The 121,896-nt window shown below is 36.3% G+C and overlaps 1 protein-coding gene across 6 annotated transcripts; it reads right to left on the bottom strand.

Moving 5' to 3' along the window:
* Positions 1–1,185: 1,185 nt before the first annotated feature.
* Positions 1,186–111,498, bottom strand: EFR3A (EFR3 homolog A). 6 transcript variants are annotated; one of them, XM_030794966.1, is made up of 24 exons: positions 111,257–111,498; positions 74,685–74,761; positions 70,369–70,496; positions 68,617–68,767; positions 65,107–65,228; positions 61,289–61,438; positions 59,627–59,764; positions 55,877–55,955; positions 46,830–46,965; positions 44,624–44,791; positions 39,458–39,572; positions 38,487–38,538; positions 35,908–36,080; positions 35,506–35,581; positions 30,292–30,453; positions 29,536–29,667; positions 28,338–28,405; positions 26,919–27,046; positions 25,889–25,939; positions 18,162–18,253; positions 12,822–12,870; positions 11,915–12,018; positions 11,340–11,389; positions 1,186–3,923 (listed from the first exon to the last, which is right to left on the bottom strand). In XM_030794966.1, exons 1-24 carry the CDS (start codon positions 111,264–111,266, stop codon positions 3,818–3,820), a joined length of 2,517 nt encoding a protein of 838 aa, XP_030650826.1. In that variant the 5' UTR covers positions 111,267–111,498; the 3' UTR covers positions 1,186–3,817. The 6 variants fall into 6 exon arrangements, with proteins under 6 accessions (XP_030650826.1, XP_030650821.1, XP_030650825.1 ...); XM_030794961.1 differs by lacking the exon at positions 25,889–25,939; XM_030794965.1 differs by lacking the exon at positions 25,889–25,939 and having other exon boundaries at positions 74,616–74,761; positions 110,244–111,493.
* Between the last annotated feature and the right edge of the window lie 10,398 nt (positions 111,499–121,896).

The raw sequence follows: 121,896 nt of genomic DNA, 5'->3' as shown, positions 1-121,896 counted from the left end.
ATGAAGGGTTGTTGAATTTTGTCAAAGGCCTTTTCTGCATCTATTGAGATAATCATGTGGTTTTTGTCTTTGGTTCTGTTTATATGTTGGATTACATTTATTGATTTGCGTATGTTGAACCAGCCTTGCATCCCAGGGATGAAGCCCACTTGATCATGGTGGATAAGCTTTTTGATGTGCTGCTGGATTCGGTTTGCCAGTATTTTATTGAGGATTTTTGCATCAATGTTCATCAAGGATATTGGTCTGAAATTCTCTTTTTTGGTTATGTCTCTGCCAGGTTTTGGTATCAGGACGATGCTGGCTTCATAAAATGTGTTAGGGAGGATTCCCTCTTTTTCTATCGATTGGAATAGTTTCAGAAGGAATGGTACCAGTTCCTCCTTGTACCTCTGGTAGAATTCGGCTGTGAATCCATCAGGTCCTGGACTCTTTTTGGTTGGTAAGCCAACCAAAAAGAGTCCAATACTCACTTTACAGATGAGAACTTCACGGATCAAAGTTCAGTCATTGGCCTAAGGTCACTTAGGTAGTGGTGTGCTGAATTTGTGAACAAGAGCCTGAGCTCCTCACTGCTATGCTACACTGCCTAACAAAGGAGGTTCCTGAACCACATTCAGGCTATGATGCACATCTTTGTAGGTAGTAGAATAAGCAAACCGGGGGGGATAGGGTACTGAAAGAGAGAGAGTGTGTGTGTGTGTGTATGTGTGTGTGTGTGTGTGTGTGTGTGTGTATAAAATTTTTTTTAAGAGCTGCTTTGTGTAATTTATAGGACAAGGAGGTAAGGTTGAAAAGACAATCGTTAAGACTGACACAGAGATGGCAACTACACTTTCACAAGCACACACTGTGAACTTTACCTTACTACGTCTTGTCATGACTAGCAGTTATCATTCTGATACTTCCAATGTACATGGGAATGAATTCACTTGGCAAATTGATTTTTACTAAAGCTCTTCATTTTTCGTTTTTGAGATGGGATCATGCTTTGTCACCCAGTCTGGAGTATAGTGGCATGATCCTAGCTCACTGCAGCCTTGAACTATTGGGCTCAAAAGAAGCATTTCATTTTTAATTTAAGCAAATATTGAATAAATTTAATTAAATGTAACAATAGCTATAAAAAATGAACTTATATACAAGTAATCTGTTTTATTGCTCACATATGAATTGCACAGTGAATTTTTACATTTCAAAAACTAACTTTATTACATTTAATGCAGATATAAGCATGAATAAGACAAATTAGTTCCATTTTCAGACAGGAAGAAAAACATTTTGGGTAGGGAGAAGTTAATTGCTGGTAAAGTGTAGTTTATTATTCTAAAAGATAATGAGTTCAGAAGTATTAAGGAAGTACGTCTGTGTGTGCGCGCATAGGTATTTAGGTAAACCCCAATAACAATAAAACTCTATAAGTGGTCACAGACAACACAAGTACAGGAGGAACATTTAAATGTTAACTGTTCAATGTCACGAAAGAAAGGGTGATATAAGCAACTCTATGCAGCAAAAAGAGAATGATTAACAATTTATTGAGTTTTATTTATCTACAAAAATATAGCAATACAGTGAACTTCACCAAATCCTAAATATTCAGTACCTGAACTGGCTACAACACCGTGTGCACACCCAGTTCCTGCAGAATCTCCTGCAGATATGGGAGAGTCTGCCAGTGAAAAGATCCGTTTCTTGGGAATCCTTGTCAACAAGACCAGTTCAGAAATCCAGGATATATAGAAGCCTACTGTAATTTAAAAACAGTAACAAAAACCCCAACAAAACCCAAATCAACAAAGACCAAGATAAAGGTGTAATAAACATTAATTGTAATGGTTTTCCTTTACATGCAAAACATGCATTTTAAAATCACTAAGAAACACGAAATTCTGTAGAGCAAAGTTTGTGTTTCACATAAGTGCAAATGAATATATATTTTATTTTTTATACTATTAAATTATATATTTTTCCATACAAAAGCACACAGTGTTAATCTATAAAATGACATCCAAGTGGATGATGATTATTTTTGCATGTCCCCCTGCTTAGATTTTTTTAAAATATGTAGTCAAAAATTAACATCCTTCTTTAAAAATACAGAAGGAAAAAAGGGCAATAAAAAAAATACAACTTGGCTTTACTGACTGGTGAAGCATTTTACCTGATCAAGAGGCAAAGTTCCAGGGACAACTGCCACAGGGCCCTTCAGTCCTCCAGTGGTAACGACTCCACTGTCAATCTGAAACAAGTCTTGTTGATCTACATTTAAGAAGCAGCCCAGGATCTTTCAGTGTCATTTCATAGGTTTCAATGACTAGACTGGTTTTCAAGATGTTGCGCTTTTGTTTAAGTATTCAGAAATTTTCAAGTATGCTTGTCCTATTATCGTTTCCTTACTTTTTTCTGTTTCTACTAAAGGTGCCCAAATAGCCATAAACACAAACATCCCATTCTTCACTGCAATTTTTTAAACAAAAACAAAAGCCAAAAATTAAACTGTCTTCTAGGCTACAGTTTTTGATATGTATGCTGTTTTATGTAAAAAGAAATGGAATCTGAAAAGATAGAACTATAAACAGGTGACTTTATAAAAATGTCCTAAGAGAATTTTATGAGTTACAAAGAAAGCTGTTCATTTTACCATGTGATAGAATTCACTAAGATGTATGTAATGTTATGGGTCTGTCAGTGTATGTGTAGAGTGCACCTGTGATCTTGGTAGCTGAAATCAAAAGCAGCTTAAATTGACAAACTTTCGCACACTTGATTGTTAAAACACAGGCAGCTTTTCAAATATAATATAATTGATTCTAAACAGATGTGTACAAGTCACAGCTCAAACCTTACAAATTAAAAGTCCATCTGGAGAATTTTTTGACTATGAGGATTTAAAACAATATACAAATGTAAATAAATGTACTCAATGGAAATCAAAATGTACAGACTCTTCACAGGTGAACTAATAGCTGTTTTAAATGTCTTTTTTCTGCACTAAATATATTATCTCATTTAATTAATGGAGCCACAGCAAAATACTACTATAATTTCAAAGCACAGCCTGTAAACTAATATATCTTACAATGTAAAAATATTGCACAGTTTGGTACTCCAAGAGTAAGCTCTACACTTCTCAAGCAGAATGATCAAACTCTTGGCAGGAAACACAGTATTACAAGAACCAGACAATTTAAAGTATGGCGTTTTAAGGGTCATATTCGAGGAATGCTATTCAACAGATGTCCTATTATTGTGAAGAAGATGAGGAATGCCTATCGCATATTATTACAGTAACTGAATAGCAGGGTGCCTATCCCAGCTTATCTAAAGCATGGGGACAAAAAGCCACCGAACAGTTTTGCAGCCCCAGGACTAGGAATATATTTAAATGTATCTGCCTTTGCAGAAAACAACAACAAAAATTCTACATCTAAGCGGCTATGTAGGTGTTTAAGAGATAAACAATTTATACAGTTTCAATCCTCTGAAGGCTTACTTTTTAAAAAACATTACATTTGTGAAAAGTTTAAAATATACTACTTAACAGTGGAATAAAGTGAAACCAAAACATGTTCAACTTAAAAAGGCAACAAGAACCTCAAAGCAAATTAACATGGCATAAATCTATCTTCGAAAGTACTCAAAATTATATATAGCTCCAAAACGTCTAATATGGTATGCCAAGCATTTGGTTTAAGATATGTTCCATCATTATTTTCAAGAAGTATGTTAATACACATTAAGTAAACCCTGAAACCTCAGCTTGGCCTTAATTTTTAGGCTTTACAGATCCTATGCTGAGGTCTTCATGAGCCAATCAGTACACACACAGATCTGGAAACTTCATCTCATAGACTGGGACAGATTGGTATTGGGCATGCCCAGAAGTAATGGTCAGTGTTCCTGATGGACTGGGAGGAGGACTATAAAAGAACAAAAAAACATTGTCAGCAGGTGTACTTACAAGCTGTTCATTTCACCGAGTATTCTATCTACTATCTGCGAATATCAAAGTCAGACTCCTTAATTGCAGAGATCAATGCCATTGTAGTTACTGGCCAGCTACAAGGCTGCATGGGAAACAGACCACAGTAGTGTCAAATTGTTTTTAAGTCCAAAGCAGACATTTTCCTTGGAAAATATGTATATACAATTTTAAATGCGATTATACTCTACCCATTCTTGTGAGCTTTGTTTCATTAATAAAAAATTATTTCATGTATACAGATATTATCTTTTTTGATGACAGAATGGTATTTCATTATATATGTATATATCATACTTGATTTAATCCAAAGAACAAATGCAGGTTCATTTTCATTTTTTCATCATGATAAATAATGTTAACAAGTCTGTTCTTACACACACATAATTTTATTCCGACTGGCTGTCACCTTGGTTTACAGTCTTGCAAGTAGAATTTCTGCATCAAAGTGTACTCAAAATTTTGACTTTGGTACATACATATTGCCGGAATACCAGCAATTTACACTTTCAGCATTTCAGTATACCTTTTACATTGTTACAAATATTAGATATAGTCAGTCTTTTTAAAACAGCTTTGCCAATCTGAGAGGCAGGAGGTAATTCATTCTTATTTTATTTTTAATTTTTATGTTACTATTAATGGTAAGTATCTTTGTAGTATCCATTTTACGTTTCTTTGAAAATGTAAACTGCCTATTTAAGTCCACTGCCTCTAATCCTACTCAGATATTTTTCTCTTATCAATTTGGGAAACTAACCTTTTGTCATATGATACAAATGCTTTCCTCCGATTCATTATTTAATTCTCAAGTTTTTTTGTTGCCAAATGCTTAAAAACCTTACCAAAAAAATCAATTATTTCCTTTTTAGTTTTTTGGTTGTGCTAAGAAAAACTTTCCCTCTACATCAAGATTACAAGAAATACTCCTGTATTAATTCTAGTGTTTTTATGTAATTTTCTAAACAATGAGTGAAGTTGTCTATCTTGGTAAAAGAAGTGAAGTGGAAATCTGCCCCCCCACCTCCCTCGCTGGTCGGTAGTGTTTAGCAGTTGTCCAAACGAGGTTAACTCAACAGTTGCTCTTTTCCTTGAAAATCTGAAATCTTATCTTTACCACAGATACCTTCTACACTTGAATTTTCCTCTCTTCCACTTACCCATATGCAGGTCCAATCTGATGTAAGTACCAAAGATCTGTCTTACGTTTTTCTACCAAGCAAGGCAAATGCTTCCTTGTTTCTTTCTACAGCATTTTCCCGACTGCTCTTGCATGTGGATTCTTTCACATTGCCCTTAGCATCATTTGTTCAAATACTTAAAAAAAATTACCTTGCTAAAATGATAGCTTAATCTACAGAAAACTGATGTCTATATTAACTTCCTATTCAAGAATAAGATGTTTCCATTTATATAAATATTCTTAAGCACATTTCAGAGATATATAGTTTCTTCATGTAAGTCTTACATACTTCTTTGAATTTATTAGCTCATGGTTAAGAATGTTTTCATTTTAATTAATAAATGCACAGATACTAATTTCATATAATTATTTTTAACTGCAAACTGTCCTCAATTGTTAAGTTATTCAGTTGGTTTTCTTATATTTTTCCTGATATATCTATTTTTGGTAACTAACAATAATTTTGCAATTGTTCCAGTATTTATAATACACTTAAATTTTTTATTAAGGGATAATTTTCACAGAATAAACTGATCTTAAGTGTACTGTTTGACAAAAATTGACAAATGTATACACTCATGTAAATCACACCCATGTAAATCATAGTCCAATAGAGATAATGAACACTTTCTTTCTTTTTTTTTTTTTTTTGAGATGCAGTTTTACTCTTGTCACCCAGGCTGGAGTGCAATGGTGTGATCTTGGCTCATTGCAACCTCCGCCTCCTGGGTTCGAGAGATACTGAACACTTTCAATCACCCCCAAAATGTTTCATGTCCCTAACCAGTCAATTTCTCCCCACTCTGACATACCCATACACATATATCCACATGCAACAACTATGTTCTGATCTCCATCACTGAAGATTAGTAGTGCTTGTTCTTAAACTTCCCATAAATGGTCTATGAATAGTCCAACAAACTATCTGCTTTTATGTCTGATTTCTGTTACTTAATATGTTTTTTAGATTTATCCCAAAAATTGTGTTCCTTTTTATTGCTGAATAGTATTTCATTATATTATCACCATTTGTCTGTTTTCACGCTAATGGACATTTGGCAACTATGAATAAAGCTGTCCTAAACATTCACATATGTCTTTTTGTGAATATACTCAATTCTCTCATTTTATTGGGCACAAAATGTATCTTATTTAAATTTGCATTTCCTTGTTAACTAATGATTTTAAACACTTTTACACACGCTTACTGGCGATTCAAACATTCCTTTTGTAAAACATCTACTGTCTTGGCCATTGAAAATTGTCTTTTTATTTTTCAGTTGTAGGGATTATCAGATATTGGTATTGTGTATACTGTATTTTCTCAGTTTGTGGTCTGCTTTTCATTTTCTTACTGGAGTCTTTTAAGGGTGAATTTTTAATTTGGATGAAGACCAATTTACCAATTTTGTTTAGTACTTTGTGCGTCCTAAGAAATCTTTTTGCTCATTTTAAGACTGAGAGGACTCTTTCCTATGTTTTCTTTCAGATATTTTGGTTTTGGCTTTTACATAGACATTGATTACCCAACTTAATAATTAATGTTTGTGTTTGGTGGAAGGTAGGGATTGATATTAGTATATTAGTATTTTTCTCTTAGGTTATCTAGTTGTTCCAGGATATTTGTTGAAAATATTTTCTTTTCCCCATTAAATTGTTTTGATTCCTTTATCAAAAATCACTTAAGTTTTTGATAGGACTCTCCATTCTGTTATCTTGATCTCTTTGTGTACTCTTATACCAATAATGTCTTGACTACTCTGGCTTTATAAATCAAGTATTGAAATTAGGCAGCATAAATTCTTCAACTTTATTTGTCCTTTTCAAAACAGTTTAGCTATGCCAGGTCCTTTGTACTTTTGTCTGAATTTTAAAATCAATTTATACGTTTTTACAAAAAAAAAAAGGCTGTTGGGGTTTTGACTGAGATTTTATTGAAGCTACAGATCAACTTGAAAGAAACAGCATATAAACAATATTTAATCCTTCAGTCCATGAACATGGTATATCTCTCCTTTGTTTAGGTGTTCTTTAATTTCTCTCATTCATGTTTTATATTCATAACAGAAATCTTACATACTGTTCAATTATGGCTAATATTTTTAATGCTATGTTTAAAAATTTACTCTTGCAACTGTTTATTGTTAACATATAGATATACAACTGAATTCTGAATACTGACCTTGAATACCCTGAATCCTGTGACCTTACTAAAATTCATTTAATTCACATATTAACTCTAGTAGGGTTTTTTTTTTTCTTGATTACTTAAGATTTTCCACATACACAACCATGTCATCTGCGAAAAGATAGTTTTATTTCTTCCTTTCTCATCTTATATTTTTCCTTTTTTTACTTTACTTACCTAAGACTTCCAATACAATGTTGACATGGTGAGAGTAGACATCCTTGACCCAGTTTTAGGTGAAAGGCATCGGACTTTCACCATTATACATAACATCAGCAACAGATTTTTTATAATTACTCTTTATCAGATTAAGTTCCCTTCTATTCCAAATTTTCTGACAATTTTTGTCTTAAATGAGCTTTTTCAAATGCTTTTTCTTCTGCTACTGGTGTGATCATGCAACTTTGCTTTCTTACTATGCTAATGTGGTGAATTTTGCTGACTGATCAATTTTCTAATGTAAAACTGATCTTGCTTTCCTCATAGTAACCCCATTGATTTAGGCCATATCATCAGTTTTATACATTTGCCAACATTTTGATAAAGATTTCTGTGACTATATTCATGAGGGGTACTTGTCTATAATTTCATTTTTCTTAAAATATCCTTGTCTCATTTTAGTGTTGAAGTTATGCTGGCCTCATAAGTTAGAAAATGTTTCTACCTCCTTTTTTTCCTGAATATATATGAAACTGGTATTATTTCTTACCTAAATGTATGATAAAAGTAAGCAGTGAATGCTTTTTCTTGTAGGATGCTTTTAAACTGCAAATCTATTTCAACAGTTATAGGGTTATTTGGATGTTTTACTACTTTTTGTGTCAATTTTAGTTAGTTTTGACTTTCAATAATTTTTGCCCATTTCATCTAAATTGTTGAATTTATTGTCATAAAATTGTTTATAACATTCCTTTATTATCTGTAATTCTTTTTTATTTGTAATACTGGTAATCTGTGTTTTCTCTCTTTTTCTTCCTTAACACTGACTACAGGTTTACCAATTTTATCAACCATTTCAAAGAACAAACTTTTAGGTTTGTTAATATTTTCTATTGTTTGCCTATTTTCTGTTTCATTGACTTCTGATATACTTAGTTTAGCTTATGTTGTTCTTTCTCTAATGTCTCACCAAAAGTCATTAATTCACTGCTTTCAGATCTCTCTTCTTTGCAAGCAAAAGCAACTGAAGATATAAAACTGCTCCTGAGCACGATTTTAGCTTCATCTTACAAAACTTCAAAATGTTTTCTAATTCGTCCTGTCATTTCTTCTTTGAGGTATGGGTGTCTTTTAAAAAATTTCCAGATATTTGAAATTTTCTAGATATGTGTTAATGCATTATAATTTTTTTGTGGCAAGAGAACATACTCAACATGATGTCTTAACATGTCAGTTTCCTGACATTTACTTAACACTTGTTATAGTCCCACATCTGTCTATTTTGTGAATGTTGTAGGTGCACTTCAAAAGAATCTATATTCTGAATTTGCCTAGCATTGTGTTTTCTAAAGGCCACTTAAATTGACTGAAATGGTTCAAACCTTATATCCTTTCTGCATTTTTGTCTTCTTGTTAGTTATGTTTTAGTACTCTTATGAGAGGAACATTAAAATTTGCAATTATAATGCAAAGAAACAGGAAACTATCATGAGAATAAGCAGTGTCACATACGTTTCTCTCCAAACTATATGTATCTTGCCCTTTAAATTCTTTGATGTGTGTGTGTGGGGCCTGGGTGGGGGGTGTGGGTGTGTGGTGTTCTAAGGGCCTTTTCTACTAATTCCAATAACTGGGTTATCCGTGAGGCTGCTTATTCTCACTGTATTTTACTGCTTCTTTGCCTTTCTTGTTTTTTTTTAGCCATATTCAGGTATGGTTAAAATGTAAATGAACAGTGGGAGCAAAGTATAATATTGTGTGTTCTGTTTCTTTTATGGAAAATACAAACTCTTTCCACTGTCTGATGGTTAGGGTGAGGCAAGTTAACAAGAGGAAATGTATCAGACAGGACCTAAAAACTCTGAAGACATATTTCTATAAAGTCTATTTAGTTTCTCCATAAGCTATTCCAGAGCTACTGCTTCCCAAATAGATGACCCTGTATAAGTTACTTAACTTCCATGTATCTCTGTTTATAAACATGTAAAATGAGAATAATCACTATCTGTTTGTTAGGGTCTGTTGCAGATATTAAATAAAATAATGCATTTAGCACAGTGCTTAGAACAACATAGGTGTTTAAAAATGTTAATTATTAGTTGTAACTGTTCAATGAATGTAAGTATTAGTAGTAGTTGTGGTACCAATGAAACAGAATTAGTTATAACACTTATTCTAAAATATTAAATTCATATGTTAGTTTGACTAAATGTAATATGGTGATCTCTAGCAACATTCCTTTTAAGAACATCAGTTATGGATTTGGATTTTGACTTTGCCACTCACTAGCTGTATGACTTTCAGCAAGTTATTTTACTTTTCTCTAAGCCTTGGTGTCTTCACCTGAAAAATGAAAAAAATAGCGTCTACCTACTTTTCAGGGCTATGGTAAGGATTAGCAGAAATAATAGATATAAACCATGTAGCATAAGATCAAGTACACAGTAGACATTTACTATTAAATGTTTGACATTTAGTCATCAAAGAAGTAAATGCCCATACCCAGCAATTTTAATTGAATCCTAAGTCTAGCACAACAGTCCCCGATCTTTTTGGCACCAGGGACCAGTTTTGTGGAAGACAGTTTTTCCACGGATGGGGACTGGGGGGATGATTTCAGGATGAAACTGATCTGTCTCAGATCATCAGGCATTAGATTCCTATAAGGAGCATGCAACCTAGATCCCTTGCATGAGCAGTTCACAATAGGGTTCCTGCTCCTATGAGAATCTAATGCCGCGCTGATCTGATACGAAGCGGAGCTCAGACAGTAAAGTTCGCTTGCCCGCCACTCACCTCCTGCTGTGGAGCCTGGTTCCTAATAGGCCATGGGCCAGTACAGGTCTCTGGACTGAGGGTTGGGGACCCCTTGTCTAGCACATATTGAATATTTTAGTCTGATTTTCTGTTCTTAAATTTTGTAAATGAGTGATTCTCAACTTAGAGAGTGTAGCAGGAATGGGAGGGAAATGTCTAGAGTAAAATACATAATGACAAAAATGTGCCTTGCTTATGAAAGCAGAAAAAAGACTGAAATAAAAAAGCAAGTGGCCTAGAGCATTTACCTGTCTCTAATATTAATATAATACAGGGTTGAAGCAAAACAGACTTAATTAATCAAGTTAAAAATATAAAAGATACAGCAGATATAGAAAAAATTTCCAGAAGCATAGACATCTCTACTGCCCACTTCTCATAAAGGCAGGTTTCCACAATGAAGTCAATTTAAGACTATGTGGAAGTTCCTTCTTTAGATGAAACCTAGAGTTTGCCTCTCCTTCCTTCAGGTGCTACATTTCTTTCTAATGTATAGACATAGGATAATCAAAGAGCACAGTAATTCACGACAGAACTCAAATGAATATGATGTAAAAAAGCTAAAGGAAAGTTCAATAATTCAAATGAGCCATCTGCATAAGTAGACTTATTACTGCCCTGAAAAGAACCACGAGGCTGACATATTAAAATGCAGTTTCTGCAGGACAAAACGATTCAACATGAGCAATTTCCTAATTAAGCATAATATTAGAATATGGGTCTTTCAAATTACCCAGATGTCCTTAAGAGATCATCAGGAAGGAATGAATAATCTAAAAAAGAAGTTAAAAAGCTAGAGGACAACTAGTCAAGAAAGGGTATCAGACTCTGCCTAAAAAACAGAATCACTATTAAGCAAAGGATCACCTATATGATCTTATGTTAATCCTAAATGAAAAGCATTACTTCAACATCATAATAAACATAATGAACCACAAATTCATAGGGATCTGACAGTTTCTATTCGTGTGTGTGTGTTATTGCTACTGTGATAACAAAACCCTTACCGTATGGTGAGTTCCAATATTTGGGCAAGTCTATCATGAAGCAAATTTGCCTGCAAAAAAGAAAAAAATGTTAAGAATGGTTTATTTTCTAAGTATCTATATATAATAATATCAATGTAATTTAAGAGACAAAGTATAATGGTGACTATTAAACTGATTAATTATTAAGTATACAATGCTTTAACGTTTTGATCAGTCTTACCTATTAGAATTTAATGTAAGGGTTGTCTTTTTTTCCCTTTCCTAGTCTCAATGTTAAAAACAAATCAACAAACACATAAAACAAAATACCTGCAGCAAAATCATGGAAAACCACTGAAAAAAACTATCAAAACAATAACAATCACTAATACTTAATTTGGGAAAACAGTTCCACCATTTCCATTAGCTTACATCACACAAAGAAATTATTTAGGCCTCATAGATATGCCTTCACAGTTTTCAGTCCTTATCTGATATATTTTCCTGTGTTCTGTTGATTCGACTAAAGCTTGGAACTTATCAACCAATCACCAAGTAAGAGTTTCCATAAAACAACAGTCCACCCACAATCCCTTCACCGTTTGTTCACTTACTTTGGATTCACACTGTGCTGCTATTTCTTCAAAAGGTGCTTTCTGAAATTTCTCTATCACAAGACGCCTCTTTTCCTTTTCCTGTTCTTCCATTCCACTGGCATCTATACAAATATTTATAAAGACTCATTAAAGGGAATACATAATTTCACAGAATCCAGTCAATGACCGTTTAGAGCTAATGATATATCATCCAAAATTAAGGGCAATTTACAGGGCTACTTTTATAAGAAAAAAATAAAAAGGCCTAACATCCATGAAATGTCTTGTTTAAGGCTAGAAAACACACATACACACACAAAAAAACCCAAAAATCTAAGGGTTAAAACTACGCAGCACAAGATTCTCTTTCATAGAATGCCTTTGTCTCTCTTACCAAAAAATGGCAAGGGAATGGGAACTTCCTACAAGTCGAACTACTTCATGGCCCTTCCTGAAGGATGATTCTTTTATATAACTATGTTCTTGCACATATGAGGTACTACATAAAATATTTGCTAAATTGAATCTTGGTACTGAGTGGAATAACTGAAATAAGAATGAGGTCATTTGGAACCATGTTGTTGTAGCCTTTTCCATTTATTTACCACAGTTTGGAAAGGAATTTTCTTGGTCTCATGATGAGGTATGGTCTGGCCAAAGTTTTTGAGAAAGTAAATTAATAAATGTCTTCTTTTATATCACTGCCATAATTGTGTCTGTTTGTTCAGGAATATGACCCTGATGGGACAAGACAATTCTGAAGCCTAAAACATGTAGCTAAATACATGATACATTTCTATAGAAGCCAACAAGTTTCTTTGGTTCTGTTTTTGTAATGTCCCCTCTACGTATTCTGTCACTGAAAAAAGCAGCAGATAAAGATAAGTTAAATATTGGTAGTACTAACAAGTGCAAAGTATCTCACCAATTGCTTTCTTCAATGCTTCAAAAGTGATTTCTTCAGTGTTACTAACCTAGAGAAAAATGATAAGTGAAATCAAGAGTTAAAAAGGGTCAATATAAATAATACCTTTACCTAGTTACAAGTCATCTAAGAAGTTTTTCAGATTTGTTTTCTTCTTTGTGTTGGGTCTGAGCTGTGATTATACTCCACAGTACCAAATAATCTCCACTTTTTCATTGGTTCTAACAATGGCCTATTGCAGTGGTTCCCCAAAACAAGTCTATAGATTAGCATTAGACTGCAACAATTAACATACCCTAGGCAACAAAACCACCCTTGAATTACAGAACTCAGTCTCCAGTACTGTGATGTACAAGAAGATTTGAGTCCCACTGACTGAACACTGTGTTGTAAGTAAACAATGCTCTGAGACAGTGAAGGCTGAGATTATATATAAATACATTTGTAGCCATGTGATAAAAAACAACTAAGTACTCTACAGCCTCTATGATTTCGGTACCACACACAGTTTACAAATCAAAAGTAAAACTAAGATTTTAAATGATTTAAAAGTAAGAACCGCTACTTTGGGAAGTATTTCTCAAAGTTAACCACCAATTTATAATCTCTGAAACTATCCTTTTAACTTATGTCTTTCAAGTCTCTCTGGCTTTGAGATATGTAAAAAGGTATGAAATCAACTGCTTTATGATAAAAAAGTCAGTAATACATTTTATGGCATCAGCACATTTTTAGGAGAAATAATACATCCAGTTCCTATAGTATCTCTGAATAAAAATTAAGAAACGATACATGAGTACTTGCCTGGGAATCTGGTCATCCCTAATTTTAGCTCATGAGCTTCTTTTGCTAAGTCTAAGGCAGCAAGACTAATGAAAGCAAAAGACTTCATTCTCTGCACCTTAGTTTCTCTGTAATACAAAGGCTTTAGGTGGAAATCAAGCAGCAAGAGTTTCACTCCCTCAGTTTTGCTACTGAGCTTCATATTTCTAGTTGAAGTCAGATTAAACTTGGGAATCTTCAGTTGTTTTCTTCTAGATATTTGGAGCAGACATATAAGATTAGGCTCTGGCTGGTCAATTATTTGTACTTATAAGCATTCTAGTACTTCAGTGAAAAAAAGAAATTGCTTTTGTTCTTAGAACTGGCTGAGAGCTTCTGACTTTTGAGACACAACTACAGTACGGGAAAAAGAACATGGGAGAAGTTAGAAGGCCAGCATTCTTGATACATATAATTTTTACTTATTACCTGTCAATCGCAGATAAGAGCTAAAATACCTTACCCTACTAACTCTTCTCTTTTTGTCCCTTTTGCCTTAATTCAGATAATTATGATGCAGCTTCCTAGCATCAAGAACCCCCAAGTAGGCCAGGCGCAGTGGCTCACGCCTGTAATCCCAGCACTTTGGGAGGCTGAGGCAGGTGGATCACGAGGTCAGGAGATTGAGACCATCCTGGTTAACACGGTGAAACCCATCTCTACTAAAAATACAAAAAATTAGCCGGGCGTGGTGGCGGGTGCCTGTAGTCCCAGCTACTCTGGAGGCTGAGGCAGGAAAATGGCCTGAACCTGGGAGGCGGAGCTTGCAGTGAGCCGAGATCGTGCCACTGCACTCCAGCCTGGGTGACAGAGCAAGACTCCGTCTCAAAAAACAAACAAAAGAACCCCCAAGTCATGCCATCAGTGTCCACTTTTTTTCTTTTTTTTAACATCTTCTTTCTTTAAATCGCTTTAAGTCATTTGTTGGTCCTATTCATCCTACTTTAGAGTACTCCTGCCCTCCTGTCCCTCTGTTACCTCCAGCCTGGCTACTCTAGATCCTCGTTCCATCAACTGTGGATTACTACAAGGATCTCCTAACTGGCCTTTACCTCCAGTCTCTTCTTTCTAATTTAGCCTTGTCACACTTGAGAGATTCTTTTTATGAAAGCACAACTCTAATAATGACACTGACTAAATTTCAGTGTTTACCTACTTCCTATGAAGTTACATACAAAGCCCTCAGCCTGGTATACAACTTTCTATAATTTTGTTCAATCTTATCTCCCGCTTGTCCCTTTTGTGGATCTTTTTTTTTTTTTTAAGACTAACTGCTTTATACTAGCATTTAATGATTCATATTTTTATATACCATAGCTGGTAAATACAAGCTACGTACTTTATTTGGTGATCTACTAAACTACAATCTGTTCCAACTCTAGAGAAAAAACTGGTTATGTTGGAGTTATAGAAAAGTGGTGCAAAGGCACCATCCTAAAGGAATTTCAACATTCCCTTTATAATCTATGATTTTTGCTTCATCTATGATCTACAACACTAACCTAGACTATATAATGCCCTTGGGCCTACATAAAATCTGCCACTCATCTTTTTCTAATTATAGTAGTTGCTATGTCACTTCTACTAATATCATAGTAATTTGATAGCATCTAGCACCACAGAGTGTGACTAATATTGACTAGATGCTAGCCATACACACAAGTTTCTCCAGTTGTATTTGGGGAAAAAAGGCAGGAGTACATGGATATAAAACAAAGATCTGTTATTTGTACTAGAAAAAACAACAATCTTTTTCAGTCAACCAGTGACTTAATTTTGTATCAAAAAATGTAACATATACTCAAAATTTAATAAATATAACATCCTACCCATGCCCTTAAATAATCAGGCACTTACTATATGCTTTTAGAGAGAAAAGTAGTGTGGTGATTTCAGGTTTTACTCATATCAATTATGCATATATAAGGAAGCAAAAAATCATGCCTATAGTGCTTTATTCTATTAGTCAAGCTGATAATTTCATCTCGGGAGACAGAGATGCCTCTGTTCTATTTTAGTCATTTATCTTCTTGAATACATTAATTTAAATTAGGTTTCATTATAAAAATGTGTGTGTATACATATATATGCATATATATGTGTGGTGTGCATATATATGCATTGGGAAGCATTCCTCTAAAGTCAGTCACCAATTTACACTCTCTAAAAATACCTTTTACCTTGAGTCTCTCAAATCTCCCTCTCGCTTTGAGATATGTAAAAGGTATAAAATCAACTACTTTATGATAAAAATATCAATAATACATTTTATGGCATCAGCACATTTTTAGAAGATATAATGTATTATTTAGAAGAAATAATAATATACATCTTTTTATATATGGCAACTTTTAGAAAAAGTTCACCAAATGATTCTCAGTAGGCCAAGGTCGGAATTGCAAATGTCAGAACTGGCACATCTCAAGTGGACCAGGTATTTCAATAGACTAGAGTAACAATTTGAGTTTAGGGAAAAAGAAGTTTGTTATGGTCTCCATCTAAACAACCTTCTGACTCTCTTTTTTTAAATTATAAGTTTAAAAAGCAAAAGCAAATACATCTGAGGATAAACTAGGATTATACATAGAAAACTATAAATAATTTTGATCAAATAAAAAAGTTATTTTTTATGAGCAATGTTCTTATCTGATTCATTTTAAGAAAATAGTTTGGTATTTTGCTGCACCATTAACTGGTAAATATCTATCTGATGTGAATTTCTTCTGTCCATTATATGAGTATAAATTGGTGGTTAACTTTAGAGGAATGCTTCCCAATGCATATATAAACTAATAATAATTAGTTTTAGCCTAGAAGATAGTATTATTCTGTCTTCTGGTATTTGAACAAACATCTCTAATATCCAAAAGCAGAAGCCACAATGGTAAATGAGTCTGAAACTCAAATGTGCTCAAGTAAATGTGACACTAAACTGTACTTAACTTTTCAGATGTTTGGTGTGAGGCATATTTGACTTAGGACTTACAGTAAATGAAAAACAACAGGATCTTGTAAAAGTTAATAAAAATATTATCGGACTTTTAATGTAAGATTTGTATCAAGAATCTTTCCCCTACATTGAGTCTTTATGCAAATGTTTTTTCAGTTGATTTTAACAAAACAGACTGACTCTTTCCAACAGTTTCAAGTGTTCTCTATATATTTTTGAAAGAAATAAGAATAGTTAGCAAAAGGAGAAAGGTGAAGAAAATACCAGTCAATAACACATAGTGTACTCTTAACAAAATTAAGTTTATAAACTAAGACTTTGGATGAATTTCTTCCCTAGAAAGGTAATAGCGGCAAATTCATAATCATTAAAAGACAAAACTAGCAAGATACTCTTCTTACTAGTAAGGAGTGTATAAATTAAATAGCTCTGAAGAAAGAGGTGAATTTGGGAAAGGTTGTTATTAAGCCTTAAATTGCTAAGAAACTTTAGCCTTAATGCATGGAGTTTCAAAATGAACACTAAGTGCTTCTTCAACTACTCTTGATGCCATGCTGGTAAGTTCTTAATAAAACTGGTAACTTCTATGTAATGGGGAGTTGAATGGCGTAGAAAACGTAAGTCAGTTGGCTGTACTCTGGCCACCAAATAGGTTTAGTACCTGAAGACAAATAAATCAACAGGAATTGGAAGGGGGTAGGAGGGAGGCTTGAGAAAGCATAAATTCAGATAACTTCCGTTCCCTTTCCCTATATGGATATTCTTTTAATTATGCATATTGTACCAATGAGAAATAATAAAATACTTAGGAAGGCAAACAATGGATAAACCACAAGGTGGAGGCTGACTTGACATACTGGCATTTTGGCATTTTTACTTGACTATGAAAAAATTCTCTGGCGATTTGTGTAGAATAAGTCCTGGAGAATGCTGGCTGCTTTTTCCCCTATAACTCAGGAGGGTACACTCTTGTGCTCTTTTGAAACGGGAGGAGAGCATGAAATCTATGATGTTTTAAATAAGCCACAGTCCTTACAGGGTACATAGTTCACTGACACAGCTTAAACTACATCCTTACTATCCAAAACAATTAAAACATTTTCCGTTATAGATGAAGTTTTAGAACTTTTCAAAGGTAGTGAGCATTTGGCTTCACATGAGGATGTATAGTTCTATTTATTTCTGTAATTTGCATTTCCTAGATTTTTAAAAATAAGTAGGACCTAGAGGGCCCACTAATTTAATGACAGGCTTTGTATAAAGTTGCTTACAAAAAAAACACTTATACTTTACAGTTCCTTTTATTACACTAAATTATAATGTGAAATCTGACAACGTCATAACATATAATGTTAGGTTTATATCTTTACAGACAGCTGAAATGAGTTCAGTAAAATAAATTATAAATAAATTCAAAGCTAAATCAGATTAATTTCTACTAATAATTTAGTTGATCTGAGGATAATTTAGAGTTGTATTTTCTCCTGTTTGAAAGTGTGGAAGGCAAAAAATTATTTTAAATGATGTCTATCAAGACAGTACTCTACCATAAACTTTCAGTAACTTACCACATCATCAGAAGGAACGTTGTTGGATAAAATATCCACCTGAATGGATACGGTGTCCACAATGCTTTTTCTTCTAGAAAGTCGATCTTCATCTAAAATAAAATTGTTTTCCTCCCATTATTTGTTAGAAATGTTATGTTGGTTTTCATTTATAAACTCTACTTATTTCAGATTTCAAAAACTGTCAAAAAATTAAGACAGTTTGTCTTTTTTGTTCCTTCTAAATATATAAAGCAGTGTGTTCTCGGACTTTTACATTTCGTAAAGCAGATTAAAAAGTAAAATTGATGGGGTGAACTGAAATAAGGTTATTGGATTTTTATTTTTCAAAAAGGGGCATTTAGGACACCAACATCAACAACCACTACCGAATAGTTTAATTAAAGAAAAGCAAGTCAATGTAACAGCAAACGAAGGAAGTACATAATCTAAACTTAATACATTTAGCCTACCTGAAAACTGACAATATTGCCCTTATATCTCTAATATTTTCATGAAACAGTGAAAGCTGTCAACTAACTATGGTTCTAGGATGACAGTTTGAGAAGCAATGTCTAAAGGTGTTTACAGTGCATTACAATTTGCGGACTGAAATAATTTGCTGTTTCAATTAATATCTCCTTCTCCAGCATTGTCCATTCAGTCATCTCATCAGCTGTTGTTATTTTGCTTTATAATCTGACCACTTCTCCAGAAAGACGTTGTCTTTACCTCAGTGCTCTAGCTAATCTACTTTTCTGCCCCCAATTCATTTGTACAGTCTGAACAAATTGCTCTGATTTTTCACTACTGACTATGCTTAAGTCCTGTAATTATAATCCCAACCCCAACCACTCTTCTGACAGTGCTTTTAAATAAAATTCCACGGTCTTCCAAATCACTAAATTCAAAAGCTATTCCTAGCCCATTTTCTGCTTAACCACTTCATGAACATTTGAATTTGCTGATCATAATGTCCTTACATACATTCTTTTCTACATCTGTTTTTCTACTTTAGCATTCAATACTCAACAAATCTAGGAAGTGATTAGAGACCCTGTTAGGTGTTAGGGACAGTCTGCTGAATAGACATTACACATTCCATGCAGCTTACAGTTTAACAGGAAAAATATATAATAAAATCACACAAATTATTAAAGTGTGATGGAGAGAACAGGATGCTAGGAAACTATCAAATAATCATGATTATAACCGAAGAAAGGAAGTCACTTTGTGTATTCCAATATAAGAATTAGAGGCTTATTCAACCCTTGGAAAGCCAAGTGAGTAAAAGGCTACCCATCGGATAGTCTCAGTCTGCAGCATGGAGACGGTAATTCTCAACAAGCTTCTGGAAGCTTCTAGTCTGATCTCCACCCATTTGAATGCTACACTGCCTTTCAAAGATAATAGTTTCTCCTCTTCTACTTGCAAATTTTTCTGAGTGCTTTTCATTGCCAGTCTCTGATTCTGAAAAAAAACATAGTTCCCAATTTTTCCTTTACGATACAGAAGAGAATTCAGGAAGGGTGATAATGATGCCAAGTTGGCTACTGTTCTACTCCCAGTCCTAAAAGGAATGTACTCACCCAGGTCACATCCCAGGACCTCTAACTCTCTCAGAGAGTTCCCAGGTACTATTAGGGTTACAGCTGGCACCTAGTAAGTGCTCTATAAATACTTGTGTGACTAAGCAGGATTCTGTCGCCTCCTTTTCTGAGTTCAACATTTCTAATTTCTTATTAATCAATTCTATTTGACATGTTCTAAATCCAATTCTGCATCTCTAAATGAGCCATCTTTATCTCCACATCGTCCTATTTATTTTCAAGAGTGCCATCATTCAAAATCTTCATCTTTTCTTACCTAAACTCTTAGGATAGCTTTCAAGTGGGTCTTCCTAGTATGTTTCTCCCTTCTATACTACCAATAGAGTTGTTTCTAAAACAGATCATTTTCTGTCCTAATTATAATTGTTAAACAAATGCAGCCCACTGCTTAATGCAGAGTTCCCAAGGTTTTCTACCTCACTGCACATATTAAATTATAATGTATGCATGGTACACAGAGATAAATGGAAGGGCCGGCTCATATTGCAGGCTCAGACTGCCCCAGGCCCTCTCCAGCTACCTGACGAGATAAGGAGAACAATACCCAGACACACCTATAATGTTCCCCCAAAACAGTAGGGAAGTTCAGGTCTAGAATCAGCATAACAGCAGAGTTACTGTATCATCTGGCAACACTTCACCTTTCTCTCTCTCTCTCTTTTTTTTCTTCCTGAGACAGTGTCTCTTCTCTGTCACCCTGGCTGGAGTACAGTGGTGTGATCAAAGCTCATTGCAGCCTCAATCTCCTGGGCTCAGGTGATTCTCCCACTTTAGCCTCCCGAGCAGTCAGGACTACAGGCACGTGCCACCATGCCTGGTTAATTTTTTTAACTTTTAAGTTCAGGGGTACATGCACAGGTTTGTTATACAAGTAAATTTGTGTTATGGGGGTTTGTTGTACAGATTATTTCATCACCCATATATTAAGTCTAGTATCCATTAATTATTTTCTGGATGCTCTCCTTTCTCTCACCCTCCACCATCCAACAGGTCCCAGTGTGTATTGTTCCCCTCCATGTGTCTGTGTGTTCTCATCATTTAGCTCCCACTTACAAGTGAGAACATGTGGTATTTGGTTTTCTGTTCCTGTGTTGGTTTTTGCACACGTGTATGTTCACTGCAGCACTACTCACAACAGCAAAGACATGGAATCAAACAGCTAAATTTTTTAACTTTTTGTAGAGACAGGGTATCTTTTTTTTTTTTCTCAAGCTGGTCTTGAACTCTTGGCTTCAAGCAATCCTCCTACCTCAGCCTCCCAAAGTGCCAGGATTACAGGTGTTAGCCACTGTGCCCAGCCTATGCTCCATCTTTCTAAACCCATTCTGTATATACTGTGATTTTACTTTACCGAAGGGGCAAAGATTGAAGAATTAAAAGCAATCAGCAAGAAACTGGTTTCTCTCTTACTGACTACTCCTCTACTCCCAGGTAGACTTCCATGGTTGTAACTAATGCTGTTAGTCAATATTATAGTTTGCCTCTTTCTGGGGATGTGACAGGATTGCAATTCCTGTCCTCTCTGTGGTTAGGAGGGGTTCTGTAACAAGTCCTGGCCAATACAGTATGAGTAATGTGCCAGACAGTGGTAGCTCCATTAGCTTGGATTCCAGAATGTGGATGATGAACAGTTATGTACAGCGAGTCTGAGCAATAAATAAATCTTTACTGTTTCAAACCATTAAGAACTTGGGATTGTTTGCTACTATAGCATAATCTAGCTAGGGTTTCTTAACCTTGACACTATGGACATTTTTGGCCAGATAACTCCTGTTGTGGGGAGCTGTCCCTTATATTATAAGATGTTCAGCAGCATCCCTAGCTTCTACGCCCTAGATGCCAATAGGCCTATTCCCTCTCTCTGTCCTAGCTGTGACAACTAAAAATTTCCCCAAGACTGCAAAATTCACGCTTGGTTGAGAACCAGTAACTCAGTCCATCCTAATGAGAGACGTTTCTACAATTTTACCTGTATGTCACCATCATATTAACTAAGCTTCTTAAAACACTAACCACATAACTCCCCAAGCTGTGCCCCCCAAACTGCTTGTGAATTAAAAGGACATCCTAGGCTCTCTCATCTTACCAACAGTAACTTCAACCTTCCCTAATTAATCTAGTCTTCAACTCAAAGATGCCTATTTTCTAACCTCTGTGCATGCTGTGGGATATCTGCTTTCTAGAATCATGTCATTACCTGCCCTTCTTTGCCATCCTCCTCACTATAGAGATTCTTATCTTTCAAGGCCTATTCGAACATCACATCGCTTCCTTAAAGTGTTAAACATTACTCCAATTATTTCTACGTGTCCCTCTTTCTTCTGAGCTACAAAAACTTACTACTGGTTATTAATGAACTTCCCTTCCATCATCCTTCAACCTTGTACTACCGTCACGTACATTGATGTCTGACCTATATATCCATGCACAAAATTCAGTGAGACTCTGGGTTTTGTATCTCCCATACAAAAGTCACTCAGGTTCTACTGCATGAAGGCTGAAGGTACAGAATCAGTACATACTCAACTGCAACAAAACAGGACACATTGTTTTGCAAGAATTTTCAGGATGAGAATATTTTATATCCTGCATGTGGCTACTGCTGAGTTAACCTAGACCCTGTATTTTTTGCTTTTCCTCCATAATTGTATGCTTTGATACAAATAACTGGACATAAAGACATCAATGGAATTGCCACAAGGCAGTATGTGGTCATCCCTGCTGATCTGCTTACAGCATCTAGGCAGATTAACTTTCAAGGTCTCACTGGAAGTGAAAATAAGGGCTTCTCTCAAAGGAGGCTATAAAATAATTTCTGGGTTAATTTATGAAAGCTGAGGGGTTGCAGAAAGAGAGTCATGTTGAAGCCAATAATAAAAAAGAAAAGAGAAGTATGGGGGCAGGAAAGGGGTCACTGAGCAGCAAAATCATTGGGAACAAAAAGGAAATACAGTGTTGTCTCAAAGGTGATTAATAATCACCTTCCAAGAAAATCCAAAGAAAGGTCTTAATTTTCTACTTCTCTGAAGCTTCAGCAATTTGTGCCAAGTTACCTTTCCCTCTCTGGAAGCTCCTCTACCTGCCTTCTCACCCCCCAACCTCCTAGCACCCACATTCCAACATTACCTTACTTTCCTTTCACATTCTGGAGACTTTCAGCTTTGGAGCTTTACGTTCCTTCCCAACATGGCCTCTCCTCAGGAAAAGTGAACTGTCTAAAGCCATTCCATCCTCTTTCTCTCCATGCCTTCACTGTGAGAAGTCATCCTCCCTGAAGGCTTTAGCAAAATCCCCTATGTTGCTGTTTTCAAAATTTTCATCATAACCTTCTAACCCTCACACAAAACCCAGTCCTATCTCCTAACTGGCTACAAGCTACTTTACTTGCATGCTCCACTGTCAAAGATACTCAACAAGAGGCTTATCTCTAAAACCAGCCACTTTTTCCTATTCATTTCTGTTAATAAAAACTCTATCCTTCTACCACCCCAGATTCAAAACTACTTATAGAGAGTTTCAGCTGAAATATGTGCTTCTTTCCTTCTTCACTTGAACCCAGCTGATATGGTTTGGCTGCGTCCTCACCCAAGTCTCAACTTGAATTGCATCTCAAGAATTCCCCACCTGTTGTGGGAGGGACCCAGTGGGAGGTAACTGAATCATGAGGGTTGGTCTTTCCCACATTATTCTCGTGATAGTGAGTAAGTCTCATGAGATCTGATCGGTTTATCAGGGGTTTCTGCTTTTGTTTCTTCCTCATTCTTTCTTGCCACTGCCATGTAAGAATTGTCTTTCACCCTCTGCCATGATTGTGAGACCTTCCCCAGCCACGTGGAACTGTAAGTCTAATTAAATCTCCTTCTTTTGTAAATTGCCCAGTAGCTCGTATGTCTCTATCAGCAGCGTGAAAACAGACTAATACGCCAGTCATGTCTGTCACCCCTCCCAGAAAAACAAAACATATACAAAAAGACAAGCAAATGAAATAGTAAGTAAATCCTATGCGTCCCCTCAGTTTTACACCATTCACTCCAGTGCCCAAGCCAGAAACCTGGACAAAAATCCCTGGCTTTCTCCTTGTCTCTCTATACCAATCAAATGCCTATAAATTCTCTCTCATAAATTTTTCTAGAATCTACGTACTCTGTATTCTCACTGATGCCTCTTTATTATGGGCCACTGTCATTTCTCCTAAGGATGACTAATGATGCCATCAAAATAAATAGTCACCCCATCTCCAGTTTGCAAAATTACAACCAAAGTACTGCTTCTAAAATGCAACTCTGATCATGTTATCCTCTGATTAAAATCACTCATGCTTCTCCATTGCCTTCAGAACAGAGTTCAAACTAGTTCACCTTGCTTTACAATTCCTAACTCCACTCCCTGAAGTCTGTCGTCACTCTATATTAATTAATGGAACAAATCCTGTTCTTGCCTACCTCATTCCTTCACACATGTTGTTACTACCTACCATATGAAGCACAGTTCACTTACCTAACCCCTGTTTCAAGCTCATCTTAGAGGCTTTTTCCTCTGGAAGATATTCCTGGCCCGCCAAACCTGGATTAAATATTTGTACGTGCTATTGGAGGACCCTAAATGTCCCTAATCATAGCTGCATAGTCATATTACAATTGCCTGGTTATTTATCTTCTTAGAGAAAAATTATATAATGAAATTAACTTATTTCCTATGCACCTAGAATAATACCAAATCATCTGCTGTGCTTTGTGGTTCAAGTGAACAATACATTTAACAGAGACTGTGAGCTTTGTGAAAGCGGGGACCTACCCGTCTTGTTCATTGTGGCTTTTGCTTGCACAGCAGCTGGCACACTGGAGGTGCTCACTTAATACTTAAATAACTATGAGTTGACTGAAGCCACTGGTACCTCTGAACGATTCAGATGGGGGACACTACTGTTTTCCCCTCATAAAGCAGTACTTGGCACAGGCCTAAACACACACTATTCATTCGAATTCTAGGTTGATTAGAGATAAGTAAAATACAATAATCGGCTAATATTTATCAACCACATTATTATGATGCCAGGCATCAACAGTTCAATAAACTTTAGGTAGATCATCATTCTTTCTCTAGATCTAGTTATCACTGTGTCTCAATCATTCATCTGCTTTTCCCACTAGATTGTATTCCTTGAGGATAAGAATTGCATCTTAACATCTTTCTACCCTATGAAAGTCATAACAGTGCCTAATATATATTAAATTGTAGGCAGTCAGTAGAAGTTAGAGAAATAAATGATAAAAATCAATCTGGATCTTTCTGGATGCCTGAACAATATTTGAGCCCCTGAAAAATAGTGAAATCAAATAATTTATTAAGCAACTAACTGGAGAGGCTGTTAGTGGTGTCACCTAATCATTTAATTCAATTTTAGCCTCACTATCCTCATTTGTAAACAAAGATAATGCTACCTTCCTCACCAAACCATTATGAAAATTACATAAGAAAATGAATAATAAATGGTAGCTACCATTGTGATGATGATGGGTACTGCATGATACACAATAAACTAAACATGTTCTGCTTTTATTTTAATACATTGTTCTTAAGTCCCTTGAATTTTTTAAATGAATATCTGATGGTTACACAGCAAAAGGAAAGTTAATTACAGATTCAGTAACCCATAAAATATCACTGTTTATTCTGTTTCTGCATTAAGGTAGGATACTCATGCCACAGACCAGTTCTAAACTATCAGTCTTTACAAATCAGAAAAATCTAGTAGGATTTCTGGTAGTGCAGTTATACAATTAAGTAGACACTAAAATATTCAGAATTCTTCTAGTCATTGGTAGAGATGCATTAAGAGAGAATACATCTTTTTTAGGGGTGGGAGGAATCAGGGAGGTGCAGACCATTTGTTAAAAATTTTAAAAGTACCAGAGCTTTCATTAAAAATTGTTAAGAGTTAAAGGAACAGGGTAAAAAGAAATAACAGGGGTAAAACTAAACTAGGGCTGTAAGGAAGATAAAGGAAAATAATAATTAAACTAATTATAGAAAATATGCAGGCCACTGGCCCCGTTTTCTAAAAGGCACATTTTATTAAGCTATTTTCCTAGAGGACAGGTGAGGGATAGGGCAGGCCAAACTGACAACTGGATTTACCTTTGTGCTTGTGCCTGGGTTTAAGAGGTTTTTTGCTTGAAGGAAAGAGAGCTAAATTCAAATTATAAGAGTAAAATATTTTAAATTTTTTTTAAATTTTTTAAATTATAAAGCTCTAATAATGTTTTATTCTTAGCACTTTTATTTCCTCAAGGAATTCCTGAGGAACACAATCTTTTATAGCATAAAATTTAAAAGAAAATGCAAAAGTACTCATTAACATCTCAGACTGTTATGAACAACTATTACTGTACTAAATGTATATATTTTGGATCCATGTTATTAAAAAAAGCCATTTACAAAGACTGCGCTACTTGTAGTGACTAATCCAGAAATCTTTCTAAGTGAAATCAAATGGTTCTCTTGTAGAACAGAGTTATCCCCAAAGAACAAATTCACTTACAAAATTTAATATTTATATAGTCACCAAATTAAAATGAAAGCATAAGACATAAATTCTTTGATTTTAATTTTTACAGTAAAAGTTGAATACAAGACACTATGCAATTTTGCCTTCAAACAGAATTATTTCAGGCAATGGGAAAAATAGAAGGAAATATATAGTTCACAGAGAAAAAAAAATCCCTAACTCAAAAAGTTTGTAGTTTTATTTATATAACAACAGTCTGTACTCTTTCAAATAACAAAAGTTGCCTAATTCATTAACCTGAATAATCACTTATCATTATACAATTTTCATCAATTTCCATAACTTAAATAGAATATCATTTAGTGAGAAAAGATCTCACTTCAAAATATACTATTAAATAAAATATTAAGTATTATAACAATAAATATTCAAGGACTTGATTTGCTCGTGGTAAAATCGTACCTATGTTGTTAGAAATTTACTGAAGCTTTTCAATAGCAAAATTAAAAAACAGAAGTAAATACTCTTAAGCATTTGAAAATGGCTGGGCTACAGTAAGGACACACACCAGAATTAATTTTCATTGCTAACTGGGTAATGAAAAAATTACTATAACATAAGCAATCACCAGAGTGAGAGTTCTAATTATCCTCCTCTTACCTGTTACTTGTGGTACATACGGAACTGACAATCTCTCAACACTATATCCACTTCCACCTAGCGACTCTGCAATCTTGTTGGTCAGAAAGTACAAATCTTTTTCATGCTTCTCTAAAGATTTTGGAAGCCTGCGAAGTTCATCAAAACAACCATCATTCAGTATTAAATTACTGAGCAAAAATAAGTTACTACGCAAAACATTCTAGAGCAAAAGCCTCGATATTCTAAATATAAACAAAATGTAAACTGCAGTAACAGAAAAATCAGTATATTTTAGGCAACTAATTTGAGCTCTTTAAAAACGACACAGTATGTGGTCCCATATATTAAGCATTCTGCAGTGATTCTTCTCCCAGTAACATTCCAATAGTGAATTCAGCCTTATATTACTCTGTTGATCTTTACTTCTTAAGTAATAAAGAACATTAAGTGTAGCTTGTCATGTTAATTAAAAAGTGTACTGAGAGACAAAATAAAAAATCAGTAGCCCACTGATTGTTAATGAAAACCACATTAGCCAGCTAAGTGTTAGGAAGTACTTGCCCACCCACATAAGGTTTCACTTTCCTTGCAAACTGCTTGATAGTATCTTCCGCTGATGCTTTCAATATAAACTGCTTTTATAGCCCAAAAGTTCAAAGTATTATTCACATATATACTTTTCTTCAGAGAACAAGAAATAATGCAGGAAATAACACTGATTTTCCTTAATACATTCTTTCTTCCACAATATTTTGAGTATTGTTACCTATTACTGAACGTCTTCAACAGGATACTGTACTCTTAAAGGTTTGATGATTTACATATGAGAACATAAAATATGCTATATTTAAGAGACATATCCAACATTTTTTAAAAAGTGGGGTAAGTTTTCTTCTTCTTTTTTTTTTTTTTTTGAGATGGAGTCTTGCTCTGTCGCCCAGGCTGGAGTGCAGTGGTGTCATCTCGGCTCACTGCAACCTCTGCCTCCTGGGATCAAGCGATTCTCCAGCCTCAGCCTCCTGAGTAGCTGGGACTACAGGCACATGCCACCATACCCAGCTAATTTTTGTATTTTTTAGTAGAGACGGGGTTTTGCCATGTTGGCCAGGCTGGTCTAAAACTCCTGACCTCAGGTGATCCACCCGCCTCGGCCTCCCAAAGTGCTGGGATTACAGGCGTGAGCCACTGCACCCGGCCAAGTCTTATTCTTAAAAAATTTTTTCAAGATGGACTCCATGTTGTGCATGAGTCAACATCCATAATGTGCAGGCCCTTTTATAACAAGGGAAATAATTAAATGAATTAAATGACAGACACAAAATGATGATTAGTATAAAGCACCAGGAATTATTGTAACAATATTTACTCCTTTATAATTATTACTGATTGGTTTATCAAGTCAGTACCCCATCCTTAAAATGTAAAGAATTAACATACATGCATTTATCTCTGAAGATATGCTCTGGTAGAAAATAAGGGGCTTCCATAGTTCGAATTTCAATAACCTAAAAAATATTCAAAAACAGAACAAAAATCAAAAACCCCACCCCTCAGGACCTTGCTATAAAAATTTGGAATAACAGCTTAAAAACAAAACAATTTTAAACATTTACAAGAAATACCATCACTTTGTTTTCGAATTTAAGCTAAGTTTACAGCCCAAATGTAAAGTTTGTTTTGTTTTCACATCTATTATTTTTAAAATTTAGCAGATAAAACTGTGACAACAAAATAATCTATAAAGCAAAAAATGATGACACATTACATTTGATTAAGCCTAGTATAATAAAGCAAGAATATCTATTTTCTCAAATGCACTATTTTGGAAATTGCTTTACAAATCACCATCCTCCATCTGCCGCATTACCTTCTGCAGCCTGTGTACAAGGTCTCCAGGCACTTGTGTGGTCTGGCTCCTCCAATGAACTGTGAGCCAAGAGGTACTCTGCTTTTCTAGTGTTTACTTCTCTAGTGGTGGGCATTAAATATTCACTCGAATGTCTGATTAATGAATGGATGAGTTTTGTTTCTTAGAGTACACTAAAAGCCTACACTTTAGCAAGGACTAAACGATGTGCTTCCAATTTAAGAAAAATAAAGTTCTCTCTTACAGATGTCTTTAAAAGTGGACTTTTTCTGCTAGGTAACTTGGGGGCACTGAAATGTTTATTAAGTCATGCAAATAACGATGTAAGAGTTACTGCTAAAGAAAACTAAATATATTTGAAAGACACAGGACAATTCTCTGAGATACACATTAATTATTCAACTTTTGAGATCTGCCTCAAGTAGTTTAGAATAAACAACAAAAGAGTATAATTCAAGAAAATTTAGATACTAAGCGTCATAAGGGTTCAAAGGAAAAAAGCCATAGAATAAATCACATAAGGTATTCTAGAAGAAAACCATATATTCCATTCAACTATTACATTAAACTATTATAATAAAACAACATGCATCTAAGAAAATATAAAAACAGTAGCTACAGTTTTAGCTGTAGTTTCAGTTTACTGGCTGTATATTTTTATAGAATTAACTTGATACATAATCACCAAAGTTAAAAATAATCATCGTTGGAATAAAATTAGCAATTTTGTACAAAATTCAAGTTTAAGGACTTTTCTAAATACATTACCTTGCTAACATGCTGGCAAAATGCAGGGACAGCTATCATCTGACTTACAAAGTTGAGGTATGCTGCAACCAGTGCCATGATTCCACAACGATGGAACATTGGCAAATTATCCTCATTGATAATTGCACTGTCCTTTAATAAGAAACAAACACATCAGAGAGATCAAGTTCTTACACTTCACCAGCATTTTCTCTGATTACACTGGAAAACTGCAGGTAGTTTGGAAAGCTAACAAAAATGCCACTTTATCAGAAGTTATTTTCTAAAACAATTCTGAAAGGAAAATAAATGTTCTTTTACAACAGAGTTAATTTTTTCAACTTAAACTCTCTTCCCTAGGAAAGCCTTTCCTGTTCTCATATAAATATATATACATACACATGCATATATAGCCATTGCATACTGTCCTTCTATCACATAACACTTATGCAACTCTAATTAAACAACTGCATGTATGTCATTCTTATTTAATGACTATCCCCCCCCAGTGTAGGAAGTGTGGGTACAGGGACTGTGTTTGTCTTCTTCATCACACTATATCCCTATGGCCTTGAAGGATATTTAGCACACAAGTTGATGCTATGCAACATATGTAAAAGGAATAAATGAAGAATGTAATCATAGTCTCGAGTATTTTAGATTTACAACTAGATACCTCCCTTTTAAAATTCATGTCCTTGGATAAAGGCAACATTTCGAAGATAGTGTCTGCTTTATAAAAAATGTTTTCTGCAGTGAATGGTTATGAAAGCATACCTGTAAAGCAATGGCCAATCGAATGAGATCAATAACTACTTCTTCATTAGCCAGTTCAATAGTTATAAGAGCAAGAGAAGTATAAAGTAGTTCATAGTTTTTCTGAACATTGTCTTCCTCTTTACAACCCAAATATATGTGCCGATATAGCTGTTGCCCATTCTGAGGAAAAAAGAAAGGAAAAAGGTAACTTTGCTTACAATGTAGAAAAGGCAGATTTCACATACATACACTTTTACAGTGTAGCTATGTTACTATATAGCTTTACATGGAAATGAAATTTAAGTTGATGATCAGATGGTTAAATTCCAATTATTAATATCAATCAACATGCTAATATACAACTACAAACTAATGTTAAAGTTGAAGACAAACCTTAAATAAAAATAACCAGTAAAAAATAGTTCCTGTGCTAACAATGAAAATGTTTTTTAATAGTAATTTGAAAAAAAACAAAAGCAAATTATGGACTGACTTGAGAAAAAAAGTGAAATGGATGGCAGAATCCTGAGAGATACTTTGGCAATACAGCCTCAGCAATGATAAAGAATATTATACTGAGAGGAAATGTACTGAGGCTCTCTTGACTGGGGAACAATCCCTGTGCTGTGGGTTAGCCGTACAGAGAAGAGCATCTGCAGGTTCTGTTACATTTTGGCATGGAGTCTCTGAAGGCGAGTCTAAAGCCTATTAACAGGGAAGAGGTTACAGAAACTCCCCTGTTTCCCCTAAACTAGACTGATCTAAGTAAAGATTATTGCTTAGAGGTTTCCCCTAAACTAGACTGATCTAAGTAAAGATTATTATAATAAAGATTATTAAAGCCTTTCCTTTCTAAAGCATTCCTGGTTATAGGTGCAATGCCATTTCCAGTCACAATGGTGACATTAACTCAATTAGCTCTTAACCCTAACTGTCCACTGGAATCACTGGACAACTGGAATGACCACCATGCTCTTGCCCTCCCCACTTCTCACCACTGTCCACTCTCCTCCAATATGATGTAACTGGTCAGTGGCAAAGCACAAGCATCATTATTTTTCAAGTATAAAGCTCCCCATGTGGTTATAATGTGCAGGCAGGGGTAAGAACACTCATTTTTCCCATGTGGAGAGACTTTAGGCTTAATTCCAAGCCTGTTTCTCAGAAGGTTCTTCTGATCATTTTAGGAAAAGAAACTGGGCAAGAACAGCACAGACTCTTCTGAAGCCAGCCTGTCTGTAACAAGTATGCAGCTCTGTTCTCTATTTAATACGCACTAAGGTCCCATCCCAGTAAGGAGGCCTGTAGTTCTCCAGCTGTAACAATGACTGACTTGTTAAGTCTGCATAAATCTGTGGTATAGTGTTAGCAAGCCTTTTTTGGCTACAGATAGAAAGCTACCCACCAGATTCCTTTATTTCCGAAGTTGTTATTTTGGTTTCCACCTTTCTGAATCTAGAGTTTGTCTCTCTCGTTCTTTCTCTCTCTCAAACACATATAGTTTCTAGACTTGGGTGGGGAAAAAAAAAACTTTATGTATTGGGTCCTCTCAAAACCTAAGAATATTCTTGAATTCTATGGTTCTAAACATCATTAACAAACATTAAAGTGGTGCATACATATGTGAGAATTTAGACTTCAGGTTCCTTAAGTAATTCAGGTTTGTCTTTAAAAATTACCTACTACATACTCACCATATTAGATGAAATAAAAAATTTGTAATATGTAATGTAAAAATACAAATAGGTATAATGACTTTACAAATTGGTATGGCATTATCTAGTGAATTTGAAGAATACATAACCTATTACTCAGCAATTCCTCTCCTACAGGCCTTGGAGAAATGGGAGTTACATACAGCATAACACATGTACGAGCATGTTAGGAGCACAGTTCATAACACTCAGTAACTGGAAACAATTCAAATGTCTGCCAACAAAAGAAAATTAGTGGTATATTCATATCATGGAATACTATTAAAGCCACAGATGGAGGAATTTTACCAAAATAGAGCTGAATAAAAAAAACTAAACTTAAAAGAATATATAATATATAGTTCCTTTCACCCAAATTATAAAAACTGGCAAAACTAAACAATATAGTTCAAGGACATAATGTATATTTAGGTTACCAAACTGTAAAAAAAACTCGAAGGAGTCAATTTCCATCAAAGTCAGAGCAATGATAGTGATTACCTGTAGGGGAGAGGATGGAGTTACGCAGAAGACAGAACATGTGGGATGCTTTTGGTTATACTGTTGTTCACCTTAAAATAATTAAAGTAATAATTCCCATATATTATATATTTCACAATAAAAAGTACTCTTTTCTACGTAATTCCTTGATTTGGTGAAACATTAACAAGAGCTCTTTCACATGGTGAGAAACTACATACTATATACTCAGTCACAGACTCAGTGGTGGCAGCTGCTTTCTCTGGAAGAATACGCTTCACTAGGAAATTACAGGTGAAGTGATACCTCCCAATGTATAAGGGATTCCAGCCCTGGAACTGTTTTTTTTCAAACAGACTCCGTATATAAGATGTCCCTACAACATTCAGATGCAGTCGTTTTAGGCTGGGTAGTAATCTAAGACACAGTTGCCTAAACAATGTTAACACAGAAAATATACTGTCTATGCTAAACTAGGATTCTCTTAACTAAGGCCAGTCCTCATCATCCTGTGGCTACAGAACCCAATTTTTTTTCTTTAGTTCTTTGCAGGAACTTCTCTGAGTTGCTAGTTAAGGTCTCATATGAAAATCAAACAACATTTTACTGATAAAACAAATTGCAAGGTAAATGAAAAATAGTGTTAAATTATAAAAATAAAATTTTGACAAAGGAAAAAAAGTGTGAACGCATTGCTTCTAAAGAGAAAGACCCAAAAAGGAATGGTTTACATTAATGATAACAAACGCTTAGCAAGGAAAGTTATTTTGAATTATAAAACAGAGGAATAACTAATTCAGAGAACAGTTTAACGATTCAAAATCTAACATGAAATAATAGTCTAATCTTGCCGTTAAACTACAACCTTTCAAATTGGTTGACTAGCAAAATAAACAGCAGAAGTATTATTTCTATAACTCACAACGGATAAAATGAAATCCAGTCTCAATGTTCATGACTGTTTAATGTCATTGTATAAAGTCAAAAACTCAAAAATCAGCTATCATTTGAGTTTTCAAAATTCATTATATCAGTAATGATTAAAAGTTCCTCAGTATGGAATCAGCCTAAGTGTCCATCAACAGATGAATGGATAAAGAAAATGTAGTATATATATATATATATATATATATACAATGAAATACTATTCAGCCTTACACTAGAAGAAAATTATTTCATTTGTGACAATATGGATGAACCTGGAGGACGTTATGCTAAGTCAAACAAGTCAGTCACAAGAAATACTGCATAATCTCACTTACATGTGGAATCTAAAAAAGTTGAACTCACAGAAGTAGAGAATGGTGGTTAGCAAGAGCTGGGGCCTGAGAGCGAGGAGGAGGGTATGGAGAGATTATTGATCAAAAGTTACAAGGTTTCAGACAGATAGAAGGAGTTAAGTTTTGAGATCTATTGCACAGCAGTGACTATAGTCAATAATAGTGTATTGTATATTTCAAAATAACTAAGAGAGTAAATTTCAAATATGTCACCATAAAAAAAGATACGTAAGCAAGAAAATGAATATGTTAATTAGCTGGATTTAAACTTTCCACATTATACACATATAATCAAAACATCATATTGTATCCCATAAATGTATACTTATAATTTGTCAATAAAAAATATTTTAAAAAATTGTTTGAAGTTCTTTGTTATGTAGAATAACTTCTTTCATTAGGTGATATAAAGAAATAAAAAATAAAAATTGAGAAGAATTAATGTAACTGTCCTATTTAGTAACCAGTTTTTTGATATACAGTATAGCCTCACTTAAAATTTTTTTTTTTTTTTTTTTTTTTTTTGAGACAGAGTCTCGCTCTGTCGCCCAGGCTGGAGTACAGTGGCGCGATCTCGGCTCACTTGCAAGCTCCGCCTCCCGGATTCATGCCATTCTCCTGCTTCAGCCTCCAGAGCAGCTAGGACTACAGGAACCCACCACCACACCCAGCTAATTTTTATTTTTTATTTTTTATTTTTAGTAGAGACGAGGTTTCACTGTGTTAGCCAGTATGGTCCCGATCTCCTGACCTCGTGATCCACCTGCCTTGGCCTCCCAAAGTGCTGGGATTACAGGCATGAGCCACCGTGCCCGGCCGACCTCACTTAAATATTTTATTCAAGGAATCACATTAATTTAGGAAGGGTGATATTTTGTAAATTATTTTTCAAATGAAGTTTTAAAATGGAGTTAACTTGAAACACAGCAATCAATAGTAATGGTAGAGATAGCAACATTAAAGACGGTGTCAGGGAGAAAGCACGGTCTAGTAAAGAGGCAAAAAAGAACATAGATTACAGGTCTCTGCACCTAGCTTCCTACGTGGCTCATCGCACCTCTAAAAACAGGCTCCCTTAGCTGGCAATACTGTGTTAGTTATAAGAGCAGCTGGCAGTGTCATGGTTATCGTATCTCTCAATGTTGACTCAGTGTCTGGCAAATACTAGGTGCCCAAGCTTTGGACGAATAATAACTGCACAGAAAGTTTACTCAATATGCAAATAACCATAAATATCATAATTTTCTAAATTCAGCCATTTGCCAGTAGACCTATACAGAATTAAAATTATCATGAAAATCCAGCTAAAACCATTATTAGGTTTAGGGGAAGAGATCCTGCCCAACTCATCTTTATATCCCAAATAGTGTAGAAAACAATGCCTAATAGTAAAAATTCACCACAGTTAATTTATTCGATGGTGATAGCTATTTTCAGAAACTTGAAGCTGTCTATAAAAGAGCTGCTAAATGAGGAATCAGTATGTGTGATTTTTAGTGGGAGAGGATTGCCAGGGCAAGAATTATAGGAAGACGTTTTACTCAGAGAAGAAATTTAGAACTACTACAGCAGCCCAGCAATACAATGTTCAAACACAGGCTGGAGGAGACACTGCCAGGAATGTTATACTTGAGGGAGGCTGAAGATGGCGTCTTCAGGTCTTTCAAATTCAAAATTCTATGGCTTCATTTCAAGGTTGCAGATCAATACAAAACCACCTAACAATTCAAATGGCTGTAATTTACACTATGCATTTATTTTTTTAGAAGATGTCTTACCTTTTTCATGAAACTTGTGTCTTGTCTACAAATTTTTTCTCTTTTTATCTTTAGGTCAGCTACATCCGGTATTATTCTAGAGACAATCAATATATCATTTTTAATCAATAGCACATTTATTTACAATATCACATCTTATATGGAAAACCGTATTTATACTTAAGAGTTTGATGAGCCTGTATGTAATGATACTACTGAATTGCTTCTGAAGAGTACATACGTGCCCTCCAAAAATCTGCTATCTTAAAATATATTGATTAAATTATCTCAATACCAATTAAATAAAATTCTGGATTAATAAAACCTGAACATGCTAGATTTTTAAAAATCACAATAGTTAAATACACTAATTTAGCAATTTAAAAACATTATCATTAGGTCCATTTCAAAATGGCATATTACCTGATCCCTCGAAGCTTTGCCCTATTGTCATGGCGATCCATGAGATTATGCATTACTTCCAAGACCAACTGTCTCAGTTCATAATCTTCCATGAGAGATGGTGATAACAAAGGATCCAGGAAAGACCCTGGCAGTGCAGTAACAATCGTTTTTGCTTTGTATCCAGAGGTCACCTGATTATCGAGAAGAAAACAAACAACCTTTTGTCATGAGTCCTTTTTTTGTAAAATTCTCATATTGTTTTATAAGAACCATAAACTTAGGAAAGAAAATATGGACAGAAGCCTGGAGAAAAGACATACAGGAAATGTGCAAACTAATGAAGGATTTTGCTGAATTTACAAAAACATCATTCATGAGGAGAATAAAGTTAATAATAGCATATATTTACCATGTGTTAGGCATGATTCTAAGCACTGCATATGTATTAACTTTGTCCTCACCATATCCCTGTAAGGTAGACACTAGTGAATCTCCATTCATAAGGAGAAACTGAGGCTCAGAGAGGTTAAGGTTAGTACAAAACATATAAGGAGCTTAGGTGACAAACAGTAAAAGTAAGACCTGCAAATTTTAAATTTAAGTTTGCAAATTATTCTTTCTTTTTTTTTTTTTTTTTTTTTTTTTTTTTTTTTTTTTGAGACGGAGTCTCGCTCTGTCACCCAGGCTGGAGTGCAGTGGCGCGATCTCGGCTCACTGCAAGCTCCGCCTCCGGGGTTCACGCCATTCTCCTGCCTCAGCCTCTCCGAGTAGCTGGGACTACAGGCGCCCGCCACCACGCCCGGCTAATTTTTTTGTATTTTTAGTAGAGACGGGGTTTCACCGTGGTCTCGATCTCCTGACCTCGTGATCCGCCCGCCTCGGCCTCCCAAAGTGCTGGGATTACAAGCGTGAGCCACCGCGCCCGGCCGCAAATTATTCTTTCATTTTAAAGTAGGCAGTTGGTTAACAGGAATATGTTTTCATTTTGGAGAGCTGTACTTAGTTACTTGATTTGACATTTAAGAGTATATTGATATCTTCTAAATATAAAACTTTAAAAGAGAATATACTTAAATGCTATTTAATTTTTTTTTTTTTTTGAGACGGAGTCTCGCTCTGTCACCCAGGCTGGAGTGCAGTGGCACGTGGTCTCCGCTCACTGCAAGCACCGCCTCCCGGGTTCACACCATGCTCCTGCCTCAGCCTCCCGAGTAGCTGGGACTACAGGCGCCTGCCACCACGCCTGGCTAATTTTTTGTATTTTTAGTAGAGACGGGGTTTCACCGTGTTAGCCAGGATGATCTCAATCTCCTGACCTCGTGATCCACCTGCCTTGGCCTCCCGAAGTGCTGGGACTACAGGCGTTAGCCACCGCGCCCGACAGCTATTAAACATTTGAAGCATACCATGTAGATATTCATTCAGTTGATTATATGGTATAATCAGGATGGCAAGGCAAAATAATTTACTTAGGGAATTTATCTAATATCAATAAAGGCTTAGGATCAAATTAAATTGCAGGTGGGAGATCTCAACATATTTTCAGGATTATAAACATATATGGAATACTTAACATTTACACTTGGGGATTTATTATAGGATGGAGGTAGTTTTCTAAGTCAGCTGGGAAACTGGTGGGACAACTGTCTACCCATCCAGGAAAATCATACCACATATAAACATAAACTTCAGATTAAAATTCTAAATATAAAGAGCTAAAATTTTAAAACTGCTATAAGAAAATACAAACAAATATATTTATATCATTAGAGGAGGAATGGAGTTCTTATATAAGATATAAATGAAAAAGTATAAAATATATAGAAAAAGGTGATAAATCTGGCTATATTAGAATTCAAAACTTCTATATGATAAGTGCCATAAACAAAATTAAAAAGAATTAAAAATAAAACCATACAAGGTATTTCTGCACTGAGGTATGAGAGAGTCCATTTAAAAAATGAGATCATGTATAGTAAACATTTCTAGGATAAATCTAAAAGATACTGATTTCCAAAGGACACATATGTGCTAGCAATGGTTGAATGAAACGTGAGTACAATTGCTAGAAAATAACCAGAGGACCTTTCATTCTGGGTATACTTTTCCTTTTCAGCTATTTATAGCCACTTCAAATTTTAAATGGCAAATGTTCATTTTAATGAATTATTTTCCCAATCAGAAGCAATTATTTGGTCAGTATGAGAAAGAATTAGCATAAAATGTTGAAAGAACTTTGGATTTCAAGTCTGAGTTCTGTTTTTTAGCCCAGCGACTTTGGTGGACCTCATCAACTCCTTCCACTCACAATCTCTGAGCCCAGGTATCTTCATCTATAAGACAGCAATAGTTTCTGCCCTCTGTATGTTTCATCACTATGAAGATCAAACACAATGACAGAAGAAGTGAGAAATAAATGGTAAAAAATATAGGATAATCTTTACAATGAAGAACATAATAAAATACTAACCATAAACAGTAACTTAAGAAAAGAAAGGTTGTAACATGAAGCTATTCAATTAATGTTTTCAGTAATTCAAGGTTAAGTGTGTCCTTTTATTTTTTAAGTGTGTCCTTTATTGTCTTAAATGCCTTACCATAAGCAAAGATCTCAGCAACATTATCTGAATCCTCCTGGTTCCCAAATCCCTAAAATATACAAAAGGCTGGAATTATTATACTAATTAGCATTTATATTACTTCATTTACTTCAATTACTGATTTTAAAATTCTATTCTTATTGGCTAAATAGATTTTATTTTTATAACAGTTTAAGTCACGGCTCACTTTACATGCCAAAGTAAATTTCATGTGAATTAAAACTATTATATTTAAAAATATCAAACAAAAAAGTTTGTTATTGGCTCTCAAAACAGTCCTATGCATGTGATGACAAGAAAATTAAATCATATAAACAGACAACTAAACAACCCAAATTAAAAGACACCTTACATTGGAGAAAATAATTACTACAAACATAGTTGATGAGTATAATCTCTCTTTAACAAATATGAATAAACAGGTAAGAACAATTTTAAAAAATAAATTAATGGTCAAAGAAATGTAAGTCGAACAAGATTCTATTACTTCCTTATTAAATTAACAAAACAAAAACATTCACAAACAAAAACTTTAGCATGTTGTAAAATCAAATTAAATGTATAAAATAAGGGGGTCAAAAATAAGGGAGTCAGAGCACATAATCTTTAAAATCACTTTTGTTCTAGGAATAAGCCACTATTTCTGATATACTGACATTAATTTTTAAAATTTATACAGGAAACTTGAAGCTTTATCCTGAATGTGTAGGCACACACACAATGTCCAGGCCAAATAAACAATTTCTAAAGATGGAAAAATCTGGGAATTTATAAGCTGAAAATGACCTAAAGGCCTAAAAATGTTAATTCAATTGCTTAGCAATCTGCTGTCATAATAATACTAACGGCTTTCCATAGGAATGTTATTACCAATGATTTAAAAAAAACAAAACTTTAACATTTTCTAGATTTCGTTAGTATAAAACGTAACTCAAAATTAAGTTCAAATTTACAGTCTGAGAACATACCCTAGTTGACTGATATCCAAAGTATGGGTAGATGTTCCAAAGACAGGTACTTTCCCCATAATGAACATCATGATTTCTGATCTCTGATAATCTGGTAGGTTACTTCCAAAAAATCCTATGAAAGTATTAAGATAAATTTTAGAAATTGAAAAAGTCTAGTTTTCCATATAATACAAAATTATTTTTAGCCAAAGTTTTCAGTATGTGGTAAAACAATCACTGACAAGTCTGTAAGCTACATGTGACATTAAAGGATATTACAATTTCATTTGTACAAAATGATTTAGTTATGTACAATATAAACTGTGTATAATGGACTGATACATAAAATGATAAATATATCAAAGTCTTTTTTTATACAATTGTAACAGTGACAAACCAGCATTGACTTGAGTTGACTGGAGTTTTAGAAAAAGGAAAAATATTGGCTGGGCGTGGTGGCTCATGCCCGTAATCCCAACACTTTGGGAGGCCGAAATGGGCAGATCACCTGAGGTTGGGAGTTCAAGACCAGCCTGACCAACATGGTGAAACCCCGTCTCTACTAAAAATACAAAATTAGCCAGGCGTGGTGGTGCATGCTTGTAATCCCAGCTACTCAGGAGGTTGAGGCAGGAGAATCGCTTGAACCTGGGAGGTGGAGGTTGCGGTGAGCCGAGATCGTGCCACTGCACTCCAGCCTGGGCAACAAGAGCTAAACTTGTCTCAAAAAAAAAAAAAAAAAGAAAAAAAAAGAAAACAAAAAAAAAGGAAAAATATTTTGGTAGTATTTCTGATGAAACTCTAGTTCACACATTGTAAGCCTGAATTTTTGTTCCGGTAATCAGGCCACACATTGTCCGGTAAAGAAGTCAATAATTAGTCACTACTCTGGTTTTCCAGGATTGCTGAAATATTTGAATGTCATTACAATAAGCCAAGTTTATAGTTTACCCCGTGAATTAATTCAACATACATAATTCAACTGATATAAAAAATAAGTAAATAACTTACTTGTCATTTTTCTTATGCAGTCTAGTTTCTGAGAATATTTTAAATTTATCTGCTGTAGCTTTTGATACTTCCTGGTCACAGATGATTTATAACCTTTAATTATCATTTACACACACTTTAAAAGTTTCTTATTTCTTTGAAAGATTGGAACAGACTATCAAATCACAGCTGTTATGTTCCTTTCTTAAAATTCAATGTAGTCATTACAGAAACTTTCTGCATTTTTAGTATTTTTTAAGAATAAGCTGACTTTTCAATGTAACTGTTCAGCTTCTATTACTGGAGTTAATGATGTGTTTATACAAACTCAAACTGTTCTATTCATCATTTTGATTGGACTTAGGGGTAAAAGTCATTTTCCACAATCACGTACATTAGCAGTCAAAAATCTCATAACCTTAACATGACTCCATCTCCATAAAGTATATTGTCGTTAACACTTACGGAATGCATATTTACGGAATAAGAAACTATTTTGTATTTGGATCTGCAAAATAACCTTATGAGTCTAGGTTCTATTATTTGTCTCAGTTTCCTCTTATGGAAATGAGGATAAGAGAAGTTAAGAACTCTTACCAAAAAATTACACAGCTAACATTAGGGCCTGAGGTAAGGATTATTTCTTTCCAAAGCTTATGCTATTATTATTCTATACTTCTTCCATACAACTAGATACGTTCCTAGTCTTGCAGAAAACTAGACAATGACCTTCTGTTTCAAACAAGTTAGTTATTACCACAAGGATATAAAGTACCCTGCACTTCTCTCTACCACAGCACCTAACTACGGTAAAAGTTTGGAGTTAGCAAGCACTATCATACTTCCCTGTATTCAACAACATTTGTATCTCTGATTCAAGGTCATTCTTCATGCTTTTCAAATGCGTGGAATACTGTCCTCTAATCCAGTGGTTCCCAAGCTTTGCTGCATATTAGAATTACTTAGGGGAGCTTTTAACATGCTGATGCATAGGTTACATACCAAAGTAATTAAGTCAGAATATCTGGGGGTGGGAGTCCAAGCATCAGTATTGTTCTAAGATCCTGAGGTAATTTCAATGTGCAACAAAGTTAAGAACCACTGTCCTAAGGAAAAACTCTTATTTTTGTCTCCCAAGTATATGGTAAACTGAGTCTACTATATCTGATGTTAATTAGACAAAAGACTATTAAAGACCTAAAAATAATAATAGTAGGAAAGAAATGCAACTAATACATGCTTTAGAATTGCTTTGATTTTTTTTTAACTTAAAATTGGGTAGGAGTCTTCAATATGATTAACTCCAAGGATAGAGTCACCAAAAGCATCTCAGTCACTATAACTACTGTTTGTATTTGAACTACTGAACAGAAACGAGCCTAGAAGAAAAAAACACAGCAGGTAGCTATGTTCTCCACTATTTTAAAAGAAAGAGGAGTTGGCCAACAGCTACAGCAGCCCTGTTCCATGGCCCACCGACAGGAATAACCACATGATCTGACAACTGCCAGAATACTGAGAAATTAAAAAGGAAACTATTAAGGAAACCAGATTTGTTTTTAAGTTTGATTTTAAAAGAGAAATCTTACTGTGCCACACTGCATTTCTTTCCTCTCATTTTAAAATTCTTACATGTTATTCTGAATGTGTTGTATCACAGAAATACGGCTTGAGTCTGCTGTATATACATTTTATAATAAAATACTTAAGAAACAATACATTAAATATTCTAGAGTGAAACAGTAACACTGAATTAATTAGAAGTCATTAAAGCAATTTAAATCAATTCTGTGAAAACAAGATTAGCTGATTTAACATCCTCGAATATCGCAAAAAATCTATAAATAACCCAAATAAATGTAAAAGTCATCACAGAAGCGAGGTTCACTATACATTAATACCAACTATTTTAAGCAATAACTAGAATGTCTATGCTTTATTATGACTCCATGGTAATGTTGGAGTTTATGACATTTTGTCTTTTCAGTCAATCTCAAAATCTTAAGTGCCTATTTTGTGTTAGTGTGTTGAATGAGACACTCCTGGGTATTTCACTTAATGAGGACAATTTCTAGACATGTGATGAGACTGCAACTAGATGAAATAGAGGTACACTCCAAGCCTCTACAAGGTGAGAGCCCCATGTATCATGAGGCCCTAGTACAAGAACTGGTGTATGCATATGTCCAATAAATAAATAGGTGGTGTCAATGGAGATGCACAATGCATGTATGCATATCCATAAAACTTTAAAAACAAGATGACCAAGAGAAACTCTGTATTAAGTATCCCAAAGGATTATTGTAAATAAGTAGCTCACAAGTGAAAAAATACCCAGATAAAAGGCATAAGCCCAGTTTCAGAAAAAATTTATATACGACGCTACTATTAATTGAAACTATTATTAGGTTAGAAATTAGGTACTAAACCCCAGGAATACAATCCAATTGTGAAATTATCATAGCAACCAGGTGGTTATATTAAAATATGATCTGGCTATCCTGAAGAAAATATTGAAAGAAAAAAGTTAAAAATAGCTTGCTTGCTTGAATCTGTATTTATACACAGTCAGATTATTTCATTTACAAAATTGTAAATTCTCATGGCTGTTTTCTTAAGGAAGCTCTTCACTGTTTGTACTTTGACCATCGACAGGGAAAAAAAAAAGAAAATTTAAAAAAGAAAGAAAAGCATATGATATTAAAGTCCAAGATATTAGCATCCAGATCTTAGTCTCTAATACTATTACCCACTAAAAACCACCACAGCTCCTTTGGAGAAATGACTGATTGCAGGGCTGGGGCAGAAAGTACAGAATTCGTCTGGAACAGCTTACTCAAGTAAGGCAGTGCTTTAAATAAAAAAAAAAAAAGGTTCAGGGGGGTGGTGGGATGTCTTGAAGGAGCTCCCATGAGCCAAATCAGGGACAGTCTGAGCACCAAAATGATTAACTACAGAAATGAATTATAAGCCATTAAAATATAAATCCATTGAGTTCATACCAATAAACAAATACATGCATTCCTACATACATAGAAAGGTAGAAAAGGGGGCTCCTGTTTACAATAGAACATTGAGAGGCAACTGATAGTTTTGGAAGGAGTGCTAGAGTTTAAAAACCATCATTTTGCAGCCATCATGGTAAAGACTAATTCAGACAAGAATTATGAATGAATGCTAAATCTAACCTTAAGTCTGGATGAAAAGCAGAATATCTGCATGATCTGAAAGTGTCTTCTCAGAGGTTGCTTATTGTTTACAATGGAAAAAACTAAAACTATACAGTGGAGGAATATAATAATGCCTTAAGTGATCAAAATTAATATAATGAAAAAGGAGCAAGTTACAGTGTGTACCTCTGGATGTGCTAATCTGAGAAGAACATATCACATATGTAGTATTCCAGCCAGGAATATCTAACTTGAATTTAATCACAAGGAAACACCATACAAAACCAAATGAAGAACTTCCTATTTTTAAAAAACTGGGAGGCGGACTTTACTCATAAGAAATGCCCATGTCATAATGGAAATGTTCCTGACTAATGGACCTAAAGAAATATTACAACTAAATGCAATATATGATCCTAGACTGAATCTTGGACTCAAGGAAAAAAGTCAATATAGTACATTATTGGGTCAACTGATAAAACTGAAATATGAAAGATTGATTCAAGTACTGGATCAATGTTAAATTTAGTGATGTTGACAATTTTACTCTGGTTATATTAAAAAATACATTTATTTTTTGGAAAAATACATCGAAGTATTTAGTGGTAATAGGCCATGATGTATGCAACTTCCTGTATCTTGTGGTTTAGAAAAAATATGCATGTGTATGTGTGTATTCCCACATATATATACACACACAAAGAGACACACATAGGGAGAGAAAGAAACAGAGAGGGAGAGAGAGAAGGCAGGAAGAGATGCAGGAAAGACAGGGTAAAAGCAAATGAAGAAGTAAATGCCATAAAATGTCAACAATAGATGAATTTGTGTCCTGCAGATTTAAAGGAAAAACATAGTATTCTTTGTTCCATTCTCATGCTTGCTTATTTTCGAAAATAAAGTTTTCAGAAGTTTAAGCTATGATTCATCTTTGACAAATGTACTATAATAGTCCAGGACCTTATGTGAGAGCTTTGTAAACCACTGTTTTACATGATAGTTTTGAAAAGTGAAGTGTTCTCACCTATTGTTTGGATGATAGCATTCTGCACAATCTTCTCATCGTTGTCTTTGGAACTTGTGTTTAAGTTGACACTGCCTACAGATCCCCCCTGTAAATCATTTGCTTCGAATTCAACACTGAGACGCAAATGTTTCAAAAGGGTATTGAAGACTTCCAGCACTGTCGGACCTATAAAGGATCACTTATGTAAGAAGATACATGTTTCTAGTATTGCATATTTGAAGTCAATTATCTTACTTCTCCACAGATTGTTTTTGTAATTTTCTAAATAGTCAAAAATCCATAGTAATTTATAAACTATTTCATTTTTTAAAAAAAGAGTAAATGAGAAATAATTAAGAAAGCCCCTCATTATACCAACAAACATTTACTGGGCATTTATGAGCAACTCACCGTTTGAATCTCTGGTGCCACCCTTAAAAAATGTGTATATACATATAAGAATTACCAAAAACTTTCTACCTATTTAATCTTATCTGTTTCACAATAATGTGTACTAGGACAATATTTAACTTAACTGCTGGGTAAGAATCTATAAAATTATATAATATAGCTCACAGAAGCATCAAATATTTATTTTGTATCTTTTGAGACTGAAGAAGGGAGAATACGCCTCAATTATGAGATAGAAACTACCAAATTCATTAGATTCAGGTTAACTGCATTTGTTCTCGCTTTTTGTTCTGTAAATTCTCCGCATGTGTTTCTATCACTGCTTCTGTCCATTTTATTTTAATTAGTGGGTTTCATTTCTGCCTTTTACTCTTGATTTAAGCTTCTTCAAGAAAGGCAGCCATGTTTAAATGCCTCTTCGAACATATAGAGCCTAGCACAGAGTACCTAACACACAATAGACATTAATCGACACGATGATTCAATGTATCATCTATGTTTTATTTCATATTTCCAATTAAATAACTTTCCAATTAAATAACCAGTTTTATCTCTTCAAGTTACAAGATAAAACAGAAAATTCATATCCAAGATGCCCACCTTTATTTGACAATAAAAGAACAACAGAATACGTTGGTCCTCCATATCTGCAGTTCTGGATTCACAGATTCAACCAACTATGGGTTGAAAATATTCAGGAAAAAAAAAAAAAAACCCACGACAAAAAAAAAAACCCACAAATAAAAAAGCAATACAGTGTAACAACTAATCACAGAGCATTTACACTGCATTAGGTATTATAAGTAATCTAAAGATGATGTGAAGTATATGGGAGGGTGTGCATAGGTTATATGCAAACACTACACCATTTTATATACAGAATTTGAGTACCCACAGAGTTAAGTATTCTCAGGGGTCCTCAAACCAATCCCCTGCAGATACTGAGGGATGACTATACCATTAGATAATATATTTCCACTTTGAATTTCAAGCAAAGAAACCATAACCAGATTCTCCTTCAAACTTCTGTATTTCTAATATGCACTATTCCATTTTTGTAGTTACATGCAGGTAAAATATCATAATTTTTGAACTATCCCTTCTTCTCATTAACCCATTATCAAATCCTATCAACTTGACATTGTCATTCCTACTGCTTCCATGCAAGGGCAAGTTCTTTCCCTCATGGATACAATGACACTGACTCGTTATTTCTAATGTGCCCCACATTTTGCTGCCAGAAAAATTATCCTATAGCACATTTCTCATGAAGATTACAGTAAATCTTTAGGGAATATTAATCAGCTAAAGAACTATGTCCACAATTTGGCTACAACTTAATTTTAAAGCCACTTCTCTGACTTCTAAACTAACACCATACATTCTACCCAAAATGGGCCATATAAAATTTTGCTCGTGCAAATCCATTTTCCCTACCTTCTATAAACCCTGGCTTTTTTAATGGTATGTGGTCAAAGCTTGCCACATATTACAGTATTAGGTGGAGCTGTCTAATCACAAGTACACTATCAGTTTCTTGTACCTGCATTCTCCCAATGTTCAGTATATAATCAGTACTCAAAAATCTTTATTAGAAGAAGGAAAGGGAGGAGGAATTGATGTGTAGGAAAATACTTAACTGTGCACTAAAGAAGCCTGAAAATAACTGCATGAACCCAAATTTCAAAAAAAAAATTATTGTACACCAAAAAATGTGTAGAAATATTCTTAAAGAGTTCTTCATATACTGCTATACCTACTGAAAGGACACTTTGAACCAGATTAATGCACTATTTTATTTATTGGCACTCACCTATGGAACCTTTAGCAGCAATGGCAACAGCCTCTAACAGAACCTGAATAATACCTGCCCGAACTCGGGGAGCATCTTTTTTACGAGCATCAAGGTGTCCTAGAATCTCCTGGATCACATGGTGAGAATACTGAGCCTGAAGGAGACAAAACAGTACAAAGATGTATAAACAAGTACATGTACCTTGGCAGAATTCCTAAGAATAAAAAAACCACCCGACACATAAATGTCCAATTAGTGACTGATGGTCATGTTATGAGACAATAAATAGCCACAATACAAAAACCATTCTTTTGAAGAATAAACAGAGATGCTGGAAAATACTTATGACACTCTGAGTGAAAAAAAGCATATTGCACAATTCTATGTTTAATAAAATTCAATCTAGTTTTTAAAAAGTAAATTAGAATTATATATAAAAAGATTAACACTGGCCACCTCTGAGAAAGAGATTTATGAGAAAATTTTATTATGTTTATATTTCTCTGTAATTTCACAAAGTGCATTTATACACTTTTATAATTTGACAATAGGACAAAATTTTGTAAAAAACATAAATTATGACATTCACAGTATTTTCCCATACCCAAACTAGATAAATACTATTTAACATGGACACCTAACAACGTTAAACAGTCAAAACTCTCATCTAATCAAGAGCTAGCGTCAAAATGAAAATATTATCAATGTGTACCTGACAAAATTTAAATCAAGGAGGTATCAAAAGATGTGCAATTAACAAAGGCAATTTTATCACATATAAATAAATTTGATCAACCATAGTGAATGATGTTGGGGCCTAAACCAAAAAAAGGATAGCCTAAAATATGTTTATTTTTAACTCCAGTGAAGAGGTTTTTTTTTTTTTGAATATCAAAGTTTTGTTTTTTTAAAACCTACACTTACACCCATGAGTCACCATCGGTCTACTATCATGCAACAAGCTGTAAAAAGCGCCTGTGGCTCTCAATCTCCCTGTCTGTATTTGCCTTCAGACAGGTCCCTCTGCCCTGTTTTCAGGCTGGTTACCTTTCTTTTCTTTGGAATGTGTGGTTTGATAAGAAGCAGGAGTGCCCTATGCATAATGGCCACTCTGCTCAAAAGCAAAAAGTTCCCCTCCTTCTCTATCAAGTCACAGATTTCATTTCTAGGTATTTCTCAAATTTTTGTCATAATACACACCTACTTTTAAAATCACCCAAGGTAAAAACTAAATTTGTGTTTTCATCTTCACTTTGTTTCATTTAAAGCTATGTTAAAATAGATGAATGTTAGGCAGGAAGACACACACAAAACCTGAAACTGAACTTCTTGTCCAGGAAGCTGCATGCTTCTGATATAGGAACCTTGTGCAATTATTAGTCTGCCTTTATAGGTAAGGTAGCCATTTGATTTGTTGTCCAAATGAGGACACTGAAGAGAGTGAAGGAGGTATTATCAATAATTATAAAGTACGACTATACTAAGCAAACCAGAGCATGTGTTCTTTCTACTTAAAAAGAACTCAAGAATGATATCATGTATTAAACAAAAGAATATGGAGTGAAAGGAAGGAAAGTGAGAAGATGTAATACAGTATGTAGAAGTCACGTGTACTGAGTTTTCATTTACCTATGGTAAAATTTGCCCTTACACTGAAGTTTAAGGCAATGTTAACAGATGAATCGCTTTAAGATGCAACATAATACAGTGGTGGTGAAGTACATAAGCCCTGGAGTCAAACTCGCCGAAGTTTGAATTCTGACTCTATCATTTAATAGCTAAACAGCTCTCAGATTAAGACTAAGTTTCTCTCATCTACGAAATTTAAACAATAACAATTATTCATAGGATTCTTGGGGCAATTAAATGAGTTAATTTGTATAAAGCACCCAAATTGTGTCTATTGTACGAAAAATGCTTAATACGTATTAGTTACTATTACTACTTTTCAATTTGTAACTCGTGAGCTAATATATGACTATAACATTGAACATAACAACAATGACGACAAAAGAGCACTTCATTCAGAAGTGACCAGAAGCAGGCACTCAGATTCTAAGTACTTATATGTATTATATACACAAACAGTTCTAGGAGGTAGGTTCACCTCAATTACTCCATGCCCTTCACAGTATAAATAAGGCAAGTGTTAGTAACTTGTCTAAGGTCATGCAGAAACTCTTTTTTACTTTTTATTTATTTATTATACTTTAAGTTTTAGGGTACATGTGCACAACGTGCAGGTTTGTTACATACCTATACATGTGCCAGGTTGGTGTGCTGCACTCATTAACTCGTCATTTACTTTAGGTATATCTCCTAATGCTATCCCGCCCCCTCGCCCCACCCCACAACAGGGCCCAGTGTGTGATGTCCCCCTTCCTGTTTCCATGTGTTCTCACTGTTCAATTCCCACTTATGAGTGAGAACATGCAGTGTTTGGTTTTTGTCCTTGCGATAGTTTGCTGAGAATGATGGTTTCCAGCTTCATCCATGGCCCTAAAAAAGGACATGAACTCATCCTTTTTTGTGGCTGCATAGTATTCCATGGTGTATATGTGCCACATTTTCTTAATCCAGTCCATCACTGTTGGACATTTGGGTTGGTTCCAAGTCTTTGCTATTGTGAATAGTGCTGTAATAAACATATGTGTGCATGTGTCTTTATAGCAGCATGATTTATAATCCTTTGGGTATATACCCAGTAATGGGATGGCTGGGTCAAATGGTATTTCTAGTTCTAGATCCCTGAGGAATCACCACACTGACTTCCACAATGGTTGAACTAGTTTACAGTCCCACCAACAGTGTAAAAGTGTTCCTATTTCTCCACATCCTCTCCAGCACCTGTTGTTTCCTGACTTTTTAATAATCGCCATTTTAACTGGTGTGAGATGGTATCTCATTGTGGTTTTGATTTGCATTTCTCTGATGGCCAGTGATGATAAGAATTTTTTCATGTGTCTTTTGGCTGCATAAATGTATTCTTTTGAGAAGTGTCTGTTCATATCCTTCACCCACTTGTTGACGGGGTTGTTTTTTTCTTATAAATTTGTTTGAGTTCATTGTAGATTCTGGATATTAGCCCTTTGTCAGATGAGTAGATTGCAAAAATTTTCTCCCATTCTGTAGGTTACCTATTCACTCTGATGGTAGTTTCTTTTGCTGTGCAGAAGCTCTTTAGTTTAATTACATCCTATTTGTCAATTTTGGCTTCTGTTGCCATTGCTTTTGATGTTTTAGACATGAAGTCCTTGCCCATGCCTATGTCCTGAATGGTATTCCTAGGTTTTCTTCCAGGGTTTTTATGGTTTTAGGTCTAACATGTAAGTCTTTAATCCATCTTGAATTAATTTTTGTATAAGGTGTAAGGCAGGGATCCAGTTTCAGCTTTCTACATATGGCTAGCCAGTTTTCCCAGCACCATTTATTAAATAGGGAATCCTTTCCCCATTTCTTGTTCTTTTCAGGTTTGTCAAAGATCAGATAGTTGCAGATATGTGGCATTATTTCTGAGGGCTCTGTTCTGTTGCATTGGTCTATATCTCTGTTTTGGTACCAGGAGCATGCTGTTTTGGTTACTGTAGCCTTGTAGTATACTTTGAAGTCAGATAGTGTGATGCCTCCAGCTTTGTTCTTTTGGCTTAGGATTGACTTGGCGATGAGGGCTCTTTTTTGGTTCCATATGAACTTTAAAGCAGTTTTTTCCAATTCTGTGAAGAAAGTCATTGGTAGCTTGATGGGGATGGCATTGAATCTATAAATTACCTTGGGCAGTATGGCCATTTTCACGATATTGATTCTTCCTACCCATGAGCATGGAATGTTCTTCCATTTGTTTGTATCCTCTTTTAATTCGTTGAGCAGTGGTTTGTAGTTCTCCTTGAAGAGGTCCTTCACATCCATTGTAAGTTGGATTCCTAGGTATTTTATTCTCTTTGAAGCAGTTGTGAATGGGAGTTCACTCATGATTTGGCTGTTTGTCTGTTATTGGTGTATAAGAATGTCTGTGATTTTTGCACATTTTGTATCCTGAGACTTTGCTGAAGTTGCTATCAGCTTAAGGAGATTTTGGGCTGAGACAATGGGGTTTTCTAGATATACAATCATGTCATCTGCAAACAGGGACAATTTGACTTCCTCTTTTCCTAATTGAATACCCTTTATTTCCTTCTCCTGCCTGATTGCCCTGGCCAGAACTTCCAACACTATGTTGAATAGGAGTGGTGAGAGAGGGCATCCCTGTCTTGTGCCAGTTTTCAAAGGGAATGCTTCCAGTTTTTGCCCATTCAGTATGATATTGGCTGTGGGTTTGTCATAGATAGCTCTTATTATTTTGAGATACGTCCCATTGATACCTAATTTATTGAGAGTTTTTAGCATGAAGCGTTGTTGAATTTTGTCAAAAGCCTTTTCTGCATCTATTGAGATAATCATGTGGTTTTTGTCATTGGTTCTGTTTATATGCTGGATTATGTTTATTGATTTGCGTATGTTGAACCAGGCTTGCATCCCAGGGATGAAGCCCACTTGATCACGGTGGATAAGCTTTTTGATGTGCTGCTGGATTTGGTTTGCCAGTATTTTATTGAGGATTTTTGCATCAATGTTCATCAGGGATATTGGTCTAAGATTCTCTTTTTTGGTTATGTCTCTGCCAGGCTTTGGTATCAGGATGATGCTGGCCTCATAAAATGACTTAGGGAGGATTCCCTCTTTTTCTATTGATTGGAAGAGTTTCAGAAGGAATGGTACCAGCTCCTCCGTGTACCTCTGGTAGAATTCAGCTGTGAATCCGTCTGGTCCTGGACTTTTTTTTTGCTTGGTAAGCTGTTAATTATTGCCTCAATTTCAGAGCCTGTTATTGGGCTATTCAGAGATTCAACTTTTTCCTGGTTTAGTCTTGGGAGGGTGTGTGTGTCCAGGAATTTATCCATTTCTTCTAGATTTTCAAGTTTATTTGCATAGAGGTGTTTATAGTATTCTCTGATGGTAGTTTGTATTTCTGTGGGATCGGTGGCGATATCCCCTTTTTCATTTTTTATTGTGTCTATTTGATTCTTCTCTCTTTTCTTCTTTATTAGTCTTGCTAGCAGTCTTGTCAATTTTGTTGATCTTTTCAAAAAACCAGCTCCTGGATTCACTGATTTTTTGAAGAGTTTTTTGTGTCTCTATCTCCTTCAGTTCTGCTCTGATCTTAGTTATTTCTTGCCTTCTGCTAGCTTTTGAATGTGATTGCTCTTGCTTTTCTAGTTCTTTTAATTGTGATGTTAGGGTGTCAATTTTAGATCTTTCCTGCTTTCTCTTGTGGGCATTTAGTGCTATAAATTTCCCTCTACACACTGCTTTAAATGTGTCCCAGAGATTCTGGTATGTTGTGTCTTTGTTCTCATTGCTTTCAAAGAACATCTTTAATTCTGCCTTCATTTCGTATGTACCCAGTAGTCATTCAGGAGCAGGTTGTTCAGTTTCCATGTAGTTGAGTGGTTTTGGGTGAGTTTCTTAATCCTGAGTTCTACTTTGATTGCACTGTGGTCTGAGAGACAGTTTGTTATTAATTTCTGTTCTTTTACATTTGCTGATGAGTGTGCTTTACTTCCATCTATGTGGTCAATTTTGGAATAAGTGCAGTGTGGTGCTGAGAAGAATGTATATTCTGTTGATTTGGGGTGGAGAGTTCTGTAGATGTCTATTAGGTCTGCTCGGTGCAGAGCTGAGTTCAATTCCTGGATATCCTTGTTAACTTTCTGTCTTGTTGATCTGTCTAATGTTGACAGTGGGGTGTTAAAGTCTCCCATTATTATTGTGTGGGAGTCTAAGTCTCTTTGTAGGTCTCTGAGGACTTGCTTTATGAATCTGAGTGCTCCTGTATTGGGTGCACGTATATTTAGGATAGTTAGCTCTTCTTGTTGAATTGATCCCTTTACCATTATGTAATGGCCTTCTTTGTCTCTTTTCATCTTTGTTGGTTTAGAGTCTGTTTTATCAGAGACTAAGATTGCAATCCCTGCCTTTTTTTGTTTTCCATTTGCTTGGTAGATCTTCCTACATCCCTTGATTTTGAGCCTACATGTGTCTCTGCACGTGAGATGGGTTTCCTGAATACAGCACACTGATGGGTCTTGACTCTTTATCCAATTTGCCAGTCTGTGTCTTTTTTTTTTTTTATTTTTATTTTTTTTATTTGAGACGGAGTCTTGCTCTGTCGCCCAGGCTGGAGTGCAGTGGCGCAATCTCGGCTCACTGCAAGCTCCGCCTCCCGGGTTCACGCCATTCTCCTGCCTCAGCCTCTCTGAGTAGCTGGGACTACAGGTGCCTGCCACCATGCCCGGCTAATTTTTTTTATTTTTAGTAGAGACGGGGTTTCACCATGGTCTCGATCTCTTGACCTCGTGATCCGCCCGCCTCGGCCTCCCAAAGTCCTGGGATTACAAGCGTGAGCCACCGCGCCCGGCCCAGTCTGTGTCTTTTAATTGGAGCATTTAGCCCATTTACATTTAAGGTTAATATTGTTATGTGTGAATCCAATCCTGTTATGATGATGTTAGCTGGTTATTTTGCTCGTTAGTTGATGCAGTTTCTTCCTAGCCTTAATGGTCTTTACAATTAGGCATGTTTTCGCAGTGGCTGGTACGGGTTGTTCCTTTCCATGTTTAGTGCTTCCTTCAGGAGCTCTCGTAAGGCAGGCCTGGTGGTGACAAAATCTCTCAGCATTTGCTTTTCTGTAAAGGATTTTATTTCTCCTTCACTTATGAAGCTTAGTTTGTCTGGATATGAAATTCTGGGTTGAAAATTCTTTTCTTTAAGAATGTTGAATATTGGTCCCCACTCTCTTCTGGCTTGTAGAGTTTCTGCCGAGAGATCCGCTGTTAGTCTGATGGGCTTCCCTTTGTGGGTAACCCGACCTTTCTCTCTGGCTGCCCTTAACATTTTTTCCTTCATTTCAACTTTGGTGAATCTGATAATTATGTGTCTTGAGTTGCTCTTCTCCAGGAGTATCTTTGTGGCATTCTCTGTATTTCCTGAATTTGAATGTTGGCCTGCCTTGCTAGATTGGGGAAGTTCTCCTGGATAATATCCTGCAGAGTGTTTTCCAACTTGGTTCCATTCTCCCCGTCACTTTCAGGTACACCAATCAAACGTAGATTTGGTCTTTTCACATAGTCCCATATTTCTTGGAGGCTTTGTTCGTTTCTTTTTATTCTTTTTTCTTTAAACTTCTGTTCTCGCTTCATTTCATTCATTTGTTCTTCCATCACTGATAACCTTTCTTCCAGTTGCTTGAATCGGTTGCTGAAGCTTGTGCATTCGTCACGTAGTTCTCGTGCCGTGGTTTTCAGCTCCAACATGTCCTTTAAGGACTTCTCTGCGTTGGTTATTCTAGTTAGCCATTCGTCTAATCTTTTTTCAAGGTTTTTAACTTCTTTGCCATGGGTTCAAACCTCCTCCTTTAGCTCGGAGAAGTTTGATCGTCCGAAGCCTTCTTCTCTCAACTCGTCAAAGTCATTCTCCGTCCAGCTTTGTTCCGTTGCTGGTGAGGAGCTGCGTTCCTTTGAAGGAGGAGAGGTGCTCTGATTTTTAGAATTTTCAGTTTTTCTGCTCTTTTTTTCCCCATCTTTGTGGTTTTATCTACCTTTGGTCTTTGATGATGGTGACGTACAGATGGGGTTTTGGTGCGGATGTCCTTTCTGTTTGTTAGTTTTCCTTCTAACAGTCAGGACCCTCAGCTGCAGGTCTGTTGGAGTTCGTCGGAGGTGCACTCCAGACCCTGTTTGCCTGAGTATCAGCAGTGGAGGCTTCAGAACAGGGAATATTGGTGAACAGCAAATGTTGCTGCCTGCAGAGACTCTTAAGGAAGAGCCTAAAAGTGAACTCTGTCTGATCCCAGAGTACAACTCTTAATCACATCTTGTTACCCTCAAGAAATAAATTTAGCACAACAGATAGGCTTTAAGTAAAATATTTTCCCTTTACCACAAATGCCTTACTATATTTGAAACTATGTCTATGTAAACCCTTAAGGATATAAATCCTGGTCAAGACTAGCTAGTTTGTTTTATGGAGAGAGGGTGAAATATTACCTAAGAATGATGCCTACACCAATTTTATCGTAAATGGCAACTAAAACAATCAAAACTATCCAAAGTTTTAACTGTACAATGATAATAAACAGAAATTCCTATTCTAGTATATACTACCATTTCAAGAAATGTTATACATGTTTTCCCAAATTGCCAAATCCTGTCATAAAACAATAGTAAAATACTAGACTATAGCTATCCCTTGATATACTTGGGGATAGGTTCCAGCCCCACCCCATACCAAAATCTGCACATACTCAAGTCCTGCAGTTGGCCCTGCAAGGAAAGAAATCAGCCCCCATATACGTGGGGTTTTGAATCCAACAAATAATAGATTTTCGATCTGCATTTTGTTGGAAAAAAAAAAAAAACTATACTATAAGTGGACCTGCACAGTTGAAACTCATGTTATTCAAGGGTCAGCTATATATAAGACTTTCTGATATCCAGATAAAGTGACAAGAAAGGAAAGTCCCTTAGTCTAAACTCCACAAGAAGGTAAGCATCTGGAAAGGCAAGTGCACGCTGAGGCCAGCAGCAGTCCCAGGCAAATCTTCAGCTCTCCAGTGCCCAAAGCTACTCATTTAAATAGTTGTATACATAGGAAACTAGATACAAAGCTTAGGGCCCATCCAGCAAAGGAAGGCTATGAGATCAGAAATCCCTGTGACAATTTGGAATCCCTAAAAGACAACACCCTCAATGAATCAGGGGATAGCAGGAGACTGTCAAGAAGCTTGTCTGTGTTGGCCTTGGCTCTGAGGGGAACAATGATAACATGATTTAGCTGTTTTTTATTAGATCTATCTTTTCATCTTGGCCAAGAAGAAAATATGTAGCAAATGAAAATGAATGAGACAAAAGAGCTAAATTAAGAGCAATGATTTATATCCTACAGCTTCCCACATCTGTTTCATAATGTGCTTATCCATACAGAACCAAAATTACTTATATAAATACAGTAAATAGTTAATCAAACCTTACCTGAATGGAATACATTATAATTTTAAAGCAGTGAACAGCAAATTCATTGGGATCCCACAGTTTATGATGATCTAAATGCCTGCAAATAACAAAAATTACTTTAAAATTCTCTATTTTATTATACTTTCTTCCTCTAGAAACCTCAATAGGAAAAGCTTAATAGTGAGAATATTACCTAAAAGAAAAGCAAGATTTCAATTTAATTCTTAATTAATGAACTTCGTGAAATATATGTTGCAATTAAAGCTATTTCTAAAGCAATGCTGTGGACTAGAAGTAGTTTCGTGAACATTTAATCAACAAATATTTATTGATTCCGTTTAATGTTGTGATTTATTAATTTACTTCTCTCAAAGGGTAATTTTAACTAACAAATAAATCTGAATGAAAGAGGGTGAATGAAGGACAAATACAAGGCTGGAAAACACCAGGGAAACAGCTTTAGATTATATTCACAGATGGCCAGATCTACTTCTCACCTACTGTATCAAAATTAAATTTTAAAAATTGTCCTTCTATATCAAAACTAACTTTGTTATAACTATAATTTGTTGAAAATATACTTTATGCTAGGCATATATTATCAACCTTAATGGTTAATCTAGACCATAGGTTCAGGAATAAAATGATCAGAATTTGAATTCTGACTTCATTTTCTACCTATTTGTCCTTGTCCATGAGTGAGTTACTTGACTTCTCTAAGGGTCAGTTCTCTGACCTGGAAAATGGAGATAATAATAACATCCATTTCACAAGGTAAAAGGATTAAGTAAGATAAAGTATATAAGGTTATTAGCATAGTCACAGGGTGCAGCCAGCACTTGATAAGTGGTAGCTTCTATTTTAATATATAAATAAACCATTTAATGCATGCATTCAAAACTCTTCAAAGGTGAAAAAATTGGAGCTCAGAGAGGTTGAATGAGTTTTTCAAGTTCATACAACTAATAAACAGCACATCCTGATATGACCTATATTAACATCTGTGCTGCTTCTTATAACTTTCATTTCCTTGAAAGTAATAATTATTTTTTGGGTCATTAAAAATGGAAATGGTACAAAAAAAAAAGACCTGAAATCCCTCTTGAATCATCACAGTTATTAAGGTCTACTATGTGTTACATGCTATGCTCTAGGCTCCATGTATTCGAAGAAGCATTTGAACTTGCCTACCTGTTCTAAAGAAGCCTGAATGAAGAGTAGAAGGCAGAAATGAAACCCACTAATTAAAATAAAGTGGACAGAAGCAGTGATAGAAACACATTCAGAGAATTTACAGAACAAAATGCAGAAAACAAATGCACAGTTAACCTGAATCTGATAAACTGGGTAGTTTGTCTTATAATTGAGGCAAATTCTTCCATCTTCACTCTCAGAAGATATAAAATAAATCTTTAATGCTAATATGACCTGTATTATCATAATCTTATGGATTCTTAGCCAATAGTCAAGTTAAATATGGTCCAATACAATATTTATCTGCTAAGAGGCAGAAAAAGAAACTTTATTTACCGCTTCAAGCATGCTACCAATTACTTATAGTTCGCATATGTACTTGTCAAGAATTTTATTACAGTAACCTGCTAACATACTGGCCGTGGCTCAAATTTGTCCTATATAGCCCTATCTGATTAACTTTCTCAAAGGGAAATTCTAGCCACTTTATACTTTTGAGCTAAGGTCTCCACTAATTATCTATAAACTTAAATATAAAATTTTAAGATCTCTACTAGCCTAAACGTTTTCCCTCTTATCTCACTGTAACCCCTAAACTATATCCAGCACTCCAGCCAACAATATCAGTGTCTTGTGCTGTTGATTAAAAATACAATATTCAAAATTTCTTTTAAATCATCCATTTTCTTTACTCGATCACATAATAATTGAAATTAAAAACCTACTTCAATGTCAAACAAAAGCATTCTTTACAAATAAAATACAATTTCCATAGCAGTTTTTGATAACTACCTTCATCTGCATTAAAAGATACTGGCCCTGGCAGGCTGCTGTGGCTCACGCCTGTAACCCCAGCACTATGGGAGGCCAAGGCAGGCGGATCACCTGAGGTTGGGAGTTCGAGACCAGCCTGAACAACATGGCGCAACCCCATCTCTACTAAAAATACAAAATTAGCCAGGCATGGTGATGCATGCCTATAATCCGAGCTACTCGGGAGGCTGAGGCAGGAAAATCGCTGGAACCCAGGAGGCGGAGGTTGTGGTGAGCCAAGATCATGCCATTGCACTCCAGCCTGGGCAACAAGAGCAAACTCTGTCTCTAAAAAAAAAAAAAAAAAAAAAAAGACACTGGCCCTAAATTCTCAAATTAGACATGAATTATTTGTTTTGAACTGCTAGAGCACTTTTTGTCCTTTTCTCATAATCCATATATTATTTTATAAATATTATACATGTCAATCATCCATCAAATTTGTTATTCATGCATATATTCCCCAAATATCTGGCACCTCACTTGTAGAGGGCATTTAATATTTAATTAACTAAATGGGTAAATGGGTAATGTGTAATCACATATTTACTTAAGATTAATTTAATTAATTAATACATGATCAGAAATTTTAAGTTCTATGTAGAAAAGAATATAACTCAGTTCAAGTTATTCAACTCAAGTACAACTTGTTTGGTAAATTCTTTCTTCCAAGCTAGCTCTCTAGATTTTTAAGGCCTTATAGATTAGTTCTAAGAGTATTAAGATAAAAAATGGAATTCTGACGTTAAGTCTGCATGTCTAGATATTAAAAAAATAAATTTGCTCTTAGTATATTTGGTGTAATTCTATAATTTTTAGTAGCATTTCCATAAGCTTACAGAGCCTTTAAACAGTAGATCTCAATATTATGGAGGTGGGAGGAAACACAGATCCCTTCAAAAATCTAATGACTCTCTAATTTTTAATACAATTTTGTGATTTATAGATTCTTGTAACTAAGGCTCAACTTTGAACCCTAGGCTAAGAACGTCCATCCGTCCTAAATAAAGAATTCTGGATGTTACACTTAGAATATCGTACATATTCTACAAAGCCACTATTACAGTCAGAAGGAGAAGAGGACAAGATGAATTTTAACAAAAGACAGACTAGCAAAAATGTCTAGAAATTACATAGAATATTATATAGTAGATCTATCATCTGGTGATTGAGTTAGAAACACAAAGGCTTGACAAGGCTTGAGAGACCATATCTATGTGGAGAAACTCAAAGCTCATTAATGTATTTTGCCTGGAGGACAGCGTGAAAGTACCAACGAGATATTTAATATTCTTGCTCTGATTAATCACTATGTAAAAGATGAATTCACTCAGAGATGTGAATGTGATCTAAGGCAGCCCAGCCACAGCAAAAAGACAGCCAATAAATAGAAGCCAGGGACCAGGAAAACCTGGCCATGAAAGTTGGTAGAACAAGATACATCATACTTAGACACTGTTTAAATATTTCACTGCACATATGCATTTCAAGGTCTGTAAGCAGATATTCAAGTTAAACAATGCACATGATATTAAACACATTATTACACTTCATACTTACAGGGAAAAAGGTAATTAAGTAATTGAACCACTGTTCAAACATATCATGCATGACTCAGTCCTGTACTACTTCCACAATATTACACTGATTCCATTAATAACTCACTCATGCAAGTAAAAAAGTAGTTGTCCTCTGTAAATAAGTTAACACAGAATTAATACAGCAAAGTCACAAATAACCAGGAAAACACCAACTACTTACGCAAAAACTGGTCTAACAGCATTATTCATATTCCCAAAGGTTGCTCGACCCAGCAGTTCTCTGAGACAGTTTTCAGCCAGAACAGCAGGATTCTCTTCTTTGTCAGTTGCAGAAGGAGAAGAAGGAGGGCCTATGCGACTAAAAAAGAATGAGAAATAAAGAAAAACACAAGAATTTTAATATTAGTTCTAATAAACAGAATATACTTTACCTTTTAGAAATGTTAAACTGGCATTTTCTTTTTATCCTCCAGTAAATATAAAGCTTAATTCTAATTTCATGAATTTAACACCATCAAAATGAATCATACGCTCTTTCAAATTGAAGAAATAAACTTGGCTGTGCAAATTGTTTCTAGCTAACAGAATGTCTTTTATATATAACTAAAATACTCAGCAGCTTGCTATTCACTTTCATTCAACTTTTCTGTATTTATAGCAAAATCTTAGTAGGAACACAGGGCCCAGAGACCATCTTTAGGTATCCTTAATTTAACTGTAAATGGGCAAAAATAAAGTGAAAACCTATGACCTAGCCTGTAAATAAAAAATAAAATTTAAAAGCTAATTAGAATATCTGTATACGTAGCTGTCTTCAGCAGATAATATTCTGTTCATATCCTGAAACATTTTAGGCTAATGAATTTATGAATAATAAGTCTAAAAATGTATATGTGGCACGGGGATATCATGAAAAAATGTAATTTCTTAAGAACTGACAACCAATGAGCTCTGTTTCTTGTATATTACTTATGCTAATCCTGGACGTCAAGAGCCATAATTATGGAAAATGGGTTCCCAACTAGCTAGTGATCCTTTAAATAGTAAATATTTTAGATAAGGAAACTTTCACCTCAGCTACAGTGCCAAGAATAGGAAAAATACAGATAGTGCTAAAATACAACAAGTTTCACACTTTAGGAAAGGTTCCCAAAGCTGGAGACAGTCACATCTAAGGAATCAAGCATGAATCCTTTCTGTAATTAGTGTAAATTAACATGAACGTGTGTTACCATAGAGTTATCAATTACATCTCATTTCTAGACTACTTTTATGTTGCTATTACACATATAATCACTAAAATCATAAAATTTAAATTTAGAACTGTAAGTGAATGTTGTAGAGGAAAAAGAAAAAACAAGCATATATCCCAAAACAATATTCAATTCCAAAATATCTAAGGACAAATCAAATATGAACAGTGTCTAACCATTTGTTGAAAAAATAAAATACAGTGTGGGTAGCTATTATTATCATTATTATTATTACTTTGGTTAGTTCTAACACCCTGCACAAAAGTATGCTGGATCTTTTAGATTAACAAAAGTAGAGCTATAATTTCTGTTTCTCACATTTGCAACTTTAAGTAGTATTCATTAAAACAGCAATTTGGATATTCAATAATTAGTGGCAAATAAACTGTAAACTTACTCTAAAAGAAAATAAAGGCTTAAGTGTATGAATAATAATCTGTAGTCTACTAAGCCTAATACGATCACTACAGACTAAAAATTTTTTTAGAAAGGTACATATTTTTAAACTCACTTAACTTTATGAGACTACTGTTTACAGAGTACTAAAGATAAAACATTCTTATCCTAGCAAACACACATACATATATATAAAAGTAATACAGTCTCAACACTAATATGTTTTTAAATACCTGTCAACTTCTTCTATCTTTTGCATGTTAAACAGGAGGGATGGAACAATCTTATCCATATGCTGAGGTTCCCAAATGGTGGCCCGAAGTTCATCGTTAACTGTTTTGCGAACCACACCTTGAATACCTCTAATGCCAGCAATTCGTATCCTATAAAAAAAAAAAAAGAAGAAAATGAGCCATAAAAAAATTATTTAAACAAGTCCGTTTGCCTAGCTAAGAGAACGGATATCAATACTGTTATCTTATTAATAAAATAACTTAAAATAGCACACAAGTCTAAGAAAGTAAATTTCAAAAATTTAAGAGACAGAGATATGCCCCAAAAAGGCTTATTTTAAATATCATGTTCTTAAAATCAGCATTTAAAAAGTTAAAAGGACAATAAGATACAGAAATACCTATTTTTCAATTTTAAAAAATCAACAGCATAGGTTTTCTTAAAATGATAATGATACTCCATTTCTTACCTAGAGGTCTCAAGAGCTGAGTGAAAACATGATTTCACTGTTCTGAACACCCTTCATGCTTCTTCAGACTTCTCTCACTGTTCCTCCCTAACAGCCCTTCAACTCCCTTTGACCACCTAGATAGAAGACTAAGCTGGTTCTTTTAAAAGGTATTACAAATAAGAACTATCGAAATGGAGCACAGATAACCTCAGCAATATATATACAAATGTGTCTATAAACACATATACATTATCATATAATAATCTGATAATGTGACTTAAAATGTATCAATACAGCAGTGAGAGAATGCTGCCTTATCCTCCCATCCCAGATCAGAGCACCAAACCTCCTCAAGCTCCTCCTTACACTTCTTTAAAAAAGCAAAAGAAAATAAAAATCTATAGGTTCAAGAATGAGAAGAAAAGTGACTAGAAAACAGTTTCTAAAAACTGCAAAAGAACAGTCTCAAGCAGAGCTAACTTGGTGGCCCAATTAGTCTCAAAACATTTTCCTTCTGGTCAAATATGATGGCTATTTACTTTCTTTCTTTCTACTATTTAAAATACTCACCAATTTGTTGTTTATTCAGTTTACCTAGCATTGTCTTCTAAAAACTGTAAACAGGTTTAAACAATAGAAGATATGGGGAGGGAGGTGACATTGCTTTGCATCCCCATGGCAAAATAATGCAGGCATTCAGGAGTAGCAGATGGAGAATGGGAGGTGGCAGTAATATGATACTGAACAGCTGAGAAAAATGAATTGGAAGACATAAAGGCAACTTTTGCCTATTTCAAAGTCGTGTCTATACATGCTGCTTTTTAAAACATAAAGAAGTCTTGAGAGATTCTCATGCAGCTATCACAGTGGGCAAGCCTACATTCCTACAAAAGGTGCCTGCTTTACATACCTCCTGCTACACCTTGGGTGATGAGAAGGCCAAGCACAAGGTGGCATGGAGCACATTAACAAACAAGATGATGTGAGACTGCAGCCTAAATGGTGCAGCAGCAGATAGTGGTGCCCTTGTTCAAGGTTAAAGGGCGGTGTTGGTGGTAACTACCAATAGCTACTATAGCTACACAGCTTCATCCAATCCAGATCTAGTATCTAGACTAATCAGCACATTCTAGCCATGACCCCCCAAAACGAATTCTACAGTTTCCCCATCAGTAAAATAGAACTGTCACATCTACAGCATAGAAATGTTGAACAATTTAAATGAGCTAATTCACGTAAAGTGGTTAAACAATAATTGGCACACAGTAAGCACTCAGTGTTAGCTGTTCCTGTTTGTTGCTAACCATGATGAGGACGATGACAATGATGGTGGTGGTGGTGGTAATTTCTACCACAGCTGAAGTTTCTTCAGAAAATTAGAGTTAAAAGATTGTGATGCATAACTCTATAAGTGGGAGCCAGTTCTTCAAGGAAAATAAGAAAATCCTAACATTTACCAGCCTCATCTCCTACTGTCCATGTCTCCTGGAGTTCTACTTGGTAAGAGCTTGGTAAAAAAATAAAGGGACTGATGATTTATCTAAGTTAGAACTTAAAAGACAATATAAATATACTTAAAGAAAATCAAAAGGGCTTTTAAGTTAAAGCAGAAATAATCAAACTAAGTATTTTATATTAAATAGCATTTTAATTTACTCATTTGTTTTACAGGAATTCAAATAAAATGTTGGCATTATGGAACTTCAAATATAATATTGGAAAGACCCAGAGTTAGCAAATTGTACTATAAGTCCTTTCATTGGTTTATAGAAAATGTCAAAGTTTCTTTTTGAAAGCAGTAATGAAAAACAGGTAAAAACACATTCAAAAGACAAGATATTTCACTAGGGGATGATAAATACTTAGAAAAACATACTTTTGAAAGAAAGCAAAAATGTTAAAATCTTGAAAAAATTGCCAATTTCTTTAGCTAATCTTTGTATCTTTTTGCCCCATTAAAAACTTATTATCAGCCTCTGAAGAGAGAGAACAGTCTCATAAACATTTAAAAGATATCCTTTAGAGAGAGAAAAAAGAATTTTCCTGGTGATGGAGACAAATAGAAAACTAATTATTGTAAGGTAATTATAGTATTTTTTTTTACCTCTGAGAAGGCTTTACACTTCATAATAAAAGAATAATAGCAGGACTCTAAATGGCCTATACTCTATGGAGCAAAAATCATACCAGCAGCATCACAGACAAAAACAAATCTTAGACCTGAAAATAACTATTTAATCACCTTTAAGCTTTCTTTCTCCAAGTTAAAATAAATTTACACTTGTTTTTGTTTCATGTAAACCAGCACTGTAGCTTGCATACTTTAACTGAAATCTAGTTATATTTCTGTACATTCCTTTATTTTAAAATAAAAGTAAAAATTATAAAGCATGCTATATCTTGATTATCAACTGCCCACAGGAACTCTAAATCCTGGTTGATTTCTTGTTTTTTAGGTGTAAGATAGTAATGCTCAAATTACTTTCTATATTTCCTAAAGTCATTTTGGCTTTAATTCTTAACTTTAAAGTTTCTCATTTCTGTATTTCTCATTCTATCAACCTACTGATTGAGTTTATAAAATATTTGATTCCAGATTTTTAGTAGGATATATCTAGAAGAAATGTTTAAAAATGTCCAAGACAGTTGTCATGACAACCTCAGATGGATAGTGATTCAGTAATATACATTCATTCAATTTATCTACTTATTCACTCAAAAAGTACTAACTGAGAGCCTACTATGGACCAGGCACTATTCAAAGTATTGGCGATACTGCAGTCCTCAAACCAAAGTCCTCACCCTCCTGGAATTTATATTCCATAGAGGAGCAAGAAATAAGGAGATATATGATAAGAAGATAAAGATAACTAGGGGTAGAATGAGATGGGTGACATTTAATAAAGGGTGGCTGGGGAGGGTTCTTGTGATAAGGTGTCATTTGAGCAGAAATCTGAACTAAGTGAGGTAACAAGCCATGTGGGCATCCAGGGAACTGTTCTGTGCACAAAGACCAATGTGTCCAAAGGGCCTGAGGAGAGGTGTGACTACAGTGTTCAAGAAATGGCAAGGAGATCCACATGGCAGGATTAGAGTGAAAGCAGGAAGAAACGATAGAAGGACAGGATCTGACAGAGTAAGCAGAGCATGAAGAGACATTCTAGGCTACAGTAAAGATTGCATTTTAGTGAGCTGGAAAACCATTCTCATTTTCCTACTTCAGTCAGTAATTATAGCTTCTAACAGCAACGGAAAGCCATATTTCAGCCATATTCTTGTTTCCTCTGGTAATCATTATGTAACATATAAACACAATATTCATCTCTAAATTACTTACTATAGATCATAAAGTAAAATAATACATACTCTGTTCGTATTTCTGGATCACTATGACAGGAATGGCACATGGCACTGAATCGAGACACAAAAAAGTCATAACGTCTGTGATAGGATGGTGTGTCTTCTTCAATATTTGCAAATTTGACAAACTAAAAAACACAAATAATATATCTCACCTTCTTGAAGGTGTGGACCAAATACATTTAATTTCATACATTGTCATATTAACAAGCAATATAAAAATAAATAACAAACAAAATATCAAATACGACATTAATACAGAAGAAACTTTCTTTTCTTGAGATAGGGTCTTGCTCTGTTGCCCAGGCTGCAGGGCAGTGGTGCGATGATAGCTCACTGAGCTTTGAATTCCTAGGCTCAAGTGATCCTCCTGCCTCAGCCTCCCAAGGCGTCAGGGCTACAGGCACGCACCACCAAACCTGTCTAATTTTTTGATTTAATTTTATTTTTGTAACAATGGGGGTCTTGCTATGTTGCCCAGGCTGCTCTTGAACTCCTGGCCTCAAATGATCATCCTGCCTTGGCCTCCCAAAGCACCCAGATTACAGGCATGAACCACTGCACCAACCCAAAAGAAACTTTTTAATAATAAACTTTTAGAAAACAAGAGGAAGAAAAAAGAAGAAACATAATATATGCTTTCCCTAAATCTTAATCCATAATAATGACAGTGTATTTATCATTGTACAAAGAACACAAGCTTTGAACTAAGAAAGGCACAAGACTGAATCCTCCTATTATATACAGCTTTACTTCACTGTATCTTTGGACAAGTTATTTAGCTGTAATTCCTCATCTATAAAATGAAAATAATATTTCTAAGCTTGAAGGGTTGAGAATCGTGACATAATTAATATATGTAAAATATCTAGCATATACTGTATTATTTCTTTTAAAAAACATGAACCAATGTTGCATAGTATTAACATGTATTACCATTATGTATTATTTATGACAAAAATTATATATTATCATTTATTGATATTATTTAATATTTTTCTTTCTTGAATCAGCTATACTATATTATGCTCCACACTTTTCTATATTTGAAACAGTTTACAACAAAAAAGAGGTAAAAATAAAAAGTATCTAGCACAATTTCTGAAACAAAGGAGAACCGAAATACATTCCATCTATTACTGTCATATTGAGTTGGCATTAGCATGAAGAGGAACATGTCGACAAATTAAACCGTACGAAGACCATTAATAAATTTTAAATTAGTACTGGTCATGTGTGACAACATAAGGCACTCACCACCACTAAGAAAATTAGACCACCAGGAAATACTAGGTAATTAATGTTGTTCAAGATAATATGGCATTTCATTTAATAAAATTCACTCAAATTAAGGTAGGTAACTGGGGAATCTGGTCTTTTGCCCAAATGACTTATTAAAATAATCTAATGGCATTGCTGGGTGAAAGTAAGGAAATTTCTGGAAATGTACACTAAAATTCTCCCCCTAGCTAGTAAGCCACTTCCCCAAAATGTTCCTCACCTAATGTAAACAAAACAGGAGAAGCCTAAGTAGCTACCTTGCCTGAAACTAAGCTTGTCACATCATCTAAATACATTTGGAAATACCCAATATATTCCTGCTGAAGTAAGTGATAAAAATCATATTAAGAGTTTTGAATGAGGGTTTATTTAACGCTCTTGCTACCAGTAATAACTCACAGTGCCATGCACTCTTCCAAGAGCATCATATATATCAACTCATGTCACACAACAATCCTGCGAGATTGGTATTCTCATTCTCCTCATTTCACAGATGAAAAACCGAGGCAAGGAGAGAATAAATAACTTCCTCAGGGTATACAGCTAGAACGTGATATAGGCGAAGTTCAAACTGGGGTAGTCAGACTGTGGAATCCACACTGTCAGCACCTCATATACTTCCTCTTCCTATACCAGAAAATAATTATCCATAAACAATAGCAGGTAAGATATGATTTTTTTTTTTTATTAAAACTCTGAATGGAAACATACAGTATTCATGTAGGTTGAATGCCTTAAAGCTTCTCAGAGAAGAAGTTGGAACTGAAAGACTGAAGGTGATACAATGAAACTAAAGACAAGGGAAGAAATATTATCACTGTATTTTCTTTTTAAAGTAGGTATGCTTTTCCCAAACTTATTTTAAGGAACAGTGGTTCAAGGTAGAAGAAAATGAATGTGGTGAGCAGAAATAGTTCAGAAGTAGTCTAAAAAAGAATAAACATATAAACCCTTAAATTTTATGGTAAACTTATTTTTAAAAGACTGCCAAGACCATTCAAAGGGAAAGAATAGCCTTTTCAACGGATAGTAATGGCATAGTTAAATATCCACGTGCAAAATGTGGATAAAGCTGAATGCTGAATTCACATCACATACAAAAGCTAACTCAAAATGGATTATTAAATACAAACTTAAACTGTAAAACTCTTAGAAGAAACTATAGGAGTAAATCTTTGTGATCTTGGATTAGGCAATAGTTTCTTAGAGATGAAACTGAAAGCATACCCATCCACCACCCCCCAAACACACATACACACCCACACACACCAACAACAAAAGGAAAAAAAAAAGCAACTGGACTTCATCAAAATCAAAACTTTAGTAACTCAAAGCATACCATGAAGAAAGTGAAAAGACAAAACCACAGAAGGAGAAGATGTCTGCAAATCACATATCTGATAAAGTACTCTTATCAAGAATATATAAAGAACTTTTACAACTCAACAATAAAAAGACAATTGAAAAAAGGAGGGAAAGGATTTGAATAGACATTTCTCCAAAGAAAATATACCTAATAGTCAAAGAGCACATGCAGAGTTTTACCATTAATCATTAGGGAAATTAAAATCAAAACCACAATGATACCACTTCAGACCCTCTAGGATGGTTAAAATAAAAAAACAGACAATAACAAGTACTTAACAAGTACTGATGAGGATGTGGAGAAACAACACTCATATGTTGGTGGTGGGAATGTAAAATAACACAACCACTTTGGAAAACAATTAAACACAGTTACTACATGACTCAACCACTTTGGAAAACAATTAAACACAGTTACTACATGACTCAGCAATTACACTACTAAGTATATACCCAAGAGAATGAAAAACATACATCCACACAAAAACCTGTACACAAATCTTCATAGCAGCATTATTCATACTAGCCATAAAAATGGAAACAACCTTAATTAATGAAAACGCATGAAACTCAAAAGGAATGTAGGACACAAAGTTAGTGTTGCAATAAAAGACCAAGAGAAAATAAAAATGACAAGTATGCATTCATTTACAGGCAGATATTCTATTATGATTAGTTAATACCACAGATTTCACAAGAAACAGCAGAAAAAGTGAGAGGCAAAGTATTCTAATTATCTTAATTTGTGTTGACTGTTCAAATGCCCTTTAGAGGGAATTTGCCTTTACCAGGTAAAGTCATTCTAAGAAGCAATTAATTCTAGATACGCTAATTAAGCATAAATTTAGTAAACAGAATAGTTTTACTCACAGAATTTGTTCCAAGAACTTGAAGCTTTGGTTCCCCCGATTCCAGCAGCTTTGCCACCATATGAAGAAAGCTTTCTACAAATGGCTTAATGCTTTGAGAATGGCAAGCCATGAGAAGTTGGTCCAGTGCCTCCATAGCAATCAAAACATACCTACATGTAGGAGAAAAAGAACGTCAAAGCATTTCTACCTCTCTTAATTCTCCTAAGTGCTTTCCATTGGAAGAAATGAAATAGTCTATTGAAATACACTGAAGAAAGAAATGCAAATTTATTAACTCCTAAGTAAAATCTTAATTCTCACACAGCACTAATATCTTGTAGGTTATAAAATAATCCTTTTATCGAAGTATACAGAAAATATACACTGTATTCCTCCATTTTCTCCTTAACTATCTGAGCTTCTTTAACATTAACTTTGTGTATATTTTTCTTTGTAAATATGGACATTTTCTATTTGCCAGACTTTCAACCATATTTACTTGTATCTGACCCAAAATAATTATTAATGTGACAATTTCCAATATAATCTACTTATATGTCTAAATATGAGTAGATAAAACACTATCAGCAACATAATATTATTTTAAAAATCTCATAAATGTTACTTTACAATTCATCAGATTTTACATCTTGTACTTAAAATTCAGACAGATACCAGAGGCTAGGAAGGGCGTGTAAGTGTGGCTGTGGGGGCGGTGTGTGGAGGGATGAAGAGACGTTGGTTAATGAATACAAACTTACAAAATTAGGTAAAAGAAATAAGTTCTAATGTTCAACAGCACAGTAGGGTGACTGAAGTTAGCAACAATGTACTGTATATCTCAGAGTAGCTAGAAAAGGACTTGAAATGTTCCCAACACACAAAAATGATAAATTGAGGTGATGGATAGCCCAAATACCCTGACTTGATCTTTACACATTCTGTACATGTAACAAATACTCACAGGTACTCCATAAATATGTAAAATATTATGTATCAATTTTTAAAGGGTAAATCCAAAACAAAATTAAAATTCAGTCCTTCAACAATCAACCATAAAGCTATGTGTGCCATGACTTACTAAAATGTTCTAAGTGGTAACAATGCAAAGGTACAGAAAGCTAATATATCACTTGGAGAATAGAATACTCCAATAAACTTGGATCATAAAATGACAGAATGAAAAAGTATTTATAATCCAAATTGAAAAGTTATTACTGTTTGAGCACAGAGAATATAGTAGGATGGTAGACTTCTATTTATCAGTAGGAGTATAGCTAGCACAGCTCCAAATCAGCATGCTTCAATTTCCTGGGCCTTGATATCTAAGCCTAACACGGTTCTCTCTTATTACTCTTCCAAGAGGTAAAACTGAAGCTGTGTGAAAAAAAAAAAAAATTGGCTGGTTAACAGGATCTTTCTGTTTGTTTTCAACTTAGAGACTGATCTTTAAATTACAGTATTGCACTGATAGACTAAGCGAGTCAATTTCTACTATTTCCCATTAGAAAAGTCTCAAAAATCAATAGACACAAGCTAAAGGTAACTCAGTTAACTAACATAGTCCACTCACAAAACCTGACCACCAGGAAAGTAATAAAAGCCACAGCATCTATCGGAGTATTACATATTTCTTTGTATAATATTACAATGTTTTATCCTCTATATATAATCTTTGTCTCACTAAATGGCAAAATAATCTATAGAATGATTTAAAAGTCTAGAAAGAATTTTCCAAAGATACTATGTTAGCAGCCATTAGTTTCCTTACCCAGAACGATGTCTGACAACATCCCTGCTCAACCTTTCTGCCAGGTAAGAACCAATTCGATCCAGTTTCTCTGGAGCAGATACTGCATAAAATGTCAATTTCTCCATATCAGCTTTCACAAGGCCATCCTAAAAATAATAAGAATAACAAAATAAATAGATTATCTATATTTTCATGCTTATATTTTTAAGTGTTGTCTGCTTTATAATTTCCCTTTTTGGATTGGGGATTAAACGATATTTATGTAGAACCCTTCTGTACATAACCTCCTTAGTGCTAATATTCACCATGATGGATACATAGAACTTTCAAAAAATTTTTTTACAATGCCCTATTTATGCAAAGCACAAACAGTAAATTAGACTCTAACATCTTCCTTCATAGAGACATAGCTCAATTATCTGTAGTATATAGGGAATGGGATATACATGTAAAAAGATTTCAAGCAAAATTTGTTTCATTTAAAAAATGTGAAATGTTATTAAACCTGTTTTACTCATTTACTTATACAATAGTCAACATATGGCTTTTTTAATGATTCAGAAGTCAGTGATATCATTATAAGTTTTGGTTGTAATTAATAAATGAGAAAGTATTCAGAGCTGTAGAATCTATACTTATTCAACATATTTAAAAAGCAACAACAGGTCCCTGATATGGAATTAAAAAACGGTCATTTGTCTCTGCCTTTTAAAAGATGATGTGCAACAGGTGCATAAGTTCTCCTCAATTACCACATAAGTTTCTTGGCCATATATAACCCAAGTAAGTGTTGCTTAGGAACACTGGAATAGGTGAGAAGGGAGAAAGGGAAACTATGTTAGACGGTGAATCTACAACAAAAATTGTGTAGATGTGTGTTTTCACCTTCAACTGGTCCCTCAATGTTCTTTGGCTATTTTGCTGTTTCCCTAGTTGAGTCACCCCCTCATATTTTGTACCTACTCCGTTTTCCTCAGACTTGCTACTTTGGTGCCTCTCTCCTCTCTCAGACAGCAAATGAGCTCTTCTCTTTCCCGGAGAAGGTGGAAGCCATCAGATTAGTATTTACTGGCAAAACATCCCTGCTTTCTCAGTGCCTGCTAGGCCAGTAGATCTTAACTAGGGGTAACTGAGCCCCTCCAGGGCAATGTCTAAAGGCATTATGGGTTGTCATAGATGGGTGAAGGTGGGTACTGGGATCTAGTAGGTAGAGGCCAGGGATGTTTCTAAATATCTCACAATGCACAAAATAGCCCCCAAAAGTAAGTAATCACCTGGACCAAGATGTCAACTGAACCTAAGTTGAGAAACCCTGCCCTAGGCAAAGTGAAGCAATCTAGTTTTCCTGTCTAGGAGGAATTGGTTTGCCTCTGCTCTAGCTGTCTTCTACACACAGTTCCATGATCTGGCTCAATCAGTTAGCCTCTCTTATTCCTGGTTCTTTGACCTCTCCCTCTGTATCAGTTCCTCCACATCATCATTTAAATACAATTGTGTCTCTCCTATATTTTTAATCCCTTACTAATTTTATTGAGGAATAATCTATATATGAATAACTGCACTGACTTACAGTATATAATTGGAAATGTGACAGTTGTATACATCTGTGAAGACACTGCTAAAAGTAAGATACAGGTTGAGGATACCTCATCCAAAATGCTTGCGATCAGAAGTGTTTCAACTTTGGCTATTTTTTCAGATTTTGAAATATTTGCAGATACTTAACTACTTAGATATCCCTAATCCAAAAATTCAAAATCCAAAATGCTCCAGTGAGCCTTTCCTTTGAGTATCATGTCAGTGCTCAAAAAATTTTGGATTTCGGAGCATTTCAGATTTCAGGTTTTTGGATTAGGGATGTTCAACATGTACAGAACATTTTCATCATTTACAAAAGATTCCCCATGTCCTTTGCAGGCCATCTCTCCCTCTTCAGGCAACCACTGCTCTGCTTTTTATCACTATGAATCAGCATGCATCTGACATAAATAGAATCATACAGTTTACAAACCATATCTTTTGTGCAAGACTTCTTTCACTCAACTCATCTCTTTGCCCAGGAACCCTTCTCCAGTTCACCTGGATAATTCCTACTCATCCTTTAGGTCTTAGCTTCCTCCAAAAACGTGTTGCACCCTCCCAGCAGCCCCTGCTCCAAGTTTGGGTGAGATGTTCCAACTATATGTTCTTTTAGCTCATGGTACTTATCTCCACTATTTTATTTTATCAGATTATCTTTTCATTCATTAAACAAATATTGAGTGCCAACTATGTGCCAGGCACAATAATAGACATTAGGAAAGCAACAGTGAGTAAAGAGCTGCATTAACTCATTTAGTCCTCATGAGAACCTTATGAGATTGGTACTATTTATTACTTCCATTACATGATGAGAAAACAAGGGACTTGCCCAAGATCATCTAGCTACTAATTTTAAGAAACTGTTTATCTGTCCCCCTTACTAGATTTCTCTTTCAAGGCAGGGACTATGATATGTTTGCTTCTGCATTTGGGTACCTACTATCTGACCCATTACGGATGTATCACAAGATCTGTTTGTTTTAATAAATTAAAAATATGAAATATGGCAAATTGAGTAATGTTTGTCATATGTATTCAAGGTTCATGTAGATCTTTTCCTTTTTTAAAATCTTATTTTAAAGATTGCTATTTAAACAAATCTTATATAAATCCTTGGCAAAAATAAGGATTCTTTCTCTAATTTACCTGTGGTCATTTCAATGATCAAGTGTCCGAAGCTCCCTCACTGCCTACGAGTTAAAGTGACTAAAGTAGAGGCCTTGCTTGTCATTCACAATCCTCTAAAACCTGGCCTCCACCTTACCTTCAGTAACCATATGTCCCAGACTTCTCAGGAAAATAATTATTTGTATATTCAGTCTACTAACTGATAACATCTGAAATTTCAAATGAGAAATCATGGTCAACATGATTACCACCCTTACACTCTACAATTAGGTTATATAAACCTTCGCTTGAAGTCTGATGGATAACTTGCTCTAGGCTTCAAATATATGCCTTGCTTTCCCATGTCTTTTCTCTTTCCCCTCACTTGCAATAAAGAGACTAATCTTGTCTACCTCTCCAGATGGTATACATCCTTCAAAACTCAGCAAATCTCATTTCCTCTGTGAATGCTTCCCGGAGGTTCCCAACCCATAGTGATACCTCCCTGCTTTAGAGGCAAAAACCTTCCACCTGATTTACTTAGCATTTTACTTACGATTTATGCATTGTAATTTCATATTTAGTATGTTTCTGCTTTATGTCAGTTACTGGATGGAAAGGTCCTTCAAGGCAGTACCGTATCTTAGGGTTTTTAATATGCCAGATATCCTGGATAATTTGTGGCATATTAATATTTAATTGATATGTGGCCAATAATATTTAATTGATTAACCTCCTCTACATAACTGAATGTTTAAACAGATTTGGTTAAAAATAAGATATATCAACATTAAGTTAATGTTAAGATAACCAAAAGTTTTATACAGTTTGTTACATTTTCAAATAAAGCAAATTTTGGAAGTCAAAAGCCATGTAACTTTTTTTTTGTTCATATTCATTTAACATGAGACTACAGAAGTCTTAGAAAAGTTGAGGCAATGTGAAACAAAATCACCCCAACCAGTTGCTTTGAAACCAGTAATCTTCACAAATAAAATAATTGTTATAAAAAAATTAAATAGTATTTAAGTAAAAAGAAAAACTCTGCCTGAAACAATCTTTCTTTACCTCTCAGTTCTCTTCTAAAAACTGTGTGGTCAATCCCTATTTACTCTTTGGATCTTAGCTTAGATTTTATTTCCTCCAGGCTTTCTTCTCCTCAACCCAAATTGGGTATCACTCCTATCTACTCCAGGAACAGCCCATACTTCATTTGTCTAGGACAACATTTTTTTTTTACAACAAATTGTAATTACCAGTTTACTTACATATGTGCATAATGAGAGCAAAAAACCTTCTCTCTGTTAACAGTGGTATCGTGAGCACTTAGTTTAAATAATATGGCACTGGTTCATAAATTAATGAACATAAATTAATGAGACAGTGTTACTTAGACACTATATAAACTATAAAAGAACATCAACTGTCCATTTTTCCAGATTTGTGCCTAATCTACTAAAAGAATCTGAAAACTAGACAAGCATGCATGGGTCATTTAAGAGTTAAAAAAAAGTATAAAAAAGTAGTATAAATGATGAGATGTAAGGGTAAAAGTAGAGAAATGAAATTAGGGAAACCTTAGGGAGGTCAGCGGGGGGCAGAATGGGTCAGCAAAGAGAAGGATCAGTAGATGTAGATCAAATTACTTTTGGATCTTCAGGGAATATGTTGTCCACCAGGCGTTTGTAGCGAGGACGCAAAGCGGAACAGCAGCAGCATACTCCTGTTTAAAAAAGAAAACAAGAAATATAGAGATTATTAATATTGTAAACTGACCTGGAAATTAAAGTTTCTGAATATTAATAGGCTATATAAAATACAAAGTTCAAACTGTCACAAATAAAGACATACAAATGTAATCAATGATTAAGAAAAGACAAAGTTAAATTTCTTATCCTTACTCCAAAGACACGCAGCTTCTAAGAATTTTTATGTAACATGCATACACATCCTGCCAAATTCATCTGACAAAGTGAAAACATCATCCGTGCCCCCTTTACCTCCTTTCTGATGTCATCTCCCCACAACTCCGACATACCCCCACCCACCTGTCCCAATCCACTCTACTCCAGCCACAGTGGTCTCCCGGCTAATTCTAACCAGCTAGGCCCCCTCCTTTGGATCTTAGCTCTCACTGTTCCCTCTGCCTGAGGCATGCCCAAGTATCTACTAACAGCTCTAATAACTCTGTCACCTTCTTCAATTCTTCATCTATGCCTCTCTGACCACCCTTACCCTGCTCTACCTTCTTTTTCACATAGCACTTATCACCTAACACATTAAATAAACTTTCTATTGTGTTTACTGGTCCTCATTTGTGCCCCCTCACCAGGACAAACTCAGATGAAGGCAGGGATTATTGTTTTGCTCACTGATGAATCCCAAACAACTGAAATAATCTAAAAACACTTCAGATCAACATTAATACTGACACTGAAATAAATTAAAATCAAATATGTATTAAGCACACAAGCACTGAGCCAGGTCCTGTATTGCAATGATGAAAGAAGCTTATAACCTGAAAAGAAGATTAAGTGAGTATTTAGTGAACACTAATGCAAAGCCAAATATAGTAAATTCAAGTTGTTAGCATGGCACAGACTGGCCATACATCTAAAAAACAAGTCCTAATGCCTCAAGTTTACTATAAGAATGGGAAACTTTGTTATTTTCAATAAGAAAGATTCTTAATAAGCTATTAAGTTTCACTTACATTAATATTTCTGATGTTATACACTATACACTGCTTTTAGTTTAAAAGAGCTTGAAATATAAATGTAAGATTGGAATGCAAACAATGTCCAGTTCCCACTTTTGGGAAGCTTAGGTTTACCAGGAGAGACAGATAAGCAAATGGTGAAGTGTCTAGTGGACAGCCATGGGTTTAAAGAACACGGGCTTTGGAATAGACAGATCGGAAGTTCATCAGTCTCCCTCCGTCCAGCTGGGCTGGGTGGGTTACTTTGTCTTACTACACTCAAGTTTCCCCATCAGTAAAAATAGATGTAATAATGCCTTCTTCATAATAATGAGAATTAAATAAAATTGTAGATAAAGCTCTTATTAAGCAAGCACTCAATAAAATGGTAGCTATTATTAGTAATGCAGTAAGAGGAGTATTACAATCAGGGTAAGCAGATGATGATCAAGGGCCCTTAAGATAGGATTTCCAATAGCATAAAAATCTTTGTTGTAAGCCCATAATTTAAAAATCACAATAAATTTTACATATGGTTCACAACCATAACTGTATCAGTAGCAGGAGAGACAATTACCATTTTCTGAAGATGACGTGTGCAGCACTGTACTAAGGATGTTACAACATTATTCACTCACTCCTATAGCAACTCTCTGAGGGTTATGATCATCTCCATTGGATAAGTGAGGAGACCAGCTTAGAGAGGCCAATTTCGTCCAGTAACACCCAGCTGGGGAGGATCTGAGGAACTGCAATTCCAACCCAGACGTGATAATTTCAAAGAGTAACTGCCACACTAAACTCAAGCACCAGCAAATTTCTAAATTACTTTAAATATTTTAACCTTCTATAAATCATGACCAATGAACATAATTGCAGAAATGTGTGTGCCTAACAGATGAGGGATGCAGTGCCATATAGGGAAATAAACGATCACAGTGAGTTTCTCAGAAGGCCCAACACAAAACAAAAACACCTTTTTGACCACTTACTAAAAATAAAAAACTACCCACTATAAAGAAGGCATATAGGTTAAAATTTTTCATTTACAATTTCAGGTTTTTATAAAATTATATCAAAGACAATGTAAAGTTGAAATAACTGGCAATAATAATCACAAAAGAAATTACTAGACGTTTAAATAAATAAGAATACTCTACTTATAAATATTACAAGAACAAGTAAAATAAAATCATTGGACCTACTCAAGTATAGAAATGTAGGTGACTCCCTTGTTGAAGTAAATTCATAAGGCTTTTCGAGTTCAGCTGCAGGTACCTGAACATAGTCCTTCATGTTGTATCAGACTATTTTCTAGTAGATCTTTCTGACTCTAGATCCTTTGACCTACTGTTCAGCAAGTGCCTAGTTCACTTTACTTCTAATTAATTAGCAGAGGGCACAGAAGTACTGTAACTTATCTAACTTGTCACTGACATCAAATATAAAGCTATCAAGAACTTGATAATATCCATATCAAGTTCTGCTAGCAAAGCCAACTAGCTTAAATAAGATACTATTAAAGTACTTATATTGCTGGCTTAATAAAAGTAGGTTTTTCATACAGGTTAAATAAGAAAGCAAGCCTACTTATACCCCCTTTTCTTAAGGCATTCCTTTAGTTCCTCCTCATCCTAGCTTCTGATCCCTTCCAACAAACTCACTTGGGTCCCAAAACTAATATATTTTTGACCTCTTCCCAACTTCCTCTTTCCCAAAAGAAAAAAAAAGGGGGGGGGGGGGATAAGCATATCACAGAAAGTCTCTAACAACTGGCAAGTCTAAGCAATATAAATTCTTCCTTTAAATTTAATTCTATATTGCAGTTCTTTTCCCCAATTGTATGTCTAGTGCCTTTGCAGTGTTTGTCACCTAGGAAATATTCAATAAATACTATTATCAGTAAAAATAAATTAATTCCAGCACATAAAAGAGAAAACTATCCACTATTCTCCTCCTACAGCATGTGGAATTCAGAACTCTGATTATGATACACTAGAAGAATATGAAATAGGAAGGCTCAAGTGGGATAACTTTGGGAAAATAGAATTTAGACACAGTGGATAAATTATAACCAAAAAAGTGCCAGGCTGAATATTATAGTAGTGTACACATAGGCTCAGGAGTAATCTATTCAATACAGCTCTCTGAGCCTTAGTCAGTGAACAAGAAAATCCTACTACCTACTTCTCACAGTTAAGGGTATTAAATTAATAATACATAAAAAGTGCCTGGAGTGTAGAAGCCACCTAAACACACTTAGTAAGCTTTTTTTTATGAGTAAATTTTACATACTCCTGAAGTAACATTTCTTTAAAGACATCTGTGATATTGTGAAATATATATTTGGTCTTCCCATTTCCTAACAAATAGCTTCTGATAGCCTTAGGTTCTCCAAAGTGCCAAGTGTCATTGTGCATACTAATGAGTTGACTGATGGTTGGGGGCTCAAGGATAGCTTCTGGTGTGGGTTAGTCACAGTAAAGACCAAGGCATGACCAGAGGATGGGGACTTTCAGCCACAACCCCTAACTTCTAAGGATGTGGGAGGCGCTGATAGTTAAGTTGGTTACGGGTGGCCAATGATTTAATTAATTGCACCTTTATAGTGAAGCCTCTATAAAAAAAAAAAACCAAAAAGACTGGGTGTGGATGGGCTTCCAGGTGGCTGGACACATGGAAGTTCCCGGAGGGTGACTTACCTGGAGCAAATATATATAGAAGCTCCTCACTCCTTCTCCCATACTTGGACCTATGCATCTTTTCCATCTGGCTGTTCATCTGTCTCCTTCCTAATAGCCTTTATAATAAACTGGTAAATGTAAGTAAAGTATTTCCCTAAGTTCTGTGAGCCACTCTAGAAAATTAGCTGAGCCCAAGGAGGGAGTGTGGGAATCCTGATTTATAGCTAGCAGAAGCACAGGTAAAACAACCTGGGGCTTCCAACTGGCATCTTGAGAGACAGACAGAGACAGAGAGAGTGTGTGTGTGTGTATGTGAGTGTGTGTGTGTGCTGGGGAGGAGGGGGGCGGGGGGAGGCAGTCCTGTGGGACACAGCCCTCAACCTGTGGGCTGTGACACCACCTCCAGGTAAATATTGCTAAGAACTGAATTACGTTAGAGGACACCCAGCTGGGGAACCGCTGGCTTGGTGCTTAGGGAAAATCTCCCACACATCTGATCATAGAAGCGTTCAGTGTTGTGACAGTATAGTAGAAGCAGCAAGCAGTTTGTTTTTTCCACTCAACACCCCAAGAAAATTCTTCTCCTTTGCTCCCCTAACATCATTCTCATATAGATTCAGCAATGCCTCTTAGTCCCTAAACAGTAGTGATGCCAATTGACCTCTAGAAGAGGAAACATCCTCCTCCTTCGAAAATGAGGTATTAGAGCTAATTTCCAATCCATCCTGTCTCAAAGAGGCATTCATAGAAGGACTTGAGCAGCTGCATAGAGAAACTCAAGGTGAAGCTGATAGTGTGGATTAGGCACGCAGGCATTCAAAGGTACTAGGAGAATTCTGAATACTGGGAACCAATATTGTAAGTGGTTGGTTGACCAGTGAGTACTTCTGGATTGTGATAACATTTGCTTTCCTATGCAACTCTATAAATTTGGGGACTTGGATCATTAAAAAAAAAAAAAGACCCCTTTAAAAATAAGCAACTTCCACTTTCAAGGGACTATATTATTCAATGATAATTTAACTGGAAATATTGATGTCTCCACTACTAACTGCCACCATGCCACTGGCTACTTGAGATAAAGCTATCCTCCAAAACAAAAATGCTTAGTAACACTGTCACTGGAGATGAAGAATGCTTAGATTGTATTAATATAATATTATGGAAACTGTATGGCTTTGAATTAAGTTTGTTTCATAATCTATAAAAGCATACAATAAGAGTATCTATACGTTCTATGTAGCAATTCTCTCATTTAATTCTTACATGTAACAATAGAAATTCACTGACTCACTAGATTTGTATGGCTCACTAGATTTCACACTTTTAAATGACAGTGCCTAAGATTACTGGAGTTTGGTCCTTCATGCCCTCATTATATATTTCTATCATAGCACCTGTAACAATCTACTGCTCTTATTTACATATATGTGTCTGTCTTCACCACCAGAATATGAATCCCTCAAATGCAAAGCCCATATATCTTACTCATTGTTATACATGTGAGGCATAAAGCAGACATTTATAAAAATGCTTTTTCCTAAATAAATAAGGAAACAAAATATAAAGTGAGTTTAACATCTGCTCCTATATGCTATAAAAATCAATAAAGTACACTGTCCACCATAAAACACTAAATAAGTGCCAGAATGATATGATTTTTCCAATAAACAGATGACAATGTCAAATGAATCACTTTGAACAATTCATGCTTTATTTTTAGGTCTAGCAGAGGCCACCAGTAATCAAGGTGAAAAGAGACGGACTTTCTATTAGAAGATTTTAAAAATTAACCACTTCAAGAACTCTAGCTCTGTGGTGTCCAAAACCCTTTAAAAGAGTCTGCCTCACATATATTCCCTCCAAGGTTAAAACTAAAAGTCAAGTTACTCATTCAGTTGATGTCATAACAAGACATTTACTTCATACAATCAAAAATATTTAGCAATATTACAGTTCCACTCACACATATCCTTTCCAGGTACCAAAATAATTTACATATGTGTGTATGTGTGTGTATATACACATACATGTAATATGCAGTAAAGCTAAATATGTATGTGTACTGCATATTATCATACTTATCAGAAAAAAATTAAATATTACTCAACAGAGCTACCCAAAGAGCAATACACATACACACACACACACACACATTATATATAATTCTGTATTTATATATATATATATACACACACACATACACACATGTATTATCTATAAAGCCTGTAATATAGGTGTTATTTTAGCACACTATGCTACAAATGACAACTACAAGGACTTAAAAGGTGACTACATACTTTAAAAGACAAAGGTTTAAAAATTAAGTTTTAAAACAAAAGTTGGACATTTTAGGACAAAGGCTCTCCAATGTCAAATAGACTGCGTGGCCGTAAGCACCACAGAGGTTCAGAGGAGAGAGAAAACAACTTGTGGCTAAAGTGAAAAGAGGTTTTACCAAGGACATGGAACTTGAACTGGATACTGAGGACTACCGTGAAGAACGAGTAAGACTGAACTATAGGAATAAACTAGAGACAGTAAAGGACAACTGTAATCAAATGGAACAACACAAGCAACACTAGGCAGGATGGCACATGGGAAAAACAAAATGCATATTCTAGTGTCCCAGAGCTTTGAAAGAAAAGTGGGACAAATGAAAAGAGTTTGGTGACTAATTAGATATGGGGTCAAAAGAAAGGGAACAAAATTATCTTCAGAAAAGTGTTCCTTTTAAAAGGATTTTAATCCATTAGAGGAGTATTTTATTACATGATTCTTTCCACATATAATCGTATACCTTCTCTCCTTTCAGTCTCAATTTCACTACTTGTTTTTAATTCCTAGGCACATAAACCTTATGGAAAAGAGGACAACAAAAAGTAAATAGAATTAAAGCTCCAAATCTGTTTTAAAAGATGGTCTTCTCCTTACATTGCAATACTTTGCTCTATAACAGGCATAACACAGACCAAACTCTTGTACACTTCTCCAAACAATTGTGGGAAACTGTAGAAAAAAAAACAGCACCTTTTTTTCCTGAGGCAATTAACTGGTTTATATCTGATTTTTTCCCACTATTACAATTTTTAATTTAAAAAGTTTTAATTTTAGACATTATCCTACTTATTAGTAATAATTGACTTACATGTCAATTTAACTTTATTGTGTATTACCATATTTATTGGAAAAAAATTAAATATTACTCAGCAGAGTTACGCAAAGACAAGAGCAATAAAATACAGAATAATCCCGGCTTTTGGAAAATATTATTCTGAGAGATTTCATTCGAAAAGCTTCTAGAATCATCATTTGAAAAAAAATTAACACAAATATTAAAATCAGATAATATAATTCCCTTTTCATTTCATCTGATCCTGGCTTAGTTCGCAAAATAGGAAACAACCCAATGGATGAAAGAGAAACCAGAGCTGCAACCAGGAGAGAAAAGTACTCATACCTCTGCCCCACCACTGTACAACACTGCATGGTTCATCCCTATTTTCAAGACCATCTCCCTGGACCCTGCATGTCACTGACCATCTTCAATGTGCTCAGGGGGAAAAGTCTTGGCAAGAAGACTATACCACCCCAGTGTCCCAATCTACAGAGGTAAGTAATCAAATGATGCAAAAATAAAAACTGAAACAGTAAGTGATTCCTTTTTTAATATACAAAAGATTGACTAATGTCTTCTACAATGTCAGTAGTACTCTTAGAATTAAAAAAAGAACATTTTCATTGTTGTAACTGTTTTTTTAAAAAGATGTAAGCAGTGACTTTCTTCTTTAATGCAAACCATAGTACTATCACATTGAAATTTACTTTGCATAATTAATATGTTTTAGAAGAGCGTAGTAATTATGTAGTGGTCTAAGACAATGTTAGGGATCATGATTAAGAGGGAGAAAAACAGAGGAAAGGCGTAAGGCAAATCAGACTATCCACAATTTATAATGGAACTGAGAGTGAATTTATAATAGTACTAAGCACTAACATGTTCTAAGAGTCCTACTAAAATGCAGTCTAACAAAAGCAGTTGTTGGCAAAAATAAAAGTGTTTCCCTATATTTGTAGGGAAACAGTTGGTAAAGTCATTATGGAGACAGTTTCCATTTATAGAGTACATTTCAACCAATCAATCGATATCTTTGGAGCTTGCTATAGGAACTTACTTCCATGTCTCAGAGAAAATCTTGGTAAATACACAAAGTAACAAAGCTAGCCAACATGTATAGGAGTATTTTACCTTAAAAACTGAGATCTGTGTTTCTGGTAACAGCTTCCTTTAATACTAAGAGGACAAAAGAAACTGAACTTACAGCTTCCCTTTTATCAGCCTATTTATAAGCTAAATATTTCCTGTAAAGGACTTTTAACAACCTGAATAAATATTCATGGAACACCAAGGAACATTGTTAAATGTCTTTTTGAAAACTGCTTTTGTTATATCAATGCTTGAACATAAGCTAATGACCCAGGAACTGTCTGTCACTGATTTCTAAACCATTTTAAAAGAAGAAATTATTTTGAGACAACTAAAACCTTCTATAGTTTAAAAATACTATTAAGGTAAATTAAAAATTCCACATACAAAACAGAAAAATTCTCATAAAAAATAAAGACACCTCAAATTAGGGGGTCTCCAAAATACTCACAATTAGAAATCAAAATACAGAAAGAACCAATAACATTAGTACAACAAAAAATGGGATTGTGGCAAGAATATGTGAAGGCAAGAACTCAACTTGCAAATCACTTATTTACATGATTTCAAGCTTCAGAGGAATTTATATAATTTGGCATTTTGAGAGTGGCTGGGGGGTGCTATCATTAATTATGCCAGGATCAGTGGCATAAACTTTGACCACCCCAGGCAAACCAGGAGCCAGGATAATCCTACTTATTCTCCTGCGTATTGGAACATGTCTAAAGGTATCAAATAGTCAATTTTCAGCTACAGCTGCAAAATGAAGAAAAGCAGCAACAATCCAGTCAGGGCAGATAAAGATAAAGACAAAAAGAAACATGGAAGACCAGTAAAACAAATGAAAAACCCTAAGATGTTACCTGGCTTTTTTTCATATATAATAACTATAACCATAATACCATGTATCAAATAATGCAACAATTTTTATAGAAAGCTCATTTACTCAACATTTGTAATGAAAATGTTTTATAAAATGTCTACCACATATAAGGCATTGTGAAATTTGCAAATATTCATACAACTGGTTCCTGATACCAAGAAGTTTTATATCAAGATTGTAAGAAACCAACATTACAGAAAACAAAATACACAGTTCCTTTACTAAAAACAAAGCTAGATGCAAACAAAATAATAATAATAGGAAATGACTGGATTTACCCTCAGTCTTTGGGTATAACTATATATACCTAATTATACTGATTTGCCTATCAAACGTTTAACATTAACACATCTCTAAGAAACAATTACCACAACTTCTAACTCCCTAACAAAATCAACATTCATAAAAATCTTCTCTGTTTGTATTTATTCTTTAATCATACAAGGTTGCCTTGGAATAAATACAATCAAAGCAAACTATGTTTCCATAGTACAATGCTTCTCTAAGGGTGGCCTATGAGCTCTCTGAAGAAGAATCTTCTAGAGTACTTTTAAAAGTGAATACTCTCTGCCCCCAACCCAGGACCTTCTGAATCAATCCCTGGGATGGGATACCAGAATTCCTCTTTCTAAAAATAAGCCTCCCCCTCCCACCATGGCCCTCATGCACACTCACATTCATTCGGGAGCCACTGCTCTAAAGAACCACTCCCCTTGTATAATGATGTAGAGAATTTAGCATATGACTTTTTCTTATTGTGTACTTCAGGTATTCGGGAAACCGTCCTTATCTAAGTTATGCAATAGGTAAGTTATAATATAGGCTGCACCTCATAAGATCATCTTTTATATTACAATAACTGAATCATAAATAGCACTATAAAGAACCAGGAGACCAAATGAGTGAGAAAAATAATGAATGTTATGACATTCAGAAAAGACTTCACAGGAGATGCTGATGTGATAAAGACCTATCACTGGCAACAGGGAGCTGGTATTTGTGGCTAAGACCACTAGAATTTCCCCATTATTTTCAAATGCTGCCACCAGACCTCATTAGGGAGTAGATTTTCTAAGTAACTTGTATAAATGAATACTTGGCAGACTCATGTCAGAAATAAATCAGGACTAAACCCTAAGCCAAATATTTCAAGTATAGTAAAGGAAAAGTGAAATTATCATGATCAAATTTTCCACGTTTTTCTAAAACATGACCAGACCTTTGAAATTTCTCTTAAGATTGTGCTGATATGTTTCTCCGCATTTCATTCCATCGTGTTCTTAAAATTATCAGTCCTTGGGAATTATTTTACATGCAATGGCCAGAGAACAGGTTATACCTTTGGATAAACTATTCTATTCATCTGTTCCTATCTTCCCTAGAGAAGACTTCTGCTATAAGAGGAAAAGTGACTTATTTTACTCATCAGTCTGGAAAAAGGAACCTAGTAGGCTCTAAAACATAAGCACCAAATCTATATCTGCACCATCTGCACAATGTCCACCCAGCATATGGTAAGAGCTCAATATCTATTTGTTCAATGAATGAATAAACAACCTCTTAAGAGTTTCTCCTTCAGATCTGCAGTCTGCAATTCATTCTTCCTGCTTATAAGCATACCTGGGTCTGGAAGCGTGTATCTTTACACGATCTCCATGGAGTTATAGGGAAGTTTGAATCAATGTGCCTTCCTTGCAAAAGGCTTGGTCAATGTGTTTGCTCTGCTAATTTGGGGTGTCCCTCAGATACATCATTGGAAAGTTTAGATTTGGAGGAAAAGTAATAGAAAGACTGGTAATGGACAAAGATCAAGATGCATTCTCCAACCCAGCTTTACTAGCAGTAAAACTGATATTTTGACTTGCTTCAGACTGACTCCTATATTTCTGTATTTCAGTTGGTTCTAAACTCAGAGAGGGACAAAGGTGAAACTGCCACCCTCTGAAAACCAAAAAACAGATGTGCCTCAGAAATATACATAATTGGGAAAAACAATACCCAATCTCATGTATTCTTTTAACAAGCATTTAGTGAAGCCTACCATGCCCTAGGCACTAAACTAAATGTAGGGAATACAAATACAGGCCACAATCCCTGGCCTTTTAGTAGCTCGTAATCTGGTGGGAAAAGATAATCACATACAGAAAGAATTATCTCTGTGATAACAACTATCACAGGTTGCTATGGGATGATAGCTAATGGGATAACAAACCTTTCTGCAAGAAGTAATGACTAAATTAAGTCTTGAAGAAAAAGCAGAAATTAGGCAAAGAGGAGAGGATTATTATTCCCAGGCAAAAGGAGCCACATCTATTAAGGCTCTTTAGAGGTTTAAACAATGTGGTTTTAATTTGAAAGTAAGCATAAAGTTCTGCAACATGAGAAAAATGCCTAGGCAAACTTGCAGGAAGCTGACTTGGAAACAACTGAGTATAGAAGGTAAAGAGGAGGAGATAGGAAAGTTTGGACAACTGGTTGGATGCTGGTGTCACTGACCAACAAGGAACACAAGAGGATACACGCTGGGGTAAAAGGAGGATATCAAGAAGAGAGAATGAATTCTGTTTTGAACATATTAAATTTAAGGTAAACTTGAAGGTGGGATATCCTGTAGCAGACAATTGATCTAAACTAGAAACAAATTTAAAAACCAAAAGCATTTAAGTGATAGCAAAAGCAAATCTGCTGAGATCACTAAAGGCAAATAGCAGACTTAGAGAATCCTGAGGGAAGAAAACATTTAAGGGATGATCGGCACAATAAGAGCAGAAAGAGAAGACCTCTGAATAAATAGAAAGAAAATTATAAAAGGATCGTGTTAGAAAATGCGAAGAATAATTTTTCAAATACTGTACTTTTTACAAAAATACCAATCACACAAATAAGATACATGGACTTCAAAAAATGCTCCAGTAATGAGGAAACATCAGAAAAAGAAATTAAGAACATTTTAAATGCAAGTAAAAAGGAAAACACGATTTTACAATGATGTAATTTAAAATTTCGAAATGGACTAAATATTGTGACCAAAATAAATCACAACAGTGGCAGTTTCAGAATACCCAGACTGAAAATCATTGTTCTATAGACATCTGACATGGAAAAAAGAGAAACTGATAACATAGTTTACAACAAGATTATAACTTATTATTTAGGTAATATAAAATTTCCTTATGAGGATTTACTAATTTATTGCTACTTTAATCAGCTTTTGGCAAGATAAAAGTCTGCTATCTAAAATACAGAATTTAAGATTACATTTTATAATTTCTAGTAAATGTTGAAGGATAAAATAATTGATTAGAATAACAACAAAAGGAAAGTTTGATGATAAATATCTGAAGAAAAAAACTGTATAATGTCTGCAGAGACCCCACCCTTCATTTAGCATTTAATGTCGAACATATGAGAAAAGCAGAGATTTCTTCTAACAGGATCAAGAACTGGGCAACTGTCTTATTCTTATAATACACACAGTAACAGAAGTTCCACATTTGAGGCATTCTTCCAGGGGAGACATTCAAAGAACATTTTAAGTATTTCATGACTAGTCAACCAATCAATTAGGTTTATAAGGTACTTAACTACATGCAAAGTGCCAGGAATGCAACATGTATGTCTTCAAGAAGTTCCCAAACTAGAAAGACTAAAATTCAAAAAATTCTAGTTGTCAGATTTCATTTTCCATTGTCAGAAGACAATTTTAAGATTATAGCTGAAGAATTACTATCAATGCTTGCAAAATCATGATGAACAGGAAGTTCTAAAAGGATGGGAATTTACAAGGCTTTCACAGTTCATCACATCTATATCTGTTCTTTAACTTGTTTCCAGGTAGTTTCATAAGGGAAGGGCTTTTCTCATTCATCTTTTTATACTCTCACTTTTTAACTTTTTGGTTTTTTTTTCTAAAATAATAAATGATAATTCAATTTCCAGTAAGTGAAGAGACAAAAGAAGTTGTAAATTGTAAATGAACAAACTCAATGCCAAAAAATTAACTGATAGCTGGTAACTGATTGGCACACACATTATGGTTCCTAAAAAAATGCCTTGCTAAAAACCATTTCATTTTGTATACGAGTATATGTATGACCACCTTATAACCATGTAATGCTATACCGATTTTGCTGACCATGTTCACTTCTGTGTCTAAAATCATATTAGCACCAAATAATCACCTAAAATAACAATATTTAACTTTTCACGCAGCAATTTTTTGATGTAGGGTGTGACAACACTTTAATGGTCAGAGTTCTCAGGTTTGGGGAACAGTAACCTAGAGGAAGATTCTAGTCACCGCCACAAAGCTCTGCATTTAGTACTTTTGCTTAATAATCTGATAGCTTGGATACCGAGCAAATAGGCAATGTTGTCTGCCACATTACAAAGAAAGGCAGTGGCAAACTAACCTGTATGAAGAATAGGCCAGGCTTCTGCTCATGTTGTCCCTGTCTTCAGCCAACTTACCTCCCAGCTTCAGCCCAGCATTATTCTTCAAGTTGTCCTTAACCATGACCTAAAGCCAGGCAGGTGCTACTCTCTCTGCTACCACGATCATTACCATTTGGGTTAATAACTTATTGATCTATTTTTCTCAAGAGGTCTATAAGCTCCTCAAGGGCAGAGCTGTGGTTTATTCATTTTTGAAAGACTCACAGGGTGAAATGTTACATTGAGAATGAATCCAGAAATGACTGATAAGAAAGTCCACAGTTACAATGTACATCTTTCCCCTCCATGAAAGAAAAATGCAACCTTGGAAATGTGAAGTCCTCACTAATATATTAGACTAAAATATTAATCATTTTATAAGTTGCAATCAGTTATAGTCAAAATGCTATAACAAAAAATGAAAACAGCATTTGACTCCCACACTTAAAGTACCTAGAAAGTTTAAACTGATTATCATAAAAACTAGCTGGACACGGTGGCACACACTCATAGCCCGTTACTCGGGAGGCTAAGGAGGGAGGATCACCTGAGCCCAGGAGATTGAGGTTGCAGTGAGCTACAATCATGCCACAGAGCTCCAGCCTGAGCAACAGAGCAAGATCCTTTCTCAAAAAAAAAAAAACCCTCCAAAATTAAAAAAAAAAAACAACAACTTACAGGTGTGTTTCTTGAGCTATAAAGTAAATAAATTTTGGCAGTCAGTAGACACATATCTTAAAATGTAATTTTTAGTATCTAGCACCCACATATGCCATTATAGGTCATTTTGCATCACTGTGCCACAATAAACCTTTGACCACACAAAATAAGAAGATACAATTTTTTTTTATTTCTTCAATTTCGTCATTTTTGATATGGTTCTTGTGTTTAAAATATGCTACTTTTACACCCAAAAAAGTAATAATTTCAGTCTGTTAATTTTAACTATATAGTACATCACAGACATTTACAAAGAAATTAAATTTGAAATCATAGACAATACAAACGGTTTTTTAAAGTCACCATAATACATTCCGAAACTCTATGACTAATATACTGCATTTCTTGATCAATGAATTAGCCTTTGAGACAGCAATTCATTTAATATTTGAAGTATATTGCTTATAATTTTTACAACATGAAGCTAGTCTTCTCATCTTTTTTTTTCTAGTCTTACAACACAATAAAGCTAATAATCAACTATAACCCTATAACAGATTTTAACTATTTTATTCACTGACTGATCTGGCTTTAGCCTTGATAGTGTGATTACTGACCTTGTTGCATTTATTTTAAAACTCAAAAAAATATATAATAATATTAGAATAAAATAATCTAGCCACAATGAATACCAACATTAGCCTGGCATATTCATTATTGTATACACTACTGTTCTGTTTTAGGCCTTAGCAAAATTTGGGAGGGGGATAATTATTTTAACAACTGTGAAGGAAAACACAGGATCAGGGACAAAGTACAGGAAGGAGATCTTTCTACTAAAATCCAATTTAAGGCAACTTTACCTAAAAGCACTCACTATACTTAATATAGCATAAAGAATTATCTTTTAAAAATTATAATCAGGTCTTCACAGAGAGAAGACCTTATTAAAAAAAAATTACTTCCCTCTGCCACAGGAAACATATTACTAAGAACTTCCTCATTCAGATTTTTGCAGAAGCCAGTATATTTGTATCATTTTTATGCTTTTGTGTTTTCACATTTAATGTCCTCAAATCAAATCAAGATAATTTCTTCATAATCATTTTTATATAATTCTCTGGATGCTCTTCATCACACATTATTGATCGGAAATGGAGTGCAATGCATTACCTGCCTGCAAGAGCTAAGTAGGTATCCTACTGATAATTGAAGGACATTTTGCCCCACTTCATAGATTCTGCAAAAATGAACTGCTGTTGAATTTAACTAACTGCACAGATTGTGGTGTATTTGAAGGCTACTAAGAACAATGTATAATGCATAACAAAAACCTTCATTATTTTAGTTACAAAATGCTTAGCAGAGGATGTATCACATAGTAAATGTTAAAATATCAGATATTACTCAAATATTTAAAGGACATCATGTGAAAAAGGGACTAGTCTGTGATATCCTCAAAGGACCGAACCTGGATGTAAATATATTCCTGAGACTCAAACCAGAGGTTAGACTAAGGAACCTCTCTAAGGTTCATTCTATCAAGCACATGACATTCCAACTCAAATGCAAACAAACATTAACTAATTTTTGTTGAAAGTAGTATATAAGGTACTGTGGAAGATAAAGAAAAAACCGTAATGGAAAATATTATCTAACAAGAACTTACATGCTTGAAAGGATAGAAGGACCCACCTATAAACAATATAAATAAAATATAAGAGAAATGAGAAAAATCGAAGTCTAGAAAAGCTTCTTAGAAGATGTAAAAGACGAGCTCAGCCAAGCACGAACACGAAATGAGTAGAACAGATTATTTCTTACAGACCAGAAGATGAAAAGACTTTTGAGTTGGATTGATTAGGACAAGTTTCTCCTTTCAAGAAATCTGAGCTTTGAGCTAGCCTTTGAAGAAAGGAAGAAAATGAACAGAGGGAACAGAGTATTCCAGGAAGGCTGAGGGAAACAGGATGTTCTGGAGTAATAAAATGACTAACCCAGATGAACTGCAGATTTAGCTCTGGGGCCTAGAGAAGAATCAGAAAGATAAATTAGCAGTAGCTGTACAAGCATATATGCCAATATATACTTCTCTCTCCTCAAAACTTTAGATAACCTTGTACATATACATGGATGTTAAGCCTTAGCAGTAGCTGTACAAGCATATATGCCAATATATACTTCTCTCTCCTCAAAACTTTAGATAACCTTGTACATATACTAAGCCTGGACTTTGTAAGCACTGTAAACAACTCAAAATGTTAGAGTAGGGCAGTAGCATGATGAAAACACTGTAATTATGTGATTAGTCTTTTCACGTGTCAAAGGATAAAAAAATTACTTGGTGAAAAAATTAAAGATAGTTATATTAACAACTATGAAGAAAAATGCCGAGTCAAGGACAAATAATTAGATATTTATTAATGTTATTTCTGAGTATATAAAAATACTGAAAGGGGTATGCAGAAATAGTTCCTTCGGCATAAAATGCTAATAATCATACTTTGGTAATAAATGATCTCTACACTGGTCCTTAATTCTCATGAGAAACAATCTAATAAGCATTCATTTTATGATCTAAGAAGTATCTAAACAGCAGGTCTTAGCAAGATACAGCAATTACAGTAAGTATCAGGGACTTACTGATAAGTCCCTGATACTAAGTCTCTGATACTAAGTAGCACAAGCTAAACGTCAAAAATGCCAATCACAGTGCTGCGGGCTTTTAAATTTTAATTGCTTAAAAAAAGAAACTAAATTTACCAATGCCAATTTCAAACTGTTTCATTCATCTTCGCTTAGTTCTGTTACCACTTCTTTGTAAGCCAAAGGACACTGCTTCCTACTGAAAGCTGAAGAGACAAATGTTTTGGTAAGAAGCAGTTCTTCTGAGTGCGCACTGGCAAGTAAGTTTAAGCGGGGGATTGTGACTCAGCTAATGCTGGTTCCTAACTTTTCTCATTTTAATATTTTGATACTTTCCTTCTGAATTAACTTGCCATTCAGGTGACAAGAAAGCCTACTGAAGTTCTTGGTAAATAAAACACTTTATACTAAAACGAGATGAATCTTTAAAGTTCAAACCTAGACTCAGAATAACAACATTTTATTCTTCCTAAGAAGTCATCTGAAATGTGGCATTTCCAATTTGTCAAAAAAAAAAAAAAAAACCAACCCTGACATTTTCCCAGATGCCTTTTTAAAGGCCGTGAAGTTTACACAGAGCAAAATGAACACATTAGAAAGAATGAGTACAAAACATTTTATTATATGTCACACAAACATTGAGAATAGAAAAGATAATTAATATAGTATCCACAATTAGACAATTTAAAAGATAGTTCCTTCAATGCATACCCACAAAAACTCAAATCACTTATTTTAAAAAGTATACATGATCAATGGCTTATTTTAGCTTTATACTCACACATGCCAACATATTTTAAACAGTAAAGCCACATAATACTTTGCCAAAATAAGGATCTCCCCAATTTATTTATGCTTCATGGATAGGCCAGTCTTGGAGGTGAACCTATGCACAATCTCTACCTTTTCAGCATTACTTCCCAATAAAGCATAACATTTTTCACAGGAAAACCTGTGAATACACCTTTCAAATCAAGTCTCAAACGTTTTCATTCCAATGCATGTGCTCACACCATTCATTCTGTGGAGAACATTGCTGTCTCAACAGAAAGTGTTATTAATAATAAGCATTCAGTAGTAAGTCAATATGCATTCCAATTACAAAAAAGTTCCTGCAGATAAAATCTATTATAAGTTATAAAACAGAAAGTTCAACAATTTTAAATACAGCTTATGATACTGAGTTGGTAAAGAAAACAAGAAACCAAAAACAACCTAAGAATTTCCAACAAACTGCTGAAACAGAAGGACAAAGAGTGAAAACATGAAGCACGATTATTTACCTGGAAAACTAAGGCAATAGGTTAACATGCAGGAAAGTGGGAGGGTTCTCAGCTGTCACACTCAAGTACATTAATGCGTGGAAACAAGGCTGTCCATTTACTAGTCAGAATAACTGGAGAATTTAAGAGAGAAATTAACAGTAAATGGGATTTTAAGAAGCAATGGACAAGTGTTGTGGGTTGAATTACGTTCCCCAAAACAATATGTTTAAGTCCTAACCCCAGTAAAGGCTGAATTAACCTTATCAAAAATGCTTGAGACCAGAAGCGTTTCAGAATTTTTATTTTTTTTTTTATTTAATGGTACTTGCAGAATACATACTAGTTGAGTATCCCTAATAAAAAAATCTGATATTCAAATTGCTCCAAAGAGCATTTCTTTTGAGTGCTCAAAAAGGAGCTCAAAAGTTTCAAATTTGGGGGCATTTTAGATTTTCAGGTTAGGAATATTCAACCTATACCTGCCATTGTGACTTTATTTGGAAATGGGGTCTTTCCAGATATAATCACGATGAGGTCATACTGGATTAGGGTAAGCCCTAAATTCAGTGACTGGTATCCTTATAAGAAAAAAGAAAGATATAGATACACACAAGAAGGCTGCATGAAGACAGCGGAAGAGATTGGAATTATTTTGCCACAAGCCAAGGAACTCCAAGGACTACAGTAAATACCAGAAGCTGGAAGAGGCAAAAAAGTATTCTTCCCTAGAGCCTTCATAAGAATGATCCTGCCCAAACCTTGATTTTGGATTTCTGGACTCCAGAACTGTGAGAGAAAAAATATTCTGTTGTCTTAAGCCACCCAGTTTGTGCTACCTTGTTATGGTAGCCCTAGAAAACTAATACACGTAAGATTTCGTACAACATGTACACCAGCAAATTCTATATTTAGTAGATATGTACCATTCTGAAACCAGTTTAAATGCCAAAATGACTTTAGGTCAGCCTCCAGAGAATTTAACTCCTTCCTTGATATTTCAGTCACTCAAACTCAAACATTCCTCCCTCATCTCAATAGTAACATACAAAGTAACTAAGACAAGGAAATAAGGAATTTTTGTTCAATTTTACCAATTTTTTTCAAGTGCTACATACACTTCACTTAAGTTTAGGTAAATGAATGTCTGGTCTCAGTAAAAGCAAAAAGATTATACCATGAATTTACATCAAAGTTTAATAAATACGCACAATTAATAAAAAGGAAAATGCTGCAAGTAAAAGTCTGTTTCATTCTCATGTCTGATATATCTCTGTTATGGATTAAATTGTGTCCTTTCAAAATTCATATGTTAAAGTCATAATTTCCAGTGCCTCAGAAAGTGACCATATCTAGAGAGAGGGGAGTCTTTGTAGTAGTAATCAAGTTAGGATAGGGCCATTGGGGTAGGTCCTAATCCAGTATGACTAGTATTCTTATAAAAAGGAGAAATTTAGAGACAGACACACATAGAGTCAGAACTCCAGGTAGATGGCTATCTAAAAGCCAGGGAGATCCCTGGAACAGATCCTTCCTTCACAGCCCTCACAAAGAACCCACCCTGCCAACACCTTGATTTCTGAGGTCTACCCTCCAGAATAGTGAGACAATAAATATCTGTTGTATAAATCATCCAGTTCGTTGCACTTTGTTACAGCAGCTCAGCAAACTAATACACCAAATTCTAATCCAAGTGTTTTTCAAAAGCACAAAATCTGGCTTCATGGATATTGTGCAAACACAGTGGAAAATCAGAAGACTTAACCAAATGACAACAAGATCCAATCTATTCCAGGAATTCCCTGCTCCTATCTATCCCTCATCTACTAGTCTGATTCTTTCAAAATGTATTTAGCAAATATTTGAGTGTTCACTAAATTCTAGGTTTGGTCTTATTTAATGCTCAGAATGACCCTATGAGGTAGGTATTGATATTTACACTTTACAAATAGAGAATCAGAAAGACAATAATATCCCCAAGACCATACAACAAGAAGTATGGAGCATGGATCTCGTTAAGGGCCTCTAAGCCTGTACTCTCAACACTTTATACACTATACTGCCTTTCTGAGAAAGTTCTTTTTGGAAAAAAAAAAAAAAATCTGAACTGTCTACTTTGGAAACTAAAGCAACGTAGTCAAAATATTGCGCAGCTGCCAAAAAATTATACAATTACTGCCACTGCTCTCCAGATGTACAAAACTTAAGTCAGATGGTAGAGAATGGGGAAGTGACACCCTGCTTGAGAATCTGTCATATTAAGAAACTTACCACTTCTAGAAGTTATCTTCTTTTCCTATCATAGGTTACTCTGAGCTAAAAAATGTCCCTAAGAATACAAGAACATGTGAGAAAGAAAAAAGAAGCCTTTTATGCTGTTAGAGGGTCTACATAAGAAGTTCCTGGTAAACTCCCTGCATACCAAGACCACAAGCAAGAGCTACAGGGAGGACTTTGCTGTCCTTGCTACATGCACATCTTAGGAAAAGGGGACAGAACGTTTTTACTTTACAAACTCACAGCCAAATGGCCATTGCTGCTTAGGGTCTAGAATGTCTTAAAGTTTCCACCCACAGTGCACTGTGCACTGAAGTTTCAGCTTACAATAACAAAGCACTCCGGCACAAGTGTTCCAAAACTGACAAGGAAAATAATGGAAATATTTTTACATAATCTTTCACAAAATCCTAGCAGCAAATCCATCCCCAAGCAAAATCCAGTTTTGAAGCTAAGGCCCATTTTTATTTTGTAAAAGTAAGGTGAGAATCCTCTGCCGTACTGTAACTTCAGCATGCAGAAAAGTCCATTTACTCTTTCCTGCACATATTAAAATGCTTGTCACTATAGTAATCTGATACTGGAAGCTTTCAGGTTTTTACACTTAAATATAATATAATATATATATAAAATCCAGAAATAAATGTATCTTTACAATTAAAAGGTTAAAAAGAACTGGGATTTCAGAGTCTTTCGTTTTCACGAGTCTCCTAATACTTACTAAAGCGTGAGTCCTAATGAACCAAAATCTAGGGAGAAGAAAAGGTAGAGCATCTGAAAATTCACATTTGTTAAAAGTATCGATTCAGGTGATTTCCCAGGGATTTTGTTTAATGTAAAAATTAAGTCTCTCCATATCGTTAAAACAGGTAAATTTTTTTTTTTTTAGACGGAGTCTTGCTCTGTCGCCCAGGCTGGAGTGCAGTGGTGAAATCTCGGCTCACTGCAAGCTCCGCCTCCTGAGTTCATGCCATTCTCCTGCCTCAGCCTCCTGAGTACCTGGGACTATAGGCGCCCGCCACCATACCCGGCTAATTTTTTGTATTTTTAGTAGAGACGGGGTTTCACTGTGTTAGCCAGGATGGTCTCTATTTCCTGACCTCGTGATCCGCCCGCCTCGACCTCCCAAAGTGCTGGGATTACAGGCGTGAGCCACCGCGCCCAGTCAAAACAGGTAAATTTTATGGTATGCAAATTATATCTCAATAAAGCTGTTTTAAACATCAATCATTTGCTTCGGTATACTTACTGTGACCTTAATATGCATTAGTAACACTAAGGTCACAGTTTAAAATTCTACTAGACTATTGTCCAAAATGAAAAGCTGAATATGGGGGAAAAAAAGATAGGTTTAGGGCTTTCTGCAGATTTTTAGCTAAGCTTTTAAAAAAAAAATCACTGACAAAGGACAGTGTCTGCTTAAACAATGTAAGGCACCATAGTTTAGGAAAACCCCTAGATCAAAAAATATTAGTTTGTTACCATTATGAGCATAAGAATCTATCACGGGCAATGACTAGGATCTTTCTTAGCTAACCAAGTTGGTTTGAGTTACTTTAATTAAAAGTCCTCTAAATAATTCACAAATAGGATATGAGTTATCTCAGGCAAAATTAAAACAGCTTTAAAACCCTAACTACTTAAATTTTTTAAAAAAATTTATTTCCTCATTAGTCACAGAGCAACAAAAGTGTTAAATCTGTAGGAGTGTTTGTAACTTCCAAAATTATTTTTAGAGGAAATACATTTAATATACCAACAGCATTGATTCTTCTTATAGATTCCATAACACCCACAGCATCTACGCCATATGTTAGAGATTTTCATTTGAACTGAGATGATTACATTTTCTGATTCAACAGTAACTGAAAAGATAAGTAGCAGTCTAATTACATATCTAAATAAAATATATATTTTAAGTGATTTCTCTATCCAACATTTGAAGATAGCAACATATAACACAGGATTTGCTGAGTAGGACTAGTTAAGTAAAATGTTCAATTAAAAAATTATTCTACTAATTTAAACATTCAAAGTTCAATGCCTGATATATTCTCTCCAATCTTCCAACTAAAACCAAGAAACCCTAAACATTTTATACTCACTCTATACATGCAATTATCGTAACACAAAGTCAAAAGCTTAAGACTTCTTTAAATTTTAACCTATTCTTTTTTTTTTTTTTTTTTTGAGACAGAGTCTCGCTCTGTCACCTAGGCTGGAGTGCAGTGGTGTGATTCCGGCTCACTGCGACCTCCACCTTCCGGGTTCATGTGATTCTCCTGCTTCAGCCTCCTGAGTAGCTGGAATTGCAGGCATGCGCCACCACGTCCAGCTAATTTTCGCATTTTTAGTAGAGACGGGGTTTCACCATGTTGGTCAGGCTGGTCTCAACCTCTTGACCTCATGATCCGCCCGCCTCTGCCTCCCAAAGTGCTGGGATTACAGGAGTGAGCCACTGTGCCAGGCACCTATTCTTTTTATTTATCACAAACACACACTGTGGTCACAACATGAACAAGGTATTTTTATGTTAATCATATGCCTCTAAGAAGAAAATCAAATCTTTTCTAATCAATATTCTTAAATGGCTCATAAACCAAAATCTGATGCTACCCTAAGAATTCAATGTATTACCAACTGACAAAATTACCTCAAGTTCAAAGATAAGAGTTACTACTACTGATGCATGGAAAAAAAAACAAACCAACCAGTTGTTTTGTAGCATTATACACAAAGAACCTGGAAATCTGTATACATTTGTATAATTCATTTTATTACTGCAACTATAAAAATAAACTTAATTTACTCTTACAAATTAAAAGAATCAATAGAACATTATCTCACCTCTCTGCAAATACTTAAAAGTATTTAGCAGGATTGAATTACTGTGCAACTTTAGATGAAAATATTAAGAACGGTTGAAACAACTGCCATAAAACTGCTTTTGCCAAAAGCAAAGCACCCAAACCACACTTAATTATACTCAACCCTCTCTAATCTTCTCTGAACCACTGTACAAAATACTTTTAAAATTGTTAATCCCTTAATCAGCAGGTTGCTGTACTCTATCAGGACAGGCTGAACAATATTTCTGTGTTGCTGAAAAGAGAGAATAGAGCCTGTTTACTGTGTCAGACCAAGTAGATGCCGAGAAACCAATGGATGGGGAGGAAAGGAGAACAGTATTCACTGTATAAGGGGAAAGAAAGCTTACTGAAAACTCCAAGAGCTGACTGATACTCTCAGGTGACAGCTCAAGTCTCTAATGTCCCTCAGTTCCTTGTGTGAATAAAGCAGTTTCCCAGCAACTCTGCATAAACATTACATCTGCTGCCTGCAAATCATTCAATTGTTTCACAAATACACATTATTATGATTCTCAAGATGGCAAGGGGTTGATAAATTACTAACAGTTTAGTTCTATATTATTTATTTTAGCTTACATATGTGGAGCCACCCTAATTTCTACTTGCAAACTGCACAATTTACAGTTTACATCCTCTCACCCAATTATAACTTGACAATCACCTCCCCCAGCTAGAAAGCTGTGAAAAGACAGTTTAGGCCAGACTTATAGGACAGAACTGCCATGGCTGAGACACAACAATTGTTCTTAAGTCCTAAAGCTTAAAAAAAAGTGTTTCATAAATTACCTTTATTGTCATCATATCAGATCAAACTGTAAGAGATTGTCCAGTGTTTCTGCTTCTTGCTACATTGGAATATTCAAATGCTACTAAAAATAAGTGTGAGTCATTTGAGTCTTGCATAACTCTCATCCTGCAAACATTCGTTGCAATGGTATTTGTTTAAAAAATGACCCACCTGCTCCCTCTTTGGTTCCTGTGCCTCACTCCATCTTTAAATAAACATGTTCCTCAAGAGTTTGCCCTCGGCTTCTTTAGCCTCTACACAACCTATCCTTTAGTAATTTTATGCACTATTATTCCTACAAACATAACCTGAATGTCTTTAAGGCACTATACTCATCATATCCTAAAATGGACTCATCTTCCATCTCAATTTCCCCAAACTGCTCCTCCTCCAAAAAGTCCCTGTAGCAAACCAGAACCATTCACCCAAATGATAAAGCCAGAATCCTGAGTAAATCCTTACTCCCCTTTCTCCCTCAATCCTTTGATCCAATTAATCCTATCAATTGTATTTCCTCAAAAGTATTCACATTTGTTCGCTGCAGTACTTCCTACAACCACCATCCAAGTCCAAAGCCCACCAATTAGACTACTGTATTTTAACAACCTCTAACTGCTCTCCCTCCAGCCTCACTTACATGTTTTCATAGCAACTTGTGTTTCTTTTTTTTAGTAACATCTATTACATTTCTTTGACTCACTCTATAAACAAACATTGAATGTGTGCCATGGTCCAGACGCTACCAAAACTACAAACACAGCAGTAGAGGAAAGAAACCATAGGCCCTCTAAAGCTCCCTGTCTCATCAGTCTAACTACGTGCTGAGCACCTTTCTTCCCCATCAGACCAAGATCCATGAAGGCAGGGACGACGCCCCTGTTGGTGTCCATATGTCCTGTATGAGGATAGCGCTGTATCCTCAGTGTCTAGCATAATAAATGACACATAGCATTCAATAAATATGTGAATAAAAGACAAAATTACCATGTGCATGTGTGCACACATATACAGCCTTAAATTCTTCACCTTCCCCAGCACTGTCTCACTTAAACTGCTTCATGGTTATTTCCACCTGCATAATTCATCTCAAACATTTTCCCCAATCCAGCATTTCTCCTTTGACCACTGTATCTGTACTATATTTTAAGGCACTCGGATTTAGAAAGCTGTCCTCCACTCATCTTCCCCTTGCTCTCTTCTTCCAATCAGAGGTGCAGTCTCACCCCTGGGCTGCCAATACAGCCATTCTAATCGTGCTTGCCATTCTCTGTGTTATAGCAATTTATACCCTTCTACAAATAAGGTAAACTTTTTGAAGCTACTGACTGCTTTATTCACTTCTGTATTCTCCAGCCAGCAGTGCCTTACAAATGTAGGCCCAAAAATATTTGCTAAGAGAAATCCAACAGGAAAACAAGAAAAATTGAAAGAACATTTGTGATTCTAGGAACATACTGACAGTACCTATGACTGAAATGACTACAAGAAGAGATTATAAAATCTCCAATCTTGGAGATCATGAGAGCAAAACAGGTGAGGCACTATCAACTAAATAGTCTTTATTTTTGCCTCTAGGTTCCCGAGCTATTGATTATAAAACAGCTTAAATTCTTGTCAGAGGGCATATTCTAATATCTAATACTATAAACCTCAAACTTTTAAAAAGTAGCCAACATTATTTCCCTACTGAAACCAAATGCAGAATGTCACAAATAAGAGATAAAAATAGAGCTGCTCCACTATTCACAATAGCAAAGACATGGAATCAACCTAAATACCTATCAATGACAGACTGGATAAAGAAAACGTGGTGTATATATACCATGGAATACTATGCAGCCATAATAAAGAAGGAGATACTGTCTTTTGTGGGAACAGATGGAGCTGGAGGCTATTATCCTTAGCAAACTGACATAGGAACAGAAAACCAAACACCACATTCTTATTTATAAGTGGCAGCCAAATGATGAGAACTCATGGACACAAAGAAGGGAACACTGGACACTGGGGCCCACTTGAGGATGGAGGGTCGGGAAAAGGGAGAGGAGCAGAAAAAAAAAAAACTACTGGGTGCTAGGCTTAGTACCTGGGTGCAATAATATTACAATAATACAATAGTATTACAACAATCCCCTGCGACATGAGTTTACTTATTAACTAACCTGTAAATGTACCCATCAACCTAAAATAAAAGTTAAAAAAAAACAGAACTGCTCCAGCTGAAGCTGGTCAGATAGAGAGGGCCACCTGCACAGTCTTGTCGGGATCCTTCCCATACAACAGTCCTTATTATACTCTGTGGAAGAAATTTTGAAAACTTGGCTCTAAAAGCTCAAGCTTCCCTTGGGCCACTCTCACTGATTGTATTCATCAATGCGGGTCAAGAGTAACATGGAATCCTCAGGAACCAACAATGAGGATGCTGTGCCAGGGGAAGAAGCTTCTGTATAGGTATTAGAAATAGAACTGTCCTGGGGCAGATACCCCCATCACTGGAAGACCAAAGAAGCAAGATGGAACCAAGGGAAAAGGGGTCATGACAAGTCACTTAAGTGTGCTTCCAATTTGAGTTGTGAAATGAAAAGTAATTGGACCTCTGAAATTCACATACTCCAGTCCAGCTAAGAAAACAGGAGAAGCCATAGGGACTTAGAGCCAGAATCTTAGGTGTTATACATTTGGCCGGAGTGTCCTCCCTGCTGTAGATGCCCTTCTAGAGCCAGCTGCAGCAGCCGGTGGGATGATAATGCAAGAACTGACAACCTGCTGATTCTAACAACATGTTCATAAAGCATTTGCACCTCTAAAGCACAGTTACGTAAATTCTATTGCATCTAAATATCCGTACGAGATATAATCTTCTCCAGTTAGTGGGTTAAAAAGCTAGTAAAATTATTTTTAACTAAGTTAATAAAATAAAACAATCCAAGTCAGATGTCATACATGGGCCATTCCTTTAGCCTGGCACAGTACCTTCTGCAAAGTTTATGAGATTCCAGGAAATGACAACGCCAACCTTGGACACCTTACATTTCACTCGGCTCATCAGGAGTGAAATTCGTTTGAAGTTAACTGTAACCACAGCAAGGGAACTTGGTAGCTAATTGCCAAGACAGCTGTTCAAAAACACCAATTAAATAGCAAGGATGTGAAGAACACTTAGCATTACCCAGAAAACTACTGCAGCAGAAATACCCTGGAGTTCAGGTAATAACAATAAAAAGGTACAGCTGAATAACTCACCAACTAAGAATAAAAACAAAAATAGCATTTAGGAGGACAGAATTCCTCTTAAAGACTGTAAAGCAAATGGCTTAATGCCCAATTTAAGAATACAGAAAACTCTTGATTCAGAAGTAAAATTAAAAAAAAAACAAAACCTGACTAGTGTTTCCTTCTTCCATAAAAATTAGAATCACACTATCTAACAACACCTAAAGTCAGAGAGCAAGAAATACATATGCAAAAGAATATGATACCCTACATGGAAAGAAGAAAAACACTAGTTCCTGTTTGCTTTAGAATATACTTGAGAGCTGCCTCATTTCAAGAAGTGAATAAACCTGGCAAATACACATGATGGGAGAATTTTGACAAGTCTGACATATTAATCATAGGAGGAATTGCCAACATTCATTTTGTGATCATACTTCCCTAGAACTCTATTCAACTCTATAACACAAGATCATTCCAAAAAAAAAAAACGAAAAATAAAAACCTGTCAGTTCCCAATAAACTGAACCCCCACATCATGACTCATCTCAACCTTTCAGGTTTTCATGATTTAAACCACCACTTAATAAGGCAGAAATTATTTCCTCCTCCTCCTCCTTTCAAAAAAAAAAAAAAAATACAAGTGATAGGAAAAAAGCCCCATTCCTGTTCCGGAACAACATAATCCGCCAATGACTGCTCAAAGTCGTTCACAGATTTTTACATGATAGCAATCAGACAGCTAATGCACTGTTTTCCTAAGCCAGTATGGTCAAAACTACTTGACCGGTAACTCAAAGTTCTTTTCTACAGGCTAAAGAAAAACCAGTTCAATGCAGCATTTTAACATGTCATTTCAAGGTTTTGAAAAAAATTATAAAAATTTGTATAAAATGCTGAATTATAAAAATGTTGAAAAAATTATGTTGAGCTGTAAAAACATCTTAACAATCTTCTTCTCTGATTGTAGAATGCTAACTGTAGAAGGAAAACACCAATTATAGAGAAGAAAAAGAATAGATCCCCAAAAGTGAAATTACTGTGTCAATGGTTTAAGAATTATTTGCGTATTTGATAATACATTGCTATACTGCTTTCCAAAAATGCTGTACCAATTTAAACTTCTGTCTTTTGTACTGTACTTCACTGCTTCTGCATGTTATTTTTAAGTCTTTTGGTAATCTGAGACCAAAAATGTACTCTAACCACATAGGATTCATAGTTTTTTGCTTTCAGATTTGTACAAATGCTGTAAATAATAATTTTTTTCCTATTTGATATTAATTTTGAATCCTTCTTTATACTGTTAGCCATGCTTTCTATCATGCTTATCTCCCACCCCTTCCATGTGCCATGCAGGTCGTAGGAAGTATGTAGCTGTGAGCACACCCAACCAGGATTCAGATGAGCTGGGTTCTAGTATCACACCATTACCTAGCTGAATGGCACAGTTAACCTATTGTTGGGCCTCAGAAAACATACTCCAAAATGAAGGCCTCAAAAGCAAAAGTTTTTCTCTGACCTTCTCCTGCCTTCCTGTCTCTCAGTCCCATTTTCCCCTAAGGCTAGCTATAGAAACCAGAATCACTCTTCTCCAAGGTGGATTACAAAAATCAGAACCCTTTTTCCCCAAACCCAGTCATAAAACTGAAAATATTACTCTAACTTTCCCTCGGCCTTTCTGTGTAAAAACTGATCATAAAGAAATTACCTGATCTACCTTGTTTGACTGTGGGTCACAAGACCCCAAGCCAGACAGGGTCCTGCCCCATACCCAGAAGAAAGGAATGCATGCTCAGAGAATCCAAGAAAAATCTAGATGGGCCTTGCTGAGTTTCCCCACTCAGTCTGTTAACATTAGATCATTCATATTTTGGCCAATATTCCTATATAATGTCCATACTTTGTTGAACCTAAGCATAAAAATGGGCATTTTCCCCTGTATCTTTGGGTCTTCATTCTGAAGGCTCCCGTGCGTATATACGTTACATCAATTTGTATGCCTTTTCTCCAATTAATCTGACTTTTATCAGTTGATTTTTCAGTGAACCTTCATAGGGCAAAGGGGAACTTTTCCCTTGGCCTTAAAACTACTTTGGTTTCACTTTCCCCTTAATGATTGGATAAAACAGCCTTTTAAGTTCAAATTCTATTCAATTTCATTTTTCCCTCTCTTAAAGTTCCTTCTCTGGTGATCCTGCAATTCTTGAACTAACTCTCTTCATAGATACCAATTTTAGAAAAGCTTTACTGAATATCCATCTGTATATTAAATAACACCTTAAAGATTTCAGTAGGCTAACAGAGAAGGTAAGAAAAAAACAAGATAATGTTAAAAGGTTACAGGGAAAACAGACAAAAAAGTAGAAAAAGACATACTTATATTGGCATCATATATTTGGCAAATGATATTCTTCCACAACCTCAGTTAGGGTGCTTTTCTCAGAGAACTGCCACTGTGGTGATTCACTTCACTTTTCCATCTTAGTATGCCTTTGAATTGCTTCAAATTTATGCAAAACTTTGGGTGAGAATCTGCATTTTTCTGGGGAAGAATAATCATGGCTTTCATCAGATTCTCAAAAGGGTTCATTTAGCAAAAAGATTGAAGACTCCTTAACCCAGACAAATGACTCATGTCCTATCTTCCGGTCCACTCTTTCTTCTCTGAAGCAGTTGGGGGCCATATTGCGATTTTCTGTGCCCTCCTCTTTATTTCTGAGACTGTCTGGGACCCCTTTCCTTCAATGGTACCAATAAAAACCTCTCTACATCCACTATAGAATGAAGATTCATTCACTGCAATCCAACCCACCACAACAGAAACATTGCAAACGATAACTGGATCATTCCACACCAGAGCTGAGCCATGTAATGAGTAAAATGTGGTTTCATCCTAAAAATCAGTATCTTATTTGACCCATGAAAAAAAGGGCCTCTGCCCTGCAAAACACAGAGGACTGTCTCTCCTTTTACAGCGGTGTGTGTGGGTGGGACAGTGCATGGAGTAGTGATAACTGAAAATCACTGCCCTAGAAAACCAGAGAAAGACTGGGCACAGTGGCTCACGCCTGTAATTCCAGCACTTTGCGAGGCCGAGGCAGGCAGATTGCCTGAGCTCAGGAGTTCGAGACCATGCTGGGCAACATGGTGAAACCCCATCTCTACTCAAATACAAAACAATTAGCCAGGCGTGGTGGCGCACACCTGTAGTCCCAGCTACTCGGGAGGCTGAGGTAGGAGAATAGCTTGAGTCCAGGAGGCGGAGGTTGCAGTGAGCCGAGATCATACCACTGCACTCCGGCTTGGGCTACAGAGTGAGACTCCATCTCAAATTACCAGAGAAAGATGGCTGCAGCTGTTTTTGCTTCAAGTTCCCCATTCCATGTCACCTAGAGTCAGAGTCCAAGCAGACTGAGTTCCCCAGAAAGCTAGGCTTCCACCTTCTATCTGTCCAGCTACTCAGCTAGTATAGTTCTGGGAGATGCTTACAACTATCTATCTAGAAATCTTGAGATGGAAAAGTACAGTATCAAAGGAGGGGAACCTGCCCACCCTGGCTCCCTGAAGGAAAATGACAGTCAATCCCAGGCCAGGGTCCTACTGACTGGATCAAGCCTGAAAGCTACTTGGACCTCTGCACTGAGAAGGCAATGCCTAGGGAGCAGGCTGGGGACCCTGCATGGGAAAGCAGGACAGGCTGCGGGCATAGTATGGTCTACAACATTTAAATATTTGGGCCAGTGGTTCTCAACCAGGGACAATTTTGTCCCCCAGAGGACATTTGGCAATGTCTAGAGACACTTTTGGTTGTCAGAAGCTTGGGGCAGGAGGGTTACTCCTGGCTTCCAGTTTGTAGAGGCCAAGGATGATGTTTAATGTCCTATAGTGCATAGGACAGCCCCTGTCACCCCTAAACCTGTCCCAGACATCAATAAAGACTGAAAATCCCTGATTTAAACTATGATTTGCAGACCTCCATTTGTATTCGTCTGAGACCTCAAATATGGTACAGACAGGCCTGCAAAGAACACAATCATAAACTATATATATATATTTTTTTCCTTTTTAGAGACAGGTCTTACTCTGTTGCCCAGGCTGGAGTATAGTAGTAAGACCATAGCTCATTGCAGCCTCAGCCTCCTGGGCTCAAACAATCCTCCTGCCTCAGCCTCCAAGTAGCTAGGACTACAGGCACGTACCACCATACCTGGCTAATTTTTAATTTTTCTGTAGAGGCGGGGTCTATGTTGCCCAGGCTGGTCTAGAACTCTCGGCCAAAAGCGATCCTCTCTTCTTGGCCTCCCAAAGTGCTGGGGTCACAGGTGTGAGCCACTGCACCTGGCCAAATTATAAAACTTTTATAACACTATCTTCATGGGAAAAAAAAGTTCTGGTTATGGTATCCAAAGAATAACTTATCTGACTCCAGTTACAATTCAATCCATTCTGCATATAGGCCAGAAGCGTGTGGGGGAGCAAGGTGGATGAAGAGAGGTTGGTTAATAGGTAAATCATACAGTTAGACGGAGTAAGTTCTAATGTCTGATAACAGAGTAGGATGACTATAGTTAACAACAATGTACTGTATATTTCAAAGTAGCTAGAAGAGAGGACTGGAAATGTTCCCAACACACAGAAATGATAAACACTCAAAGTGATGGATACCCTAAATACTCTGACCTGATTGTTACACACTGTATGAATTTAACAAAATATCACATGTACCCTACTCCATAAATGTGAAAATATTATGTATCAATTTAAAAGTTTTTTAAAGATTCAATTATTAATTTATTCAGCATTTACCAAGCATCTATTATATAACCAGGCACAGTGTTAAGCAAAAGTGACAGTGTTAAATTGATGGGAGCCTATTCAACTCCTGCCTGGCTCAGAGCACTATAGTATGAAAAAAGAGCTGGGACTTAAGGGGTCAGACCCATCTAGTTGCAATACCAGCTCTACCACTTACTGTCATTAGGAATGTTAACTTTTCTGAACTTCAATCTCTCTATCTTCTAAAACAGGTCAAATAGGGCCTCTCTCAAAGTGGAAGAGTTAAATAAGATAATTCAGGTAAAGCACAAAGTATACTGCCTAGCACACAATCAGTATTCAATAATTACTTCTTATTACTAATAGCAAACTGTAAGTCTTCATAATCAGTAAGTTGGAAACTGCTACTAAGCCTATAAAAAAGCCACTGTAACTGTGATTGTGAGAGCATATAAAACCCCTCAAATGGCCAGGAGCGGTGGCTCACACCTGTAATCCCAGCACTTTGGGAGGCCAAGGCAGGTGAATCACGAGGTCAGGAGATTCAGACCATCCTGGCTAACACGGTGAAATCCCATCTCTACTAAAAATACAAAAAATTAGCTGGGCGTGGTGGCACATGCCTGTAGTCCCAGCTACTAGGGAGGCTGAGGCAGGAGAATTGCTTGAAACCGGGATTTGGAGGTTGCAGTGAGCAGAGATCTCACCGCTGCACTACAGCCTGGGTGACAGAGTGAGACTCCCTCTGAAAAAAGAAAAGAAAAAAAAAAAACCTCAAATTCTGGCTTTCTCTTTCTCCAGCATTATCTCCTACCACCTACATAATCTTTAACGTAGCCCCATGTCCCCATGAGTGGGGACAGAATGAAAGATGAGATCTGGGCAGCAAACAGGGCAGTGCCAAGCCAAAGGTCACTGCAAAAAAGAAAATTCATCAGCTACAACTCTGGCAGGACACATAGGTGGTGGGTAGAAGAAGGGAGGAAGGAGGGAGATGGGAGGGGAGGGGAGAAGGAAGCAAGGGGACAATGAGGAAAGGGGGGAAGAAGGGAAAAGGGGAGAGAAAGAATGAGAATATGAATGAACACAAAAGGCTAATAATCCAGTAATATGAAAGTGTAGGTCAAGTTTGCATGTAATGTGTCTCTGAAAGGAAAACACTTCAATCAGCACCCCTCTTTTACAATTCATTCTGCATTTCTTTCATAAAAATGAATTAAAAAATAAGTTAAATATAATTAGCCTCATCAAAAGAAAAACAAACACGGAGTAACCATATTATTACTACAGCCTAAGAAATTTGCCTAGACCTCAACGTCAGTACCTAAATGAGAAAAGAAAGGATTCAACACACATAATTACTCAAAGTATAGTTTAACAGCAAACAATATTTGAGAGTTTTGGTTTTCCCTAGAAAATACAGAATAACTTCTCATATAAAATAAAAGAGCACATTTTACTGGACCTGTTTTGAGACAAGTTATCTGCGAACTCAGGAGCCACTTTCACATAAGGAGTTTACTAAAAGTTTAAGTTTGTGTCTATATAAACAAGAATCTACTTAGCACACCAGTGGGATCCACAGCTTTTCCAAAGATTTCTGTGACAGGATGGAAGCAAACGCATTCCTGTAAGTTCACAGAACGATTTAAATTTTGACCAAGCTTGCATTTGTCTTAACGTAAATCAAGGGGAAAAAAAGGCTAAACTATTATCAATTTAGTGCTAGAGAAAAATTAATGTTACTATGCTCACTGTGGTTACTGATTATAAGGACCAGTTCTGTGTTCAAGTCATGGTTTTACTCCATGGAAACTCACAGAAGGCTCAGCTTCCTGATACACAAAATAAAATGATTAAGAAGCTTTAACAGTCGTTCCAACTCAAATTCCGATTCAGAGTTTGAAAATCTTTAAAGTAAAATGCTTCTTAATGGTCCTTTGAATGGAGAATGAAATAAAGGCCTCTAGAAAAATGATGTGTCAAATTATACGTTTACAGGTTTGAAATAGCATTCGGTAGCATAGTCTTGAAATCTGTGCCTAAAGGATTGTTTCAGACTACAGGCTTGTAACACAACAACAAAATTGTTTCTGTGTCCTGGCAGTTTCCTGTCAGGCATCCTTCCAGGTGGTTGCTTTCTCAGAGTCTATGGATCTCCAAAATAATTCCAGTGAAGTAGCTGTTAATATTCATGAGATATATCATTGCTTAGCCAGTGGGGTTACTGCATGCTTCACTGGATTCTAGTTACTAACAACAGTTTCAATGAGTACCAATATTCCAAATAAGCAATAAAATAGCAAGAGTAGAATAATTCTATGATTTACAGCAAGGATTGCTCTCAGAATTGTAGAGTCTGAGAGACCACAGTGATCGCCTCCAACCCTTTGATTTTAATTAAAACTCGTACGGATTAACTGGCTTGGGCTTATCACTGAGCCTCTCAACCATTTAACATTAAAACAACCAATCAAACAAAAACACTTAGCTTATCTGAGCACAGTTTTCCTCCTAAGAGCTGTGAACTTCCTCCTAAATTCCTACAGAGAATAACAATTTTGCTATCTCTGTGTTGGATATATATTCTACAAACAGAATTTCAAAGAAATATTATTGTCCACTGCACTATCCCAGCAATTTTGGCAGCTGTGACTGCCAAAGGAGAAAAGGCAAATATGAACACTACTCACCTCACACTGGTACTCCCATCAATCCACAGCACACTTTTATTCAGTCATAAAAAATGTACCATGACTGAATAAAAGTGATTACAAGCGGTGGCTCATGCTTGTAATCCCAGCACTTTGGGAGGCCGAGGCGGGCGGATCACGAGGTCAGGAGATCGAGACCACGGTGAAACCCCGTCTCTACTAAAAATACAAAAAAATTAGCCGGGCGTGGTGGCGGGCACCTGTAGTCCCAGCTACTTGGAGAGGCTGAGGCAGGAGAATAGCGTGAACCCGGGAGGCGGAGCTTGCAGTGAGCCGAGATTGCGCCACTGCACTCCAGCCTGGGAGACAGGGCGAGACTTTGTCTCAAAAAAAAAAAAAAAAAAAAAAATGTACCATGACAAATATTGACAATGACAGATAAAACAATCATTTAACTTGTCTTCCAGTCAGGGTGTGAAATCTGCATTCTTAACTATGTAAACTCCACCATGGCCCATCCTAAAATCATTTTGCAGAATAAACTAAACATTTGAAAAGAAACGAGTTTACTATATCCACTCTGTGAAGCTAGATAACCCTAGAACATAACTAAAAATTTTATTTCACAGGATAATTTTGGCATGTTACCAATAAATTGTACTTGAAGCCTCAACTTTCAATAGGTGCTTACCTCCTCCCCTTTGGTTTCTCAGAAAATAAAAGATTAGCATACTGCTAGTCTCAAATATTCACTGAATAACGTGAACACGAATTTAGAAGTAATAAACTGGCAATAATAATGAAGATGATTGTAAATGATATTTCTCCAGCCAAAAGGAATAAAACAGAAATTTAAACTGGACATATTTACTGGATGCGAAGTCCAAGAACGTGAGTTAAGGACACACAGTAGTGTGTAAAGAAAACAAAATCCACAGTACCCACACATGTATGAGGAGTTAAAAGTAATCTCTACATCAGGGCTATGTAAAGATTTGCCACATGAAAATCTTTAAATCTCGATATTTAAATATCTTTAATATCAATTTAAATTTAATATCCTTAAATATCAGGAAAATATCAATCTTTCGAATATCAAGAAATAACTCATCTTTTCCCACCACTAGACGAAACGTGCATTGGAGACTGACCTGGAAATTCAGCGTCCCAGATGGCTACAAAAACAAGGACAACTAGAAGTAGTTATGAATTCTAGGAAATACATTCACAAGCGTGTAAAGATTCTATGGTACTGAACACTTAGTCAAAAGAGTCCTACTTGAATTCTCACATCAATGCCAAGTTGCTTCCTCTCTACCCAAGATCAGGAGCTTCCCTAGTTTGCACATATCCATATTGACCAGTGGCTATAAAGTCACACTGCGATTATCTGGGTCATTTTAAAATAGGTCATTAGTAGTACTTGTAGTATCGCGTCTGTCTAAAAATCCTCCAATACCGAGTGACTTCTAAACTTTGGGGTGCCTTGGTAACCCCAGGGACGCTTATTAGACATGCAGACTCCGGGGCCCAAGCTCCAGACTCTAATTCCATGGGACTAGGGAAGGTCCCGAAACCGGCATTTTTAATCATCTGCCCGGGTGAATCCGAAGTGTGGTCCAAAAGCCACAGTCGAGGTGCCTCTGCCTAACAAGCTCTACAGAAAGCGCCGACTTCAGCCGCCCCGGCCGCGATACGGACGCCGAGTTAGGCTGTCGGGGGTCTGTCTGGGGGCCGCGGGAAGGGACTCGGGGCCGGCGCGTCCACTAGCGACGTCCGGCCCCTGAGGTGAGAAGGGACTGACAATGGCACCGCAGTTATTTTCAGTATTTCCATTAAGGTCCCACGAAGCCGTGTGGCCGTGGGAAAAGGGCTTTAACTTTGAAATCCCACGGGTCTAGGTTACCACCAGCTCTGCCGCCTCCTAACAGCGCGTCCCAGCAGTCTCTTAACGTTCAGGCCTCAGTTTCCCGATCCGTGCAACGGGCTCACGCCATCCCCGGAAGGCTAAGCCGAAACGAAACTAACTCCGCCGCTCGCAGACACTTCCTGGCTCCGCTCAGCTCGGCCCAGCCTCCCCAGCCGCCCGGGAGGACTACCCGGCCCAAGCGCGTCGCGCAGGCAGCCGCCTCCCAACGCCCCCGGCCCTCGGCCGGCCACTCACGGGTAGGCATGGCGACCTCGACCGCGCTCGCCGCCGCACCGAGGCTCAGCGGGGCCGCGCAGGGAGCGCCGACCGCACCATTACGGCCGTTGCCGGGCCGCGGAGGCCGGGACGAGGCGAAGGGCGAAGGGCGAAGGGCGAAGGGTGGAGGGAGCGGACGCGGACCCTGCGGTCACGCAACCAAGCGGGCGACAGCTACTGCTGCCAGCCCACTCCCCGCCGGGCGGCGCGACGGACGACCCACGCCCGTTACGTCAGCGCGCCGCCGCCGTCCCGGCCCCGCCCCCGCGGATGGCCGGGCTCGGCCCAGGATCCCTTGTCGAGCGGGTGGAATGGGTGGCTGGGGACAGCCACGTAGAACAACTTCGGGTGCCTTCTATTTTCAAAGCCTGGTGACCTGCGTGGCATTCGTTTTCCTTGATCTCTATTTGGAGTGCATCACTTTACGTTTGTGAGGATGATGGCTTTGAGCGCACGGAGTACCTGTGGGCTTTTTCTTTTGCAAACGGTTTAACTTGCAGTGCGTTTTGCATACTCTGAAAGCATGGTTTATTTGAGATGTACTAAGGGTATTTGGAGTGATGGCTGTTCATTTTTTGAGAGGGCAGAAAATGTAATTTCCTTTTGCTCTTGTGACTTTCAGAGCGACCTTATCCCTCAGGAGTTAGTCTCCTCTGGAGAGGGCAGCTCTGTGCACTTGGCTGAGCTACTCTTCTTGACTCTGGGTGTCATTAATAATTGAGGTATCTAATAGTCACCAAGCTGAGCAGACACCGGGAGCCAGAGAGCTGAGCAACGCACCTACACTAAGCTAGGCGCCGTGGGCTGCGGACAGCCCCTATGGAGATATAAAAGCCAACCACAGAGGTTTAACACAGCCTTCCTCGAAGTGGGTCAAAGTGGTCCAGGATCCCCTGGGGACTTGTTGAAAAGCAGATTCCTAGGTGCCGAGCCAAACCTACGAACACATATACAGATGATTTAAATACAAAGTTAATATTGAGAACCTTTGTCCTAAAAAGTAGGGCTAACCTTCTGATTAAGAAATGATATTGTGCAGTACTGGGAGGAGAAGATGAAGAACATGAAGATCAGAGCCAGGAAGCGCTGAGGAGAAATTAGTCTTGGCTTGAGGTGGACTTGGAAGAAAGCAGAATTTGAATTAGCAAAGCCTAGGGGGAGCCCTGAAAGAGGCTGGGGAGAGGATGAAGGGTAATTTAGAGTGAGTCATGGCAGCTGGGGAGAGGAGAGTGTGTACTGTACCTATAAAAGAGACTGTCCAGCCGGGCACGGTGGCTAACGCCTGTAATCCTAACACTTTGGGAGACCGAGGCGGGCGGTGGGCAGATCACCTGAGGTCAGGAGTTCGAGATCAGCCTGGCCAACATGGCGAAACCCTGTTTCTACTAAAAATACAAAAATTAGGCGGGCTTGGTGGCACATGCCTGTATTCTCACTCAGCTACTTGGGAAGCTGAGGCAGGAGAATCACTTGAACCCAGGAGACGGAGGTTGCAGTGAGCCGAGATCGGGCCACTGCACTGTAGCCTGGGCTACAGAGCAAGACTCCATCTCAAAAAAAAAAAAAAAAAAAAAGAGACTATCCCTTGCTAACAGTAAAGACCAAACTACCAAGTGCTTATTCCTGTTTTAATGCCCTGTTGCATATTTTATCATCTATAAAATCTTTCCTGCTCCCAGTTTTCTCCCTAAGACTTTGGCAATATTTTGATTCCTCTCTGCTGCAGCACTTTTCCCACTGCATCCTAAATAAACTGTCATGAGTGCTTGTGTTTTACCATGGGCCTATTTGCTTTTCAGAAAATGGCAAAAGCCATATTCTGTTCATATTTATGTATCCTTGGCTGGCACACAGGTGGGGGCCAGAGTATATTAATTCAATATATAAATAAAGGATTTTATTCAAGAGTATGAAAACAAAAACAGGTAAATAAAACTGATAAACAACTTTACATTCAACCTTGGAATTTGTCTTTTAAGAAACTGTTCTGTGATTTTTTACAAAAAGCATAACAGTAGCATTAAATTATCAGAAGCAGGGCCTTGCAGGGGGAATGGTGTGGTAGAGAAACCGTGGAGGTAGGCAGCCAAATCGGAAGGCCCCAATACAGGAGAGAGTGTTTGGTGCTCAGTCTTGGTGGTGGCTGTGGAAAAAGAACAAACTGAACCTTACTTTGGAAAAGAATCCCTGGATTTGTTGGCTGCTGACTTGGGAGCAATAGAGAGGCATCTGTTAGTTATGTAACTCCAAGGTTGGAACAAGGAAAGTGGTGGTGCTGGAGAGCAGTAGACCAGTCAGAAAGAAATGCTGTTTTCGGGAAGGGGTATGAAGAAAGGTGTGAGTTTCTCCTTGACATATTGAGCTTGAGGTGATGTCAGAGGGAGACATCCGAGTGAATGAATCTGAAGGCAGCTGGGCAAGCCAGGATGAAGGTGGGCTGAGGGACCTCAGGGTGAGAGATTTGGAAATCTTTGGTCCCGGGACAGGAGCTGAAGCTGGGTGTCAAAGAGAGCCCTTTTAGGGAGGACATGGAGGCAGTGAAGGCACAGAGAGACAAGATCTACAGGGTACAGTGCCCCAGGAGCCAAGGGAAGACATGACTCCAAAAGGCAGACATCTCTGCTTACATTACCTTGAAAAAGATGCAGATCCCAAAGGCCCTGAAATTGTCCTGCACATACTGGTTTTTTTTTTTCGTTTGTTATTTGTTTCTTTCTGTTTTTAATCCTCTTGGTCTTTTGGTTTTGTATTGTTGCCAGAAATAAAAATCAGCAGCCAAAGATTCTGAGGAAGGACAGCTGAATGTCAGGAATAATAGCGTCATAATGTTTTGATTCTACATACAGTACCTACGTGTTTTTTTTTTTTTTTCCCTAGTGCACATTGGTAGCATTGTTACCATACCCTTTCCCCAACCTATCCTCTGGATCAGAGTTCTGCCGGTGTATCCCCCCCAGCCAGCCCCTGCTTCTTTTTTGATTTTTTTTTTTTTTTTTTTTTTTTTTTTGCGACAGAGTTTCACTCTGTCTCCAGGCTGGAGTGCAGTGTTGTGATGTCAGCTCACTGCAGCCTCTGCCTCCCGGGTTCAAACAATTCTCCCACCTCAGCCTCCCAAGTAACTGGAACTACAGTTGCATGCCACCATGCCTGGCTAATTTTTGTATATTTAGTAGAGACAGGGTTTTGTCATGTTGGCCAAGCTGGTCTCAAACTCCCGGCCTCAAGTGATCTGCCTGCCTCGGCTTCTCAAAGTGCTGGGATGACAGGTGTGAGCCACCACGCCCGGCCCCCCACCCCCTACTTCTGAGAGCAGTGAGTCTGCCATCATCTTTGGTACTTGGTCTTAGCCCCTCTTGGGCCACTCCTTCTATCCCCTTTTGCAAACACCCTTCCCCTTTCTATCCCTTCTGTGTCAGTGCTCCTCTCTTGGAGCCCAGTCTGGGCTGGCAGGAACGAGGATTTAGCCATCTCCCTCGGTGCCCACACTGCCCAGCTCTTGTCCTGGACACTGTGTGTGGTAGACATGGAGATGAGCCACCAGATCCCTTTAAGAGAAGATGCACTGCCTTGGCATTTGAGCCACTTTAGTGTTTGAGCTTGGTATTTGAGGTGATGCTTTTGTCAGGGTGCAGGGCAGGCAGAGTGGCCTTTCTAACATGCAAATCTAATGATACCTCTGATATGGTTTGGATATTTGTTCCCTCCAAATCTCATATTGAAATTTGATCCCCCAAATTGGAGTTGGGGCCTAGGTGGAAGGTGTTTGGGTGATGGGGGTGGATCCCTCATGAATAATTTGGTGCCTTCCTTAAGGTAATGAATACGTTCTCTGTTGGTTCCTGCAGTATCTGATTGCTAAAAATTGTCTGGCACCTCCTTTCCCTCTCTTATGCCATGTGATACCTGCCTCCCTTCCCCTTCCACCATGAGTAGAAACTCCCTGAAACCCTTACCAGAAGCAGATCACTGGCACCATGCTTCTTATACAGTCTGCAGAACTGTGGGCCAAATAAAGTTCTTTTCTTTACAAATTACCCAGCCTCAGGTGTTCCTTTATAGGAATGGAAATGGACTATGACCCCTCACCTGCTAACACTTGTCTATGGCTCAGTAGAGTGTTCAGTCTACAATTCAAACCCCTTAGCTTAGCACAGTAAGCCTTTCAAGGCCTGACATTGAGAGCTTTTCAGTTCCCCCACATCACAACTTACGTTCTGCTTCCCCTGGCTCTAATGAGTGCACAGTTCTCAGAAGCCACTCTGCTGTAGCACTCTTCCATTCTTTTGCCCATGCTCTTTGCCCTGCTGGAATGGGCTTTTCTGTCCCCTGCTCTAGCTAACTTCCAAAGTCCTTGTGAGTGTTTGGTGTAATTAAGTATGCCCTATGACCTGGAGATCATCCTCCTGGGAATATATCCTGGAAAATTTCTCACCAGGGTCCACAAGGAACATGGATAAAAAGGTTCATTGAAGTGTTGTTCATGGCATTGGGGAGTTGGAGGCCACCTAGGTGTTTGTGCCTTGCAGAACATGGTGGATTCATACGTACTGTGGATGCACATCAGCAACATGGCTTGATCTTAAAAATGCAGAATTGGCCAGGCTCAGTGGCTCACGCCTGTAATCCCAGCACTTTGGGAAGCCAAGGCAGGTGGATCACTTGAGCTCAGGAGTTCGAAACCAGCCTGGCCAACGTGGTGAAACTCTGTCTCTATTAAAATTACAAAAATTAGCCGGGCATGGTGGTGGATGCCTGTAATCCCAGCTACTTGGGAGGCTGAGGCAGGAGAATCACTTGAACCCAGGAGGCAGAAGTTGCAGTGAGCCAAGACTGCGCCACTGCACTCCAGCCTGGGCAACAAGAGGGAAACTCCGTCTCGAAAAAAAAAAAAAAAGAATGCAGAATTAAGAAGCATCAGTATTTATAGCACAGTACTATTTGTGTCAATTTTTTAAAAGACATGCACATAGAAAACATGGATCTTTTTTTTTTTTTTTTTTTTTTTTTGAGACGGAGTCTCACTCTGTCGCCCGGGCTGGAGTGCAGTGGCGCAATCTCGGCTCACTGCAAGCTCCGCCTCCCGGGTTCACGCCATTCTCTTGCCTCAGCCTCTCCGAGTAGCTGGGACTACAGGCGCCCGCCACCACGCCCGGCTAATTTTTTTGTATTTTTAGTAGAGACGGGGTTTCACCGTGGTCTCGATCTCCTGACCTCGTGATCCGCCCGCCTCGGCCTCCCAAAGTGCTGGGATTACAAGCGTGAGCCACCGCGCCCGGCCGAACATGGATCTTAACAATGATATATAAGGAGGGGAAGGGAAAGAGAGTGAGAATAGGGAAATAAAATTACAAAAAAAGAGCTTTGAACAGAAAGACGACAATGTACAATGAAAAAGGAATGTGATTGCTGCAGTCTTTGCAACTGATTTTTTTTAAAAAGGAACAAATTATTTTCAAATATCACTATATACAAAAAGACCTTCCAAGACCTCTAAGTTGGCTTGAAGGTGTTTCTTTCAAGATCCAGAGCTAATTTGCATACCTCCATCCTGTCTCTGAAGGGCCCTAGTGCTTCTTATGGTACATAGCAGGTAGTGGGGACTCCCAGTAACTGGGGTGGATCCTAAGGAGGGTGCCGAGGCCTGCATGTGCAGGTGGGATAAAGAACCAAGGTAATGTGGGCATTAACTTGTCCTTATTTATACCTAGAGGCTGGTCAGGACTGGAACATTTGTTACCTCATGACCTATATATTAATCATTACTAATAGTACCTATTTATTTTGTTTAAACTCTTCAAAAGCCAATGTTGAGTTCAAATCAAGAAAGACATTCACTAGCACTTAAATAGAAGAGTACTTTCTTTTTTTATGTTTTCTGGCATATTTTCAGAATACATGCCATTAAAAATAGAAGTTCTTTGTCCCTTCTTTTATTCCTTCTCAGAAAATAAGAGGTCAAAATAATATTAGAAAGGTTGTTGATATCCTATTAGAGCATTGGCTTTTAGCTCAAATTGTCCAAAACAGCTCTGTTTCCAGTTTAGTATAGTGTTTGCTCCAATTTCTAAATCCTGCACTGAGATAATTCACTTTAAATTAGCATGCATTTTAGTGCTTCAAAGGTAATTGCCAGCAAATTTACAGTTTATAGGAAATAATAAGGCTATAGATTCACTCCTCCTAAAAGTTTATTCCAAAAAAGTCATAATGATGCAATCTGATGCTCTCATTGCTTAGTTTTTTCTCACTATATATATCAATAATATGCCCTTTTTGTTTCATTTCATTCCATTTCATTTTGCCATTGATTAATCATAACTTAAGGCTTTCCAGTTCTTATGAGGCATAAAAAACACAGACTTTAGACATAGAAAACCTGAGTTTGAATTCTGCTTTCCCCACAAAGGAATTGGAAACACTTATGAAAACATATGAAAAAGATAAGTCTTGCTAAAGTAAAGTAAGATGCAGGCCAGGTCTAAAGAATCCCTGAGCAGATAAAACCAGTTAGGCCTCGTGAGTGAACTAAGCCTTGCTTGATTTGCAAACATAAGTAAAACTTAACTTGAGCTATTTCTTGCTGAAATTCAAGAAAAACAGAACTTAAGCTCAACCGATCAGAAGTTATCAACAAATTTATATTGTCCATCCTATAGAAACCTTCCCCTGGTATTCCCTCAGAAGATTCATGCATTGCTATTTGTGTAAATAAACTCCTTAAAATTTTATTATGCCTCAGTTTACTTTTTCTGTTTCTTTCTTTTTTTTTTTTGAGATGGAATTTTGCTCTTGTTGCCCAGGCTGGAGTGCAATGGCATGATCTCGGCTCACTGCAACCTCCGTCTCCCAGGTTCAAGCAATTATCTTGACTCAGTCTCTCAATTAGCCGGGATTACAGGCATGTGCCACTGCACCCAGCTAATTTTGTATTTTTAGTAGAGACGGGGTTTCAGCACGTTGGTCAGGCTGGTTTTGAACTCCTGACCTCAGGTGATCTGCCCGCCTCGGCCTCCCAAAGTACTAGGATTACAGGCATGAGCCACCACGCCCAGCCAGCTTACCTTTTAACAGCCTCTAATCCAGAAGGTCATTACCCAAACTTTCCGGTGCCAACTAGGACACTGTGCAAGGCAGACACTCTCGATCATGTCATAAGCCAAATGTCTCAGTCATCTCTGTTTTATAAAGAGAATTGCAAATGGGTGGAGCAAAATCTTGAGATAATCAGGTTAAGAGTTCTTGATTAAATCAGACAAAACAGCTGGAAACCCTTCCTTAGAAACACTAACATTTTAAACAATTAGAGGAAAGCATTAACTCTCATTGTTATTTACTAAAATGTTAGCTAGCTTTAGCATTTAACACAGAGTGTAGTGGAGCTGCTAAAAGGAGAGAAAAAAATCTTCTAAATATGGTCTCATTCTAGGCAGTGAGTTTTTTTACAAGACTTATGACAATTGGAATCAAATCTTACTTATTGCTGTAACTCCTGCACCTGAAATATTTTATTTAATAAATATTTGAGGAAGTGTGGGAATTTGAGGAAGAGAGGGAGGGAGGAAGGGGAAGAACACAAAGAGCATCAAGACAAGCAGCACAGAGAGGTCAGTTGAAGTATTGAAAGGAGATCTTTGTGGTAGATAAGAAAAATGGCCTTAATTTTTTTACCTCTGGCTATATCTACACTCTTGCAGTTGATTTGGGGATACCTCCCCCGACGAGATAATTTTTTCCTCATCTCTGAGTCTGCATTGTCCTTGTAACTTGCTTTGACCAAAGAGACAATGACAAACATTATGTGAGCAGAGACTTAAAAAGGGTGAAGAAGCCCGATCTTTCTATTTGAAGAGAGAGGCCCCAATCCTCCTAACCATCCCAGATGAGGCCACCACATATCAGCCAGCCCCTGCTGGTCACCCAGCTACACAAGGATTCAAAAGTAAGCCTAGCCAAAAGCCACATAAGCACCACCCAGCTGAGACCAGCCCAAATTGTCAACACACAGGAGCATGAGCTGAAGAACTAGCTATTACTTTAAGCCACTAAGTTTGGGAGTGGTTAGTTATGTATCCCCTAATCACTATTACTAGTTTTCACTATAACTGTCACTAATAATCACTAGCATATAAAAGTAATCATAAGTGGTATAATTTATCAAGCTGTTAGTGTGTGCCAAATATGCTAAGTACCTTAAGTACATTTTCTGACATAATCCTCACAAAACTGAATGGATAAGCTTAAGTATACCTGTTGTTTTAGTATGAGGAAACTGAAGTATAGAGAGAATGAATAATTTCCCCAAAGTCACCCAAGTCAGTCATGACCCAGGAATTTGAACTCAGGCCTGTCTGCCCCCCGCAAACCCAAGATCTTCACCACAGACAGTATGCAAAGTCATCGGAAGAGCAAATTAGAAGGCCCAATAGGAGATGCATACTTACAGTGGGTGGATTTAGAGGCAATTATTGCCTTTTTTCTAATCTGTTTTGCAGAAAGAATGTCAAACCCTCCAGAGGAAGAATCATGCTTTCCATCTGTTTCTAATTCCTTAAAAAATGCCAGTAGGTTTTGTATTGAGTCTCCTTTTAAAGGCTTGAAGCTGAATTACAATCACCATGTAATCGTTTGTTTTTCTCTCATTTGGGAAAAAGATAGAAATAAGAAATTGGGACTGTTGACTATTGGTTTCAAACTATAACTGTTGTTTCAAGCAAGTTCTAATTGTATCAACCTTCATCTTTCTCAGAAAATAAACTTTAAAATATTGCAATACTTGTACATTAAATACTTGTGCATTCCTATGAGAAATCTTTGTCCATACATTGTTCCATCTTGGTCTTTAATGTAGCTAGTAAGTGATGAGTGGGTGGAGGATAGTTATTAAATTTGCCTCAGATAAGGTAATAGAGTTATGATTAGCTATTATCACTACTAATTATATTTACCCTGAATCTTGAACTGGCTGGGGTAGTTGGGGGGTGGGGGTAGGAAGTAGTTAGAAGTAAAGCCAGACAGTTTATACCTTTAAAGCAGAAATCCAGTTCAACCAAGTCCTATTTATATCTAATGAAATAAGGGAGAGAGGTGGTAGACCTGCTTGGAAATACGAAAAAATACATCTCACAAACAGATTGCTGAAACTAGTGTGGATAATTCTGGTTGTTGTATCATATTGTTTTTATTAGAGAATCAGGGGCATTGTTACGTTATAGACCACTTTGAGTGGTCTATAAGTCTCTTTGTGTCCTAGATTTTCAACAAAGTATTTGTTTTAAAAGAGCAAGAATTAGGCCTAACACAGCAAAATAAATTCTCAACATTTTTGACAAGTGCATGAATCGAACTGCCTTGCTAGATCTAGAAACATGCACTGAGGTAACAGGGAAGTGATGGAAGCATCCGAGAGCCAGTATCCTACTGTGGAGGTATCTGATGTGAGCACAAGAGATGCTCAGAGCTCAAAGAGTTAAGTTGCAAAATCAAAACACCAGATTTGCCCAATTCTAAGATGTATTTTTTCCTCATTTAAATGTTTCTGGAATAAGAATACACCTGACATTTGATGTCAGCTGAAACTTGCCAGCTATGGAGGGAAAGGTATAAATTTCTGCACCCTAGCACTGTAGCTGTCACTGTCTGACTCAACCACCCCTAGATCCAGGCAATTGTCCCAACAGTTATTTTCACTAATGTCATCACACGTGATTGAATTTTAATGTAAATTTGAATTCAATCAAATCTAATTGTTCCTTAAATTGGTTCGAAAATACCACACTATAATGCAGCATTTAAACAAAAAGTTATTGTGTGTGCAGGCAATGAGCCTAGAGCCAGTAAAAACGACTCTCTCTAAATCACAGATCTGTTTAGATTACAGGTAATAGAGCATAATAATAGATAATTTTCAAAGCTAGGAGAGTTGGTGTGACTGAATCATGCAGCAAGCAATCATTCATCACCCAGCGTTCTATGGCTAAATACTTCCAATTGATATTGAGAGGCCAGGTGCAGTGACTCATGCCTGTAATTCCTGCACTTCGGGAGGCCAAGGCAGGCAGATCACTTGAGGTCCAGGAGTTCGAGAACAGCCTAGCCAATATGGCAAACCCTGTCTCTACTAATAATACAAAAATTAGCTGGGCTTGGTGGTGTGTGCTTGTAATTCCAGCTACTCAGGAGGCTGAAGCATGAGAATCGCTTGAACCTGGGAGGCAGAGGTTTCAGTGAGTGGAGACTGCACCACTGCACTCCAGCCTGGGCAACAGAGTGAGATTCCATCTCAAAAAAAAAAAAAAAAAAAAAAAAAACAAAAAAGAAAGAAAGAAAGAGAGAGAGAGAGAAAGAAAGAAAGATTGATTACTGGTAACCACAGAGTGAGTTTTTTAACTGAGTAACTCATAATAAATAAATGAAACAGAAACAAGGTAGGAAGGAAAGAAGGCTATAGAAATAGAAGTTAAGCAGCAAAGTGGAAAGGTATCTAATTTCCCAACAAAGGGGTTAGTTGACCCAAGGAAACCCTATGGACTCATAATATATGGCCAGTGGAATTTCCCACTTTGCTCTCAAACTTAGTTTTGAACTAATTGTCCAAAACCACAGTGAAGTTCGTACACTTT

Source organism: Nomascus leucogenys, chromosome 16, assembly GCF_006542625.1.
Source record: "Nomascus leucogenys isolate Asia chromosome 16, Asia_NLE_v1, whole genome shotgun sequence".
Lineage (NCBI taxonomy): Eukaryota > Metazoa > Chordata > Mammalia > Primates > Hylobatidae > Nomascus > Nomascus leucogenys.
This window is presented reverse-complemented; position numbering and strand designations above follow the sequence as displayed.

Excerpts from the sequence above, each read along its gene's own strand:
- EFR3A (XM_030794966.1), bottom strand. Across the intron at positions 36,081-38,486 it reads TGCTGAGATCTTTGCTTATG|GTGACCTCTGGATACAAAGC; the intron begins GTAAGGCATTTA and ends CTCGATAATCAG. Across the intron at positions 12,019-12,821 it reads AGCATTGAAGAAAGCAATTG|ATGCCAGTGGAATGGAAGAA; the intron begins GTGAGATACTTT and ends ATATTTGTATAG.